Genomic DNA, 144179 nt, shown 5'->3' with positions numbered 1-144179 from the left:
GCAATTTGAAGTATGGATAAGACATTTGTTATGTTTTGCCCACCCAGCATCAGAAGCCAGTTCCTGATCATGGGGAATCCTCTGTTAGGTGATGCTTGTGGGAGGCAAGGGTTCTGCTTCCAACCTCAGAAGGTGAAGGGATTTTAGACCTGCTTCTGTTGCTTCTAGAAGCTAGGGTCTGGGCCTGGGACCTAGGCTCAGTCAACTGGATGGTCCTGCACAGAAGTTTGACTGTTGAGGAGGCAAAATCAAGAGGCAGGGACAGGTTAGTAGGCTAGGTAGGAGAGTGGGGTCCAGCGGTGGCAGTGTCCATGGTTGGGGTGTTGGTGTCGGTGGCTGTGTCCGTGCCGCTGGCGTTGGTGGCCCCAGTGTCAGTGGTGGGATGATTATGGTGGCAGTTGGAGGGGGCAGTCCTGGTGGGGGAAGCCTTAGGGGAGGTGGCGTGACTGATGCTGTTAGTTTGGGCAGTAGTACTCGTGACGGCATATTCATGTGGTACTAGGGCAGTAGGTTCTTACTCCATTCTTGTGGCGGTGAATACATTGTGAATAGAACCTTTTGAACATGGTATTTTTGGTTAAGAGATGGCCCAACTGAATGAGGTTGGGTCTTAATCCTATTCCTGGAGGATTTTTAAAGAGACAGCCACGGGGAGGAGCAGAAGCTGGAAGTCGGTGGAACCCAGAAGAGAAAGGAGAAAAATTTGCCATTGACTGGGAAAAGCCAAGGAACCTCAAAGAGTGCAGGCCAGCCAGATGCCACCCACCCAGGAAGAAGCAAACGTCCGAGCCTCTGTCACCATGAGCCGATAAAGTCCTGTTAAGCCAACCCACGGCATGGTGTTTGGTTTAGCAGATGGAGACGGAGATAATTCACACCGGTGACGTTGGCACCAGCAGCAGCAGGGTGCTGTGGCATCAGTTTAGCTGTGCCTCCTATTGTCTGGTTTGCATTAGCCCTGGCCCATTTTTCAAGCCTTTTTCTCCAGACTTTCCATCTATTTTGTGATCTACGTCATGTCCTTCCAGGAGATTCCTTTTCTATTTCCCATAGCTAGAGTGGGTTGCTATTGCTTGCAGCCAATACTTTAACATCATCTTACCTTCTAGACCTTGGCGTCCTTTCAGTCCAGCAGTTGAGCCGAGGTGTGTGCCATCACCTGGTGCGGCACTCAGCAGCCCCTTCCGCTCCCAGTGCCATGAAGTCCACGTAGCAAGCATTTCTCTAAAGCTCCGTCTTGTAAAAACCTGGCCAGGAGCAAATATGTGTCCTCTTGTCTGCCTACCAGTGACCTAGTGACCGAAGGAAACATGCCACACGGGGCTCCTGGCAGCTCAATCAAGAGACACATTGTGTTAACCACTTCAAAATAGTGAGAAAGGTGTTTGGGGGGAAAAAAGTTAATATTTGATCTTTTAAAATGGAAGCATTTAGAATGTTGTGGGACTTTTTTATTGTCATGTAACAGTTTAGTGTTTTAATTTTAATTACACGTTCCTTTCCAGCTTCCAGAGGTGCTTTTCCAAATAATGGCGGTGGAACTCGCCTTAAAAAAAAAAAGACTAATATAGTTTCCTAAATCCTTGACTTCTTATATAAAGGAAAGTTACTTTCTCTTAAAAAGTTACCCTAGTTTTGCCAACAGAAACCTGGTTCCTTGCTCTGGCTAACGTCACGCGTGGGGTGGGGGAGCTGGTGGGCCTCGGCTGTAGTGGGAGACACAGCAGGTGGCAGGGGAGGGAGGCACAGGCAGCGCTCGTGGCTGAAGTGCAAGACGGGGGACTCAGGACATGATGCTGCAGCCGTCGGCAAAGGCCGGGTCGTGGCCCCACAAGCAGGATGATTATAACTCCCCGACCACATTGGGGCACCTTTTCTTAAATCGAACTTTTTATGTTGAGATGATTGTGGATGCACACGCAACTGTAAGAAATAATGCAGAGAGCTCCCACGTCCCCTTACCGTGTTTCCCCTAAGGGTAGTATTTTGCAGCACTATGGGACAGCATCACAGCCGGGATGTTGACATGGATACGGGACATTTCCATCACCGCAAAGATCCCCTGGGTTGCTCTTTTATCCACACCTGCTTTCTCCCCCCTACCCCTCCAGCCCTGTTAATCTGTTCTCTACCTCTGTGATTTTGTCGTTCCAAGAATGTGGTATAATGGGCACCGTACAGTAAGCGGCTTTTTGCAATCAGCTCTTTTCACGTAACATAAGTCTCTGCAGATTCACCCAGGCTGTTAGGTGTCCAGAGTTTGCTCCTTGGTGCTGCTGGGTACAAGCCCACAGTGTGGATTTACCGCAGCTTTCCTAACCATCCAGGGCAGCTGGGTTGTTTCCAGTTTGGGGATATTATGAGTGCAGCTGCTATAAATATTCCTGTACAGGTTTTCGGTTGAATGTAAGTCTTCATTTCTCTGAGATAAAGGCCCAGGAGTGTGGTTACTAAGTCCTATGGTAGTTAAAGTCCATTTATTCATCCCGCTGGCAGGCTGCTGGCACATTCTCCCCCCACGGAGGGGGGCAATGGACTGTGTTTCTACGAACTCTCTAAAGCATCTTGATCAGAATGGCAGAGAGGGACCTAAGACGAACGACAGGAAAATACCTCAAGATGTCGGATGCTTGCAAAGTATCAAACAACGGAAAGGAAGGAAGGTAGGAAGGTGATTTGCTAACAGGTAGGAAGTTTTGCAATCCCAACTCAGACATGCAAACATGTCCTTTTACTTCTCCGTCGCTAGATTCAGGTGGCTATGAAACCCCTTTCAGGCAAAGAACTAAACTTATCAATTGAACATGCTCAGTCAGGGCTGGTTATATGGCATTTGAAGATTAGTTCAGTCCATTTAAGGTGACCCCACGTCCCCGTCTCGTCCTTTCCTCTGCTCACCAAGGGAGAGTTAATGGAGAGGAAAGGGGGTGTTTGGGGGAGGGACAGCGGGCCCCTGACTTGGCTGGCTTTCCTGCAGGGTGGCTTCTCCCTGCCCATCACTGTGGAAGTCGCTTGAGGGCCATGATGGGTGCTGCCTCTGGGCCCCCAGCCCCTCACAGCCCACCCACCTGGGGTCCGCAGGGGTTCACGGCTACTCCAGCTCACATCAAGGCTCCTTGAGCCTGCCCGAGACGTTTCATGGGCTCTGCTCAGCCCTCACTCCGCAGCAGATGGCGCGGCTGGAGAATGACCTCTGGGAGCTGTGCGTCTAGGACATGACTTTATGAGTTCCAACATTTCTTCTGTTAACTTGGTAAGTTGCATCAATTGATTTCATTTCAACAACCATGACAATTGTGCTATTTCAACAGAAATTACAGCCTATTAATAATACACTCTGGACCAGGTTCTGATGGTCAGAAATGTAGATTAAAGAAAATGATTATGTTTCTCAATTAACCTGTTTATTTGTATCATTTTCCCTAAAGAGGATATAATGCAGCCTTACTGATCACAGCCAGTTATCACTATTCAGTTTTGTGATTCAAATCCTGCTTTTTAATACTGATTGATTTTTATCAACTTTTACTATGAAATAATCTCAAACTTATAGGTCAGGTGCAAAAAATATATAAAACCATAGAGAGAATTCCAACATACCCCCACCCAGATACCCAGATCCACTAACGTTTGCTTTTTAACTGCATAATACTCATACTTGATTTATTGATGTCTACTGAGCAATTCATTGGACAGAGGTCAAACTTTTTGTTTTTTATTAAGTACATTCCACAGTACAAAGCTGTCATGAATAATATCTGTACAATTTGTTTCAATAGCTGTTCAGACACAAAATTTCAAACAGATAATTGGCAAACATAATTCGTTACAAGTTGGAATTAGACTATCCCAGGGCTTTACAACGTTAATATAGCAGTAACTTACAGCTGCTCAATTACAGGTAGCAAAAGAAAGTCCAGAGTACGACTGGGAATTGCTACTATAATCCCAGAAAGTCAGAATTCCTTGGGTGCCGAATCCCCCTGCTAATAATTGAGTGGGCACAATCCAAAGGCTGTGTGCATATTCCAAGGCCATATAATTGCCCAAGGAAGAAGAGGAACTTGTATATCAAACCTGCAAAAAACGACAACGACAAGAAATCCATTCTTTCAGGAGACTTGCCCCTCCCCTCCCCCTCCCCTCGCCCTCCCCTCCCCCTCTCCTCCCCCTCCCCCGCCTGGGCTTTCCTGACCCATCTGCTATTGAAGCTGTGAGGTGAAGATGCCAAAGTCCAGTCCCTTTCTCAACCACGATCAAGCTTACAAACTTCCACCTTCCACATGGAGGTTTAATTTTTAATGCTTTGGAATTCAACAAAAATTGAGTTGGATTTAGTGACACGGGAGGGAGGGATGTATTAAAAAAAAGAAAAGGGAAAAAACCCTAAAAAGTAAAGCCAACCCAATAAACAATCACACACACAGTGATCCCCACCCGTGCTTGACACGGAGAGCAAAACTGAGGGTCACTAACAGGAGGTGGTTGACCTGTCCTTAAGATGTGATGGACAGTCCCAGGTCGAGCGTGGCCAGGAACGAATCAGCACCTAGTGTCAGACCAGGAGAACGGGGCCCAGCCTGGGGGGGGCGCTTTGCACACTCTCCGCTGGGTGCACTCGGGGCTCGGAGCCCCCGCCGGCCCCAGCTGACCCCACAGGTGAGCTGGCTGGGACTCATGAGCCTGAGGCCTTGTCACACTTCCCAGAGCCCTTGCAGCCCCCATGCCCGGCCTCTCAGCACAGCGACCCCGAAGACAGGCTCGGCCTCTTGGGGAAACCCTGCTTGCCCTGCCCGGCCACGGGTCCACTAACTTCAAACATTTCCCCACATTTGCCCTTCCTTCCTTCCTTCCTTCCTTTTTTTCTCTCTTCCAGGGATTGATTTCTTAAAATTTTATTTATAGTTTATTAGAGACGTTATAGGTTTATGGAAGAATCATATATAAAAATACAGAGCTCCCATAAACACCCTTACGTGCACTCAGTTTTTCCTGTTATTACCAGTTTGCATTTCACAGATTGATTTCTTTTTTTAACTGATTGATTTTTGAACGTTAAATCAAACTTGCATTTGTGAGATAAACTCATGTTATTCTTTTGATTTGTTGTTGAGTTAGATTTGCTAATATTTTGGTAATAAATTTTTGGTCTGTATTTGTAAGGGTTTATGAGGCTGATAACTTGTTTTTCTTGTCCTCTGTTTGTGGTTTTGATACCAGAGCTATGCTAGGTTCATAATATGTTAATCTTTCTTCTTCTGTTTTCTAAAAAAGTTTGTATGAGATTGGTATTCTTTTTTTCTTAAATGTTTGATTCAATTCATCAGTGAAATTATTTGTGGCTGGAGTTTTCTTTGTGGGGAGTTTTAAAATTATGAATTCAATTAATTTAACAGATACATGTTTATGCAGATTTTCTATTTTCCTCTTCTATCAGTTTTGATAAGTTGTCTTCCAAGGAATTGGACCATTTCATCTAAGTGGTAGAATTTATTGGCATATGGTAATTCATACTATTCCCTTATTATTATTTTAATATCATAGGATCTGTTATGAGGCCCCTCTTTCATTCGAGTCATTGACAATCTGTATCTTCATTAGTCTTGGTAAAGTTTTAGTAATTCTATTACTCTTTTTAAAAATTTACTTTGTTAATAGTCTACTGCTTTTCTTTTTTGTCGATTATTTTTATTTTTATTTTTATTTTTTTGCATGGGCAGGCACCATTTTTTATTGATTTTTAAGACGGATTTGTTTTATTGCTTTCCTTCTACTTTTTTTGGGTTTAATTTACTCTTCTTTCTCTGGCTTCTTAAGGCAGACATTTAGATGATTGATTTTGAACTTTTCCTTCTTATGTAAACATTTACAGCTTTAGATTTCCCTTTAAGCATTGCTTTAACTCTATGCCTCAGCTTTTAATGTGTTGTATTTTCTTCATTGCTCTGTTCCAAATATTTTCTTAAATCCCTTTTGAGTTTTTTTCACCTTTAAGAGAATGTTTTAGTGTTTAATATCCAAATACTTGATTTTGTAGGTATCTTATTATCATTGATTATAATTTAATCACACTGAGGTCAGAGAAAACAAATAATTTGAATTCCTTTAAATTACGGAGAAGCACGGATGGCCCAGCACAGGGTGGATTTGCACGCACACTCCCCCTGCGTTTGAAAAGAACGTGCCTCCTGTAGCTGCTGCTGTCATGCCCATAAGCATCGATTGGATCAAGATTTTTGATAATATTTAAATCTACACTCTTACTGACTGTTGGTCTACTTGTTCCGTCAGTTACTCAGAGAGGAGGCAACTCTAAGAATGATCGATTGGGGATTAGCTCATTTCCCCTGTCAGTTCTATCAAGTTTTGCCTTCATGTATCTTGAAAGGTCTGTTATTAGGTCATACACATTTAGAATTGCTATGTATTTCTCATGAATTGGTATCTTATTCTAAGGAATATTCATTTTTATCTCTGGCAATACTCATCGATTAGAAATTTGTTTTGTCTGATACGACCATATCCATGTCAACTTCCTTATGCTTTCTGTTTTTATGGTGTCACGGTCAGGTTCGAGTGCCAACGTGGCCAGGTGGTGGTACCTGTTTGTCTGGTTGGGTGAGTGCTGGCCTGTCTGTAGCGATGAGGACATTGCATAGAATTAAATCATGAGCACATCAGCTGCATCCACAGCTGATTCCATTTGTAATCAGCCAAGGGGCATGTCTTCTGCAATGAGTGATGCTCCATCTAATCACTGGAAGCCTTTTAAGGAGGATTCAGAAGAGACTCTCTTCCTGCTTCCGCTGGTGAGCCTTTCCTGTGGAGTTCGTCCAGAACCTCCATCGGAATCGTAGGCTTCACAGCCTGCTCTGTGGATTTTGGACTCTGCATTTCCACGGTTACGTGATTCACTTTTATAAATTTTATATTTGTGAGTGTCTTGTTGATTTTGTTTCTCTAGAGAACCCTAACTAATACAACTTACCTACCAAAGTTGCCAGAATGCAACACACCAGAGATGGATTGACTTTTAATAAAGGGGATTTATTTAGTTAAAAATGTATAATTCTTCAGAGGAAAGGCAGCTAACTTTCAACTGAGGTTCTTTCTTACGTGGGAAGGCACAGGATGGTCTCTGCTGGTCTTCTCTCCAGGTCTCTGGGTTCCAACAACTTTCCCTGGGGTGATTCCTTTCTGCATCTCCAAAGGCCTGGGCTGAGCTGCAAGTGCTGAGATCAGGTATGCTGAGCTGCTTGGGCTGTGCTACGTTGAGCTCTCTCATTTAAGCACCACCAATTAAATCGAACATCATTCATTGCAGCAGGCATGCCTTCTAGCCGACTGCAGATGTAATTAGCAACAGATGAGGTTCACGTACCATTGTCTCATGTCCACAGCAACAGAACTAGGTGCCTTCACCTGGCCAAGTTGACAACTGAAGCTACCACATATGGTATATTGGTTTTTTCTTTAATCTTTAAATTTTCAACCTGTCTGTTTCTATAAAGTGTGAATTTTGTTCTGGAAGTAGTAAATTTCTGCCAGATTCTTTTTTTTTTCTTTCAAGTTCTACTTGCTTTATTTTTATGTGTGTTTCTTGTGCTTTTCACATTTTTTACCTTCTGGCAGATCCTTTTGATCTTGGTTTGGTTTGTGTAAAACATTGCATACTCTTTGGGCTGTATTCTTTATATGTGTTTTTAGTTTTATGTTTGTGGTTCTTTTTCAGTTTGGTCCACAGTATTGCATCTTATTTTTGTGGTTAGAGAAATTGTATCTTGCAACTTTCAATGTCCTAACTAAAGGCAGAAATTTCCAAAATATTAGTTTTCTAAATAAACTTTTTAAAGCTATAATTTATATACAATAGCTGCCATACATTTAAAGTGTTCATTTAGACTGTTCACAGATATTTACACTAAAGAAGTCACCACCTCAACCAAGATACAGAACTTTCTATCACTCTCTAAAATTTCCTCATACCCCTTTGTACTCCATCTCCCAGCCCCAGGAGAGACCAATCTGCTTTTTATCAACATAGATCAGTTTGCCTTTTCCAGAATTTTATGTAAATGGAATGATACAGTACATTCTCTTTTGAATATGGTATTCTTTGCTCAGCACAATCACTTTGTAATTCATTCATTCATGTTGTATGTTATCACTAGTTCACTCTTTCTTATTGCTAAGTAGAATTTAATTGTATAGATACACCACGTTTTGCTTACGTATTCACTTTTTGATGGACATTTGGGTTATTTCCAATTTGAGGAATTGTTAAATTTATGAATGTTTGGGCCATGTCTTTATCTGGACATGTTTTCATGTCTTGGGAAAATATCTAGGAGTTGAGTGGCTGGATTGTATGGGAAATGAATGCTCAAGTTTTTTAAACATTCATAAAGAGTTTTCCCAAAGTGACTGTGGCATTTTGTAAATCTTCAGCAGAATAAAAGAGTTTCAAATGCTCCACATTCTTGCCCACAGTTGGTATTATGAACATTTTAAATGGTCTTTTTAATGTTTTAGCCATTCTAATAGTTGTGTGGTTATATTTCATTGTGGTTTAAATTTGCAGTTTCCTGAAGACTTTTAAGCATCAGGAAGATGTTGAGCATTTTTTCATGCGTTTATTGCTCATTTCTACATTATTGTGGCTAAAGTATCTTTTCAAATACTTTGCTTTGACTTCATATTAAATTTTAAATGTGCTTTATGTATTCTGGACACAAGTTCTTTCTCAGATACATGTATAAAAATATTTTATCCCATTTTGTGACTTGCCTTTTTACAGCCAACAAAAAAGACAAAATGAAGAATATAAATAATACCTAATGTATCCCAAATAAGTTAGAAAAAGAGGGAAAATAGAACAAAGAACAGATGAGGCAAATAGCAAGTTGACAGACAAATCTAAACATTTCAACATCTATACTAAATACAATGCAAAAGGTATTCAGCCCCAATTAAAGAGCAGAGATTCTCAGACTGGATAAAAAATCAAGACCAATCATATTGCCTAAGAGAGATACATTTTTTTAAAACTTTTTTTTTGTTGTATAGCATAACATACATACAAAGCAAAGAAATAAAAAAGCAATAGTTTTCAAAGCACTCTTCAACAAGTGGTTACAGGACAGATCCCAGAGTTTGTCATGGGCTACCATATACCATCCTCTCGTATTTTTCCTTCTAGCTGCTCCAGAATATAGGAGGCTAGAGGGCTTCAAAACTTTTTTATCAACTTTTTTCCCCCTTTTTTTTGGTGAACAATGACATATATAAAAGAAAGCTATAAATTTTAAAGCACAGCACCACAATTATTTGTAGAACATATTTCAGACTTTGAAATGGGTTACAATTTCACAATTTTAGGTTTTTACTTCTAGCTGCTCTAAAATTCTGGAGACTAAAAGAGATATCAATTTAAAGATTCAGCATTCATATTCATTTGTTAAGTCCTATCTTCTATGTATAATTCCACCATCATCTTTGATCTTTCCATCCCTCTCTTTGGGGTTGTTTAGGCTATGGCAATTCTAAATTTCTGATATTGGAAGGGTCTGTCACCGATATGGGATAGGGAGATGGAACTATCTGATGTTTCAAACAGGTTGGGTTAGGTAGGTTTCAGGACTTATCTGGACCAGGGACCCATCTGTAGGTTGTAGTTTTCTGGAAAGTTACTCTAGTGCATGGAACCCCTGTGGAGTCTTATATATTGCCCTAGGTGTTCTTTAGGATTTGCTGGAATGGTCCTGGTTGGGGTTTGGCAGGTTATGATAAGTGGCAAGTTCTACCTGAAGCTTGCGTAAGAGCAACCTCCAGAGTAGCCTCTCGACTCTGTTTGAACTCTCTCTGCCACTGATACTTTATTAATTACACTTTGTTTCCCCTTTTTGGTCAGGATGTAATTGTTGTTCCCACAGTGCCAGGTCTGGAGTCGTCCCTGGGAGTCATCTCCCACATTGCCAGGGAGACTTTCACCTCTGGATGTCATGTCCCACGTAGGTGGGAGGGCAGTGATTTCACTTGCAGAGTTGGGCTTAGAGAGACTGAGGCCACATCTGAGCAACAACAGAGGTCCTCCAGAAGTAACTCTTAGGCATGCCTATAAGTAGTCTAAGCTTCTCTGTTACCTACATAAGCTTCACAAGAGTAAGCCTCATGATTGAGGGCATGGCCTATTGATTTGGGTGTCCCAAAAGTTTGATACAGTATCAGGGGATTCCCTGATGGTAAGATTTAATAGTTTCATATTCTTTCTCCCCTCTCTCATGGGACTTTGCCAATACTTTTTGATTATCTGCTTAATATACTCTAGGATATATCCAAGCATTACAATAATCTCTACAGGATTAAAGGACCTCTTTCTTATTCTGTGCTTCCTGTGTTTAATTTGTTCAAATGAACTATACAGATAGATTGAATTAGATTATGCACTACAGAAAATTTCTGTTCCAGACCAATTAAACCTTTCTTCCATTGGTCTCAAAGAGTATGTGTGGTTCTAAAATATAGACATTGTCTTCCTTTCCCCTATGTTCTGAATTATTTTAACCCCAACCTGTTCGGCTTCATTCTTATCTCTAAATATCAGGTTATATATATAAAATAGCCTCTCAAAATCCAGAAATAATAATTACCACTCTGGACTTACTGTCTCTGCTCGAAAAGCTTACAACCTAGGCCCCTGTTTTCTTATAAGCATTTTCTAAAGGTGACCATACCATTGTTTTTTTGTTTGTTTGTTTCTGGCTTATTTGGTCTCACCAAATGTCCCACATGTTCATTCACATCATTGCATACCTCACGACTTTGTTCCTTTTTGTAGCAGCACAACCTTCGTTCCTAAGTATACACCATCATTTGCCAATCTACTTCCCCATCAGTGCATCCTTCAGCCACCTGCATTCATCGAGCATCATGTAGAGGGCCCAAAGTCCACAGTCCATCAACATTCTCAATTTTAGATAGTTTTCATTGTTCCCAAGAGAAAGAAAACCAATAAGCACACCCTCGCCAAATAGGCAATTTAAACCTCCTCTTAACTCTTGTCCCTCTGCTGTTGCTGTGGTAGTGCTGATAGTTTCCTTTTGAACATAGTTCACAGCATGCAATAGTATTTTGCCCCCTGTATCCTGGACTTAAACACTCTTTATACAAGAATCATATCTTTGAATTAATTCTTGCGAGAATTCATTCAATTTTCTAGCGTAAGTCAGTAGGACATGTAAGTCTATACAACCCCTTTCAATCTTGTTCATCTTCAATGTGGTAACATTACTTCTAGACCCACTTAGAGAATCACCTTCGCTCCTACCTATTCCCTTACATTGGCGTTCAACCTCATTAGCTAACGGTTCACCCATCTCTAACTTCTGTGTATCTCTAAATCCCCTATATTCTGTGTTATAAGCTTCTGATTATACCTTTATGCTGGTCATAAAAGTGGAATCATATAGTATCTGTCCTTTTGTATCTGGTTAATTTCACTCAGCCTTATGTCCTCGAGGCTCATCCATCTTGTCATGTGCTTCAGGACATCATTTTGATTTACTGCTGCATAATGTTCCATCGTATATATATATATACACCACATTTTGTTGACCCACTCGTCTGTTGATGGAAAATCATTTTCCATCCTTTCCCTTTCAATGTGTTTGTATCCTTGTGTCTAGGATGAGTTTCTTGTAAACAGTATATGGCTGGATTGTGTTTCTTAATCCATTCTGCCAATCGGTGTCTTTCAGTTGGTAAGCTTAGTCCATTAACTTTCAAAGTTATTACTGAAAAGGTGTTTCTTGATTCTACTATCTTATCCTTTTTATTTTATTTGTCAGATATATGTATTCTTTTCCCTCTTTCTTTCTGCCTTCTTTAAATTATCCTTAGTGGTACTCTTCAGTTCTGTTCCCTCCTCCAGATGTCCATCTCTTGTCTTTTTTTTCAGCTGGCAGAACTCCTGTTAGTATTTCTTGTAGGTCCAGTGTCCTGTTGACAAATTCTTTCAGGACTTCTTTGTCTCTGAAAACTTTAATTTCTCCCTCAACTTTGAGACAATTTGGCTGGGTACAGAATCTTGACTTGAAGTCTTTCTCTCTCAGGATCTGGAATATATCATACCACTGCCTTCTTGCCTCCATGGTGCCAGTTGAATAGTCTGAACTCAATCTTATTTGATTACCCTTGCATGTAGTAGATTGTTTTTCTCTTGCTGCTTTCAGGATTTTCTGCTTCTCTTCAACATTTAACAGACTGATTAGTATGTGTCTTGGGGAAGGTCTATTTGGATTTGTTCTATTTGGAATTCATTGAGTTTCTCTGACTTGTATATTTACATCCTTTATGACAGTTGGGAAGTTTTCCCCCATTATATCCTCAACTCCTCCTCCTAGCCCTTTACTCCTCTCTTCTCCTTTTGGGATACCAATGATTCTTATATTTGCATGCTTTTTTTGGTCTATCATTTCCCTGAGTTCCTATTCATTTTTCCCCATCTTTTTTGCCATTTGCTGTTTTGAGTCTTCGAAGTCAGTTATCCTGTCCTCTATATCACTTATTCTTTCTTCTGTCTCTTCAGATCTGGTGTTGTGTGCCTCTAGTATGTTTTTTATTTGCTCAACAGAGTCTTTAATCTCTGTGATTTCTGTTACTTTTCTATTTATTCTTTCAAATTCCTCTTTGTGCTCTTCTGTCTTCTTGATCTCCTTTATGTCATTTGCTATCCCCACTTATTTTATTAAGTAGAGTTGTATGAGCATCTTTAATTAATTGTTCCAACATCTGTGTCTCCTCTGGTGTGTTAATTTGGTCATTAGGCAGGGCTATATCTGTCTTCATTGTGATATGCTTAGTGATCTTCTGCTGTCTTCGTGGCATGTAAATATCTTGATTGATTAACTTTGGGAGTTGATTTCCTTCAGTAGTCTTGTGTTTGTGGGATGGTTGTACAGCAGGGAGTGGGCACTCTGTGAGGTGATTTATTTCAGGGCAGTTATGGGGCACAGGTTGGGGATGTTACGCGGATGCTTGTGAAAGTGGGTGCCCAGCGGCCAGGGAGGATGTAACTGTGCGGGTGCACCTGTCTGGAGGGTGTAAACTTGGTGTGTGCTGATCTAAGGCACGGGGTGCTTTGTGCGCATGCGTAGAGCTATGGCAGCAGGTCGGCGTTACGCCTTCGTGGATTGGGGGCAGCTGTGACCCGGCTGAACAGGTCGGCACTTTCTCAGAGCTGGGAAGTGAGGCTGAGGGCTGTGCACATGCGCGGTTCTAAGACTGCTGTAAAGTGCAGTTCCCAGAGCTGAATGATGTGATTGGGGGCCCGTGTGCATGCGTGGGCCTGGGAGTGCCGTAAACGGATGTGCTGAGCTCAGGGAGGGCGGGGTGAGGCTGTGAGACACTGTGGGAGGGGGGGTAGGGGTAGCCTGGATATGGAGTTCAGTGCCCGTAGACTTTATGTGCTGATAGCAGCCTGCAGGGCACAGGGAGGGGGAAGCAGTGGGAGGGGAGCAGGAGAGGTGGGCTGGGCTGCACTTGGGGTGGGGGTGGGGGGCAGCTACGTGCACTAGGGGCTGGTGGGGTGGGGGCGCCTGGAGCACGGGAATGGGAGCGGGTGATGGGGTTCCAGTAAGTGGGTTGTGAGGTGAGTCGTCAGTCACGGGGCTGTGTTGGTGAGGGTTGTGCGCCCAAGAAGGCACCCTGGCTTACTTCCTAGTCCCGTGTTCCTGTCCGTGCACTCCCGTGGGCTCCGCGCCTCCGCGCCTGGCTCCAGCTTTCTGCCTCTCAGTTCCTCGGCCTCTGCAACCAGGGCTGCCCCATGTGGTGCAGAAAGTTCTCCCAGGTCAGCCGCACTCCCGAATCACCACCTCAGTCGCTCTCCTGTCCCCTCTCCAACCTTTCCGTGGAACAGGGCTCATCTCAAGCCACTCTTGTCAGCCATCTTTCAGGAAGTCGAGAAATACATTTTAAATATAAAGACATACAGATTTTTCAAAAGATGGAAAAAGCTAAACCATGATATTACTAATAAAAGGGCAATGGTGGCTCAGTGGCAGAGTTCTTGCCTGTGATGCTGGAGACCCGGGTTGAATTCCTGGAACCTACCTATGCAAAAAAAAAAAAAAAAAGAAGAATCTGGAACGACTATGTAAATATCACACAAAGCAGAACTGAGAGCAATGACTATTACCAGGCATAAAAAGAATACTTTCATAATGGGACACAACAATCTTATGTACTTACCTAATATCAGAGCTTCAAAATATATGAAGAAAAAACTGATGGAACCACAGGAAGAAATAGATAAATCCATAAAATGTATAGAAGTAGGCAGAAAATCAGCAGAGATGTAGAACACATGAACAACACTATCAAACAACTCGATCTAATTTGACATTTATAGTATATTTCATTTAAAAACAGCAGAATAAACATTCTTCTGAAATGCACATGGAACATTTAACAAGATATATTTTGGATTAAAAAATAAGTCTACATTAATTTGAAAAAATTTTGTCATGCAATATATGTCCTCTGATCACGGCAGAATTATATTAGAAACCAATATACAGAAGGAACTCTAGAAAATTCCCAATAATTTGGGAATAAGTAGCACACTTCTAAATAACCTGAGTCAAAAGAGAAATAAAAATGTAGAAAATATTTTGAATTGAATAAAAATGAAAACACAGCATATTAAAATTTGTGGATTCTGTAAAAGCAGTATTTAAGAGGCTATTGATATCATTAAAGGCCTGTATTAGAAAGTATAAAAGGCCTCAGACCAATGACTTCAGCTCCCATCTCAAGACAGTATAAAAAGAAACCCAACATAAGCAGAATAAAGAAAATAATAAAGATCAGAGCAGAAAGCAATGAAATAAAACAGAAAAACAATGGAGAAAATAGTTTAAACCAAAACTTGTTCATTGAACAAATTAATAATTTTGACAATCCTTTAGCCAGGCTGATCAAAATAAAAAGGGAGAAAACACAAACTAATAATACCAAGACAGAGAGAGATGACATAATTATAGACTCTACAGGTATTAAAAGGATAATAAAGAAATATTGGGAACAACTTAATGACAATATATTTCACAACGAAGATGAAATGCACAAATTCCTTGAAAGACTCAAACTACCAAAGCTTCCTCAAGAAGAAATGGATAGCTGAAATAGCCCAATATCTGTCAAAGAAATTGAATTTGTAGTTAAAAACCTTCCTGCAAAGGAAACTCCAGGACAGATGGCTTCACTGGCAAATTCTATGAAATATTTAAAGAAGAAATAATACCAATTCTACACAAACTCTTCTAGAAAATTGGAAAGGGAAGACTCATTTCCAATTCATTCCTTGAAGCCTCTATTAATCTGACTCCAAAGCCAGAAAAAAGACATTACAAGAAAAAAAAAAGCTACTGGCTAATAATTCTCACGAACATAAATGCAAAATGTCAAAGCAAAATGCTATTAAGTCAAATCCAAAATGGATAACATAGGATGGCCAAGTGGGGCTTATTCTAGGAATGCAAGGTTGATTTAACTTGCAACTATTTATCAATGCAATTTACCATATTAATAAACTAAAATAGAAAAAACATGTAATCATCTCAATGAATGCAGGAAAATGTTTGACAATATACAACATCCACTCCAGATTAAAGCTCTCAGCAAACTAGCAGTTCTTCTAATAGCAACTTCCTCAACTTGAAAAAGGACATCAATAAAATAGTTAATGAAAAAAGATTGAATGCTTCGCCCAGCCAAGATCAAAACAAAACATAAATGTCCACGCTCACCACTTATATTCAGTATTGTACTGGAGGGTCCAGCCAGTGCAATAAGGCAAGGGAAAGAAATGAATGAAATTCAAATTGGTAAGAAAGAAGTAAAACTGCCCTTATTTGCATAAGGCATGGTCAATTATGTAGAAAATCCAATGGAATCTACGAAAAGACAAAGGAACTGATAAGCCATTGTAGCAGTATTGCAGGATGCAAGATAAATGTACAAAACCCAACTGTATTTCTAAATACTAGTAACCAATAATGTAAAGTAGAAGTTTAAAAAATTACAATGGCCTCAACAAATATTAAATTCTTAGGGGTGAACCTGACAAAAAACATGCATGAGTTGCCCATTGAAACTAGAAAACATTGCTACAGGAAGTGTAAAAAGACCAAAATAAGTGGAGAGAGAAACATTTTTTGTGAATTGGAAGACTCAACATTGTTCAAAATCAGTTCTTCCCAAATTGATCAATAGATTCAATGCAGTACCTATTGAAATACGAGCAGGTTTTCCTTTTTGAAGAAACTGACAGGCTGATTCTGAAATTAATGAGGAAATGCAAAGGACCTATGATAGCCAAAATGATGGTCATAAAGAACAGAGTCAAAGGACCAACAGTACCTGATTTCAAGACTTATTACAAAGCAGTAGCAGTCAAGGCAGTGTGGTATTGACATCAGTTTAGACACAGATATGAAAAGAAAAGATTAAAGTATCCCGAAACAACCCACCCTCACATGTGGATGCAAAGGCAATTCAGTGGGTAAAGGGCAGACTTTTCGTATGATGTTGGAACATTTGATATGCCTATGCCATAAAATGACTTTGGTCAATAAGTTACACAATATAAAAAAATTAATTAAAAGTGGATCAAAGTCCTAAATGTAAAACCTGAAACTATAAAACTTCCAGAAGAAAATCTTTGCAGTCTTCCATAAGGCAAATATTTCTTAAAGAAGACACCAAAAGCAGCCCATAAAAGAACAAATTAATGAATTGGACTTCACCAATTAAAAAACTTCTGGTCTTAAAGGACACTGTTAAGAGAATGAAAAGACGAGCCATAGATTGGGAGAATACATTTACAAAGCACATCACTGATAAAAGACACATATCCCAAACAAAGAACTCTCAAAACTTAATTAAAAAGAAAAACTAATAAAAAAAAAAGGGCAAAATATTTGAACAGATATGTTACCAAAAATGATATATTGGTAGTGTAGTAGTTAGGTTCAGATGTCACCTTGGCCAGGTGACGGTGCCCCTTTGTTCTGTTGCTGTGGACTTAAATCATCAGCCTGTGAAATTTATCTATGCTGATTACATCTGTAGTTGGTTAAGGGGAGTGCCTTCTGCAGAGTGACGTTTAATTTAATTAGCTGGAGGCTTAAAAGAGGTAGGTCAGAAAAGAGCTCAGCAGCTCAGATCCATATGTTTGGAGATGCAGAAAGGAATCACCCTAGGGAAAGCTGTGTGAACCCAGATACTAGGAGGGAAGCCCAGCAGATGTCACCTTGTGCCTTCTCATGTGACAGGGAAACCCAGATGAAAGTCAGCTGCCTTTCCTCTGAAGAACTGTAAATTTGTAACTAAATAAATCCCCTCTAAAAAATCCAATCCATCTCTGGTGTATTGCATTCCAGCAGCATTAGCAAACTAAAGCAAGTAGTAAATAAGCATGTGAAAAGATTTTCAACATCATTGCTCACTAGGGAACTGCAAATTAAAGCCTTGATAAGATACCATGTCATACTTAAAATTATAAAGGTTGCTGTTGTGTATCCCAGAAAAGCCATGTCTTTTTTCCGGATACATCTTGTGAGGGCGGCCATATTTCTTTTAATGCTGATTCAATATTGTGGGGTGGAAACTCTGGTTTGTTTCCATGGAGATCTGACATGCCCAATTGTGGGTGTGACTTTTGTATTAGATGGAAATGTGACTCTACCCATTCAAGGCGTTTCTTGATTCGTTTACTAGAGTCCTTTAAAAGGGGAAACATTTTGGAGAAACCTCAGATGCAGACACTTAAAAAACAGTTGCTTCAGGGCGGGCCGCGGTGGCTCAGCGGGCAAAGTGCTTGCCTGCTATGCCGGAGGACCTCGGTTCGATTCCCGGCCCCAGCCCATGTAACAAAAACGGAGAAACAGAATACAATAAAAACAAGAAAATGTTTAAAAATGTTTCCCTTTCTTCCTTCCTTCCTTCCTTCTATCCTTCCTTCCTTCTCTCTGTCTTTCCTTTAAAAAAAAAAAAAAAAAAAAAAAAAAACAGTTGCTTCAGAGCAGACAGAGACACAGACATTTGAAGATGACTGGAGTGCCAACAGAGAGCAGATACCTGGATATGGCTGTTTGGAGATGCAGAGCCCAGCAGATGTTGCCATGTTCCTTCCTATGGGAGGCTAAGCAAGCCAAAACCCAGAGTTGGGTCCCAGAGGAGTAAGTCAAGGCCCACAGATGCTTAGAGAGGAAACCACTGGTATCAGAAGCTGGAAGCAACAGAACTGGGAACAAGGACAAGCAGATGTCAGTCATGTGCCTTCCCATGTGATAGACATTGGCCTTCCTTCAGTCAAGGTTTCTTTTTTCTGGATGCCTTAGTTTGGATATTTACAGAACTGGGAACAAGGACAAGCAGATGTCAGTCATGTGCCTTCCCATGTGATAGACATTGGCCTTCCTTCAGTCAAGTTTTCTTTTTTCTGGATGCCTTAGTTTGGATATTTTTATGGCTGTAGAACTGTACACTTGTAACTTAATAAATCCCCTTTATAAAAGCCAACTCATTTCTGGTATATTGCATTCCAACAGCATTTAACAAACCAGAACAGCTACTCATGTCAAGTGTTAACAGGGCCATGAAGGAACTGGAACTCTCATACATTGCTGGTGGGAATATAAAAGGACACAACTTCGTAAAACAATGACAGTTTCTTAAAATATTAAACATACACCTGCCATATGACCAGTATTCTAGTTTGCTAGCTGGTAGAATGCAATATACCAGAAATGGAATGGCTTTTTAAGAAGGGGAATTTAGTAAGTTGTTAGTTTACTGTTCTAAGGCCATGAAAATGTCCCAATTAAAGTGAGTCTATAAAAATGTCCAAATTAAGGCACCAACAAGAGGTTATCTTCACTCAAGAAAGGCCGGTGAAGTTCATGGTTTCTCTCTCAACTAGAAAGGCATGTGGCAACCATGGTGACATCTGCTAGCTTTCTCTCCAGGCCTTTTGCTTCATGAAACTCCCCTAGGGGGCGTATTCCTTTTTCTCCAAAGGTCTGGCTATGTGAGCCCTTGTGGTTCTCGTGGCTCTAAAAAGGGACCCTCTCCAAAATGTTTCCTCTTTTAAAGGATTCCAGTAAACTAATCAAGACCCACCTAGAGTGGGTAGAGTCACATTTCCCTCTAGTCAAAAGTTAATACCCACAATTGGGTGAGTCACATCTCCATGGAGATACTCTAATCAAAAGACATAATGAATGAGGATTAAAGGACATGGCTTTGCTGGGGTACACCACAGATCCAAACTGGCACAACCAGCCATTCCCCTCCTAGATATTTACTCAAGAGGAAAGAAGGCATAGCCCTTCCACAGAAGTTCATAGCAGTGTTATTTGTAATTACTCCAAACCAGAAACAACCCAAAGGTCCATTAACTGTGGACGGATAAACAAATTGTGGTGTAAATAACAATGGAAGCTACTTACCAAGAAAACAGAATGAACTCTTGTTACACGTTAAAAACATGGATGAATGTTTAAGTAATTACGCTTGGTGAAGGAATCCAGATAAAAAAAAGTACAAACAAATAAAATGCTTATTTGCCATCAAAAATGAAAATAACAAGCTATTAAACTCTAAGTTTGGCCTTTAGATAGTGAAGACCACGTTAGTAGGAGAAAATAATGAGCCATCTGAAGATCAAATCAAAGAATTTTATTTTCATTTTCAAAGCCTGATAAGAAATAGCAAGTTGATTTCAATAGCCAGAGTCTCCCCGATTATTGACTCATATGAACAGATATTCATCTTTCCAAATTGATTCATCTACAAAGAATCCATTCTTTTTCTCTTGACTTTTTATTATAGAAATTTTAAATTAAAAAAGTAGTCAACAATTTTCAACTCATTGCCAATCTTGTTCCATCTATACATACCTAAATACTCCTTATACCCACCTGAAATCATGCCATTTCATCTGAAAATATTTCAATTTGTGTCTCTGCAAGATAAGGATTCTTTTCATACCCTGTTTTAAATCTTTAACAGTTCAAAGTTGGTCCTGGCAATTTAATCTGATAATCCTAGAGAGTATTTGATAGGAATGGGAGACTTCTCACACATTGAGAGAGGAGAAAAAGTAGAATCTTATCTTCCCTGTTTACCGAGAGAGAGAGAGAGAGAGAAGAAAAGAGTGTGTGATTTTTCTGGAGCCAGTGACCGGCGATACCCTATTCAGCTCTGGGGAAGTCCCAGAGCAGGCTGCACACAAGACTGTGACCCAGGGAAGGAGTGAGCACGCTCAGGTTGAAACATGAAATTCTAGAATCTATCCCCCGTGTGCACTGGGATCTCTGAGGACACCCACACGTGCTTTATAGGAGGCCACTTGGGATGGGAAATCCCTGACCAGTGCCACCCTCCTGGGAGTGTGTCTGCATATTGGCTCTCTGTAGAGGCTTTCACTAGACAATGGGACTGTTTGTTCTTCAAAACCAGCAACTCTCAGCCTCCGTTAATATTTTTTCCCAGCTGTGGAAACATCTTTCTTGGGTGCAGTAACTGTACTACCATCTCCCAGGGGACATACTCCATTGGACCCAATGCATTTCCAGTGAGAAGGAAGCAACTTTAAAAAGAGAAGTTTGGATATCATGCTCCCTCCATTCCCCACTTTATAAAAAATTAGGTAAAGGACATATACCCCAGGGTTAGGTACAGCACATGTACCCAGGGTTAGGTACAGCACAGGTACCCAGGGTTAGGTACAGCACAGGTACCCAGGGTTAGGTACAGCACACATACCCAGGGTTAGGTACAGCACACATACCCAGGGTTAGGTACAGCACACATACCCAGGGTTAGGTACGTGTATACCTCAGGGTATATCGATCCCAGCACACAGTTGTATTTTGTATATCATATGTATATACCTGCATACAACACACAGATCAAAATGTGGAACATTCTGAGACCCCAGAGGATCCCTCAGGCTCATTCCCAATCAGTTAGCACCCCACCTCCAAAGCAGCACCGGTCAGACTTCTCTAATTGTAGACAGGTTTTGTTTGTTCTTGAACTCACATAAATGAAATCAAGTGCTCTTTTGTGTCTGGTTCCTTTCACTCAATGTTGCCCTGAAATTCATCTAAGTTCTGTGTTGTATTAGTCCTTTTTTTATATATACAGTTTTTCTTAAAAAAAATTTTTGTTCAGAAAAATCTTCACACACACACATTCCGTACATGGTGTGCAATCAATGGTTCGCAATATCATCACAAAGTTGTGTATTCATCATCATGATCAGTTTTCAGAACATTTGCATCACTTCCAAAAAAGAAATAAAAAGAAAAAAGAAAAATCTCATACATACCACACCCTTTACCGCTCCCTCTCATTGACCACTAGTGTTTCTATCTACCCAATTTATTTTACCCTTCCCCCCATTATTTATTTATGTATTTATGTATGTATTTATTTATCTTTATCCGTAGTTTTTACTCTTCTGTTCATACCCTGGATATAAGGATCATCAGAACAAGGTTTTCACAATCACACCGTCACATTGCAAAAGCTATGTCATTATACAATCATCTTCCAGAAACGTGGCTACTGGAGCACAGCTCTACATTTTCAGGCAGTTCCCTCCAGCTTCTCCATTACACCTGAACTAAAAAGGATATCTGTATGATGCATGAGAATAACCTCCAGGAGAGCCTCCCGGCTCTGTTTGAAATCTCTCAGTCAATGGCTTTATTTTGTTTCATTTAACTTTTGCCCCTTTTGTTCGAGAAGTTTTCTCAATCCCTTGATGCTGAGTCCCAGCTCATCCCAGGCTTTCTGTCGCATGTTGCCAGGAAGGCCCACACCCCTGGGAGTCATGTCCCACGTAGCGGGGAGGGTAGTGAGTTCACCTGCTGAGTGAGTCCATTGTCTTTACAAAAACAAATATCATATAGTATTCTGTTATGAATATGCCAGAATTTATTTTTCACTTTTATTGTTGATGGAAATTTGGGTTGTTTCCAATTCGGCGAAGCTAGGAATAGTGACGTCAGTTACGTTTATTGCAAGTAATTTCTTCTGGCCTCTGTCTTGCCTTTTCCTGTTCTTAATCAAGGATGATGAGCACTTTAATGATGAATCTCATTAAAAGTGATGATATCACTTTTAATGAGATTCCATATATTCATCATTTCTCTTATGAGTAATCACATTCAGAACTCTGTTAAAGAAATCCTTGCTTACACGATTTTCTCCCATGTTTTCTTCTAGACATTTTTTTGTTATTGTTTTAGTTTTTGTGTTAGGTCTATCATCTCTTTCAAATTAATTTTTGTCTGTAATATGAGGTAGGGCAAAGGATTCATGTGTTTCCACATATCCGACCGATCCAGCACCAATATTGAAAAGATGATCTCTCGTCTCACGATAGAAGCGTGAGCTTGTTTCTGGACTCCAGGCTGTAGGTTGGCCTATTTGTATCTTCTGGCACCAATTTCAAGCTGTCTTATTAACTATAGCTTTATACTAAGTCTTAATATCTGGGATTGTAACTCCTCCTATGTTTTTTTCAAGATTATTATGGCTATTTTAGACCCTTTGCATTTCCAAATGAATTCAGTGTCAACTTGTTAAAGTCCATAACAAAACTTGGAGCACTTTCATTGCTATTGTCATCGACTCTTTAGATCATTTTGAGGAGAATTGATATCCTAGCAATATTGGACCTTCCAATCGATATGTTAAATCCATTTACTTAGATCTCCTTCAATTTCTCTTGGCAATATGTTACAGTTTTCAATATAGAGGTCTTATATGTCTTTCATTAGATTTTCTTGTTTACGGTATTATAAATAGCATGTTTTAAATGTCATTTTCTAACTGCTTACTGATGATTTGTAGAAATACAATTCTTTATTTTATTTTGACTTTGTTTCCAGTTGCCTTTATAATTCCCTTATTAATTCTTATTGTTTGTCTATAGATTTTTTCTTTGTACACAATGATGCCATCTGAAAATAATGATAGTCTCATTTCTTCACTTTTAATTTTTATACATTTTCATTTCTTTTTCCAGTTTTATTGACCTGCCTAGAACTTCCAATACAATGTGCATAGAAGTGGTGGGAGTGAACAATCTTTCCTATTTCTCATTTAATGATTTACCATTAAATATGATGTTTAATCATATTTATTTAATCATATGAAGCCCTTTATTAGATTAAGAAAGTTTGCGTCTTCCTAGTTCTTTGAAAATTTTCTTCTAGAATCATAAATAGATGTTGAATTTTATCAAATGCTTTCTCTGTATCTATTGAGATGTTCATTCTTTTTTTCTGTCCTTTGTTCAATATGTGAATTGCCTCATTTTTTATTGTTAAACAAAACTTGGGCTCATGAAAAAGACTTATGATGAGTCTTTTTACATATTCCTGGATTTTATTTGCTAAGATTTTGTATAAGACTTTTGCATTTCTATTTTGAGTAATTTTAGACTGTGATTTCCCTTTCTCTTAAAGCTCTTGTTAGGTTTTGGTATCATCACATGCACTGAGAAGTATTCTTTCTTTTACTGTTCTCTGAAAAAAATTCTGTAAGATTTAGTCTTACTTCTTATTTAAAACTCTGGAAAATTTTTACTAGTGGAGCCCTATGGGCTAAGGAGTTTTCTTTGTGGAAAGATTTAGGCTTTGTTTTTATTACTCAATTCCTTTAATGGAACTAAAAATATTTAAATTTTGTATTTCTTCCTGGTGTGTTTTGGTAAGTTGGTTTTGCAAGAAATTTATCCATTTCATTTATATTTTCAAAGTTATTGGCATAAAATTGTTCACAATATTCTCCTATCTTTTTAATGTCTGTAGGATGTATAATGGTACCTATTTTTTATTCATAATATTGATAATTTGTGTTTTCTCTTTTTAATTTTCTGCCGGTCTGAAAGTTTACTCTTTAAAAAAATATTTTTTATGTACCAACTTTTGATTTTGTTGACTTTCTCTTTCTCTATTGTATGTCTTTTTCTAACTTCCTGAGCTGTAAGCTTATGTCATTGGTTAATTTTCAGCCTGTCTTCTTAATGTGTGTATGTCAAACTATACGTTTCCCTCTAAGGAAGGCTTTACCGGAATCCTACAAGTTCTGACAATCTCATTAAACTATTTCTTAGAAATTTCCTTTGACTTCTTCTTTGACCCCTGATTATTTAGAAGAAATTTTCGTAATTTGCAAACATCTGCAGGTTTTCTATAAATTTTTGAGAAAAATGTTTTCAAAATCTCCTGTTACGATTGGGACATTTTCTATTTCTCCCTTTACTTCTGTCAACTTTTGCTTTATATATTTTCAAGCTACATAACTTTGTGCATACAAATTTGAGACAGCCTATCATTCTGCTGATTTGTTCTCTTTATCATTGTGAAATGTACTCCTTACCTCAAATAATACTTTTTGCCTTTTATGTCTACTTGCTTCTGGTCTTAGAATGTTATATTATTTCTATTCTTGCAATAGAAATCTATTAAATCTATGTATTCTCTATATTTTAAATGGGACTCATAAACGGTAGAGAGTTATCTTTTAAGAAATTCCAATCTTGTGATCTTTGTCTTTTTATTGGAGTTTAAGTTTATTTTCTTTCTTTTCGTTTCATATTTGTCCCATCTGTTTCCTATATTTCTCTTTTCTTGCCCTCATTAATTTTATTACTCATTTTCCTCTATAAACATTTTAGTTACATTCTTTTATATCTTAATAGCTATGCTAAAAATCTCAATATGCTTATTTGACTTATTAGACTACCTTGTTATTCTTTTTTTTTAAAAGAAATTAACCGAACATTTAGAAATCATACCATTCTACATATGCAATCAGTAATTCTTAACAACATCACATAGATGCATGATCATCGTTTCTTAGTACATTTGCATCGGTTTAGAAGAACTAGCAACACAACCGAAAAAGATATAGAATGTTAATATAGAGAAAAAAATAAAAGTAATAATAGTAAAAACAAAACAAAACAAAACAAAAACCTATAGCTTGGATGCAGCTTCATTCAGTGTTTTAACATGATTACTTTACAATTAGGTATTATTGTGTTGTCCATTTTTGAGTTTTTGTATCTAGTCCTGTTGCACAGTCTGTATCCCTTCAGCCCCAATTACCCATTATCTTACCCTGTTTCTAACTCCTGCTGGACTCTGTTACCAATGACATATTCCAAGTTTATTCTCGAATGTCGATTCACATCATTGGGACCATACAGTATTTGTCTTTTGGTTTTTGGCTAGACTCACTCAGCATAATGTTCTCTAGGTCCATCCATGTTATTACATGCTTCATAAGTTTATCCTGTCTTAAAGCTGCATAATATTCATCGTATGTATATACCACAGTTTGTTTAGCCACTCGTCTGTTGATGGATATTTTGGCTGTTTCCATCTCTTTGCAATTGTAAATAACGCTGCTATAAACATTGGTGTGCAAATGTCCGTTTGTGTCTTTGCCCTTAATTCCTTTGAGTAGATTCCCAGCAATGGTATTGCTGGGCCATATGGCAATTCTATATTCAGCTTTTTGAGGAACCGCCAAACTGCCTTCCACAGTGGTTGCACCATTTGATATTCCCACCAGCAGTGGATAAGTGTGCCTCTTTCACCGCATCCTCTCCAGCACTTGTCATTTTCTGTTTTGTTGATAATGGCCATTCTGGTGGGTGTGAGATGATATCTCATTGTGGTTTTGATTTGCATTTCTCTAATGGCCAGGGACACTGAGCATCTCTCCATGTGCCTTTTGGCCATTTGTATTTCCTCTTCTGAGAGGTGTCTGTTCAAGTCTTTTTCCCATTTTGTAATTGGGTTGGCTGTCTTTTTGTTGTTGAGTTGAACAATATCTTTATAAATTCTGGATACTAGACCTTTACCTGATATGTCATTTCCAAATATTGTCTCCCATTGTGTAGGCTGTCTTTCTACTTTCTTGATGAAGTTCTTTGATGCACAAAAGTGTTTAATTTTGAGGAGTTCCCATTTATTTATTTCCTTCTTCAGTGCTCTTGCTTTAGGTTTAAGGTCCATAAAACCGCCTCCGGTTGTAAGATCCATAAGATATCTCCCAACATTTTCCTCTATCTGTTTTATGGTCTTAGACCTAATGTTTAGATCTTTGATCCATTTTGAGTTAACTTTTGTATAGGGTGTGAGAGATGGGTCTTCTTTCATTCTTTTGCATATGGATATCCAGTTCTCTAGGCACCATTTATTGAAGAGACTGTTCTGTCCCAGGTGAGTTGGCTTGACTGCCTTATCAAAGATCAAATGTCCATAGATGAGAGGGTCTATATCTGAGCACTCTATTCGATTCCATTGGTCGATATATCTATCTTTATGCCAATACCATGCTGTTTTGACCACTGTGGCTTCATAATATGCCTTAAAGTCCAGCAGCGTGAGATCTCCAGCTTTGTTTTTTTTCTTCAAGATACTTTTAGCAATTCGGGGCACCCTGCCCTTCCAGATAAATTGGTTTTTCTATTTCTGAAAAGTAAATTGTTGGGATTTTGATTGGTATTGCATTGAATCTGTAAATCACTTTAGGTAGGATTGACATCTTAACCATATTTAGTCTTCCAATCCATGAACACGGTATGCCCTTCCATCTATTTAGGTCTTCAGTGATTTCTTTTAACAGTTTTTTGTAGTTTTCTTTGTATAGGTTTTTTGTCTCTTTAGTTAAATTTATTCCTAGGTATTTTATTCTTTTAGTTGCAATTGTAAATGGAATTCGTTTCTTGATTTTCCCCTCAGCTTGTTCGTTGCTGGTGTATAGAAATGCTACAGATTTTTGAATGTTGATCTTGTAACCTGCTACTTTGCTGTACTCATTTATTAGCTCTAGTAGTTTTGTTGTGGATTTTTCCGGGTTTTCGACGTATAGTATCATATTGTCTGCAAACAGTGATAGTTTTACTTCTTCCTTTCCAATTTTGATGCCTTGTATTTCTTTTTCTTGTCTAATTTCTCTGGCTAGAACCTCCAACACAATGTTGAATAATAGTGGTGATAGTGGACATCCTTGTCTTGTTCCTGATCTTAGGGGGAAAGTTTTCAATTTTTCCCCATTGAGGATGATATTAGCTGTGGGTTTTTCTTATATTCCCTCTATCATTTTAAGGAAGTTCCCTTGTATTCCTATCTTTTGAAGTGTTTTCAACAGGAAAGGATGTTGAATCTTGTCAAATGCCTTCTCTGCATCAATTGAGATGATCATGTGATTTTTCTGCTTTGATTTGTTGATATGGTGTATTACATTAATTGATTTTCTTATGTTGAACCATCCTTGCATACCTGGGATGAATCCTACTTGGTCATGATGTATAATTCTTTTAATGTGTTGTTGGATACGGTTTGCTAGAATTTTATTGAGAATTTTTGCATCTATATTCATTAGAGAGATTGGCCTGTAGTTTTCTATTTTTTTAATATCTTTGCCTGGTTTTGGTGTGAGGGTGATGTTGGCTTCATAGAATGAATTAGGTAGTTTTCCCTCCGCTTTGATTTTTTTGAAGAGTTTGAGGAGAGTTGGTACTAATTCTTTCTGTAATGTTTGATAGAATTCACATGTGAAGCCGTCTGGTCCTGGACTTTTCTTTTTAGGAAGCTTTTGAATGACTAATTCAATTTCTTTACTTGTGATTGGTTTGTTGAGGTCATCTATGTCTTCTTGAGTCAAAGTTGGTTGTTCATGTCTTTCCAGGAACCCATCCATTCCATCTAAATTGTTGTATTTATTAGCATAAAGTTGTTCATAGTATCCTGTTATTACCTCCTTTATTTCTGTGAGGTCAGTAGTTATGTCTCCTCTTCCATTTCTGATCTTATTTATTTGCATCCTCTCTCTTCTTCTTTTTTCAATCTTGCTAAGGGCCCATCAATCTTATTGATTTTCTCATAGAACCAACTTCTGGTCTTATTGATTTTCTCTGTTGTTTTCATGTTTTCAATTTCATTTATTTCTGCTCTAATCTTTGTTATTTCTTTCCTTTTGCTTGCTTTGGGATTAGTTTGCTGTTCTTTCTCCAGTTCTTCCAAGTGGACAGTTAATTCCTGCATTTTTGCCTTTTCTTCTTTTCTGATATAGGCATTTAGGGCAATAAATTTCCCTCTTAGCACTGCCTTTGCCGCGTCCCATAAATTTTGGTATGTTGTGTTTTCATTTTCATTCGCCTCAAGGTATTTGCTAATTTCTCTTGCAATTTCTTCTTTGACCCACTCGTTGTTTAAGAGTGTGTTGTTGAGCCTCCACGTATTTGTGAATTTTCTGGCACTCCGCCTATTATTGATTTCCAACTTCATTCCTTTATGATCTGAGAAAGTGTTGTGTATGATTTCAATCTTTTTAAATTTGTTAAGACTTGCTTTGTGACCCAGCAAATGGTCTATCTTTGAGAATGATCCATGAGCACTTGAGAAAAAGGTGTATCCTGCTGTTGTGGGATGTAATGTCCTATAAATGTCTGTTAAGTCTAGCTCATTTATAGTAATATTCAGATTCTCTATTTCTTTATTGATTCTCTGTCTAGATGTTCTGTCCATTGATGAGAGTGGTGAATTGAAGTCTCCAACTATTATGGTATATGAGTCTATTTCCCTTTTCAGTGTTTGCAGTGTATTCCTCACGTATTTTGGGGCATTCTGGTTCGGTGCGCAAATATTTATGATTGTTATGTCTTCTTGTTTAATTGTTCCTTTTATTAGTATATAGTGTCCTTCTTTGTCTCTTTTAACTGTTTTACATTTGAAGTCTAATTTGTTGGATATTAGTGTAGCCACTCCTGCTCTTTTCTGGTTGTTATTTGCATGAAATATCTTTTCCCAACCTTTCACTTTCAACCTATGTTTATCTTTGGGTCTAAGATGTGTTTCCTGTAGACAGCATATAGAAGGATCCTGTTTTTTAATCCATTCTGCCAATCTATATCTTTTGATTGGGGAATTCAGCCCATTAACATTTAGTGTTATTACTGTTTGGATAATATTTTCCTCTAGCATTTTGCCTTTTGTATTATATATATCATATCTGATTTTCCTTCTTTCTACACTCTTCTCCATACCCCTCTCTTCTGTCTTTTCGTATCTGACTCTAGTGCTCCCTTTAGTATTTCTTGCAGAGCTGGTCCTTGGTCACAAATTCTCTCAGTGACCTTTTGTCTGAAAATGTTTTAATTTCTCCCTCATTTTTGAAGGACAATTTTGCTGGATATAGGAGTCTTGGTTGGCAGTTTTTCTCTTTTAGTAATTTAAATATATCATCCCACTGTCTTCTAGCTTCCATGGTTTCTGCTGAGAAATCTACGCATAGTCTTATTGGGTTTCCCTTGTATGTGATGGATTGTTTTTCTCTTGCTGTTTTCAAGATCCTCTTTTTCTCTTTGACCTCTGACATTCTAACTAGTAAGTGTCTTGGAGAATGCCTATTTGGGTCTAATCTCTTTGGGGCACGCTGCACTTCTTGGATCTGTAATTTTAGGTCTTTCATAAGAGTTGGGAAATTTTCAGTGATAATTTCTTTCATTAGTTTTTCTCCTCCTTTTCCCTTCTCTTCTCCTTCTGGGACACCCACAACACGTATATTTGTGCGGTTCATATTGTCCTTGAGTTCCCTGATACCCTGTTCAAATTTTTCCATTCTTTTCCCGATAGTTTCTGTTTCTTTTTGGAATTCAGATGTTCCATCCTCCAAATCACTAATTCTATCTTCTGTCTCTTTAAAGCTATCATTGTAGGTATCCATTGTTTTTTCCATCTTTTCTACTTTATCCTTCACTTCCATAAGTTCTGTGATTTGTTTTTTCAGTTTTTCTATTTCTTCTTTTTGTTCAGCCCATGTCTTCTTCATGTCCTCCCTCAATTTATCGATTTCATTTTTGAAGAGGTTTTCTATTTCTGTTCGTATATTCAGCATTAGTTGTCTCAGCTCCTGTATCTCATTTGAACTATTGGTTTGTTCCTTTGACTGGGCCATATTCTCAATCTTCTGAGCGTGGACCGTTATCTTCTGCTGGCATCTGGGCATTTAGTCAGATTTCCCTGGGTGTCGGACCCAACAAGGTTGTAAGATTTTTCTGTGAAATCTCTGGGTTCTGTTTTTCTTATCCTGCCCAGTAGATGGCGCTCGTGGCACATGTTTGTCTCACGTGTTTGGAAGGGATCCCCCCCATCACCGTTTTCCGTGGCCTGGGGATTTCCGATCCAATTCTCTCAGTTGGTCCGGGGGGCCACGCGTGGTGGGGGCGTCAGCCGCCGCGGCTTGAGGGGACCCTGTGGTTCCTTTATTAATTCCCCTATTGGTGTTTGGTTGGACCCAGTCCCTGCCACTGTCGGAAATTCCCACCTCTCCCTGGAGGGGTGCCGGTCGCCAGCCTCAGCATCCCGCGGAACTCACCACCGGACCAGGAAGTCGCCCGCGAGGGAGGGGCATTGGTCGCCGGCCGCAGCGGCTTGGGTAGCCCTCTGATCCGAGACTCGTAGCCGGTCCAGGAAGCCGCCCGCAAAAGAGGGGTGCCGGCCGCCGCGGCTTGGGAAACTTGCCTCTCTGAGACTCTCCCCTTGTTATTCTTTTACCACAGCACAACATTTTGTGCTATTTTTGTCATATATTGTATTTCTACAGATGTCTAAAACCCCACATTATATTTTTTTCTTAAGACAGTCAATGTTCATTTGTATTTTTTTCTAGTTTTACCTTTTAAGGTGCTCTTCAGCTTTTCATTTTTTCTTGTAGATCTGTGCTCCTAGCTAAGATCATTTTCCATTGATCCAAAGAATTCTCTTTAATTTTTCTGATCTGCTGTCTGCCAGTTATTTCAGATTTGTTGGTGTTTTTAAAAATTCTTTATTTCCCTTTTGTTTTTTATGATATTTTTGTTAGCCATAAATACCTAGGTTGATTTTTTTCCCCAGATCTTATTCCTTTATCTCTTATCCTCCAAACTTTCCATTGAGATGTCATTCTTAATATTCCCTGAAGACACGTACATGGCTTTTTTTTTTCCTGGTTGCTTTTTTTTTTTTTTTTAGGTTGGTATTATAACATTTATTAAAATAATGCTATGGGTTAATAGAAACAGCAAAGAACCAAAGAATTAAAATGCAAGCTATGTAAAATCCCAACTAAAACCCAAAAGTGTCTAATATGTTCATTCATCAGCTAAACTAAAAGCCCAAGAAAAACAAGATACCCAATATAATAAAGTACTACAAAACAATTGGCAATTTTCAGTTATAAAAAGTGTGAATTTTGGATTTTGTATCCTTTTCTCAATCAAGAAAAAATTTTCTTTGAATGTTATATAACATATAAAACAAGGTAGAAAAATACATTATAAACTTGTAACAATGGCTGTCAATACATTATCTTACATCTTTCTCATGGGCAGTAGGTTGGTTATGGTACATACATAGCATGAAACTACTAAGATAATAAAGAATAGACAAATATACATGTCAGCTGTACGGTACATACAAGCGACACTCCCATCTACCCACTCTAAAAAAAATTACATAATACTGTCAGAAAAAATTCTTAAAAACTACATATTTTAATAAGAAATAAATTCAATAAAGAATGATAATACTGAGAACCAAGGCATTCAGAGATTTCAAAAGTCATGCTTTTTTTTTTCAGTTGATCCAAAATTTTGTCAACTAAGTTTTCAAAAGTTTGTTCAGAGCCAACATTACCCATAAATGTCACAGGTTTATTTCATATATTTACTTTCTTCCCAATAAAAAACCTTTGATAAACACCTAAAATATCCAGGTATAACATAGTTGAGATGAACTGGATCAAATACTGGTATTGTTCTTAACAATTATCATCTCAAATGTTTGAGTGTCACAAATTTATTCAACCAACCAAACAAAATAAAAATCAAAATGGCATGGCGTATATTGTAAATAAATCAAAACAACTCTATGTGTAACAGAAAAAGACAAAGCAGTGGCACATTAAACCAAAGCTAGCCAAATACAAAACAATGAATGTCCATTGCATAGTAAATAAACTGAAAACTGTTTCCACGTGAGACAAGATGACAGATGAGGTCTCCACATAGGTGCTTACTGAGCTGACCGCTGACCTCTGACTGTGGCGCCATGGAGGGATGGAGAGGGAAAGAGTGGATAAGCTGGTAATCCACTGTCACTTGATATTTGCCATGTCTGGTACTGAACAGTTAATGATTATTTACTCAAGTGTTTAGATGTACCTGGTTGCTTTTAAAATGCTCTTATTCTTTTATTTTCACAAGTTTTATTATGGCATTCCTATTAGAAGTGCTCTTTCATTATTGATTGAGGTTTATGGAACTTTTTGAGTATGTGTGTGATTTGTGACAAGTCTTGTTTAGTGTTTCTTCTCATATTCCTTCTTCTGGGACTTTGATTATATATAACCACAGACCTTAGTCTCATAAGTCTCATATCTTTTTCTGTATTTGTCATCGTTTTCTAGTCTCTTTGGCAGCAATCTGGATTCTTTCTATTAGCCTGTCTTCCAATTATTAATCTTCACTTTTGCTGTTTCTAATCTGCAATTAAATCCATCTATTGGATTTTCAAATTCAGTCATACGTTTCATTTCTATAATTTTCATTTAATTCATTGTATGTGGATTCTACGTTTCTTCTGGATTTCTCCTTTTTTTTCTTCATTTATTTTTTGAACATGTTAATCATAATTTTAAAAATATTTTTTTTAACTTTTTATTTTGAAATAGTAATAGATTCATGGGGACTTGCAAAGAAATGTTCAAGGAAGTCCCATTAACCCTCACCCCACATCCCCCAATGTAAACACAGTTATTTTTATGTCCCTGTCTTTAACTCCAGATTCTGAATCACCTGTGAGTCTGCTCCTATTGTCTGTTGTTTCTCTCAATTCTTGGTAAGTTGATCCTTGTATTTTGTTTTTTAAGCTGGTTTCAGAACTTTTGACTGAATGCAATATTTTGTCCATAAAGTTGTAGAAGCTGTCATTTTCTTCAAAAGAAAATGAAATATTATTTTGGCAGGCAGATAGAGTGTCAGCAGACCATCTTTATCCTGCTGGGGTGGTTTTATCTTTTTTCAATGTGACCTATTTCAGTTCTGCCCTTACTCCCAGGGCAGGGACAGGCCCCCAGGGGAAAGCCTGCTGTGTTTTTCAAGTCTTTCTACCCTGGCAGAACTTGAACTCCTAATCCACGGCCCCCAAACCAAGCAGCTGCTGGAATGTCTGCCCAGTTCTCAGCTGCCACTTTCTATTCTACCTCTTGGAGCTTTGCCCCACATGTGTGTAGCTTAGAGTGAGTCCATGACTTGAAGTGAAATTTTAACCAGATTTGGTACTTCCCCTTTGGCTTTCTTTTTTTTTTTTTTTTTTTTAAAGGAAAGACAGAGAGAAGGAAGGAAGGATAGAAGGAAGGAAGGAAGGAAGAAAGGGAAACATCTTTAAACATTTTCTTGTTTTATTGTATTTTGTTTTTCCGTTTTTTGTTACATGGGCTGGGGCCGGGAATCGAACCGAGGTCCTCCGGCATAGCAGGCAAGCACTTTGCCTGCTGAGCCACCGCGGCCCGCCCCCTTTGGCTTTCTTATCCAGAGTTTTTTCCCCTCTCAGTTTACATCTGCTCTGGAACCCCCAAACTCTGAGCTCTGTCTTCTCAGTCCAGTAAGAAGGACACTTTCTACTTGCCGTATTCCCCTGGGCTCCTGTGAACTTCCGCTGGGGAGAGTTGAGCCAACATGAAGCTCCCATCTTCCAACGACTGTAGACATGTCTGTGTGGGTGCTCTCCGGTGTCTTCAAACAGATGCTTTTTAGATCTTGCCCAGCTTTTGTAACTCAAAGGAGGGAAATACATGACTACATCCCTATCTAAACGTGCAAAGGACCCGTGCATGGAGCACAGCAGGAGCTCAGTGAAGGGTGGCTCTTGCGATCTGTGGTGTATGGCACAGCCTGAACCACGATGTGGATGATTCCAGTCTTGGACTCCTAATTATCCCCTCAGCTGGTCCCTTCTCCAGAGGGGACTCTCAGCTCCCGAGGGCAGGACGAAGTTCTTTGGAGGCCCAGCAGTGCCTCTACTAACGTTACGTGCTCAGAATAGTTAGATGAATAAGCTCCTGACAACCTGGCTCAGCCTGTGTGGCCTGCTGCTTCCAGGGCTTCACCACGGGCTGGTTCCCTCCTGCCCAGCTCCTCGGAACCAGCCTCTCCTCGGCACTCTTCCAGGGCACTTCAGTTAGGAGACCACATTAATGTGTTGCAATGTTAGGGCAAAATGTGCTGAAACCTGTGCTGGCAGAGCCCAAGGCCAAGCAAGGTGGGAATCGCTCGGGGATGACTCCAGTCCCGGCAACCCCGTGGGGTTCTGGAGTGGGCTCACAGAGCTGGTCAATAACATTTTAGGAGTTTTGCATGCTGGTTATTAATCTCAGCCACATTTTCAATATAAAAAATAAATTGCATAAACTTGGAATTAAAGTATATTAAAAACATAGAAAATAAATACTCAAAACTTTTAACACTTTTACTACATTCCAATATTTTTGTGCAGTTGCATCTGTTTAGTGGAAGTATTATATGGTGTTCTGCTACTGATCATCTCTTCTCAACCCTGCATTCGGTGACCTGGTGGCCCCCGGAATCAGCTGTGGAGGGAGTATTTACACTGCAGAAATCAGCACACATACAAATCAGGGCTTCCTGTTTTTCCCTAGAGAGCGGATTGTTAAACATTTAGGAGCCCATGATTATGACAACCACACCATCTGCTCTCTTCTCTTCCCTGTTTAGCGCCATATGGCACACCCTATATTTATAGTTTATTTCTGTGTTTTTACTAGAATACACTCTGTTCGGGAGGGCAGGTTTTTGTTTGTTTCCTTCCCGTCTCAACAGCACCAACCACAGTGCCCAGCACGCAGTAGGTCCTCAGCAAATATCTTCTGGCTGAATGAGTGAATGAATGGGCTGTGGGTGCCCTTATGTCTTCCCTTCCCCAGCTCCTGTATGCAATAAGGCACTGGCCTCCGTGGACCCGGCCCATTCGCGTTGGCCGTCGTGCGGACATCCTTCTCCCCCGGGGCCACGGATCCTCCCTGCTGTCCCCCCTTCTGCCCTCGCCTGTGGCCAGCCCTGCCTCCGTGGACCCACGGGAATGTCTGTGTAAGGCACAAGCGGGGCCCGTCATTCCTGCCTCGGACCTGCCATGCTCGCCACCGCCTGCCGCGGCATTCCCAAACGCCTCGGCCCCGGCCTGCCTCTCCTTGGTGCACGCTTGGTTGTGCTCTGAGAAGAATGCAATTTCGCCTGCAGCCCAAGGCTCCGTGAGGATGCTGCAGGTGTTTTGAGAGGAGAGGAAGGGCAGATCCCGAAACCCACCCCTCATACATCTGCATCCTTGAACATCTGGATTAAATGAGCTATTTTCTATGTATGCATGAAAGTTTTGCTTGAAAAAAGACTGTAGGACAAAGTCTGCTGAACATTCTCTTGCCACCCACCGTCCTGCTTCTCTGCCGTGCAGCGGACTGGCAGCAGGTGCCCTTCTCTGCTACATTGGCATGGAGGCTGCGGGAGGCCCCGGAGGGGAAGACGCAAGGGACGGGAGACAGGGCAGGCGCTTTGTGCCCTGCTCCCTCCAGTCACGCTGGGGGTTGACCATGGCTGCATTCCTGCACCTCAGGCCATACCTCCTCATGGGGACCCTCTGGGACAACTATGGCTTTTTTTTCTCCAGTGACTGCTCCCCTAAGCCTGGGCTCCCCTTACACCTGTTGCTAGGCCTGGGGAGCTTCACCCTTCGTTGCAGGCTTCTGTACGCACACTCACTACAGAGGCGTGGGCTCTTCCTTCTCCCTTCGAGGGGGTGACTCCTGGGCCCCGGCACAGGGCCGTCCAGGCTGTGGCCCCGCTGCTCCCTGCCCCATGCCCTGCTTCCTGCAGCCTGCCCTCCCTCCCCGGGGGCAGCAGCGCCCCAGCACCCTCAGCCCCTCGCTCCTCGGGCATCGCTTCTGTGTGGCCCCTGGGAGAAGGCCCCATCCGTCCTCTGTGACCACCCCGTCTGTCAGCATGCGCCGGTCCCCTGTGCTCGCAGGCACAGAGTTATTTGTTGATTCAACGTGAAGACTGGAAGGCAGCTCCTTTCTCCACACGCCAGCCCCCTGCAGACAATCATCTTCCCTCGGATGAAAAGTCCTGGGCGCCGGGACGAGGTTATGGATGCCCCCGTGGGGCTGGACAGATGGAGGGCAGCGTATCCTGAGCCTCCCCAGCTCCGAGTGGGCTCACCCCGCTGCACCCTCTGCCACCGCCAGGGCTCCTCGCGGGAGAGCATCCTCCTGAGCAGACAAAGCTGGTGGAGACGGGGCCCGGGTCAGGGGTGGCCTGTCACTGTCCCGGGCCCACTGCGGACGTGGGGTGGGGGGGTGGGGGGCATCGCTGATTACTGGTGACAGGCATTGAGGAAGCAAGGTTTGGAAATGCCAGGAACCAGACTGTTTTTATACGTGGGTGTCAACATCCCAGATTCTCCTGTTGGAAACCGCACATTCAAGATCAAACCTCCTGCCGTCTGCACTTGACTTATTCTCGAAAGCTATTGTGCCTCATCACGTCACGACAGAGGTCCCTGGGAAAACCTCCACACCCCTTCCCCACGCACTGGGTCAGGGATCAGACGGGGATGGAGCCAGTTACCCAGGAAGTCGTGCAGCCTCAGGGCACAGGAAGCTGCTCCTTCTTACCTGGGTCTGCAGAGCGGGCAGCCAGCACCCCAGAAGGGAGAGGGAAGGAGGTCCCCCGCCCCGCTGGGGACCCCTGCCGCTCAGCGTCCTCCCTCCGGGAGTGCCAGGTGGCCTGGGCGGGAATCTCTGGCTTGGGGTGTGTGTTGTCACATCTGCATTGTGGGGACCTCAGGCAGCCCCCCACCAGCGGTCTTCACCCCTAGCTGCACATCAGCACCCCCTGGGGAGCTGGGAGGCCTGGCCCTCCCTAGAGGGCCTGATTTAATTGGTCTGGGGAAGGGTCTGCACCGGGGGCTTTTCTCAGTGCTCCTCCAGGGACTCGCATGAGCAGCCGAACCAGGAAGGCCCTCCTAAGCGTTTCACACAGCTCATTAGGAAGAAGCCGCGCGAATTCTTGTCTGGCCAGGGCCGCCCGCCTCCCTGGTCTGAGCAGAGGCCCCGGTGTCCACCTGAGCTTCGTGGCTGAGGCCGCGCAGGCCTCGGAAACCAAATCCAGGACCGGTGGGCACTTCATCCTGAGCCCTCCCTGGACGCTCTGTGCACGCTTTGTGCACACGTGTCTCTCACCCTCTGTGTGTGTTATGGTCACGGGCTGGCAAACTGCAAGGCCTCGACCGATGGCCAGGAATCCACACTGTGAGGGAGAGGTCCCGTGGGTGTGCTGGGGAGGGCGGGAGGTGGGGGGCGCAGGACTGAGGCCCCGCAGTGGGACCGCCATCACCAGGAAGGAATGCAGGTTTGGCCCCAGCACATCTTCCTAGCTCTCCAGAGAAGTCGGAAACCGGGAGATTAACTTGCTTGATTTTTCCCCAGTCGGGCTTAATTTACTAGGAATGTGCACCCAGACCCAGGCACACCTTTAAGTGGGGCAATAAAACATGCCTGCAGCCTGGAAGGGGGCCCAGCACCCCGGGGGGAAACTAGGGGGAGCAGTAGATCCAGCCCTGTGCTCCTGGGAGGAAGCTGGAGGCTCCCACTCCACGGGGACCAGCACATGCCCCCGTTCATTCCCCCAGGCACAGACGTGCCCTGTGCAGAGGCTGCAGCCGGGCCGAGGCCTGGGCAGCAGGGACAGCTGTGCTGGCACAAATCGACCCCATGCATGCAATTCTCACTTGCTACCTGCTGCTCCTTTGGCTGGCACATCGTAAGGTGGTAAAATATTTGTTTCCTAGTGAAAGGTGGCCCGAAAGGAAGCCAGCTGCTGAAAAAGTAAAGCAAGGGGGAGAGGGACAGCTTTTACCCAGAAAGTGGAATGTTAGGTGTGTTAAAGAGTGACCCAGAGAGCTTGGCGGGGGGCTTGGCTCTGCAGGGGGCCGTGCCCACCATCTGCTGTATTTAGACAATTAAAAAGAATTAGTGGGACTCATTTAACAAGGGCCTGTCTAGAAACAGGGCATGGAAGGGGCCAAATCTCAGGGAATGCCATTGGGGGAAGCAGCTGGGGACTGGGTTGTGATGGGCACTGGGGGAGGAAGGGGTGAGGCTTCCAAGCAAGGCTGGGCTGATTGTGCATGCCTGGAGGAGTGCAGCGGACACACCGGCATGCTGAGCTGAGATGGAGCAGCCTTGGCTCCCTGGGGTCAAAAGCTCCAGTTTTGAGGAATGTGGGCAGCCGAGAAGCTCCCCCAGCTGAGAGCTGCTCTCCTCCCTTTCGCCGGACTGGCTCTCAGGATTCAGCTCCCCCTGGTCACCCAGCTAAAGGGCCCGTCTGCCCCCTGGCTGCTGTCCAGCCCAGCCCTGCTCCGCTCCTCTGACGTCACCTTGCTTGCCACCCCTGAGCCCCGAACGCAGGGCCAGCCCTCCTGATTTATGTTCCCAGCACAGTGCCAGGCACACGTATATCCTGGAGGAGGGGGTGAAGGGCGTGCTCCCTCCCTCAGCATCGTCCTGGCAGTTTCCCGTGGGCATTCCTGGCGGAGGGGGCACTCCCACCCCCACCGACCCCCACGGCCTTCGTTGGCCCAGGCGTCTAGGCCAGGGCTGTGGAAGGAGCAGCCCGGGCCTGGCCCTCCCGAGGCTCTCAGCCGCTGGACAGGGGACTCCAGGCAGGTGCTAGGTGAGAGTACTGGGCGCCAGAGAGGAGAGGAGCTGACTGTCCAGGACAGGCAGGGTTCAAGGTGGTTAGGGATATGGCTTCCTGGAGCCATGTCCTGGATCGGTTGATATGAGGATAGGCAGGCATTCTTGGGGTGAGGTGTGGAAGCAGAGATGAGATGAGGACACCTGGGAAAAGAAAGGTCCTCAGTCACGGGTCCTAGTCCAGCCCTCACAGTGCACAGAGGAGGCAGCTGCCCAGAGAGGTGAACCCACTTACCCAACATCACAAAGCATATACGCTGGGTCTTGTCAAACCCAGGCCTCCTGTCTCCAAAGCTGTGGCTCTGTGAGTAGTTGTCTCCTGCAACCAAAGGAACTGAAACCTGCCCGAAGCCGAGCCCATCCCGAGTCAGAGCAGACAGAAGGACCCTGCGCCTGCTGGGTGGGGGCTGCACGTTGTCTTCCTTTCAAATGGCAGAGTACCTTCTCTTCCGGGAAGGCTTCCCTCCATGCCTTATCCCCTTTCCTTTAGAAGCTCCTTCTCACTGAAAGTGTCTCCCTGGTTTTGGGAGTCTGGTTTGAGTTCCAGGTCCCTGGAGGTTGGCACAGTGTACTGGTGTGCAGTACTTGGTGAGTGCTGTGCCCCTCCTGACCCAGACCTCACCTGGAATTCCCACTCCTGACCTGCTCCCTACCTCATGCCCGCTGTGCAGAGCCACCCACTGCGGCATTGTGGCTTCCGCCCCAAGAGTTTGGCCTCCTTCGCCATCACCATGAGTTTTGCACGGACCCAGGCACATTCCTTGTAAAACGCCTGGGGGCTGGACTCGGGGTGGGGGCCACAAGACAGAAAAGATGAGAAATGCCTGGAAACAATTCCAATTCCTCTTTCCTATAAGAAGGCAGGGACGGACCAGCCCGGCTGGTGGAAAAGAGCTGTCCCGGCCTCTCCCCAAAGAGCATTTCACACGCAGCTGAAGGACAAACAACGAACTTTATTAGAAATGCTCCTCGCTCATCAATCAAGGTCACACGGAGGTGGGGGAGGCAGTACCCTCTGGGCCTCTGGCTTCCTGCTGCTGAGATGACTTCCAGTTAAAAATGATTCAGGACAAAGGCACTCAAAACAATGAGAGATGCCAAACGCAGCGGCAGCAGCGTTCCCGGGGCGGACTGCACCACCCACACTGGCTGACACAGGGACTGCACATCTCACACACACACACACACACACACACACACACACACACACGATACAGCAAACGGGGTGGAAAAATAACTCGTTCAAATAAAGCTTTGTGACAGCCAGGCTGCACCCTGCAGGGACAGCTGCCCAGAGACCTCTGCACCCCAGGACACGCCCCCAGCCCAAGGACATCATCCTGCGTGGGGCCCCCATTCTTTCATTAGCACCTTTGGACTACATACTGCCCTCAGCACACTCCTCTTTAAAATGCAAACCCGACTTAAAATGATAACGAAGGCTGCACAGTCAGACTTCTTTTCCCTGAACCGGGCGCTGGGGGTCTGGAGAGCTCGTGTGTCTGAGGCCAGGGAAGAAGGCCTGCACCAAGGGCCGAACCCCAGCACCCCAGAGGTCAGCTGGTGGCCAAACACAGCTCTGTCCACTGGCCGGGGCTGCTGCTGGGTTTCCCCCGATAGGGGTCTTTCAAAGGGGACAGGCCAACCCCACTGCCCTGCCAGGGAGGGGGCAGGGCACGGGCGATCAGTCCGCCTCATTCCTCATTCACACCCAGCTGCGCCCCGGCCCGGCCCCAGCGGGGCACACGACAGAAAGCCCCTGCCCAAACGTCTTCTCCTTCTCCTGAATACGGAAGCAGCCCCCGATGGGCGCTGTGGGTGGCCGGGGCTCCGTGCCGCGCGTGGGCTCCGGGCTCGCCGTGGTTTCCGGGGAGCTGTGGGACCCCGGCGGGCGCCCCGAAGGCGGCAGACGCTGATTCCGAAGCTGCCAACGCGCCGGGCCTTTCCGGGGAGGGCGAGGCGCGGGGAGCCGAGGCTGGCGGAGGCCCCTCCGGAGCTGTGCGCGCACGGGGCAGCCGGGCCGCCGGGGGCCCCTCACTGGTACTGCAGGTAGCTTTTGAGGGCGGGCGGCAGGGGCAGGCAGCCGATGTCCGGCAGGCGCTGGCGGCCCAGGGCCCCGCGCACGGCTCTCCGGCACAGGTCCATCAGCGGCAGGGGCTCAGCTGCAAGGGGGAGGGAAGCGGGTCAGGGTCAGGGTCTGGTCCGTCTCCACCGCCACCGCCCGCCGCCGCCCGCCACCACCACGGTCCGCCACCGCCCGCTTCCAGCGCTCCTCTGAGAAGCCGTCCCTGGCTGCACGGGCCGAAGGACGAGGGCAGTGTTTCCATACCGTGGATAGCAACCCATAGACCAAAGGGTGGCGAGCTCAATTTAGTACACGGTGCCGGACAATTTTTAATGCATGAATGAGTGAGTAAATGAATAGACAGATAGAAAACGGAGTGCAAAGCATGAGGGTCAATATTGATGCATGAAAGCTTTGTCTCTGTAATTTAAATATAGGTTTATTGTGTCTTAATGTAAAAAGTAATTCTCAGGGTGGGTCATATTCTAAACTGTTTGGAAGCCACTGGCCTAGGGCAGGTCTGCAGGAGGGCTTCCTCTTAGAAAAAGGTTGGATTTGGAGAGCTGCTAGGTATGGCTTTGAGCCTCCAAACGTCCCCTGTAGCCTCCTTTGGTGGTTAGGGGAAGGGATGCCTATTACCCCCCCCCCCAACATCCAGTTTTATAAGAACTCATAGATTAATATCCACAAGCCATGGAACCTCTAGAGGAGGACTGAGCTTAACCGATTTGTTGCAGACCAATACTTACTAAGCTCTTGTTCTCTTCCAAGTCCTGTGACTGACCCCGGGTATAAGAGGGTATAACCGAGCCTTGGTTATAGAGAAATAACTAAGCCACGGCCAGACACGACCTTGGAAGTCAAGGAACAGCTACGGCCTGGGAGTTTGAACAGGTGAACAATTGTCATAGAGTGTAATATATGCAACAATCCCTAAATGCACGTGATAGAAACCTGTTACTTCCTGTATGGAGGGTTCAGTGAAGTTTGAAGAGGAGATGACACCTGGATGGGGTTTTGAAGGGTGAGCAGGAGTGCTAGAGGCATGTGGGTTGGGGAGGGTTTCCTAGACAGAGTCAAAGACAGAGGTATAAACAGAGGAGGTTTAGACAAATTGTCCAATATGGCTTGCACTGGCCACTTTTCCCCCAAGCGTAAAGGAACATCTTGGAGGTGTGAAGCTGTGTCTTAATACTTTTTTTGGTAAAAGAACAAGCGATATTGAAATACACTTAACCCATAAGTGGTAAATACTAACACAAGAGTTGATAGGAATAATATCCCAAGGGATTGGAATGTAGTGGAGGGTGAATTTCATAGGAGTTTTCACTTAATGGAGCTGCAGAGTGAACAAGGAGAGCCATTCAAATGAAGGTGGGACTTGGTCCGAGCCTGACACACAAGAGGATAACAAACTCTCTTTCGCTGGAGGCAAAACCATGCGGGGATCTGCATGGAACTTTAGCAGTTTAACCCGCTTTCACTTCCGTATGCTCTTCCGAGCCTCACTTAGGCCTTGTGGCTGGCTGGGGGGGCCCAAGCACCCCTCTTTTCAGGCCAGAAGGCCAAGCACTTGCCCCTGGTTACATGATGACCGAATGGAGACCAGCCCTTGACCATCTCTCTTCCAGCAACATGCCTGCACCCAGCACCTCTGCTCCCTGCCCCCTCAGCAAGCCTCTGTGACCCCCGCCCTGTCCTCCCGGCTGTCAACCTTTGCTGGTTGCTGGAAGCCAACTCTCCCACCTCCAGTTTCCATGTTTTCTTTTGGTTTCTCCTGCACCGGTACTTGCTGCCTTTGGAGTTTGCAGAGAAGGAAAAAGCAGACGGTACTTAATGAGCAACTGCTACTTTCCAGGCAATGGGAGGGATGGAGGCCTAATTGTACGTAATGTTTAGCCAAGCCTTATTACGAGGCCAGCTCTGCAGCTGTGCCCATTCATATGCATACACGTATCAGACTCTTAGTCAGCAATCTTGAGGTGTAGGTACAACGGTTGTTATCCCCACCTCAAGGAGGAGGAAGCAAAAACCGAAGGAGAAGAAGTCACATGCCGGGACACAGAGCAGGCAAACGGCAGCCAGGAGCCGAGCCCTGGCGGCTGGAAGCCCAACTCAGCCTCATATTTAACCACATTTCCTGAGCACCTGTCTGTCCCCTTTGCTAGGCTGGTTTTATTGGATGTAGGCTGCAGTCGCAATGCTCTGAGATGGATGATAGAGAAAAGGAAATTGATGCTTAGGAAGGGGAAGGGAGCCCCTGATTTTGAACCTGCGAGGTTACGCCTCTGTGAAGGCTGCTGAGTCTCCGTTCTATCCCCCGTGAGGCCCAGTTCCCCACGTCTGCTGGGAGGGCCGAACGAAGCGTCCTGGCCTTCGTGGGTGAGCGCGGTGCGGCGGGAGCAGGCACTGTCCGCCGTGCAGTGTCCCCCGCGCAGCCCAGGCACGCCGATGGGTGACTCCCCCGGAGCGGGCTCTGACCCAGTGGTGCGCCTCCTGGACGCAGCAAGGATTTTCTGTTAAGAGGACAGTGACCCTGATTTCTTTAACTGGGAACGCACAGCCCCAGCCTGCTCTGCCACGGGAGCGGGGGGGCCCATCGAATGTCTGTAGAGTGGACCGTGTGCTCCTTCAGGCCAGCTCTTCGTAAATCGTAAACATTTATGACTTAAATATCGTAAGCTATTTAAATAAGTTGCCCCTCCCTGGCATGCACTTCTGTCCTGTTTCCCCACTCTTTCGTAACCCCAAGGACGGAGGCAGCTTTGAACTGAAGAGAGGCTTGTCGTGAGGGCTCCATGGGTTAGAAGGTATAGAGCACTCGGGACAGCACCCAGCACATAGTAGGTGCTCAATGAAAGCCATGTCCAGCTCTCAGCTCCATCCCAGGCATAGTTTTTAAACTTTTTTTTTTTATCGTGGAATATAACATATATACAAAGAAAAAAAGAAAGGCGATATTGTCAAAGTACACTTTATAAGGTGCTATAGAACAGATTTCAGAGCTTGTTATGGGTTACCATTCCACTATTTCAGATTTTTCCTTCTAGCTGCTCCAAAACACTGGAGGCTAGAAGAAATATCACTGCAGTCATTCAGCAGCCATACTTATTTGTTAAATCCTATTTTCTCTGTTATAACTCTTCTTCCTCCTTTGCTCCTTCTCCCAGTCTACAGGGATCTGTTAGGCAGTGCCTGTTCTGACTCATGTTGAGAAGGGGTGTCGACACGAAAGGAAAGGGGGATGGGATTAGTTGTTAATCATGGAGAGGCTGGTCTTTCTAGGTTTCAGGATTTATCTGGCCTAGGAACCCTCTGGAAATTATAGGTTCCAGGAAAGCAAACTTAGTTAGTGCATGAAACTTTTATAGAGTCTCAGTTCGAGCCCTAGGTGTCCTTAAGAATTAACAGGGGTGATGTTGGTTGGGGTTTAGCAAACCAAGGCAATTAGCACTTTCTAACTGAAGATACATAACAGTAGCCTCCAGAATAGCCTCTTGACTCTGATCTCTCTTAGCCATTGATGCCTTATCTTCTTACACTTCTTTCCCCCCTTTGGTCAGAAGGCATTGTTGATCTCACAGTGCCAGGGCCAGACTCATCCCCAGGAGTCACGCCCCACGTTGTCAGGGAGACTTTCACCCCTGGATGTCATGTCCCACGGAGAGGGGGAGGGTGATGATTTACTTGCACAGTGCAGCTGCCAAAAGGAAGGACACTGAGAGGCATGCAACGAACTGACTCAACCTTGGGGACAATGTGCAGGAACAAAAGAACAAATATGCTGAGGTCTCTTTCAGAAAATACAAGAAAACGGGAGCCCAGATCTTGAGCTCTTAGAGCAGCCACACTCCGTCTGAAGTTGTGTGTGTTTTTCTAGATTCTGAGACCCTGAGCTGCGTGTGTATCAGCTGGTATTTCCCTGGAACTTTGAGTAACTTTGTGACACCTAAGACCCAGAAATGGAATGCTGCAGCCCTGAAAGTTGGTGTAGCTGGATACAATAGCAGTTAAAGTAACTGATAGAGGTCAGGCCTCTATTAGCGATAAAAACGAAGCCAATCTGGCTGGGACTAAGGTAAATCAGAATACAGGTTATAAGATAATGTATGAACTCCAGAGCTTCACCTACTGTATGAGACCAAAGGCAAAGAGGTTTATTATCTCTAGAAACCAAATTTTCTGTAACACACAATCTAAATCAACCTGTCTGGAGAGCTCAATTAAATAACCCAAAGCCCTGGAGTCCAGAACAGGAATGAGGTCTTATAATTCTGTACAACTTCATGTAACTCCAGGACACATCTCAGACTATGGAGGGCTGATAATTTAAAAGTATGGTAGAGTCACTTGAGGGTCTGAAGGAAACAAAAAAATATATGGAACTGTGAAACTTTCCCATCTGGGAAACCCTGGGTATCCCCTCAACCCCTGGGGACTCCCGAAAAAATAGGTCAGGCTCTGGGTTTTGAGGCTTGCCCTTATGAAACTTATTTCTTTTTTTTTTTTTTTTTTTTTTTTAAAGGAAAGACAGAGAGAAGGAAGGAAGGATAGAAGGAAGGAAGGAAGGAAGAAAGGGAAACATCTTTAAACATTTTCTTGTTTTTTATTGTATTCTGTTTCTCCGTATTTGTTACATGGGCTGGGGCCGGGAATCGAACCGAGGTCCTCCGGCATAGCAGGCAAGCACTTTGCCCGCTGAGCCACCGCGGCCCGCCCATGAAACTTATTTCTGTAGTCAAGAAGCTAAACTACCTATAACGGGGCCTCTCTCTAATCCCAGGCATATTTTTTTCACCTGTGAGAGGAGAAGCTTGGAGGTTAGCACGATGGGCTCTGGTTCTTTCTTCTCTGAGTTAGAGGAGGTGGGCTTCCATTTTGCATCAGGAAAATCTTGAGCTGTTCAAGTTTTATAATCATTGCCAGAGCTTAAGAGCTTTTTAAATCCCTTTAATACTCCAGGCACACAGTAGGTCCCCAAGTGCTTAGCTTAGTCAGCAAACTCAGTTCACTCTGTGTTCCCTGCTCAGTGAGGAGCTGAAAAGGACAAAGAAAGAGCACCTTTCATCTTTAACATCTGCATTAAAATAAATCCAGAGCCCAAACTCCAAAAGAAGGAAGAAAGGGGTAGCGGTGGGGACTGGTATTTAAACATCTTTAGGAACTCACCTCTGCTAATTTCCGAGGGGACTTTAAACTGCCAACTGTGCAACAATCCAAAAGCACGCAGAGAAAGCTCCTGAGCTCCTGCTGCAGCTATGGGGTTTGAGCTCTGAGTTTGCCCAACACTGGCAGGTCCATCCGTCTGACCCCCTTCTCCACCCCACTCAGCTTTGGAACCCCTCTCAGAACTGCTGGATGGCACGTCTTGGAAAGGATCAACCAGGTGGGAAGGGAAAAGAAATTTTTGGCCTGGCAGCCCTTCTCAGAAATATTTTCTGACTAAAGATAAAATTTTGAAAGAATCACAAAAATGAAAATCCAAATCGCCAATAAACATGCAAAAGTGCTCAACTTCATTAATCAGGGCAGTACCAATCAACACCACGTGACTCTGCGACCCGCCAACCAGAGTGGCTAAAATGAAAATGAGACAACATCAAGTGCTGGTGCGGATGTGGGACCATTAGAACTCACCTGTGGAGGGTGGGAGTGTAAACTGGTACAATTTGGAAAGCTGGGCGCAACAGCTGAGGCCCGAAATTTTATCCCCGGGCAGACACCCAACTGAAAAGCATATGTATGTTCCCCAAAGCGCACGTACACGGATGCTCATGGAAGCACTACCTGTAACAACCCCGAAGTGGAAACAACCGAAATGTCCATCAACAGTAGGAAAGTAACAAGCAGTAACAAGGAAGGAAGCTCAGTTACCAGCAACAACATGGGGACGTGTCCCCAACATCATTTTGAATGAAAGAAGCCAAACAGAAGAGTACATTTCCATGTGTGTCAAGTTCAAAAACCGGCTCTGAACAGAGAAGTGGCGATCGCTCAGGGTGCTAGGCTGAGAACAGGCTTTCGGGAAGCAAGGCCGGTCCCAGTTAGGAGACTAGGAAAACCTCCTGGTGAGAGAGGGCGGCAGAGGGAATGAGAATGAGGCGGAGTAGAAAGAAATGCCCCAGCACCAAGGCAGAGCGGGGAGAGGCGCATGCATTCTAGGCCAGGGGACCGCATGCACAGAGGCGCCCCCCTGCTTGGGGCTGTGCACATAGTGCTGGGAGGGTCGGGTGGGAGCCGGTGCCGCGGGAAGCCTGTGGGGCCAGATCATGGCTGCAGGGTCTCGGACGGCTGGGACCCCACCTTCCGCCTTCAGGCAGGATGCTTCCCAGGGCCCCCATGCCTTTCCAGACGCTTGCTGACCCTCACTGACTCAGGGACGCCAAGGTCAGGCGCTGGGCGTCGGTGGAGTGGGGCACCCCGACTGCAGGCGGGGGATGAAGGGGTGCACCCACAGCCCCCCCGAGGAGCCGCTGGGGCCTGAGACGCTGCAGGGGGCAGGGGCAGGAGCTCCATGTTTGGCCTTGCAGCTCCCGCCGCCTGCCCCCGAAGCCGGGTGGATGGCAGCTCCTTGGAGCCACGTTCTTCTCATCTGCGGGATGGGGGTGGCACCCCTCCCCGACACAGGAAGCCCCTGGCCCTAAAAAGCTTTCACTCCAAAGTATGCTTTGCTTGAAGCCAGCAGCCCAAGAGATACTTTTAAAAATAGTAATAATTTACTTATTGCAGTTCTAGAAATGCCTCAGGACGTCATCCTAATGGACAACAATGCTTTGCTCTTGATGAAGAGTTTTTGACTTATTTACTGGAGCCAGAACTGGATGTCTGGTTCTGTCTAAAACCATCACAAGGCAATCGTTTCAGAGGTGCTTGGGTGACCTGGATTTTCTGTAATTCTTCACCCCTAACCCCCTGCAAGGCCCAGGCGAGCCACAGACCCTCCCAGGGACTCTGTCTTCCCATCTATAAAATGGGGGCATGAGCTCACCCGGTTAGGAGGTTTATGCCTGTGATGGAAACGGGTGGAGAGCATGGCACAGGCCTGGGTAGAGGAAGCAGCTTCCTTTTGCTCCTGGACTCTTCCCTGCTTGCAGTGGAAGGGGCCAAGACCTGATTCACTACCCTGCCCTCAGCCCTGCACTTATATTTTGAAAAAGGATCAACATTCGAAAGTCAAGATGTGAAATTCTATTGCAGTAATTTCAGACAATGGTGAGCAGAAGGGGGAGGGTTTGAAAGGTAGCCCTGGAATCTGAACTTGAGTAGACATGGGCAGTTTGTTTGTTTTAGGGAAAGGAGTGAGGAGAACACACACATACGTTTCAGCACTAACACGCTCTATGTGACGGCGAATCGTAATGCACAAACTATGAATGGCTTCAGTGTCCAAAGACTCAGAAAGTTGTTTTCCTGCCTCTGAGCCTCCCTTCATGCTGTTCCTCTGGTCTAGAAAACCCTTCCCTATACTGCCTGCCAGGACCATGCCTTCTTTTTCAGGATTCAAATCCCCACCGACTTGGCACCTTTTCCTGGGGGTGGGGGGAGCCCCACAGTACCTGCCAGGTGTCAGTCCACTTAGTTAATTACACAAATGGATGACTCCAGCATCACTTGCTCATTTCTCAAATGAGGCACCGCTGCACCAAAAGGTCTTGCCTTGGCAGACAGCAGCCATGGCTCACATTCAGAAAGCACTGGGGAACTGAGAAAGCATTTGGAATTTGGAGAGTTTTCTCTTGAAAAGCTGCCCCGTTTCCCCAGGAGAAAGGGTTGTGACAACCAGGCTCCAGCAGTGTCTGTGGTTGCAAATAGGCATCATCAGCTCCTGCGGTTCTCAGCGCCCAGGTGGGGCCCTCGGGTTTCCCTGGAGAGAGACGCTATCAGGGCGCTTAGTGCGCACAGAGGAGTGCCACGCGGGAAAACAGTCCTAAATAACGCATGGCCTCCCCTGGCAATGCTGCAGAGCGTGGGCATGGAAATCCTCCGAAGGGGGGAGGCCCAGAACAGGAGGTGCTTGGAAAATTCCATCTGAACCGCGTGGGGCTGTGGGGGAGACTGAGGCAGGGCAGTCAGGGGCAGCCCACGCCCTAATGCCCTGCCCACCTGACTTCTCCCTGAAATGAAAGTGTGTGTGTATAAAGAAGGACACAATAACAGTGCTGGAACACGGGCAAGGCTGTTGGCAGGTCAGGCAGTACAGTAAATTCCAGTTAGAGAGAAAGCAGATGGGATAGGACCGTGGAGAAGGCAAGCAGAGACCCTGGCAGCCCTAGGGTGACAGTAGCTCTCACCAAAGCCCCAAGCTGCGGGAACAGACGGCAGTCTGGGCGTGGAGCGGGCGTCAAGGAGACTCCTTACAGAACTGGAAGAGTAAGTCCTGGGGCATTGTGTGCCCCCACGGCCCCAGCTTTTCCCGGGGCGCTGAGGCTCCAGGTCACTGAGGAGCTCCAGTAGAGAAGCTGAATGGACAGATCCCTCCTGCACAGCGGAGGTGGGACTGGGATGCTGAGAAAGGGAAGGTATCACCATCTAGACAAAGCACCTGGTGGTCTGGTCGGACCCCCTGACCCACACCTCACAGAGAAGCACGTCCAGCAAAGTACTTCTCTGCGCACTCCACAGCGCTCCCTGGCAGAGAGGAGACCTACGCCCCTGCACAGTGAGCAGCAGCTACATTTCTCAGATGTATTCGGTGGCTCTAAAAGGAGTGCTCTACCCATCTAATCTTAAAGGTACTCAAGGATATACTCCAGCAAAATGAAAAAGGAATTCAAGAAAGGAAGGTATGAAGGTCTAGAGAAAGAGGAGGGTAAATGGGACACAAGTAAAGGAAGATAGAGTGGTACGGTGTACGTGTTGTTTGGAAGAACCCCCAGGAGCTGCCATTCCTCTTAAGTGGCACCCCCTCAGTGCTCTGTGCCTCCTCGCCCTGACCCTGGGCCCTCGGCTTCCCCACCCCTCAGGTCTCCCGCTGTGGCCTCTGCAACTGCTGTTCCAGCTTCTTTTCTGCATCCTGGTCTCTGGCCACAGCTCTTCTTGTGAGGGTGAATTTCACGTGTCAACTTGGCTAGGTTATGCTGTGTTCTAGTTTGTAAGCTGCTGGAATGTGATAAACCAGAACCAGAATGGCTCTTAAAAGGAGGAATTTATTGAGTTGCAAGTTCACAGTTCTAAGGCCATGAAAACGTCCAAATTAAGGCATCCACAGAAAGAGTCCTTGGTTCAAGAAGGCCAATGATGGTCAGGGTTTCTCTCTCAGCTGGAAAGGCACGTGGTGACAGCTGCTCGCTTTCTCTCCTCATTTCATAAGGTGGGATTCCCCAGGGCTCTGTCGGTTCTGGGGCTCTGTAGTTTTTTCCAAAATGGTCCCCTCTTAAAGGCCTCTAGTGAGCAACCCCACCTTGAATGGGTGGAGACACAGCTCCATGGAAACCATCTAATCAGAAGTTACTACCCACAATTGGGTGTGTCACATCTCCATGAAAACAATCAAAAACTCCCACCCAGCAATATTGAATGAGGATTAAAGAACTTGGCTTTTCTGGAGTGCACAACAGATTCAAACTGGCACATGGTGTCCAGTTGTTTGGTCAAGCAAGCACCGGCTTGACTGCTACCGTGAGGGTATTTTGTAGATGGCTTCACAACTACAGTCAGTTGATTGCCTGCATGGCTGTTTGCATCTACAATCAATACAGATTTCCCTCATCAATAGGGAAGTCGCCTCATCCAATCAGCTGGAGGTCTTAAAGCCAGAACTGAAGATTTTAGAGGTCAGAAAGAATTCCTGCCTCTACTTTAAGCAGCTAGCTTCTCCTGGGGATTTCAACTTCACCTTTTTCAGTTTCCAACTTGCAGCCTGTCCTGTAGAATTTGGACCAATATCTGTGGTCACGTGATCCCGTTCCTATAATAAATCTCTTAATACTTACATGCACACACACATACTCATCCTGTAGGTTCTGTTTCTCTGGAGAACCCTAACGAATATAACAAGCTCTTCTTCCCTGGCCATAGGCTTACCCCGCTGTGGTTATTTCCCCTATGGACACCTCTGGGCCACAGAGCCCTCTTTTCTTGCTCAGTCCACCAGCCGGTGGTGTGGCCTCGTCTCACTGTTTCCACCAGTGTGGTGAGTGACGTGGGAAGATGGCTTAGGTGGCTTTCCATTCACTGACGTTTGGTGGAACAGAACCCACACTGAACCCCAGCAGGGGAGGCCTCTGGCTAACTGAATCAGGTTAGGTTTGATGGAAGAAATGCGGCTGATGCAAACGCCCCTTCAGCCTACAGCAACTGCAAAGGAGGTTATGGACAGAGGACAGATAGGACTTGGGGCTCAGGAGACAGGGACTCTGGTCATGGGATTCCCAATTGCTCCTTGAGACCCTGCTAACTTCCCTCTCTCTCTCTGGGCTTCTCTTTCCCTCTGGAAGTCTTTGAACAAGATTTTCTCCGAGTCTGGCCAGTTCTGAAATGCCATGGCTCATTTTCTCATGGTGCTTTGCCCACCAAATCCAAGCCCTTCCCTGCCTACTCCCTAAACAACTGTATTTCAAACTTCGGGTCCCCGCGGCCAGCCTTCGGGCACTTCCTGACTCACGCTGATCTACCTGTCCCCACCCAGCACGGCTCACACCTGCCGCCAGGTAAGTCTTTCTCCCTCCGCGGCCAGCCCTCTGGGCACTTCTGACTCACGCTGATCTGCCTGTCCCCATCCAGCACAGCTCACACCTGCCGCCAGGTAAGTCTTTCTCCCTCCCCACTCCCATCACACCTGTCCCAGCAGAGCCCCTTCAGTGTTTCTCATCCCTACTGTGACCATACCGCGAGGCTTTTATGGGACAACCCTGGTTTGAAATAGTCCACCTGTTGGACCCCATTGTCTGAGGTTTTGATTCGGGACCTGTGGTCCCCCGGCCGCTGACCCAGGTGTAGGGGTGAGGGTTCTCCAGAGAAACAGAACCATGTGACTGTGGGTCTGGCAAGTCTGAAGTCTGTAGGGCAGGCTGGCAGGTGGAAACTCTCACACCGTCTTAGGGAGAATTTCCTCTTCTTCAGAAACCTCGGTTTTGCTTGTAAGGCCGTTCAACGGATTGCATGGGGCCCACCCACATTCTCAAGAATAACCTCCTTGACTTAATTTCAACTGACCAGAGATGCTAATCACACCTACAAACACCCTCACAGCAGCGCCCAGATCAGGGTTTGATTGAATAACTGGATACTTCCGTCAAGGCAAAGTGACACAGGACTGACCACGGCCCTGGGATAAGTCCCTGACCATCCTAAATTGTGTTGTCGGTGCTTTCTCCTGCCCTGAGTCCCGTGGGCTCCCAAAGGCAGGGACTGCCCTGAACTCACTGCAGTCCCTCCTATCCTGCTGGGGCTATTCCAGGCACTCAGCCGGTGGAAATGAGATGGCCAGGGGCAGGGGAGCGGAGACAGCTGCAGCGAGCCTTTGTGTCTACCAGGAAAACTGTGGCCCGGCTCTTCCCGTGTTCCTAATGGATAAGAAGAGCAGCCCTTGCATACATGCCGCCCGAAGCTGGCTGAAGAAGTCTCCAGCAAGGTTCCCGTGGGCAGAAAGAATTAGTAACGTGCTGCACCGGTTTCTCCGGTCTAGTGGCAGGACAGTCCTGACTCAGCTGAAAAACCTCCCAGGAACTCTGTTTTCAACTTGGAGCCTGCCCCAGGGAGCTGCCTGATGGCTGGACACCTGGGCCTGGGGTGAGAGCAGCCCCTGGCCACGTGGAGAGAGCCTGGGGAGCCTCGGGCTGGCACACGCCCCACTCCACGCATCTCCCAGCCTCCCCAGAGGTTCTCTCTGCCACGGCAAAACCCTGGGAATAAACTGGCTGCCCCTGCAGATGGTGCAAGAAACACACCCAGCGCGGGGAGACCTGGGAGAGGGGGCGGGTGGCCCCTGCAGAGACAGCAGAGCTCTATCCCATCTAGAGCTGGGTGGGGGTCCTTGGGGAGGGGACCCCCTTCACCCCGTTATACCCTCTTCTCAAGAAGAAGGATTGGGGGGACACAAGATGTGTGTGGTGGTTTGAAGCCGTGTATACCCCAGAAAAACATATTCTTCAACTTAATCCCTCCCTGTGGGTATCACCCACTGTGGGTGGGGCCTTTTGATGGACTTAATTCACCTAGGGTGTGGCCCAGGGTGGGTCTTAATTCTGTTCCCGGCAGATGAAAGCAGAATGAAATGCAGACAGGGAGGGTCAAAGTCACAGAGAACCCGGAAGAGAAGGGAGAGATGGCAGATGCCGCCACGTGCCTGGCCAAGTGACAAACTAAGGACCAAGGATCCCTGGCAGCCGGCCCCAGGACGCCAGTCTGCAGGGAGAAGGCAGTGCCTTCATGATGCCTTGATTTTTATCTTCTCTTAGCTGCAAAACAATGAGCTAATAAAATCTCCAGTTGTTTACGCCAACCCATTGCATGGCTTATGCTTGAGTAGCCCAGGAAATGAAAATAACTTGCCTACCAGACTTCAGAACTTATTATAAAGCTAGAGCAATTAATACAGGGTGGTATTAGAAAGTCAAAAGCAAATAAAACTGAACAATGCGTCGTTTAGGCACACATCTGTATGTGAAAACCCTATAAGAAAAAACCAAAGGAATACAAAACACAACATTCAGAAAGTGGCTGTGCTGTGGCAGGGGTGCGGGTGGGCGGGCACGGAGAGAGGAGGGGCACAGGGGCAAACGGCTGTCTCAGACCTAGCCCTTAGGTTGGGTGGCGGGTCATGGGTGAGTGTGCATTAAATGACAGAGAAGTAAATATATGAACAGATGAGAATGAAAGGAGGCTAATGGGGCCATTGAAGACAGCACACTACAAACTAAGGATTGGGCTATGCTTCATCCAGTTTTGTGTATCAGAGGTTCAGTAAAAAAACAGGGAGAGCAGGAGCAAAAGACGAAGAGAAAAGAGTTGGCAAAAAATTTGGCCCGAACAAGAGCTTGGCCAGAGAACGAATGACCATCACGTCCGGGGCCTGAGTCACAGTGGAGACACTTGGGTCTGTTTCAGGCTGCTTGGGAGAAAGAGCCCAGAGCCTGGGCTGGGAGACCTCGAATCGAGTTAACGACTTTTCAGGGGAAAAGTTGCTTCATCTGTAAAATGAGGACAACATCTGCCTCGCTGGGACAATTGGGAGGATTAGCCAAGGAGCAGAGCCCGAGTACCAGGTTCGGCCCATAAATGGCAGCTGTTATTAATGTTTCAGAGCAGGCAGTGTCCTAGGGGACAAATAACAAAAGAGGGAGCTGATGCAGACAGCTGAGAAGGGCCCCAGGTGGATGCCTCGCCGAAATGATCACAGCTAAATCCAGCAGAGGCCCGAGTGGGCGAGAGTGCCAGGCGGGGGCCCCAGGGCCCGGGTATGACCCTGCGTGACCCCGGGCCCCGGCCCGCCCCCCACCCTGTCCTGCTCTTCCCGAGGTGCCTTCCGATCTCACCAGAAGCAGAGAGCGTGGGAAACCTCATGCGTGTTGCCATGGTTTTCAAAGCCCATCTCTGGAGTTCCTATGAGACCCTTTGGCTGGATTTTTGGCAATAATATTAATCATAAAACTAATCATCATCACAGCAAGGATTAATAGTAATACTAATCATCACAGCAAGCATTTCCTGTGTGTCAGGAGACATTCTAAACTCCATTTAATCCCCACAACAGCTCGGTGAGGTGGGTAGGACTATGAATGCCCATTTAGAGACCGAGGAAACGGAGGCACGGAGCGGTTAAGCCTACAGAGCTAATTAGTGGTGCCGATGGGACGGGAACCCGGTGGTCTGGTTCGGGACGCACCCCCTGGGAAGGTGGGGTGACAGTCCCTGGTGACGGAAATCTCACCAGCCCTGCCATCCTGTCATCAGTCCTGGTGTCCATGTCCCTGACCCTCCGCCTTGCTCCACGGGGGACGCCAGGCTGGTTTTCTGCACACGGAGAGCCCTGCATGGACCGGAGGTGGCCCCTGGCCCTGAAGGAGCCCAGCCAGAGGACGGCCGGTGAGCTGTGGGGTGGCCCAGATGGAAGGACCTGGCCCAGGTGCCTGGGGAACCCGGTTCTGCCTGGGATTTGACCCGAAGGATTTGGAGAGGAGAGGTGACCTGCATTCCGTGGGGGGGGCCCCCTGGCCAGTCCAGCCGCCAGAACAGTCACCATCAGGCCCCTGAAGCAGCTCGGGGGCCCCCGCTCCCCACAAACATCAAGGCCAACTGCACGGTCAACTCCGTTTTTAGCAACTAGTCAAGGTCAGGCAAACCTCGTACCCTTGGGAAGGATCCTCACGGCAGCCTCTGACCCAGCAGCGGCAGCCCGAGGGGTTGAGCCTTAAGGTCCCCTAATGGATTTACTGTGCTTATTTGACCCTCCCCAGTGTGGGCTCAGGACCAGCCCAGAGGAGGAGGGCAGAAACGTGTTTTTCTTAAGTTAAGCAAAATTGATGAGTAAACTAAACTGAATTCTTGGATGGAGTCCCCCTAATTTTCTCATCTTAGCTCCCTCCCTCCTTTAGTCAAAGGATCCAGGTAGGCTCAAGACGAAGCCAGTGTCTGAGGGCAGGCTCCGGAAGGGGAAAACTGTGTCTGCTAAGAACTGGTAAGCAATGAGGTATGCAAATAGATTTTTTCAGTGTATAAACAGCCATGATACAGAATAATAATTAGCACACTTAGAAGCCACAGCTCTATTTCCACTTCTAATTCCAAGGAAAGTTACCTCTGTTTTAAGTCACTTTTTAAGAAGATAATGACCAGTGGATGCATGAAAACCACCTCAAGTATCACAAATGTTTGAACTTTAGACCAGAGGCTGCAAAGCCCAGTGCGTGCGGGGCCAGGCGGTAACCTGGGTGAGTCATGAGGAGCAGGTGGAAGGAATGGGCGACGGGGGAAGGGGGCAGGTGGGGTCTGCAGAGACCCGAGGGCAGGGCACACTCGCAGGGGGCTCAGCTCCAGCTTTCATCCAAGTAGGGCCATCCGATCCCCGGCTCTTTCAGGAAAACCCAGAAACCCATATTTTCATGTGATATTTGTGCGTTACTTTAATTTAATATAGGCCAAACAAAACAACTCAAGGCCCCGACACAGCCCCAAGCTGCCCAGGTCACCTCTGGCAGAGGGAAGCTCGCCAGCATCTTACCCAGAAGCTGATTTCCCGCTGCTCGACCGGGGAGCATGTCTCTCGCTAACGTACAGAAGCTCTGCTCAGACCAGAGCACACACCCGACCCAATCGAGGAACCGGCTCTCCCGTGCCATGCACGGCTCCAGCTGTAACATCTGCAAAACTCCGTGTGGAAAACCAGAGCTTCACGAAGACCCCATTTTCTGCATGTGTCTGCACGTGGATTCTGGACCTCTGAGCTGGGGCCAAGCACACCCGCTCCTTCTCCACTCCCAGCTTTCCCGGGCAGGCACTGGGAGAAACAAAATATGTAATCAGCTGGGCAGGGGTGGAGCCCGCGGATGCCAGGGGGCACTGAGGGGGTCACGAGAGGGTAACAGTGACAACACCACTGCCCCCCCACCCCGCCCCGCCTCAGTAATGGCTAACCCAGAGGGCTGCCTGTCCTCTGCTCTGCTCCTGTGCTCCACTCATGCTTCAGGCCTCAGAGCTCCCTTGTAGGAACCCATGTCAACGCTATCTAGAGGCGAGGAGACGCGGGCAGAGAGGTCACAGGGCTTTCCCAGGTCCCACGGACAGGACGCGGCAGAGCTGCTGGGCCCCAGAATCTTTCATCAACGGGACACCACCTAACCTCCACAACATCAGGGAACTGATGTGAAATGCCTGCGAAGTCTACTTTTCTACAAAATGAGACCCCTTCTCGTTTCTTATTTTAGACCAGACAAGAGATAGCAGGCAGTAGAGGTGTACAGGCAAAAAGGATTGAGAGAGAAAAGTTGAAAATTCTACCCGTGCATTCTCTGTAGGTGTGAATTGGGAAAAGGCAGAAAAACACCTCTGTTCAGACGGGGCAAAGCAGTTTCCAAGGGCACCGATGGAGGTTGACCTTGACCTTGGATTTCGATGACAATGAGCCGCAGCTGCCTTCCCTGGTGCCCGCCCCCCCCCCCACGCGGTGCCGATGCATCACCTTGCTGGACCAGCACGCAGGGTAGGTTCACGCATCGCTGCCCCAGGCTATCCTGCAGCCAGCAACGTGCAGCCCAGAGGCGTGGATTCACAATGACTCTAAAAGCCACTCGTTTCTTGAGGATCCACTGTGGGCCAGACCAAGTGCTGGGAAGGTGGAAATGAGTCTGATGCCCTCGATTTGAGGAGTGCGTGATTTCCTGGGGGTCACGGGTAATGAAGGGGGATCCCCCAGGGCCATGCTTAGGGCAGATGAGCTCACCCTCAAATATTTTCTGCATGAATACAATCGCTGAGCTGATCAAAGTATGGAGACAATGTTCTTGCACTGAATTTACTTATTTTCTTATTGAGGAAACCACTGTATGACATAAAAACAACTATTTAATGTGTACAATTCAGGAGCATTTAGTGCATTCACAATGCTGGGCAACCATCATCTCTGTCAAATTTCAGAGCATTTTCATGTCCCCAAAGGAGACCCCGACACTATTAAGCAGTTGCTCCCCATTCCCCTCCCCCCCAACCCCTGGCAACCACCTGGCAGTGGTGTTATCACTGTTACCCTCTCGTGACCCCCCAGTACTCCCTGGCACCTGCGGGCTCCACCCCTGCCCAGCTGATTACATATTTTGTTTCTCCCAGTGCCCGCCCGGGAAAGCCGGGAGATTCTATCTCTAAGGGTTTACCTATTCTGGGCATTTCATATAAATGGAATCATACAATATGCAATATGTATTCTTTTGTGTCTGGCTTCTTTCTCTTGGCAAAATATCTCCAAGGTTCATCCATGCGGTAGCTTGTGTCAGAATGTCTTTCCTTTTTATGTCTAAACAATATTCCACTGTGCAGATAGACCACGTTTTGTTGATCTGTTCATTTGCTGATGGACATTTGGGTTGTTTCTACCTCTTGGCTGTTGTGAATAATGCTGCTATGGACAAGGGTGTACAAATTTCAGCCTAGACATACGCCTTCATCTCTTAGGCACATGCCTAGGACTGGAATTTCGGGTCATGTGGAAATCGTTTTCACTCTTTGAGGAACCACCAAACCATTTTCCAAAGAAGTTGCACCATTTTACATTCCCGCCAGTGGTGTATGAGGATTCCAATTTCTCTGCATCCTTGTCAACACTTAATTATTGTCTTTTTTGTTATTTTTTTTTTAATTAAGCTACCCTACTGGGTGTGAAGTGGTGTCTCACTGCAGTTTTGTCCCTTGCCTTGAATTTAAAGCACTGATGCCCGAACTTTTGCTATTAGGAGACACATAGAGATGACGTTTGGACGGCAACTGGGGTAACTTGGAGGGGTGTGCTGGTTTGAAAGGATGTATGTCCCCTAGAAAAGCCATGTTTTAATCTAAATCTCATTTCATAAAGGCAGAATCATCCCTATTCAATACTGTATGTTTGAAACTGTAATCAGATCATCTCCCTGGGAATGTGATTTAATCAAGAGTGGTTGTTAAACTGGATTAGGTGATGACATGTCTCCACCCATTTGGGTGGGACTTGATTAGTTTCTGGAGTCCTATAAAAGAGTACACATTTTGGAGATGAAAGAGATTTGGAGAGAGCAGAGAATGCTGCAGCACTACAAAGTAGAGTCCACAAGCCAGTGACCTTTGGAGATGAAGAAGGAAAACACCTCCCGGGGAGCTTCATGAAACCAGAAACCAGGAGAGAAAGCTAGCAGATGACGCCATGTTCACCATGTGCCCTTCCAGCTGACAGAGAAACAATGTGCTCACCATGTGCCTTCTCACTTGAGAGAGAAACCCTGAACTTCATCGGCCTTCTTGAACCAAGGTATCTTTTCCTGGATGCCTTTGATTGGACATTTCTATAGACTTAGTTGGGACATTTTCTTGGCCTTAGAACTGTAAACTAGCAACTTATTAAATTCTCCCTTTAAAAGCCATTAAGTTTCTGGTATATTGCATTCTGGCAGCTAGCAAACTAGAACAAGGGGCTTCAGAGGCATCTGCCCAGGGCACCTAGAAAACACTCATTCCCCCATTGTACGAGCTGTCTAAGCGGGTCTCAGGGGCTCCTGTCAGCACCCCTCTGCTCGGACCACCTCCTGAGAAGCACCCCCAGTAAAGACTCCTTGAGGCCAGAAGTGGCCTGCCTGCCAGCTCTACTGCCACAGCCTTGCCTGGCCATCCCGTGGGCTGAGAGGAGCGAGATCTCAGCACCCCTATAGCCCACTGGTGGTCACAATAGGGCGAGAATTCATGGATAATATTGGGCAGGATTCTTGGAGTGTGAGGTGGAAGGCCTGGGTCCTGTCTGCCCACACTCACTGTGAGAACATGCCGCCAGCATCTGTGTGTTCACTGCACCGGGCACTGCTTTCAGAACTGCAAATAAATGAACTCATTTAATACTCACAACCCTACAACGTGGTTCATATTAATACCCCCATTGACACAGGGGTAAACTGAGGCACAGGGCAGTCAAACCCTGCCCAAGGCCACACAGCTACTGAGAGGCCAAGCTGGGGTTCCAGTAGGCAGAGTTAACCCGAGTCCTCAGCCACCCTGACTCTCTGGGCTGTGGATTCTGAGCTGTGAGAGGAAAGGGTGAGTCCCTGCAGAAACTGGGTTTATCCAGCAAGTAGAAGGGAAGCTGCTCAGAGTGGAAGGCGCAGGGGTCTCAGGCTGCAAGCTGAAGGTGGGGGTCAGGGCTCTGGGCCCCTCACAAGTCCCAGGGTTCTGAGACACGAAGGAAGACCTGAGAAACGCTCAGTTCCCCTGCCTGGTGGGCCAGGCATGCTCGCTTCCTTTTTTTTTTTATTGTGTGCTCTCAGTGTTGTTGTTGTTTTTTTTTTATTAATTAAAAAAAAATTAACAAACAAAACATTTAGATATCATTCCATTCTACATATACAATCAGTAATTCTTAATATCATCACATAGTTGCATATTCATCATTTCTTAGTACATTTGCATCGATTTAGAAAAAGAAATAAAAAGACAACAGAAAAAGAAATAAAACGAAAACAGAGGAAAAAAAAGATTATATATACCATACCCCTTACCCCTCGCTTTCATTTACCACTAGCATTTCAAACTAAATTTGTTTTAACATTTGTTCCCCCCTATTATTTATTTTTATTCCATACGTTCTACTCTTCTGTTGATATAGTAGCTAAAAGGAGCATCAGACACAAGGTTTTCACATTCACAGAGTCTCATTGTGAAAGCTATATCATCGTTCAATCTTCATCAAGAAACATGGCTACTGGAACACAGCTCTACATTTTCAGGCAGTTCCCTCCAGCCTCTCCACTACATCTTGAACAACAGGGTGATATCTACTTAATGCATAATAATAACCTCCAGGATAACCTCTCGACTCTGTTTGGAATCTCTCAGCCATTGACACTTTGCCTCATTTTACTCTTCCCCCTTTTGGTCTAGAAGGTTCTCTCAATCCCTTGATGTTAATTCTCAGCTCATTCTAGGGTTTTACTCAGTCCCTTGATGCTGAGTCTGAGCTCATTCCAGGATCTTTGTCCCACATTGCCAGGAAGGTCCACACCCCTGGGAGTCATGTCCCATGCAGAGAGGGGGAGGGTGGTGAGACTGCTCATCATGTTGGCTGGAGAGAGAGGCCACATCTGAGCAACAAAAGAGGCTCTCTTGGGGGTGACTCTTAGGCCTAAATTTTAAGTAGACTTGACCTATCCTTTGTGGGGTTAAGTTTCATATGAACAAACCCCGAGACTGGGGGCTCAGCCTATAGCTTTGGTAGTCCACACTGCTTGTGAGAATATCAGGAATTCAACTTGGGGAAGTTGAATTTCTCCCCACTCTCACCATTCCCCAAAGGGGGCTTGCAAATAGTTTTCCAGTCACTGATCAAATCATTCTAGGATTCATCGGGGCATCACTCTGGACAAACCAACAAACTCATTGTCCTACCTGAGATTCCAAGTACTTATGACATTCAATCAAACTATCTACATGAGTTATATTAGGAAATGCTCTAGTGAAAATATAAATTTTGTAAAAAATAAACATTTTTTGCTTTAGTCTCACACATAAGGTGAGACATTTTAAAGTATTAATTATCATCTATTTTCAGCACCCTGCAATAATGACATTCCTTTGTTCTTCCTCATGCCAAAACATTTTTAAAATTTGTACATTGTACATTTCACTATTATTATACACTCTAGGCATTCCTAGATTATACCATCTCGGTCTTTACCATCTATCTTTCTTTCTGATTTCATTTATGTCCCCAGCCCTCCTCCCTCTATCATTCTCACATGCAGCTTCATTCAGTGTTTTAACATCATTTCATTACAGTTAGGTAGTATGGTGCTGTCCATTTCTGAGTTTTTGTATCCAGTCCTGTTGCACAGTCTGTATCCCTTCAGCTCCAATTACCCACTATCTTACCCTATTTCTATCTCCTGATGGTCTCTGTTACCAACGACATATTCCAAGTTTATTCACTAATGTCGGTTCATATCAGTGAGACCATACAGCATTTGTCCTTTAGTTTTTGGCTTGTCTCACTCAGCATAATGTTCTCTAGGTCCATCCATGTTGTTACATACTTCATAAGTTTATTCTGTCTTAAAGCTGCATAATATTCCATCGTATGTATATACCACAGTTTGTTTAGCCACTCGTCTGTTGATGGACATTTTGGCTATTTCCATCTCCTTGCAATTGTAAATAATGCTGCTATAAACAGTGGTGTGCAAATGTCCATTTGTGTCTTTGCCCTTAAGTCCTCTGAGTAGATACCTAGCAACGGTATTGCTGGGTCATATGGCAATTCTATATTCAGCTTTTTGAGGAACCGCCAAACTGCCTTCCACAGTGGTTGCACCATTTGATATTCCCACCAACAGTGAATAAATGTGCCTCTTTCTCCACATCCTCTCCAGCACTTGTCATTTTCTGTTTTGTTGATAATGGCCATTCTGGTGGGTGTGAGATGATATCTCATTGTGGTTTTGATTTGCATTTCTCTAATGGCCAGGGACACTGAGCATCTCTCCATGTGCCTTTTGGCCATTTGTATTTCCTCTTCTGAGAAGTGTCTGTTCAAGTCTTTTTCCCATTTTGTAATTGGATTGGCTGTCTTTTTGTTGTTGAGTTGAACAATCTCTTTATAAATTCTGGATACTAGACCTTTATCTGATATGTCGTTTCCAAATATTGTCTCCCATTGTGTAGGCTGATTTTTTACTTTCTTGATGAAGTACTTTAATGCACAAAAGTGTTTAATTTTGAGGAGCTCCCATTTATTTCTTTCTTCAGTGCTCTTGCTTTAGGTGTAAGGTCCATAAAACCACCTCCAATTATAAGATTCATAAGATATTTCCCTACATTTTCCTCTAACTGTTTTATGGTCTTAGACCTAATGTTTAGATCTTTGATCCATTTTGAGTTAACTTTTGTATAGGGTGTGAGATACGGGTCCTCTTGCATTCTTTTGCATATAGATATCCAGTTCTCTAGGCACCATTTATTGAAGAGACTGTTCTGTCCCAGGTGAGTTGGCTTGATTGCCTTATCAAAGATCAAATGTCCATAGATGAGAGGGTCTATATCTGAGCACTCCATTCGATTCCACTGGTCAATATATCTATCTTTATGCCAGTACCATGCTGTTTTGACCACTGTGGCTTCATAATATGCCTTAAAGTCCGGCAGCGTGAGACCTCCAGCTTCGTTTTTTTTCCTCAAGATACTTTAAGCAATTTGGGGCACCCTGCCCTTCCAGATAAATTTGCTTATTGGGTTTTCTATTTCTGAAAAGTAAATTGTTGGGATTTTGATTGGTATTGCGTTGAATCTGTAAATCAATTTAGGTAGAATTGACATCTTAACTATATTTAGTCTTCCAATCCATGAACATGGTATGCCCTTCCATCTATTTAGGTCTTCTGTGATTTCTTTTAACAGTTTCTTGTAGTTTTCTTTGTATAGGTCTTTTGTCTCTTTAGTTAAATTTATTCCTAAGTATTTTATTCTTTATTTGCAATTGTAAATGGAATTCGTTTCTTGATTTCCCCCTCAGCTTGTTCATTGCTAGTGTATAGAAACACTACAGATTTTTGAATGTTGATCTTGTAACGTGCTACTTTGCTGTACTCATTTATTAGCTCTAGTAGTTTTGTTGTGGATTTTTCAGGGTTTTCGATGTATAGTATCGTATCATCTGCAAACAGTGGTAGTTTTACTTCTTCCTTTCCAATTTTGATGCTTGTATTTCTTTTTCTTGCCTAATTGCTCTGGCTAGAACTTGCAACATGATGTTGAATAACAGTGGTGATAGTGGACATCCTTGTCTTGTTCCTGATCTTAGGGAGAAAGTTTTCAATTTTTCCCCATTGAGGATGATATTAACTGTGGGTTTTTCATATATTCCGTCTATCATTTTAAGGAAGTTCCCTTGTATTCCTATCTTTTGAAGTGTTTTCAACAGGAAAGGATGTTGAATCTTGTCAAATGCCTTCTCTGCATCAATTGAGATGATCATGTGATTTTTCTGCTTTGATATGTTGATATGGTGTATTACATTATTTGATTTTCTTATGTTGAACCATCCTTGCATACCTGGGATGAATCCTACTTGGTCATGATGTATAATTCCTTTAATGTGTTGCTGGATTCGATTTGCTAGAATTTTGTTGAGGATTTTTGCATCTATATTCATTAGAGAGATTGGTCTGTAGTTTTCTCTTTTTGTAATATCTTTGCCTAGTTTTGGTATGAGGGTGATGTTGGCTTCATAGAATGAATTAGGTAGCTTTCCCTCCACTTCAATTTTTTTGAAAAGTTTGAGCAGGGTTGGTACTAATTCTTTCTGGAATGTTTGGTAGAATTCACATGTGGAGCCGTCTGGTCCTGGACTTTTCTTTTTGGAAGCTTTTTAATGACTGATTCCATTTCTTTACTTGTGATTGGTTTGTTGAGGTCATCTATTTCTTCTTGAGTCAAAGTTGGTTGTTCATGCCTTTCTAGGAACTTGTCCATTTCATCTACATTGTTGTATTTATTAGCATAAAGTAGTTCATAGTATCCTGTTATTATCTCCTTTATTTCTGTGAGGTCAGTGGTTATGTCTCCTCTTCCATTTCTGATCTTATTTATTTGCATCTTCTCTCTTCTTCTTTTTGTCAATCTTGCTAAGGGCCCATCAATCTTATTGATTTTCTCATAGAACCAACTTCTGGTCTTATTGATTTTCTCTATTGTTGTCATGTTTTCAATTTCATTTATTTCTGCTCTAATCTTTGTTATTTCTTTCCTTTTGCTGGCTTTGGTGTTAGTTTGCTGTTCTTTCTCCAGTTCTTCCAAGTGGACAGTTAATTCCTGAATTTTTGCCTTTTCTTCTTTTCTGATATAGGCATTTAGGGCAATAAATTTCCCTCTTAGCACTGCCTTTGCTGCGTCCCATAGGTTTTGATATGTTGTGTTTTAGTTTTCATTCACCTTGAGATATTTACTAATTTCTCTTGCAATTTCTTCCTTGACCCACTGGTTGTTTAAGAGTGTGTTGTTGAGCCTCCACGTATTTGTGAATTTTCTGGCACTCTGCCTATTATTGATTTCCAACTTCATTCCTTTATGATCCGAGAAAGTGTTGTGTATGATTTCAATCTTTTTAAATTTGTTGAGACTTGCTTTGTGACCCAGCATATGGTCTATCTTTGAGAATGATCCATGAGCACTTGAGAAAAAGGTGTATCCTGCTGTTGTGGGGTGTAATGTCCTATAAATATCTGTTAAGTCTAGCTCATTTACTGTAATATTCAAATTCTCTGTTTCTTTATTGATGCTCTGTCTAGATGTTCTGTCCATTGATGAGAGTGGGGAATTGAAGTCTCCAACTATTATGGTAGATGTGTCTATTTCCCTTTTCAGTATTTGCAGCATATGCCTCACGTATTTTGGGGCATTCTGGTTCAGTGCATAAATACTTATGATTGTTATGTCTTCTTGTTGAATTGTTCCTTTTATTAGTAGATAGTATCCTTCTTTGTGTCTTTTAACTTTTAATGTTGGATATTAGTATAGCTACTCCTGCTCTTTTCTGGTTGTTATTTGCATGAAATATCTTTTCCCAACCTTTCACTTTCAACCTATGTTTATCTTTGGGTCTAAGATGTGTTTCCTATAGACAGCATATAGAAGGATCCTGTTTTTTAATCCATTCTGCCAATCTATGTCTTTTGATTGGGGAATTCAGTCCATTAACATTTAGTGTTATTACTGTTTGGGTAGTATTTTCCTCTATCATTTTGCCTTTTGTATTTTATATATCATATCTGACTTTCCTTCTTTCTACACTCTTCTCCACACCTCTCTCTTCTGTCTTTTCGTATCTGTCTCTAGTGCTCCGTTTAGTATTTCTTGCAGAGCTGGTCTCTTGGTCACAAATTCTCTCAGTGACTTTTTGTCTGAAAATGTTTTAATTTCTCTCTCATTTTTGAAGGACCATTTTGCTGGATATAGAACTTGGTTGGCAGTTTTTCTCTTTTAGTCATTTAAATATATCATCCCACTGTCTTCTCGCCTCCATGGTTTCTGCTCAAAAATCTACACATAGTCTTATTGGGTTTCCCTTGTATGTGATGGATTGCTTTTCTCTTGCTGCTTTCAAGATCCTCTCTTTCTCTTTGACCTCTGACATTCTGACTAGTAAGTGTCTTGGAGAATGTCTATTTGGATCTATTCTCTTTGGGGTGCGCTGCACTTCTTGGATCTGTAATTTTAGGTCTTTCATAAGAGTTGGGAAATTTTCAGTGATAATTTCTCCCATTAGTTTTTCTCCTCCTTTTCCCTTCTCTTCTCCTTCCGGGACACCCACAACACGTATATTTGTGTGCTTCATATTATCATTCAATTCCCTGAGTCCCTGCTCATATTTTTCCATTCTTTTCCCTATAGTTTCTGTTTCTTTTTGGATTTCAGATGTTACATCCTCCAGATCACTAATCCTAACCTCTGTCTCTTGAAATCTACCATTGTAGGTTTCCACTGTTTTTTTCATCTCTTCTACTGTATCTTTCATTCCCATAAGTTCTGTGATTTGTTTTTTCAGACTTTCCATTTCTTCTTTTTGTTCTTTCCTTGCCTTCTTTATATCCTCCCTCAATTCATTGATTTGGTTTTTGATGAAGTTTTCCATGTCTGTTTGTACATTCTGAATTAATTGTTTCAGCTCCTTTATGTCATTTGAATTGTTGGTTTGTTCCTTTGACTGGGCCATATCTTCAATTTTCCTAGTGTGATTTGTTATTTTTTCCTGGCGTCTAGGCATTTAATTACCTTAATTAGTTTATTTTGGAGATTGCTTTCACTTCTTTTACCTAGGGTTTTCTTGCTGGATGAATTTGTTGTCTATCTGTTCTTTGACATTCTGTTCAGCTTTATCTGGACCTTTAGCTTAAGTTTTGTTTAACAGAGGAGAATTTTTCAGTTCTCGTTTTCTTGTTTCTTGCCCTGCTAGTGTGGTGCCTTTCCCCCCCCACACACACACTTAGGAGGGTCTACATAGGTATTATAGACCCAAGCCAGATTTTCCCAGACCAAACTGGCCTATCAGGAGGAAAGAGTCACCTGCGTCGGTTTTCCCCAAGGGTGAGACCCAACAGGTTGAAAGACTTTCCTGTGAAGTCTCTGGACTCTGTTTTTCTTATCCTTCCCTGTGTGTGGCGCTTGTCTGACTGCAGGTCCCACCAGCATAAGATGATGCGGTACCTTTAACTTTGGCAGACTCTCCCTGCTGGGGGCGTGGTGGAGACAGAGGAGAGATAGTAGGCTGGTTTTAATGGCTTCAAATTGCCAAGCCCTGGGGTCTGAATTCCTTGAGAGAGGGATTCCACCTGAGTTGCATTTCACCCCTCCCCTGGGGAAGGCTCAGGCAGGAGACAGCCCTGAAAGCAGCCTGTTTCTGCCAATGCCTGGGGCATTTGCAGCCCGAGTAGTCCCGCCGCTGAATCCAGAGGCAGCCAAGCCTCCATAGAAACAGCCACAAAAACCTCCATTTCGTCCCCTTTCCTCTTTTTCGGTTAGCCCAATAGGCGACCTCCGCCTTGACCAGTTTTGCCTGAGCTGGGGGCCTATTTTTAGTAGTCAGAATTTGTTTATTAATGCCACAATTGGCGTTTGGTTGGACTCAGTCCCTGCTACTGTTAGAGTCTCTTTCCTTTCCCTCCGGGAAGCCGCCTGTGGGGGAGGGACGCCAGGCGCAGGCCGCCGCGGCTTGGGGAACTCACTGTTCTGGAGACTCACAGCCGGTCCAGCTGGTCCAGACTGGGGTACGCTGTGTGTCCGGTCACTATCATGGCTCCGGGAGCTGTTCTGTACCGTTTCTGGTTATTTAGTAGTTGTTCTGGAGGACGAACTAAAACATGCACATTGCTAAGCTGCCATCTTGGCCCCCATAACTCTGCTCTCCTCGCTTCCTTTTAAATGTAGCACCCACAAAAGCAATACTTGATATTTACAAAGCATTTCATCTTTTCTAAGGACCTTTACAGGGACCTCATTTGCTGTCCGAGTGAATCATTCCAAAAACCCACCCAAGGATTTGACGAGGCCGAAAGAAGCTCTTTGACTAAGTCAGCACCCTCGGGAGACAGGGAAACCTGCTGATTGCAGTTATGCACAGACGGGTGCACCCCACTTTGTCCTCGCTTAGGTTGCAGCTCTCGCGGTGTCTCACTGGCCCGTGCCTCTCCTCCACCTCAGTCTGAGCTCATCCCCAGGAATCACCGCCACGTGTTAAGGATGTACTCTCAGCCAGGCCCTGTGCTCAGAACTCTTAACACTGTCTCCCTTTTAGTCCCTGGCACAATCCCAAGGAGGGGCAATAGGTCCTCAGTCCCTTATCCAAAACCCCAGGAACACAATGTCTCCGAATTCAGAAAGTTCCAGAATTTAGTAATTAGGCAGCGTATGCCAATGTCACATAATACCCCCGGAGGTCTGGGGCTGCAGTCCAACCTGCTAATATTTCTACAGTGAGACCTAGGAATAGTCACACTGAGTGGAGGGAGGGCAGCCATAAGAGCTCTGTGCTGAGTCAGCTGCCAAGTTCACCCCAAACTTAAGTGTACAATTTTGATTGACTGACACGGTCCTGTAACCATCCCTTCATTTTACAGACGAGTGAGGCTCTGAGGTCCAGAGTGGGTGCGGGACTTGCCTAACCAGGTAACATGCTGGTTAGGATTCGAGCCCAGAAGGCTGTCTTCATAGCCCAGGCTGGTAGCCACTTTATTACATGGGGAAAGAGAACAAGTTTCTGGGGGGAGGAGCTGTGGGTTCAAATCTCTGCTCCGCCACTTAGGAGCTGTGGGATCGGGCATGTTGCTTTATCTGTGGGACCCCCAGCTTCAGTGGCGATCCTTAGAGCTATTCTCAAACACTCCAGCTCCCCCTTTCTGGGCACACGCTCATCTAGCCCTTCCCCGTCAAGCCTGGGTGTCTTGGTTGGCCAATGATATGTTGGTCAAAGTCTGCACGCCATTTCCTTTGGGAACTGGGGCGCGTGCTGCTAGCTTCTCCTTCTCACTGGTGACCATGAGGGCTCCAGAAGATGCTTTGTCTGCCTCAGTCCTCAAGTCGGACACATACGTTGGAGAGCAGAGCCTCCAGACCAGAGAAGGGCACCCAGCACGGACAGAACCACCTCTGTTGTCTCAGGTCAGGGAGACCTGTGGGTAGGCTGTCCCTGCAGCAAGCTGGCCCATCCTGAAGAATACAGGCTCCTTCTCTACAAAATGAGACTTGGGAAGACTGAATGAGATGGTACAGGGAGGCTCCAGGGCACGGCCTGGTAACAGCAATCAGCTAATTCCCTCCTCCATTCTACGCCTCAATTTCTTCAGCTCTAAGAAATGGGGCTAATAGGTAATGTGCTCTCTTTTAATGTGAAATTGCTTGTGAAGGCATGAGGTATAAATGGAAAGGATTTTCCTGAATGTCCATGAAAACGTGAATGTCGACTCATCTGTACTGTCGCATGTGCCCCTCATCTGACTCCAGCCTTGGTGGAGAGCTGGGGAGGGGGGTAGGAGGCCCTGGGACAGATGGCCCCTGAGGATTCCTGGTTCCTGATGCCAGTAACAGCTGTAGACCAAATATCTGCAAAGGCGGGACTGTGAAGTGTCCCCTTGTGTCAGGAGGGACCAGGAGAGAGCAAGGCAGCCTGCTGATGGCTGCTGGGTACATAGGAGGCACCATTTCCCCCGGGAGGGGCTGCCTGCAAGGCCTGGTCAAGGGGACAGGTGGAGGCGTCAGGCTGCAGGGAGGAGGTTCTTAGTGATGAAAATGTGCAGTTGCCAAGGGACTTGCATTAAGACCCATTTAGCAACACCGATTAAGGAGCTATAAATAGCACCAGGGCTTTCTCACAGGCCATAAAATATAGTTCCCTGCACTGCTCTCAGGCTGCAGCCTGCCTTGCTTAATTGGGACTCAATATAAAATACCTGGAAGGCCACGCTTTGATGGGAATCCCTTGTTGCCATAGTGACCAGCTGCTGGGCTGGGGATGGGGCGGGGTCTTGGCACAGGGCTGCTGAGACAAAGGTGGGGAGGAGGAAGAGGAGAGAGAAAAAAGGAGGGGGAGGGAACAGTGCTAGAGATCACTAGGGAAGACTGAAACCCTACAGGAGGTGGGGAGATACATCAACCTACTGCCTGCTGTGGCTGCGACAAAATGGCAGCCTCGCCCATCACCTTTTCCAACCGATGGTCGGACAGGTGAGGACCTCTGAGGCAAGGAGGTGGGCCTGGTTGGCCGAGGGTAGATAATGAGAGGCAGAAGAGACCTGAGCCCTGAGCTGGGGTCCTGGCTCAGCTGCTGAATGGCCGCGTGACCTGGGGGCTGCCCCCCACCTCTCTCCAGCTTTGGTCTTTTCCACCGTAAAACGAGGGGCCAGGCGAGCAGGTCTCTAAGTCCCTGTGGCACAGCTGGGATGCCGAACGCCCACCCCTGTCAGGGAGATTGAGAGGGCGCTCCGTGTGCTGAGTCACCTCCCGAAAGCAAGGTGTACATCGGGACGGGAGGGACCGGATGCTGTTTGTGCTTTTGCCAAAAATCTCTCTAGAATAACACACGGGGACCTGACAGCATCGGCTGTCTCCAGGGAGGGGAGGATGAGAAGAGCGGCGGGCAGAGGTATTATCACTGCCAAGCTTCAATTAAACCTTGGGAGCATAAATAAAATAAATAGATCTAAATTAAAATATATACACGGAACTTCAAAAAGTCCAGGCTTTGAAGAATGAATAAATGAGCGATGGGAGCAGCGGAGCCTCATTCCATGAGCTGGTCTCCACTCCGACCACTTGCTCCCTCGGGTGCTTCTCGAACGCCTGACAATGTCTCTGCGGTGTGTTTAACAGCCTCTCTAAAACAGCCTTTAGAGAGCGCCCACCATCCTCTCTCCCTGGAATAACTTGGCTTTTTCCGTCCAGTCCCATCTTTTACATCTCAACTCCAGCATTCCTCCCCTGAGGGCACTTCCCCGATGCCTCACGGGTAGGGTGGGGGCAGAGCACCCCAGCCCTGCGATGGAACTGGTCTTGTGGCCTCTGCAAGACCCTGCCCCTCGCTGGCCCCATCCACAACACGAGGGGCTGGGGGCAAGGCTCAGGTGTCCTGCCTACTTGGCCTGGAAGTGTGAACACAAACATCGGCCCAAGCAGGGCAGATCAGAGAGCGCAGCCGCGGCAGATGAATAAAAATCACCACGTGGCCAGAGCCCAGAGGAGGGGTTCAAGGCTGCCCCCTTGTTACCAGTCGCCACCCACGGGTCAGCCCAGAGCCCGAGGGAGTCCCCCAGGCCCCTGGACGTAGGCACGGCTGAAATGTGTCTTCAGAGGCCGCACTTGGGCAGCGCCCGGGCCCACCTCTCAACTGGCTGCCCAAGAAACCTGTCCAGAGTGAAGGAAGAGGTGCTAACCTAAGGATGACCTTGATTACCACTCTGATTAAATGGAAAATAAATCATTCATAACATTTCACTGGACCCACACCTCAGTGAGGCACCGTGGATTCCTGCCGGCCCTCCCTCCTGCACCCCCGGCCGGTTTGGTAAAACCGCCCGGCCTCTTTCTGGGGAACCAGCACCCAGACATGCCCCTTCCCCGGTCCAGGGGCGGAGCTTGCAGCCTGGGCTGAGCCAATCAGCACATTCCAACCCAGTGGCCCCAGGGATTGGTTCAGGGGTGGGGGTGTGTCCCAAGGAGGGCCAATCAGAGTGCAGTGCAGGGCTGCCCTAGGAAGCGCTGGCGACATTCCCACGCCTGCTGGGAGCGGGAACGGGTGGCTGGGGTCCTGTCCAGGTGGCTGGGGTCCATCCAGGCGGCTGGGGTCCATCCAGGTGGCTGGGGTCCATCCAGGTGGCTGGGGTCCGTCCAGGTGACTGGGTCCTATCCAGGTGTCTGGGGTCCGTCCAGGTGGCTGGGGTCCATCCATGTGGCTGGGGTCCATCCATGTGGCTGGGGTCCATCCAGGTGGCTGGGATCCATCCAGCTGGCTCGGCTCTGTCCGAGGTGGCTGGGGTCCTATCCAGGTGGCTGGGGTCCGTCCAGGTGGCTGGGGTCCGTCCAGGTGACTGGGTCCTATCCAGGTGGCTGGGGTCCGTCCATGTGGCTGGGGTCCATCCAGGTGGCTGGGATCCATCCAGCTGGCTCAGCTCTGTCCAAGGTGGCTGGGGTCCTATCCAGGTGGCTGGGGTCCCTCTGGCCAGTCCCGTCTTGGGGCCTCAGGACGTTTGCTTGGAGTGTGCGTGGAGGAGATGCTCTTTGGGTCACGAGATCTAGAGACGGGCGTGGAAACCCGCCGTCCTTATTTAGACTGTTGTGCCATGTGTTTGAAAGCCCATTAGACACCCCGGAGGCACCATCAGATACTGAGGAAGAGATACTGAGAAATGGGGAGAGAGCAACCAGATCCCGGGGCTGGGGCCGGAGCCCTGGACACACAGCTGAGCGCCATTTACCCAGGACTGTTCAGTGAGTGGAACACACAAACCCCGCTCAAACCTAGGGCACTTTGGGTCAGATTTTCTGTTTCTTGCAAGAGAATACAACTGAAACCCACCCCCATTTGCTGGGCCTGCTCAAGACACTAAACCTGAGTTCTTGAAGATCAGAAGGTAACGCCTGATGGCAACACCCTGGTATGTGGGAAAGGGGTACCAGCTCCTCGGAGAGAAGTGACTTTAAAAGGACTGGAGTCAGAGAGAATCCCAAAGAGGGCACGGACCCATGGTGGGCTGCACCGGCCTTCTGAGCCATACCTCGCTGCTGAACTGGAGGAGGAACAGCTGTCTCTGTGGGGCAGCCCGAGGGTTCCAAAGAGCCCTATGTGCCCGGCAATATCTTCCCAGGGAGGCCTCAAACCCCACCCGAGCATTTTCCCTCCAATGTTAGACGGACAACAGAGAATGAGAGAATAGTGCAGTTCGAGCAGAGCTGCAGGCATCCGTGTCCTTCCAGGAGATGCAGGGCCAAGAGCCTGTGGTCCGGGTTGCTGAGGAGGCCAACTCAGCGCTATGCAGCAGCCACAGGGACCCTGCACTAGAGCCCCTGATTCTCACCGCCAAGACGCAGGCCCTTTTCAAGGGCCCAGGGCTGTTCGCAAGTCTTCGCTCTTCTTTTAAATCGCCCTCTCCTGCCATGTACAGGCTCTACCACCAGGTGGCGATGGGGAGTTGCCGCCTGCATGTGGAAATGAGGCATGACCATGAATTTGCTTTTATGAAAATATATCTTTATTCATCTTAAAAGGTAATTAGCATAGAAAACGATAATCAATTTGAATATAACGTCCAAGGCAAGGCAAAGAATTATAATCAGGGTTATACACCTTCTCTCTTCTTTACATTAATTACTTGCCTCTTTCTAACCTTGCCAGTGAAGGTGTAGAGAAGGGGCTCTGAAGGCAGACCAGGCTGGGAAATCCAGCTCGTCCATGATTGTCTTTGGAAAGTAGCTGCCCCTCTTTGAGCTCAACTTATCCATCTGTGAAAACAGGTTCACTGGTTCTCTGCATATAGCTGTTAAGAATTTCGCTATTGCCTCCCCAAGGGCTGGCAGGTATTCAGTAAATCTCAATTGCATGAATGAACGAGGTACCTAGTGCAGTGCTGGCATACAGTAGGTACCCAGTAAATGACACTTATTACGAAAGGCCGAAATTAGAAAATTAGAGGGTGTGGGCAGTAAGAAAGGGGGCTTTGTAGGGAACGCTGGAACTCGCGGGGCAGTCAAAACTCCCAGCCCGCTGGTGGCTTCCCCACTCACTCGCTGCCCAAGGCGAAAGCTTTTCAACCTCAGTGTAGCACATCCTCTCCCTCCACGTACCTGGATCTGAGCCCTTTTAGGATCCTCTCTGCCTAGCAGGCCAATTCTGCAAGAGAAACCCTGTCCACCCTTCTCTCCGAGCTTCCCTGGTCTCATTGTCTAAATGAGGGACTAAAGCAGTCCCTGAAAGCCTGGTGACAAAGAAGCCATCGGCCAGGCCCACGGGCTAACCTTCCAGCCCAGACCTCATTCCGTGTCTGCAAAACCCCAGCTGCCCCAGATGCAAGGGTGGCGCAGGGGTCCTGGGGGTGCCCCTCCCCCAGGGCTGACATGCTTTTCCAGGGGCACAGAATTCTGCTAAAAAGGCGCGTTGGTTCACTTCAAACCTCATCAGCCCTAAAGGAGCAAATGATGTGACGCTTTATTTTTCCCAGCTTGAATGGGCAGAGCTAGCACCTCATAAAGTGACAGGGAAAATATTTGGCTGGTTTCGTACACTGAGGCACAAAGCCTCGCTTGTGAAGGGCTGGCCACACGGCCCGAGTTGGCTCCCAGGCTGCCACCCCCAGCCCTGCCCAGGTCTGGCCAGCGAGAGCCGCAGCCACCACTGCCCGCCTGACACTGGCCACCTGCGGGAGGCCACGGGGCCTGGCTGCCATTCAGCTCCCCCGGCCATCTCCTCCCGGAGACTTCCAGAGCCTGGGCTGCCACACACCCCCGCCCCAGCCACCGGCCGTGCAGAGGCGACCCTCAGAGGCACACTTGAGGCCCTCAAAGAAGCTTCTGTGGGCTGGTCAGCAGTTGCCACCCAGGGGATTGTCTGCGGCCGGTCCGGGTGACAGCTCAAGCTCCCTTTGAGGACTCCACCCACACACGCCCCTCCTGCCAGACTCAGGACTTTCTTCCCCTCCCCCAGAGAAATGGAGCGCCTCCTGACCTCCCAGCCTTTGCTCCGGCTGCTCCCTGCTAGGACATGCATCTGTCCTCTCCGCGCAGCCGAGATGAAGAACCTGCGCCCAGCCCTCCCGGGATTCTGCGCCCACAAGGCTGCCCCTCTCCCCGAGCAGTCAGCACCCATCACCGCATCCCTCACTGGATAATTAATCACATCCTTCTCGGGGCACCTTTATTATATCTAATTCTGTATTATTTATTTCACTGGCACCTCATTTATTTGAGGCTGTTGTGTCCAAAGGAGCTTTTTCGACATCAGTGAATTTTTCTGATAGATTACCCTCACAAGTACCCCATTTTTAGTTTGATTTCTTTGGGTGGGAAATTTTTCTAATATGCGTCGTGCCCTTCTCTTCAATCTCTCACCCTAAACACAATTGAATCCGTTTCTGAGGATTCAGAATTAGCCATAGAAACACCTCTTTTGGTACGGGGACCTGCTCTGCACTTCCCTAAGGCGTGTGGCCCCTTCCCGAGTGGCCCCTGGCTGCTGTGCGTTGAGAGCCTTGCTTGCCGTCCTGGCTGTGTCCTCCCCAGGGGACCACCCCCTGGGTGCAGGGTCACCCAGTCCCCACGCTCAGCTGCTGTTTCTAATAAAGCAATGGGCATGGAGCTGGGCAACCAAGTCATTGTAAATGCAGAGCATCAATGGAGAGCATACCTGAGAAGACGGTGTATATAAACTTCAGAAGAGACATCAGGTTCTTTCCAAGGCCCTAGCTGAGCCTTTCCATTCATTGTCAGGGTTGGGGCTGTGCAGAGCGGAGGGGCCCTAAGGGCTGAGCTGTCCCAGTGTTGGTATTTCCTCGGGTTGATGCATGGGCTGGAGGGGCATCTCCTTGAGGATGGGGGCTGTGCCGTGTCCCTCCTCTAGGGGCCCCCATGTCCCTTCTTGCCCGGCATGGAGTGGCTTAGCAATAAGTCCCAGCTGACCTACTTGGGCCACGTGTGCAGCTGGGATTGGCTCACCTGAAGTGCGCTCTTATCCGCTCCTGTTTTAGAATTAGCTGCATCCTAGAAGCCCGGCATGCTGGGCCTCGCCGAGCCGGTTCAGCCACCTCACTGGCTCTGGGGGGCGGGGACTCCAGGTCTGCGGTGCCTGCTGTCTCTGCGGGATGTGCCCTTGGGACTGGTGGGGATTTCTAAAGCCCTGTAAAAAGCCAGCCACTGGATCCCTCGTTCTCAGGAGCAGGGATGTCAAACAATTTTCTGCAGCAGACAGGGCAGGTGTGGCCACTCAGGAGCTGTTTTTATTTTTAAGGTATCACACCTGCTTTGGGTTGCAGTAAATCCTCTTTCAGAGTCTAGGAAAAGAGGGGCTGGACACAGAGCCGGCTTGGGGCTGGGTGTGGTGACCACACAGTCAGAATCCAGGTCCGGAGACCCGGTGTGCACCTGGGGGAGTGGGCAGGTGCAAGGTGGGGGCGGAGCTGGGCTCAAGGGGCCCGATGAATGCTGCCAAGCAGTTTTCCCTTGCCCTGGTGAGGCTGGCCTTGGATGACCTCTGACCACGAGGCATCTCAAAGGGGCCTCTTGGCCACTTGGCCTTGCGTGCTATTGGTGAGTCTGAAATCTCACCCATATCCCAAAATATCTTCACTCAAAATTCTTATATGCACAGAGTTTTCTTCCCTGCCTGCCTCCCCAGCCTTGTTTTGCACCTGCTTCCGCCTGCCACCCCCAACTCAGTTCCTAGGAGGTACCAGGCCCCTTCTCTCCACAGGGCCTTTGCACATGCCACTCCTCCTGCCTTTTTCTTCATCCTCACACCTCAAGAGACATGGGTAGTTTGTGCTTCCTCTCCACCCTGCACTCCCCAGCCTGGCCTTCCCCGACTCGCGAGTCGGCCGGGCCCCACTCATGCCCTCTTCCCGCCCCTCCGTTCCCCCCAGACCACCCAGCGTAACAGAAACACGGGTAGGTACATGCATCTTCCCTTCTGAGAGGTGAGTCCCGGTGTGGGGCCCTGGTTCTCTGCTGTACCGTCGGCAGTTTGCACAGGGCCTGGCACAAAGCACATGGTCGGCAACTGTGCATCCAGCCAACGGCTATGCCCTTGGCTCCGACTCCAGCCAGGCCGTGTGCCCTTCCCCCCAAGCCAAGTCCTCTCCTAACTGATTTCTTTCTCTTTCTGCCTAGATAGACCCTCCTTGCCCGAGTAATTCCTGCTCTTTGATAAAGGAACCAATGAATCATGGAATAAATAGGTGAATGCATGATTAGGATTTCAGATAATTTTCGTGAGAACCTGAGTCCCTGCACTGCCCGCCGGAAAGGCACGGAGTGGACGGAGACCCAGCCACAGAACAGAAGGTTCTCGGTAGGAACATCGCCTGCAGCTAAGCAAAATGAATCTACAGCATCCTCGGCAATGCTTTAGGGGAATCCTAAAAAATCTCCAGTGAGCAAGGGCTGGTGGGTGGAAATGAGCGAGCAGAACCTGTTAGAGCTGATTTAAGATGGGCAGGGCATCATCGCGGCAGCTGGCACTTAGTGTGGTGTCCGCTGTCCGGCCTAAGTGAAGGTCAACTGTCAAAGGGCGAAAGCACACAGGTGTTCCTCAACAGGGGCCATCATGCAGGTAATAATAAGAGCCACGTGGGAGTGGCCAGGTCCATGTGCCCCCACTATGTTGGGCAGTTTGCACCCTTCTATGATTTAGTCCTCAGGGGAACTTTGACAGATGGGATTTGCTACCTTTGTTTTGCAGATGAGAAGCTGGAGATTCAAGAGAGGTTGAGTAACTCCAGTCAAGGTCATAGCATGCGCAAAGCTGGGCTTTAACCCTGCTCTTTAACCCTTAACCTTTAACCCTGGCCGTTGAACTCTCCCATCTCTGCCCCAGCTACAGAGTCAGGCTGGGCAGGGGGCCTCCAGGCAGCGTCCCCAGCCTGGGCATCTGCAGTGCTGGGGGTGGGTGGGGGTGGGTGGGGGTGGGGGGCCACCGCCCTGTCCCCCTACAGGCCCAGGCCCATCCCTAAGGCTGTGCAGTCTTCAGGGACCCCGGGTGCCCACGCTCCAGGCTCTCCTCGCTCTCCCTTCACAGCCTCCACCCTTGGCTTCACTTACCGAGCTTTCTGGAGCCCCGGCAGAGCCCTGACTTCACGTTGCTCGAGCAGGGACACCTGTCTACCTGTTTCCGGGGAAGGGGAGGGCTCCTTCAGCTGGCTGCAGAGTAGACGGGGCGACAAGACCCTCAAAGAACCACTGAAGAGGAACGAAAGTAAGCGTGCAACGACGCACAGTGGAAAAAGTAGCAGCAAAGGGCAGAGGCGCGGGGAGGCCGAGGAGGGGGCGGCGCTGCTCTGTGCGGTCGACAAGCGCAGGGCCCGGGGCCCCTCGGCACTGAGACAGGCCTGATGCCCGTGCACTTTACATTGGGCCCTGGAAGGGATCCTACAGGAGGTAGACAGAGGCTGCGCTGGCCCTCTCCAGGAGACCCCTGTAGGTCAGACCAGAATCAGGACCAGACTGTGCTGATGCCAGCTTCTCATCCTGCATTAAATCTAAGCTCACAATGCGATACCTTCCCAACAAGGCTGACAGCGAAGCTCCTAATGGAAATCCCCTCTAAGGAGATGGCCCCTAACCCTAGGGCTCCCTGTGCACGGAGCAACGCTGGAAGCTTTTTAAATACACATTTCAGCTTAACAGAGACAACGGATCTGGAAAAGCAGTTGGCACTAAGTATTAGAATCTCCAAAACATTCATATTCCTTGGCCAAATATTTTTACTTCTAACAATTGACCATGATGATATAAACAAAAGGGAAAGCAGAAGTATAGGCACAAACATTCACTACAGCATTATTTATAAAGGGGAAAAACTGGAAACAACCTGAAACGTGCAAATTAGAGGACTGGGTATTTAGATTATAGTATAACCAAGAGTGACATATTATTTAGTTATTGAAAATTATACGATACCAGTAAACCCCCATTACATGTCAGTGTTCTGGAAGTACTGGCCACACAACCAGATAAGAGAAAGGAGGCAAAGCTGTCATTATCTGCAGGTGATGTGATTGTATGTCTAGAACACCCAAGAAAATCAACAGAGAAACTACAAGAGAAATGAGAATCCAGTGAGGCAGATAATTACAAAATTGTTAATCAAAAATCAACAGCTTCCCTCTAGACAAATAATGAGTTAGGAGATGTAATGGAAACAGAAATGAAATGCCTAGGAAGAACATGATAAGAAATGCGCATAAGCCTTCCAAGAGTAAACATTTAAATCTCACTAGAGGACAAAACAGAAAACTTGAAGAGATGCAAAGACATATTTTGTGCTCGGATCAGAATATTCAATATTTTGTAAAGGACAATTTCCCCCTAATATAATCTATAGCTGCCGTATGATCTTGATTAAAATGGCAACAGAATTTTGGGGGAACTTATCAAAACTATACTAAAGTTTATTTCAAAAAGTAAACCTGAAAGAAGAGGCAGAAAAGATACTAAAAATAGAGTAATGAAGTACTATGGTTATTAAAGCAGACTTTATTAAGCATTCCCTTAATCACAACCATTTGGTGGTGCCGGAGAAGGAACAGACAGAAGGACGAGGAGAACACGGTGTTTCTCCAGGAATTGCCAAATACTTGCCGGTGGGTAAGAAGACGGTCTGGGGGCCAAAGGGCACAGGTTTGAGAACCAGACTGGACGGCTCTCCCAGACGACGTGATTATCGTGAGAATTAAGTGAGCTAATGTATGTGACGTGCTCAGCGGAGGGTCTTGAATGAGGAGATGCTCCCTGAAAGGTCACTATTCTTCAGTCAATTTTTTATTGTTGATTTCTATTTTTAAATTATTCCTTATTACCCCTTTGCCACCCGCTGCATGGTTCCTGTGCCGTCTGCTCTGCAGTGCCAGCCCCCGCCAGCGTCCCACCTGCCCCTCCTCAGATGGAGCCACCTGAGACCTCCAGGGCCCACTCTCCTTCGTGGACAGGCGGGGGGGCGCGCTGTCTCCCAGTGACGGGGAGCAGGAAGGCAAAGTAGAGGAGCCTTAGGGGGCGCTTGCTGAGGGAGGAGTCCTTGGAGAACGGTGGGTGGCCTCAGGCGCTGGTCTGTCCTGTCCGAGAGCCTTTATCCGGCCCAGGACAGAGTTACCGGAATCCTCCCCATTCTCGGGCTGGGTAGGAGAAGGATCGAGGTTGGGGAAGGGGCGATCGGCATGGGGTGGGGGTGGGTGTCCAAGGGACGTGGAAGGCCTGGGTGTAGCGCAGGGCTGTTGGGGTGGAGTGGACGCGGGGAGCCGGGGTGGGGGAGCCCCGAGTGCGGGCAGGCGTCCTGGCCCTGCGCCACCACCCTCTCGGGAAGGGGGGCACGGAGAGAAACGCGACTTGCGGGCGCTGAGTCTGGAAGGCACGCATGGTACCCCCATGACTGAGGACGGGGAGCCAGGGGCCGGCGGGGCACCTAGCGAGGAGGCCACGGGGAGGGAGGACACAGAGGGGGGGCTCTTTCAGCCACGGCCACTGCAGACGGGGCTCTCGTCTACAAGTTTCCCAAGGTCTTAAAAATGTTTGAGACCCGGAGTGAATTTATTGGTTCGAAAACCAGAGAAAGAAAACAGCAAACTAAAATTAATACAAGTTTAATTAAATATCCTCCAAAATAGAGGAACATTACGTCAAGAAGCCAAGGGCAATGACACAACTCCACTTATCATTATGCACCAGCTGTATGCAATGTGGGACGCTGTGTGTTTTATCATGGGTGCTATGACATGACCACATGTGTGAACGGGACAAGCTGGGACGGCGTTAGAACCCAGACAGCTGTCACCCCATTGGGAGATCTGGCCTAGGGCAGTACCTCGGAACTCAGCAGGGATGATGGCAAACCCTACTTTGAGGCCTGGGCAATCAATCAGCGGGTGGGACCGAGCTGGCCTGGCGGTGTACTCTGTAAATGAGAGTCAGGAGCTGCCTGAGCTTGGGCAGTGGGACCCGACTGCTCACCACGACCAGCAAAGGCCCTGTCGGAAGTGGCCTGAAGTCCGGGCGGGGGTCACTGCGTGTGCCCACCATGCCGTCTTCCTCCCTTTGTCAGTAAACCCACGTGCTATCCTGCTGACCCCCTGTGCTCTCGGTGGTGTCACGTCTCCGGTTTGGCTCCTCTTCCGGCGGGACGTACAGAACAGGCTTCTGGCCAGGGCGAAGGTGGCGGGTCCTGCTGCCCTGGGCATCCTCCCGCCCTCTGGGCTCTGCTGGTGGCTCCCGGGCAGACCTGCTGACAGAGGTCGCCAGGCTGCTGGCCAGCTGTAGGTCCCAGACGGCCACTGATCTACACCTGACTGAGCCGCCTCGCTCAGGATCTCCCCTGCCCATGGTGCCAGCCCCTCCTGGTGGGGGAGCCCGGGCCCGGGCAGAGGCATGGGGGCCGGTCCCTAGAATGTTCCAGGGAAGCCAGCATGGGTCTCCCTGTGCACGCTCACAGGGCCGAGTGGCAACCGGCTTTGTCCCGACGTGTGGGCCACAGAGCTGGACGGCACTGGGATTTACACAGCTTGGACAGCACCGGGTCCCAGCGGAGCCCAGGGAGCTGCGAGAGCAGGTGGGCGGGCGGGCTGAATGGGTCAGCTCCCAGGCGGGACAGCAGGACAGTGGGACAGCGGGACAGCCGGGACAGTGGCTCCGATGGGCCTTTGTAGTCATCCCGCAGCTGCCCAGACACACAGAGGACATGGCTATGGAACAGCTCACCGGGTCAAATTCTCCGCCCCAGGGTAGTGGGAAATCCCTCCCGCGGTCTCAGCACAGCGCGGGTCTCTGCGGGGAATCTGCGTGGGGCTCCCGCCTGGCGCCGCCCACCCTCGCCCCACGCCCCGGACCCCGCAGCTCTCCCCCAGGCTCAGCTCTCCCATGCGCGCAGGCTGAGCAGAACACAACTCGAGAGCTGGGACCTTCAACACCTTTTCTCCCAAAGCTGCCCTAAGTCCTGTTATAAAGCCTTCCTTGTGGCTTACGAGGCACTTAAGTCCCCCATGTTCTCTAAGAAGGAAAACACATCCACAGAGCAAGTGTGTAAGGTCTGGAGAGTGGGGTGACACATGGAGGGGCCAGGCTGCTCCTTAGACCCAGCCCACCTGGAGCGAGGCAGCTGGGGAGGGCTGGGGAGGGGCCGGGGTGGCAAAGCTCCCAGAACCAGAGAAAAGCTTTGAGGGAGCTGCAGTCAGCCCTCAGGGCCTCAGAGCCCAAAGCCTGAAGCAGCCTCACTCACTGGGGCAACCCCTCCTCCTCGTTCCCACTTTAAAGTCTTTTGTTATGGGACGTTTGGGGTTGAACTGTGCTCCCTGCTGGCCCAGAATCAAAAGCGGCCTCTCCCTGCTGCACCAGCCATCCTCTAAGCTCTGTGTGGAAGGAACAGCTGCCCGGCTCAGCTCCCTGCGAGGGGAGTGCCCTGGGGGATGGGGGACGGAGGAGCTACCCCTTCCTCATGCTCCCCTGTGAGGACAGGGGGAGCCCCAGTGCAGTACACGGGGTGGGGGTGAGAGTGGATTGCAAGCTCAGCACAAGCTCTGTGCTGGCCCAGTGCTGGGGGGCAGGGGTGCAAAGGCTAAGGAGGCATGCAGGCCCCTGGGGGGAGGGGGAGAGAGCTGGGGGGGTGCCCTGTGGGAGTGGGGAGGGGTGCAGCCGGGCTGTGGCGCATGGGGTTCTAGGAATCGAGGGAGCACGCGCAGCTTCCACAACCCAGGGAGCAGGCAGGCCAGGTGTCTGTGAAATATCCCCCACATCCCGGGCCCTGGCTGGCTGTGACAGACACCCCCACACTGAAGCCCCACACCCCAGAAGGACGCCTTGCCACCCTCCCCTCTTCCAGAAGAGGAAACTGAGACCCAGAGCGTGGCGGTGACTCGCGCAGGGACACCCAGGGGCCTGTGTGCTATCAGTGGAAGGGGCTGTGGGCCAGAGTTCAGGAAGACATACTGGGGGTGGCTGGGGGGGCGCGAGCTGCTTCCCTCCCAGCTGGCAAGGGGGACTCTTGGTGTCTGGTCTGAGCCTGTTGCAAGGGTTGAAGTGCTCATAAGAAGGTATGTGTATGTGTGTGCGTGTGCACGTGTGCATGAGAGGAGGGGAAGGGGAGCGCATGGCTGGCCAGGCCCTGGCAGCTGCACACAGCTCCTCTCCAGCAGTCAGGGTGGAAGGTGCCTTAGGAGATCCAGAAGCTTCCTCAGCTGGACTCGTCCACGGTGGCCCTTGAGTCCAGCTGAGCTCTCTGGGGCTCTCTGTTACCTAAGATGAGTGCTCGGCTCACTGTGTGGATCTCAGTAAGGAGAGCAGAATGAGCGTGTTTTTGGAATGAGGTAAACCAGGGCTTAGACCTGGGCTCTGCTGCTTATTAGCTGGTTGGCAGTGGACAAGTTAAACGACCTCTCTGACCCCTGGTCACCTCGTCTATAATGTGGAGAAGATAGTAACACCTACTCTACAGATTTACTGGGAGGATTTACAATATATGAAAAGTGCCTATGACAATGTGTGACATTACCATGTATTTTGTTATTGCTGTTTATGCTCAGCTGGCATTTTTAGGCTTAAGGTCCAAGACAGCTTTATTTCTCCCTAAAGATGCTATTATGAAAAGAAGCAGCCCCATCTCCCTGCATGACCTCTGCAAGTGTTTGCACATCACCACTGCTGCCTGAGCCTCCAGCAACTCTTCCCATCCCTGAGTGGGGCTCCTGGCACATTCCATCTCCCAGTGTCAGGCTCGGTCTGGCCACCCCAGCCCAGTGCCCATCACCGAAGCCTCCTGCACAGGCCAGTGGTCACATTGGGACCATACCTCCTCTAAGGACAGGGAGGCGAGGAGTCAGGAAGTGCCAGAGGAGAGCCGCAAACTCAAGCACCAGCTGGGAGACAGCTGTGTGATCTCAGGCAAGGCACTTCACCTCTCTGAGCTTCCTATGTGGGAGAGCAGACCCTCCCTGCACTGGGTACAAGGCAGAGGAGTCAATAAGACAGCAGTGTAGTGTCCTGCACAGGGCTGGCACCTGCGTCCACCCACGCCCGCCCCCCCCCCCCCCAGAGAAAAGTGCCAATTCCCTGCCCCACTTCCTTTTGCCCTTTGGTTCCAGCACTTATGGCTCTCTGACATTTTACTAGTCATAGAATGACTGATCGTCTATTTTCTCTTACTAAAATACAAGCTTCATGAGGGCAAGGATTTTTCTGCATTTTGTCCCTGCTGTTTTGTATCCTCAGCACTGGAACAGAGCTTGGCGAAATGGGGATGCTCAATTAACATTTGTGAAATGAATGAATTTTTATAAAGTGACCAGCACAGGATCACACCGTTGTAGAATTGGGGCTTGAATTCTGGACTGACCCTAATGTATACGCCCAACCCAGGAGGCAGGAAGAGAGAGACAGAGAGAGGCAGCAGGCAGAGAGGGAGAGTAGAGGAGGGAGGGAAAGAGAACTGTTCTGCTTGGCATTTCCCTCAATCACAAGCAGCCCGGGAGGAGGCAGGGGCAGGAAAGGGGGTGAGTGACCAGCACCTCCCCAAGCCAAGTGCTCGTGAGTGCCTCTCCTCCCACAAGTGGATGCGTCCAGATTTGACCAGCTGCTTTCATAAAAGCAAAAAGCAATTCCAAGCTGGCTCTAAAGTCACTTTCCTCAGATCACCCAGTCGATTAGCGGCAGAGCTGTCAATATGAACAGATTCAAAATGATTTCTATGAAATCCCTGAAAATAGAGGTTTCAAAGATAACCAACTGGCTTTTGGCAAATTTCCCAAAAAGCAGGTAAAGGCTTCTGTCCAAACACATGCATCACCTCTGGCTCCTGACCCTGAGGCTGCTGGCAGACACAGCTGCCCTAGCAGAGAGTACAGGATTGCCCCAAGGAAGCATGTGACACAGGGATTTACTGCAGCCCAGGGAAAGGATAGAGTCACGAAAAACACTACATCTGCTCACCTGCACATCTTAGCTAGAGCTGTCCCCTTGGCCGGACACGCCCCCCAACCCCGCCACTTCCAGCCATGGCTTTCCCGCAGAGCGCCCCCCCCTGCCACCCCTGTGTACAGCCAGGACCGCGGCGGCATGAAGAAGGGGCTGCAGAAAAGGTTCAGACGGTGTGCTGCCATGTGCTCTGTAAAGGGAAGCGGCCATATCAGCATCTGTGCCTGCGCAGGCGTTTCAGCCAGACCAGAGCTGCGAGGGGCCAGCCGGGGTGCCCGTCTCAGCCCAGGACCCCTGTGAGAAGGATGGGGTTCAGGTCGTTTTGGGGGGAAATAACATAAGGGGACTGGGGTAGGGAAAGAGACAACACCGGGGTGTGTGGATGGGTCAGACTTTGCTGTGGGCACCCGGGGGGACTCGCTGGCTGGGAGCCCTGAGGATCTGTCAGATGCCCCTCGGCTCCGACCCCCCAGGGGCTGGGGGGACAGGACATGTCCCCTGGCCCCGATTCCACCAGTGGCTGGGTGGACCCCCGGCTGAGTAGCCGGAACAGCAGTACACGGGACTGTTCACGGAGCAGCTCTGGAGCCAGGGGGGCTGCGGGGATGGGGTGGGGGCTGCACAGCGGACCCCTAAAAAGACAGTCATGCCCCAACTTCCAGAAGCTGTGGATGTGACCTTGTCTGGAGAAAACACTTCTACAGAGGCAAAGAAGTTAAAGATCTGAAGATGAGACCGTCCTGGGGGTGGGGGTGTGTGTGCATAAATCCAAGGAGAAAGGAGAAGACCCAGAGAAGAAGAGCCTGTGTGGAGACGGAGGCAGAGGCAGGGGCTGCAGCCACAAGTGGAGCTCCTGGAGCTGCGAGAAGCCGGAAGAGGCTGGAAGGCGTCCCCCTGGAGCCTGCAGAGGAGATGGCTCGGCTGCACCTGACTGCAAACCTGGGCCCCCGGGGCTGCGAGCAAACACGCACCTGGTGCTCTAAGCCACCCAGTTCGTGGTGATTTGTTACAGCAGCTACAGGAAGCTAATATGCACCCAGCTACAGGAATCAGCTAGGGGCCGGAGGGCGGGGGGCTGGGGTGAGGCAGGCACCGCAGCCTTTTACACTGCACACTTTCTGTGTGTTCAAAAATTCCATAAAAGCACAAAGAAGCAGGAAAATTCACCTTTCATCCTGCCACTGAAAAATAATCTTTAACAGCCTTCTGTTTTGGATCCAGCCCTCTAGCATTGTTTTTTTATAGTGTGAATTTACAGTCTGTATGATTTTGTACCCCTTTTGTGTGTTCCCATGTAATGCTGGCAAGGCCTTCCCACGTGGATGGGGCTAGCAGCCTCTGCAGGTCCAGCAGAGGGGGCGGGCAGCCACTGGGCCCCTCCCCAAGAGAGACCTTAGGGAGGGAGTGTGGATCCAGAGAGAGCTCAGGGAGCAGGGGCACCCCACCGGGCCCTTCCCCACTCGAGGGCGCAGAGCTGACCCCCGCTGCCAGGACCCAGCTATCAAACATGGTGCTGCCTGATGGCCAACAGGGCTTTAAATCCCTGCTCCAGGGTCACTTGCATTTTCCTATTCACTGAGCACAACCAAACTTTTGCTTCCTAAAGAGAAGTCTGCCATTTAAGGCTGCAGCACAGATGAATCCCACCCCCACCCCACTGCAGATAAGACCGAGACGCAGCAGGCAGCCCGGGGACAAGCAGGAGGTCAGAGAGGCTGGTCATTGTCCCCACCTCTTCCTCTCCAGGGCAGCCTCTGCAGGGCTGGTGCCCAGACCTCAGCCCAATCCCAGCTCTGCCACGCCCTGCCCTGCAGGCTCAGGCACACCCTCCACCCACAGAGCCTCTGCTTCCTCATCTGGCAGATGGGTTTCCATGCTCACTTCCCCACACTACTTGGGGGTCAAATAAGATCAAGGTGATAAGGCAGCTGCCACCGTACCTGACAGCACATGCGGGACTGAGGGCCTCTGCGGGGTTTCTCCCTGGGTCACCTCCCTGAGCCTCCCTGTGGGGCCTGCCTCCCTCCACTCTCTTCTCCAGTTTGATCTGCTCCTGGGCAAAGCCCCACTCCCACCCCCGTAAGAGGCAGACTCCTAAATCCTGGCGCTCACACGCTCCTTCAACCCTGCCCAGGTCTCCCACTGCCCGTGGAATAAACCCCACAGCCTCCCGCTCTAGGCCTGCCTCATCCCAGCCCCATCCCAGCCCCATCAGCCTCGGAGCCAGGGGGCCCAGCTACAGCCACACTGCCGGCCACACAAGCCCCCGGGGACAGCCCTCTCTCCAGGGTCCGGCTCTCAGGGTCTGGGCTGCAGGGGCCTGGCAGCCCTGGGCCTCTCCACAGGGGCACAGCTGGCCCCGAGGCTCTGAGCCCCCTCCCGGGCCTCCCAGAGGCAGCATTCCTGGGCAGACGGCACAGGCTCTGACTCAGCCTGTTTCTCAGCTGCTGCGTGACCTTGGACAAGCCTCCATGCCTCAGTTTCCCCAGGAGGAATACTAACAGAGTTCTTGTGGGGGGAAAGGAGTTGATGCATGCAAAACGCTGATACCAGACCCTATGACACTGTATCATTGTTAAAATCTGGTCCATAGTTCCCCGTTATTGGGTGTGTCCTGTATACCAAGACTCAATAGTTAACCTTCAGTAATCCTCGCCCTGCAAGGCAGGTCAGATTGTTCTCCTTCTGCAAAGGAGGAAACTGGGGCTCAGAGAAATCCCTCATCCAAGAACATCGCCAGACCTGCCTGAACCAAAGGCTGTGCTCCCCAGAGCTGTTACCACCTCAGTGCCTGGGCCTTTCCAAGCCCTGCACAGAGATTATCACATGTTGGAGCCTCACAACAGTCCCATGAGGCCACATTAGCATCATCATCTTCATTTCACAGATAAGGAAATGGAGGCACAGAGAGGTTGAGTAACATAGGCAAGGCCACACAGCAAGTAAGCAGCAGAGTCAAGATTGGAACCAGGAGGTGTGAGGCTAGAACCTGTGCCCTCAATTGCTACACTCGGTGTTTCTCAGGTGCTTTGTCTTCTTTGAGCAACTCCAAACAACCAATCAAGACAGGTAATTAGCCCCATTTCGGGGCTGAGAAAATTGGGATTGACACCCAGCAGGTGTGAAATGAAACCAGAAGACAATGCATTTCCAGGTGTGAAAACACAATGGCTCAGAAATGTCCTCAAATTCTTTCTGACATTCTGAGAAACTTCTCACCCCAAGGAGATGAGGCTGCTGCTATCTTAGTGTCACGCTGTTTCTTTGTCTTCCTGGTCCAGGAGCCACCCCCTAGACCGCTTCACAGACTCCAGCCTTGCTGAACAGCGACTGATGCCTTCAGAAGGCCACAGATTAGAAATAAAAGCAGGACGGAAGAGCACCAAGAAACCCTTTACCAGAGGCTCCACACTTCTGCCCAGCCCTGGAGCTTCAGAAAGCGTAGGCTGCACGCCAGCGCTATTTGTTGGAAGTGCACCAGCCACCTAAGAAATTTGGAGGAGTGGGTCTTACAGCCTTAAACCCAGCAAGGAAAACACTGAGGTGCGTGCTCTCAGCTCCATGCCCACACCAAGGCAGGCACTGCTAACTGATCACAGTGCTCCTTTCCACAGAGCAGGGCTCCAGACAGCACCTACAGATCAGAACTACATTTCCAAGCTTCGCTGAAGCTAAGGGTGCCCAAGTGATAAAGTCTGGCCATCGAGCTATGAGGAGAAACACAGTAAAGTATTTCTGAGATATCTTTTTAAAGGAAGGGAAGTGCCCTCCTTCGGTTCTTCTTTTCTCCTGTAGTCCAGAACGTGTGTGCAATGGCTGGAACTCCAGCAGCCATTCAAGACCTCACAGTGCCTTTGGAAATGGAAAGACGAAGCAGCAAGCAGAAGGAGCCTGGGGCACTGATGACCTCAAAGAGTTCTACAGCATCCCTAGACTGCTTGCTTCTAGGCTTTCTCTACATGAGTGAGAAATGAACCTCTATTCTCATTTAAGCCTACATTATTAGTTTTTAGTTGCCTGCAGCCTGACTTATTCATCACTGATATGCCTCTTCTCTCCTCCAGATGTACTTCAGTGTGGTCTCCAGTGTGAAGTTCCCTGAAACCACCAAGCTGCTTCTCACCCTGTAACTGCGCCTGCCACATGCTGTTCCCTCTGTCTGAAACACCCTCCTCCACCCTACGTATCTGGTAAATACCCACTGATCCTCCGAGACTCAGCCCCAGTGGTCCTCCCCAGGAAGCTGTCCTGGATTCTGAGGTTTCGCGTGTCCATCCTCTGAGTTCCCATGGCGCCCTGGCCTCCGGCTGTGCTGCAGCCACGTCCGCCCTGTCCTGGTAGCAGGGCCTGGTGGGATGTGGGTGCTCACGGGCCAGGCAGGGGAAGTGCTGTGAATGTTTGCAGGAGGAATGAAGCATCAATGAGTGAGTGCCTGGAGGAGCGGACATTCTATGCTGCCGAGGAGGGCCAGGCAGTGGCCCTGAGCCTACCAGCTTGGGGTACGGGGCCAGGCTAATGCCTGTAGCACAGGAAGGAAACACTGCACACCCGCAGGAGATCTTTGTCTGACTGCATGGAATGTCTCCAAGATGGCCCTTGAGTATCTCAGAGAGGTCACGGCTCCCAGCTGCTGCCAGTGCAGGGATCACAAGTGGTGGTGATTGACAGGGCAGCTGCCTAAAGGAGCCTCAGCCCCCGGGGTGCAGGGGAAGGAGGGGTCACGCATTGCTGGAAGCTGAGCTTACTCTGTGCTGGCGTTGTGCAGCCATCTGGTTTGGGTCAAAGGTCTCCAGGGACGGGTTTGATTTATAGGTCAGTGTAGTCACCCAGGCGGCGTGAGCACGAGGGCCTGGGGAGCCCGGGGGTGGGGGTGGGGAGAGGAGAAGGGACAGGCTGGGCCCCTCGGAGGCTGAGCAAACACTGTGACTCTGCTCCTGGCCTAGGAGCGTCTCAGGTTTCTTCCAAAAGAAAAGCTGCAAAAGGAAAATACTGAAAAAGCCAAGCTGTCCTGGTTATGTGCCGCTGTCTGCCTGTGTCCGTCTCAGATGCCGTTGTTGTGTGGGAGGGGCACGGTGCCCGTCCGCCCCTGGCTGTCCGCTGTCAGGGGGACATGCGCCGACCTCCCCGCAGCCCCGCCATGGCCACAGCCACATGGCCCGGAAAGGACGCCGAGGCACGGGGTCCCTGCAGTGGCCGAGCGGGAGGGCTCCCGCCAGCCTCTCTGGCTTGTTTGGGAGCTTCCCCTCTGCCCTGCAGATGCTCTAGAAGGTTCTGGAGCTCAGAGGAGGGGTAAGCAAGGGCCAGAGCCAAGGAAGAGTGGCCGCGGAGGAGGGCCTGGCTGAGAAGCTGACCCTGCCTTCCTCTGTCCCAGGTGTCAGCGGTGCCACAGAGCCCTTCGCCCACCCCAGGTGTGCTGCAGCAGCGCCAAACCCAGCGGCCACTGCGGCCAAGGCCGGTCACTAAAGAGGACGTGAAAAATGAAGCAGGTGGGGCAGGCCACAGTGGCTCAGAGGCAGAGTTCTCACCAGCCGTGCCGGAGACCCAGGTTCGATTCCCAGAGCCTGCCCGTGCAAGAAAAAAAAACAGGAAGAAGCCGGCTCTGAGCTGAGGAGGGAGCGCTGCGGGCAGATGGAGGGGCGGGGCTGGCATCTGGCTGGGGGCACAACACAAGCCAAGTGCGGGGACAGACATCTGCCCGGTGGCAGGCGGCACTGGCCTGAGGGGCACCCCCGGTCCGAGATGCTGGGGGAGTGTGGGAGGCCACCCACCGGGCATGTTCCCCAGGAGCTGCCCAGAGGAAGGGGTACAGCTCAGACCCCCCGAGGTCAGGGCCAGCCGTGGCCACCTCCTGGCAGGGGGCTGAGAACGCGAGGTACAAGGAGGGTGGATGCCTTTCCCACATCCTCGGCTGGACCATGAGGGCATCCCCAGGGCCGGGGCATGTGGGGGCACAGGGACCGTCCCCCCGAGGAGGCACAGTGCACCGTTCTCAGCCGGGGGAAGGTTCCCAGCAGCCCCTCCCCACATACCTGGACTTCACCCTCTAACTCCTTGGATGTGTAAAACAAGCCAGTTGGGTGCCCCACTGTCAGATGAGGGCCCCTGGGGCTCAGAAGGGTGCTGCACCCGGCCCAGGGCACAAAACCTGGCCCTAACCCCCAAATGGGGGAAGCTGGAGTCGCCACGCTGAGGCTGAGCAGAGAAGCGTGCCAGGGGCTTAGCAACCCTACTGCACCTCTCCGTGAGCCAGAAGGGCTCTTGGGGGGGCAGGAAAAGAGCCTCGTGGGCCACCCCGAAAGGAAGGCTGTGAACTTCGGGAGGACAGACTGCAGTCCATATCTAGTGGCAGCCCCGTGACTCACGGCCTGTTTCCCCATCCATGAAGTGGGGACACCACCAGGCCCCAGATGGGCTAACAGGCGTTCACGGCATTTCCTCTACATAAGAATTTAGTCCAGTGCACCAGAGGGACTTCATGAGAGCAGAGCAGAGCTGGGTCCTGAGCCCATCCGGAGGGGCGTGCAGCAGGCATCCCTCCCACCAGCTCAGCCGGAATGGCTCCTCCCGGTGCAGAAGGTGGGTGCCCAGGGCCCGGGAGCATGGGAAAACTCAGCACCGGGCCACTTCCTGCCGAGCTGCACCCACTGCGAGACGCCCGCCAGGCCCGGCTCTGCCCTTTGACCTCTGCCCCTGAGTTGTGATTTGTTTACACAAGGCCAGGCCAGGGTCAGAGCCCAAGAGGGGCCCTGCGTTCAGAAGGTGGCAGGCAGGCCCAGCCAGTGCACACACCGGGCAGGCGGGCAGTGGGTTCCCGGGGTGCAGTTGGCTCCCGGGGTGCACCCAGCCGGGTGGGCGGGCAGGCAGTGGGTTCCCGGGGTGTAGTGGGCTCCTGGGGTGCACCCAGCCGGGTGGGCAGGCAGTGGGCTCCCGGGGTGCAGTGGGCTCCCGGGGTGCACCCAGCCAGCCGGGCAGGCGGGCAGTGGGTTCCCGGGGTGCAGTCGGCTCCCGGGGTGCACCCAGCCGGGCAGGCAGTGGGTTCCCGGGGTGCAGCGGGCTCCCAGGGTGCACCCAGCCGGGCGGGCTGGGTGGCAGGCTGCTGCTGCCCCAGCCTGGGCGAGGGGGCGGGAGAAGAGCCGCTGGACCCTCCTCTGGTCACTGACCCAGTTGGGGAGACAGGCTGGGCGCCCCAGGATGGCTGAGTCACCGTTAGGGCAGTGCAGGATTACAAGTCAAAATGAGGAACAGCGAATGGATGGAGCAAATGCTCCGATGCTATCCGGGGCCCTGCCGCTAAGCAGGGCTTCCACAGCCATTACTCTATTCCACCCCGGCAACCGCGCCAGCCTCCTTAGTCTTCCCTCTTCACCCAGCAGGTTACAGGCTCAGCAGGCTCAGGACGTGCCCACAGACGAGTGAGGACCTGGGGTTCCTGGGCTGGTGCCCCCCTCTGAGACGCCCCTCCCCCCACAGGGCGCTGGTCCCTGCAGGCCCCCGGCAGCCTCCCCTCCCTCTCCCCCCCCCCCCCCCCCCGCCCCCTCCGCATTCCTGGCATACCTCGTGTCAGGGCCCTCCCCTGAGCCCTCCAACCAGGCCAGGACCCCGGCCACTCTAGGGCTCTCTGCTGGTGCCGCTGGCTGCCTCAGAGGCACCCCAGGCTGAACCCCCCATGCCGGGTCCCTGGTCCTGGAGCCACTCCTCGGGGACCTGCCCTCGAAGCCGCGTGACCTGAGCCCCTCAGCTCCCCAGGCCCCTCTAGTGGCTAAAGCTGCGCTGACCACTAGAACTTCCTGCAACGACAGCAATGTCCGTTTCGTAGGGAGAAGGGGAATTTTCTTATTTAAATGTTTAATTTTATCCTGTTCTAATTAATTTAAACTTGGCTCCGTGTGGCTCGTGGCACGGCCGTGTGGACTGTTTGCCACCCGACAGGCCAGACGCTCAGACAGGCTCTGGGTGTTAGAACAATGTGAGCCTTCGAGGCCGTCTGGTCCACCCGCCCCTTCCTAGGATGGAGAACGAGGCACGGAGAGGGCGGGCGACCTGCCACAGGTCACCCACCGGTGGCCATGCTGTGACCAGGTGGCCCAGGCTCGCTGGCTCCTGGTCCAGGCTCCTTCTCAGGCCTCCTGCCCTCCTCCACACGCTCAGGGAGTCAAGTTACTTCCGGGAAAATGCTCTTGCAGCTTTCACACATCTCAGTCCATTCTGGCAAAACGCCTTGGGCGGTCCAGGGAGTCAGGGTGGCCCAGCCTGGAGGGGACCAGCTCCAGGGTCAGCCTGGACACCAAGGGCCTCTGCCACCCCAGAGCCCCCTGCAAGCCCCACCCTGACGCTCCCAGGACCCCCCACGAGCCCTGTCCCTACCTCTCCACCCTGGCACCCCCAGGGCCCCCCACGCACCCTGCCCTGGCGCCCTTCCCCAGGATGCAGCCTGGAGCCTGGAGGCGCCCCAACAGGCACTGGCATAGGGGTGGGGTGAGCTCCAAGCCTAGGGGGACTCCCTACACCAGAAGGGGAGACCCCATGTGGCACAGACCCCTGCTGCGGGACTGCCCTCCCTGCCTCCGGTGCGGCAGTCTAAAGAACACGGTGGGGGGGACCCCTGGGCTCACCTGAGCCCCGCTTTCCGCAGCCGGCCTGCGGGGGAAGCCCTCACAGACCCGGGACAGCACGCTTTTCACAAGGCCGGGAATTCAGTCCTGAGAGTCGTGAATGGAGAAAGGACGATGGGGGTTGGGGTGAGCCCTAAGATTGGGGTGCGAGCCTGGTGAGCCTCCGTGCGGCTGTGCCCCCGACAGCGGCCTGTAACATGGGGAGAGCGAGTTCCAGCCCCCGAGGGTCCCAGGCCATGGGAGTGGAGGGTGACCGGGGCCGCTGCCCTTCCCCAAGCCCGTGGGGGGCTGCCCAGGCAGGGTCTAGTGTCCTGGGTAAGGCAAAACCCCAACCCAGGATTGCAGGCTGGAGGAAGCAGCCAGGGCGCCTTCCCACCCTCACGCGTGCATGTCCGCGGGTCACTGAGCTGGACCTGCTTCAGCGTTGCCTTCCCCGAGTTTTCGGTGAGACATGGTATGTCCTGTATTTTGTGCAGACGCAGTGCGAAGTGGGAACTCTTCCCAGGGCCCCTCCCTCCGTGCAGCCCTTCAGGGGTTTCTCACCTACAGCGTGGACCTGTGATCTGTCTGGCCACTCGTTCAACAGACACCCGCTAGGCCAGTGCTGCGGGCATGGCCACACCCAGACCCCATCCCCTTTCCCCAGGGAGAGATGCAGTGACCCAGGGCGTCACGCTGTCCCCGCATGGTCTGGGGGTGCCAATGGCATGCACAGGAGCGCTGCCCCTCCCAGATCAACACCGGGCAGCACTCCCCCGCGGCGGGCAGGTTAGCCAGGGGCCCTCAGGATGTACCAGGAAGAAACAGTGGTGCAAAAGCCCCTTTCCAGCTGGGGCCCAGGCGTTGACTGGTGCTGCACGAATGCACATTCCCTTGGGGCGGGTCGAGGGCCGAACTGCGTCCTCAGTGCCAGGGCTCCTGAGAATGCTCTTCAGGCCCTGAGGGCCTGCTGCAGCCAGGACGGCCCACAACGTCTTTGCCCTGGACGGCATGTCCTGACTAGTCCTTGCAAATACGGGGCATCGCCGTCGGCCCCAACTGATTCCTTGCCCGGCAGGGCCCTGCCCCTTCCACCCCCCGACCCCGCAGCCTCCTTTAAGCTGGGGGTCCCCAGCCGCTGACAGCTGGCTGGTGTTGGGCTGGCGGCACAGAAAACACAAGCCCACGTGCACACAGACATGCACACGCACACACACATATGCGACACACGCACACACAGGTAGACATATATGTGACACACACACACGTGTATATGCATATGTGACACGTGCGTGCATATGTGACACATGTGTGAATGCACACACGTGTACACACATCCCAGGGCCCCTCTGCAAGAGCTTGTGTCAGTGGGTGGGAGACGGCAACAGTCTGTTCTCACCAGCTCCCCAAGGAACGCCCATGTCCAGGCACCTGTGCTGAGTGACCATCTCCACGAGCCCCCATTGCCCTCCCACAGCAGCCTGGACCCCTGGACGGAACCTCGGGCTGCACCTGGGCCAGTCAGACCCTCTCAGGATTCTCAGCCAGGACGTGGGAAAGTAACACGCATGCAAAAAGTGAGGCTGAAGCTGCAAGGGCACCATGGCGAGCCCAGCCAAGGAGCACCCCAAATTATGAGGGAACAGAAATCCTGCGGGGGAAGGGGGGCCAGGAGGGTAGTGAGGCCTGGAGTGGGTGTGCAGCTGCCTGAGCGCCATTCCGGCCCTGTTCCGGCCCACTGGGTCCTCCCGTAGTCCTGCCCGCACCCCTTTTCCTCAGGCGACCTGGATCTGCTGGGTCCTGGACTTCCAAAGGAGTCCTGACCAAGCATCCCATCTCTACCCCTTGGCTCCTGGCCCGGGGCCTGGCCTCTGTGTCCGCTCTGTGAGTGGCCCTCGGCGGCACTTAGGGCGTGCTGTCTCCACCCCACCGAACCCCAGAAGCAGACCCGCTTCCGGCTCGGGGACGGGCTCATGACATCCCTTTCAAGGGAGGACCTCAAGGAAAGGGCGATTTCTGGAAAACAGCCATGGCTGTGAACGGATTTACCCAAATGCATCTACTCAAATGACCCCACCAAGGGACAAGGACGTCTCTGCTGGGCAATCTGGGCTCCTGCTCTTCCGGGGGCAGGGGGCCGCAGAGGTGGGATGGGGGCCCCGGCAAGCATGGACACAGGGCTGTGACAGGGTGGCCTGTGCCCACCGGGCTCCCTGCCGGGTGGGCTTCCAGCTCTATTTATGGAGCGCAGCCATCCCCCAGGATGCAGGGCAGTGCCGGGAGAGCCAGCGCGGCAGTATTTTCCAAGCTTGTGCTGTCTGGGCTTAATTTCATCCTGAGCAAATAAATCATTAAGAAGGCAGCGAGCCTGGAAGATCTGATGAAGAAGGGCTATTAAACGGCACAGCCTTAACTTGAATTATGGAAGGGCTGAGAGACGCAGCCTTATTAGTGTCGGGACAGGCCGTAACTCACACCAGCCGCTCCCTCGCCTCGACCAGAGGACGAGACTAAGGGAGAAGCGGCAGGTTCCCTGACCGGCGGCAAATTAAGGTTGTTTGCTCTCTTGAGTCATTTAAACATCCCCCTGCAAACTTGCTTACTCAACTCATTGCTTTCCCAGCACAGCCCACTCAGAATCATCACCAGTTCCAAACCGATGGGTTGAGAACACTTAAATACTGTCCTGGGTTTCAACGCCGTAGCAGTGGCGGCAGCTGACGCCAGCCTCAGCAGATCCCTTTGTCAAGCACAGGAAAGACAGGGCCTGGCATCTCCTGTGTAACCCTGGGGTTAGTGGGACCCCAGGCACTGCAGGGGTCGGCGTGGGAGGGCAGAGCCTGGGTTCAAGGCGTGTGCCCCGTGCTGGCTCTCGAGTTCCCCCGGCCTCAGCCTCTTCATGTGTGCAATGGGACAGCAGTACTTCTCCTTGTCCGTGAGCGTTAAATGAGTTAACACGTAGGGCGTGCTTACGGGTGTTTGTACAGAGTTGTGGAGGCTTAAACACGATGAGCCTCTGGAGTGCCAGGCGGCGTCTGGCCTTTTGAAAGTGCTCGATCAGTGACTATTTAACAAAGCGCTGCTTCTGCGCGCAGTCATCCCTTCCCAAACACGAGTCGCCCACGAAGGAAAACGTTTGGATAATAATGTGGATTTACTTGTGTGCACCTCATGGGCAAATGGGAGTGTTTGGGTTCGAGGACACATGCGCTGAGGCACTCAGGGACTGGGGAGGATGAGAAGGAGAGGGACGGGGGTGCTGGACAGAAGAGGAGGGAAGGCAGGAGGCAGTCAGGGTGGTGAGGGTGAAGCGAGGCCCAGGAGCTGCGGGGAGGCAGGGGGGTGAAGGCGCTTGCCCGGCCCCGACGCATGGGAGCTCAGGTTGCCCGATCCCCCGGGGGGGTTAGGAGCTAGCAGCCCGGGTCCCACCCAGCCCTCCTCATCAGAACCGCACTGGGGCTGCGAAGCACTGCCCGACAACCGCCTGGGGAGAGTCCCGTCACGACCGCCACTTCCCAGGCGGGGAAACGAGAGCTCAGAGGTCAGGAGACTCACGCCAGGTCACCGGGGTTGGGGGACACCGACAGTCTCTCCGGGACCGTCTTGAGCCCGAGCTGGGGATGGGGTGGGAGCTGGACCTAAGTCAGGCACGGGGAAACCACAGAGGGTCGGCATGTCTGGGGACGGGGCGGGGGGCCTGTCTAAACTCCGCCGAGCATCAAGCACCACCACCCCCGCCCCCCATCACTCTCCTCCCAGACTGTGGTCCCCGCCACTATCTCAACGGGTATTTTCAGTTGACTCAGAAACGACCTAAACTCTCCCTCGCGCCCCTGTCTCTGGAGAGGAACCTCTTCAAGCGGGCCAGGAGGCCGGGGCTCCGGTTCTGCAGCTGACTGCAGGGGTCGCGGGGAGCTGGTCCTGCCCACTGGGAAGAGTGGGCCAGGCCGCGGCTGCTGGACAGCGTCCCTGTCCGCCCCAAGGCCCGGCCTCAGCCGCCTGCCAGCTTGTCCAGAGTGCGGGTCCCGCCGCTCCTCACCCGTCCCCCCACAGCGGGCAGAGCCAGACAGCCACGGCTGGGGCCAGCAACTGCCCAGCGGCAGAGTGACCCTCACCTTCCACGGACACAGCCGGCGGGGGCACCGCTCGGACGAGACAGCGGACATTGAGCTGGGGGCCTCTGTAACCGCTCGCGGGGGAACCGGACACTCCCAGGTCATCTGTGACCCGCTCGCCGTGGCCTTTGAGTCTCAGGCGGCATTTCCATTACGGGTCACAGAAAAGTCACAAGCCTCCCAAAGAGAACACGGGATCCTTTTCCATTAAAAACACTCAGATTTCACAAGGTGGACCAAGATTTAACAACGATAACTATTCGCACATTTGATAATCTAATGGTAATTCGACCCATCTCTGGGGCAGTACTGGTCATATCTGGTGATTTTCAAACCCCCCATTTTGGGGCTACTCTGTGCCAGGGGCCAGCCCTCACTTCAGTGCACCATCCAAGATCGTGACACCTCATGGCAAATTAAATTGAAATTTCTCTCTTCTGGGTGAGGCAGGTGTGGCTCATGGGGCAATGACCACTCACGGGGCAATGACCACTCAGGGTCACTGCCAACCAGAAGCTGGGTCGGGATGGAGTCCGGAGCAGGCAGCACGCGGGGCCCAGGAGGCGCTGGCGCTCAAGAGGAGTGGGCAGCAGCGTGCGGTTGCTGTGCCCGCCCATGCCCTGTGATGCCACTCCGGCCCTCGCATCCCTCGTCCTGCCCGGGGCTGCGTTTGGCGGCCCCCCTCCCTGGACAGGACACCCTGACTGTGCTGAGTGTGAAAGCCCTGCCTCGAGACTGGGCGGTGGCATCTGAACGAGGCCTTTCATCGGCTGGTGGGGACCAGACTCAGGGCGCAGATCCTGAACTGCAGTGCCTGGCCCGCGTGCTGCTCCCGCCCGGCCTGAGAGTGAGGGCAGGTGGCCCTGGGGAGCGCAGGTGGGAGCCGGACAGGGCCAGGCTTCGGGAAGCAGCCCCTGATCCTCAGAGACCCTCCTTCAGCGCCGGCAGCTGCAGCAGCAGTGCAGCAAACACGGGGCTGGGCCAGGTCCGTGCCGCGGAGGGTCTCTGGGCTGACGCGCACCCTAAACGAGGCCTGGCCGGGTCACCCTACGCGAATCCCCTTGGCCCGGCACTGTGTCCGAAGCCCCTTTAATAACAAATCAGTGTGGTTCTACTGCATTGTAAACCAGAAGCCAAATCATGCACCTGCATTGATCGCATGCCCAGGAGGGGTGTGGTGTGGACCCAGCAGGAGGTCGGCAGGGCAGGAAATGGGGTGCTGGTAATAGCTCCTCCCCACGCACCTGCCTGGAGCCATGCATGGGGCCATGTTGCCTGGAGAAGCATCAGCTCACAGCAGCTCTGCCTGGCACGTGTGGTTATTCCCATTGCACAGACGGGAAGACTGAGGCTGAGGGATGTCGAATAACACCTTCAGAGTCAATTAGCCAGCAGGGGGCAGGAATGGATCCCAGTCAGGATCAAAAGCTGTTTCTCAAATATTGGAAACTACTTAAATGTCCAAAAACAGGGATCTCAATAATTAGATTACGATATAACCATCCCATGGAAAACTCCATGACTGTCACAAAAGAACAAGCAGCTTGATATTAACTGATAATTAAACAGCTACCGAGATCCGTTAAAGGGGGGAAATGTTTATGGTCTGATCGCATTTGTGTAAAAAATCTGTCATGAATATCTTAGAGAGGTCCCACAGGAAACTGCTAATTGTGAGGGGAAGGAATAGAACGAGGGGGCAGAGGGACGGGATGAGGCGCTGTCAGTGCCCCTCCTTGGTAGCATTTAAATTTGTTACCCCAGCCACAGCTATTTCAAAAATAAACACAGGCATATTTTCAAGTCCTTTCTCTTTCCACGTTCCCAAGCCAGTTTCCCGAGGAACTTCATATCCATTTGGGCAGAGCAGACGTTCACAGGTGAATGAATGAGCGAAGGGGGCGGGCAGGGTGGGGTCAGTGCTGGACCAGGGCATGGGGTGGGGAGCAGAGCCCTGGGCTGCTGAGGCCGGGTGGGGGACGGGACGGAAGGAGAGGGAGGCGACGGGGGCACGGGCTGGCCCTGGGCCGGGAGGGAAGAGGGACCAGGCCCAGATGTCAGGGGGGCCGGGGGAGCACACACCCCAGAAGACACATGCACGACGAGCAGAAGGCGGGACCTCAGCACAACCCTGAGGAGGGCCCTGGGGTGGGGGGTGGGGGTTGCGGTGTCCTTGCAGTCCCCAGCCTTGCAGAAAGTCTTTTCCGCCTTCATCAATATCGGAAGCCTTGGCTGGCCGCCAGCCTCCTCTGCTGAGCCGCTGCTCCCATAAACGCTGCTGGCAGATCAATTAAGCCATCTAGGAACGACATCTGGGGATACAGCTTCCCAGGGTCGATGCAGGTAGCACGAGAGTTATACCTGCTGCGCTATCTCCCCTGACAGCCAAAAAGTCCACGGAGGCCAGTGCGGACACTGCCAGGGCCTGAGCCTGCCTTCCAGTCGTCCAAGAGGCCGACCCCGCCCCCCCCACCCACCCCCGGACTCCAGGGTCCCAGGAGAGCAGGCCAGTTAAAGGCCTTTGGGGGACCCAGGAATGGTGACCTGGTGGAGGTTCTCAGACCCCAGCGGCCTACCGTGTAGCAGAAGGGTGCAGTTTCAGTCCCCTCTGGCTGACAGGAGCTTTTGTCCAGCCTGGGGACATGAGGAAGGAGGTCAAGGCCCAGTCCCCGGCTGAGGGGCCCGCTGTCACCAGCATGTCACCCAGGTACCAGGTGGGGCCTGAGGCTGGATTTCAGGGAGCAGGTCTGGAGCAGGCCAGAGACCACCTGGAAAGCCTTCACCCAAGAAGACCTCAAATGCCACCTGCCCAGTTCCCTCCTGGCCAGTGCTGGCGGGACGTTCAGGGGCCGCAGCCTCTGGGCAGGGGGAAGGGCCAGCCGCCCTCGCCTGGGCCGACAGCTTGAGCAGCCCATTCCATGGAACAGGGAGCCGAGCCCTGCCTGGGCGCTGTGCCCAGGCTGCAGGGCAAGTCCCTGGCAGGGCGTCCTGCTCACGACAGTCACAGTGGACCCCTCCTCAGGACGGACTGTGCCAGCCCCACGCAAAGTGCTTGGCTCCCTCGTCGGCAGAGCTGGGATCCGACGCTCGGTGTGCTTTCCTTGGGCAGGCGCAGGGGCCAGAGCCGCAGGGGCGCCGTGAGCAGGTCCCGAGGGCCTGGGCAGGGCCGGCGGCAGGGGCATCCCACGCTGCTCGCCCGGCCCGGGGCCATCGCCAGGAATCTTTTGCAGCTTAGCTTAGCACCCTTGGGGTGCTGTGCTGAACCGAGCGCTTTGGGGGTGGGCGGGGAGGCGGGGATGGGACCTCAGGGTCTCACCCAGATGCACCATGGAGGGCAAAGCTGCACTGGCTGACGGGGGGCAGAGCAGCCCCCCACATTGTTCCCTCCCTGCCCTGTCTGCAGACCCCTCCACCAGATGCCCATGGCGGTGCCCGCCTCAGCCTGAACTTGGCCCCCCCATTACTGGCTGGGAGCCTTGCTCTCCAGCCTCAATTCCTTCCCGTAAAATGAAGACGACAACCTAAGTAAAAGCCCAAAGGTTGTCACTGGATGAGATACGACCTGTAATTCTTAGCACAGAGGCCAGCACAGGGTGAGGACTCTACAGTGTCATCAGTGCGGCCTGTTCACTGTTATTATTTGGGTCGTCTAAACCGCTGTCGGGGCACAGCTTGCCCAGTGCCCTGGCCTCGGCTCCACGCTTCTCACACGCACCGTGGGTGCAGAGAGCCCGCGTCCACGCGCCTCGCCTGACCCCTGGGACACGAGACGCGTCCCTCCAGGGAACGGCCGAGGGGCCACCTCGCGTGCAGAAGTCTGACGACATTATGCTTTTGCATTAGGAAAACCCCCCACTTCCACGAGCTCCTGTCCCCCACAACTACACAGCTGCAGCGCTAACTGTGGTAAGCCCTTCCTAAAACTTGCTCTTTTGGTCATAAAAATTCAAAAATTGAGAAAAGCGTATCCATTAATTCACTTCTGTCACAGTGAGGAAAATCCTGCCGTGATGCACTTTGTTGCAAATCCACAGGGGACCCCAGGGCTGGCCCCAGCTCACCTGGTTAAGCGAAGCACGGGCACCGGCTGCGCTGGGTCCACTCCCCGCAGGTGAGCTTTTCGGTGTCCCCCACCCACCCCCCCCAAACGAGAACACCCTGAGGGTCAGGGCACAGCTGTGCCCAGCCTCCCGCTGAGTGCCGGGCTGAGGGCCTATCCCAGGTCCCAGGGCCGGTGTGCTTTCCCCAGGACCTCGCAGGGAAGCGGCCGCAGGGTCCTTCTTGCCCCCGAGCCTGAAACGGGGTTCAGGGGTCCAGGTGTACAACCAAGGTTGGCTCAGAATTCTTCCCTCCCTGCCCTGGAACTCCCTGGAGCCAAGCCGTTCCCAGAGCCCAGGGATCTGCAGGTGGGCTCCAGCCAGGCCACCTGCTGCGGGCGCTGGGTGCTGCTGGCCCACTGGCCCCTGAGATGCCACCGCAGCACGTCCTCAGAACCACTGTGGGACGCAAGCGGACCAGGGGCCTTGCCACGCCCCGAGGAGCCGAGCTTCCTCCTTCCTGCAGCTCCCCCTCCCACCCCCCCATCGGTACAGAGAAGACTTAATCCTTCCTGGACAGCAGCCCAGAGCCGTGTCGGGCAAGCTGTCCCTGTCACGGCCTGGGAGGTGATGCGGGCTCACGTCACGTTAAGTCCTGGCCCCCCTTTGCCTCCCAGCTCCAGCCACCTCCACGGGGAGGGGTTCTCCACCTGCTAACTGAATCGCGCCCCACAAACCCACGCTCGCGTCCTAACCTCAGCCCTGTGTAGGGGCTCACTGTAAACGGGTCCCTCAAAGATCTTATTAAGATGAGACTAAACAGAAACAGGGCAGGCTCGTTCCGGTATGATGGGGTCCTTACGAGCAAAGGAACTGTGGACGTGGGCACGGAAGGCACAGGACGCGACAGGAAGAGACAGCGGGCTGCTGGAAGCCACCACCCGACTCGACAGATGCCACAGGAGCCCAGGCCTCCTGACACCTTGACTTGAGACCATCGGCCTCCCCAAATGAGAGACAATAAACTCCTTTGTTTAAACCAGTCAGTGTGTGGTGTTTTGTTATAGCAGCCACAGCAAACCAGGACCCCCAGCGTCACCAGCCATCTGAAGGACCCCCAGCCCCAAGGGCCCTTCCACGGCTGCCCCTGCCCATCCTGCCTTCCTGGGCACCAGCCAAGGGGGAGAGCGTGCCTGAGTGCCCTGCCCCCAGCACGCGTGGAAGGACCAGCGCCTGTGCCCTCGTCAGCCCCTGAGCTTTGTACCTGGAAACCGAGCCACAGACAGTGCCCAGGGAGGACAGCATAGCCTCAGTCCAGCCGTTGGCCCTGCTGGCCTCCAGCTGGTGTCAGTCCTGGGTTACCTTGGCAAATCCCGCAGCAGCTCTGCAAGGGGCCTGGCGCTGCTCCACTGTGAGAGCAAAATAAACCTCCATGAGGCAGTGACTCTCCAAAGATACAAAACCAGAGCGCCAGGATGCAGTCGGAAATAAGACACATCAGACTCCCACAACCTCATATACCAAGTCCACCCTTCTAGGGCAGCAGTGAGTTTTGGTGAATAAACTTTCCAATTCCATTCAGTAAAGGGCTGGGGCAGCTGTTTGCTCTCTGAGCAGTGGGGATTCAGCTGCTCTGCCCCTACGCAAGCCCGTCTCAGGACACTCATTCGCTCCTAAATCTAACCACTTTAGTGGGAAAAACTGACCATACGTGGCCATTCAACAGCCATCTCAGTCCAGCAGGCATGAGAGTGCAAGATGAGTGAGAAAGGCCCCAGTTAAACTGGCGAGGGGCGTGCCAGCCACTTTTCTGTGGGCTTGAAAACCGTCATCCCGCCCGACTCAGGGAAATGTCAATGCCGCTTGGGCATGAGCTTGTTGATTTCTTCCCTCGGGTGCTGTTCTCACTTCCCCCACTAAAGGGGGAGCCTGGGAAAAGAGTGGGCCCCAGACGCTGATGGAGCTGGGTCTGCTTTGGGGAGTCCTTAACTCCAACCTTAACTCCAAAACAGACGTCCTGCAGCAGCCTCTCGGGCTGGCAGCTGTGCGTCTCATCTCAAGTGAACAAACTGGCGTCCTGACTTCAGACACTGAGATGGTGAGCTCCATTGGGGCTGTGGCAGGAAGCCCATCTTGACGGGAGCCAGTTGGCAGAGATGTGGGGAGGTGGGGGTCCCCAGGGCCAGCCTGACGGCAGGACCCCTTGACTGTGAGTCAACACAGGGCAGGGGCAGCCCGGGCCTTTGTCCAGAGGCCACCCTGCCTCCCCACCCTATGGCTCCCTCCTGACCAGTAGCCATCACTGAGACGTGAGTTTTTAAAGCTGCCCGTCAGGATGGTCGGGAGACTGAACGAGGAAGCTTAGAGGCGCTGGAGACCCAGCCAGCACCCTGCCTGCTTGTCTGCAACCCCCAGGGGTGTTTCATTTAACCTTGCAGTGTTTTCAGCCACTGCCAACTTTAAAAACTGGGAGAGTTTACACAAAATCTAGATTTCTGGGTCCTCTCGGGAAAGTCAGATTTCCCAATGCAGGGCCCTCGTTCCCATGAGCAATCATCAGCCAGAGACGAGCGGCAGCTGCCACCCAGAGGAGCACATTCCCTCAGTGTCAGCTCCCGGGGAAGGCCGGAGGGCCTCCAGGCAGCCCCTGCCTCGGCCAGGTGCTGGACAGATGACAGTTGGCACTGCCACTCCTCACCGTCTATCTGCAGCTTTCACGCAGGCCCTCGTGTCCAGGGGCTGGGTTGCCCACTTGTCCCTGTCCCCCCACTGTGAGTGGCTTGGGGCCGGGCACGGGGCGGCCTTGTACCGACCAGAGGCGGCCAACAGTCCAGCCCTTCTCAGGGGCAGGCGCTGTCGAACGCACCTGACACAGGTGATCCTATTCAGTCTCACCGCCACCCTGGGTTAGCTCAGCACCACTGTGCCACCCCTGCAGATGGCAAACCAGAGGCAAAGAGACCTTAAACAACCTGGCCGAGACCGCCGAGCCAGAAGAGGAGAGTGTCAACCTTCAAACGCAGGACGCCCAGCCCCAGAGCCCCGGCAGGACTCTGCACGAGGGATGATGGTTCCAGGTGCTGATGGAGGGGGCGGCCTCTCCCACTTCCCGCCTCTCCCCCATAAGTCACCCCCGCCCCCGCCCCACACACTTACGGTCAAGGCCGTTGACGTAGCGCATGGTCACCTCGCAGTGGCCCCACACGGCACTCACCACCGGGTACAGCTTCTTGCCCTTGAGGCCGCGGAAGGCCACGCCCAGGTACTGGCCGTCCACCACGAAGCTGAGCGTGCCCTCGTCCATGTCCAGCACGACGAGCAGCGAGTCGGGCAGCGCGAAGGCCTCGTCGGGCCCCAGGAAGGCCGGGTAGGCCACGGCGGGCCGGTTCTTGCCGTCGTGGTAGAGACGGCTGCGGCCCAGGTCCCAGCCCCACGACTCGGCGTCGCTGCCCACCAGCGCCGTGTAGCCCACCGAGTGCAGGGGCGCCCGGGCCGTGGCGACGCCCACCACGGCGTGGGTGCCCCGCTGCCGCGCCGGCCAGTGGATCTGCCAGGCGTGCAGGCCGCGGGTGTGGCCCACCTTGCCGCGGATGCCGTCCGTGCTCTGGGCCACGGGATGCCGGTGGAACGTGAGCCGGTCGTCGTCCTTGACGAACACGTTGAGCGAGCGGTCCTCGGGGTTCCAGGCGTGCCGCAGCTGCACGGCCAGCCCCGCCGCCGGCATGTCCAGCAGCTGGTCCAGCCGCGCCGGCTGTCCTGGCTCCGCCGCCCGCGGCTCCCGCTTGGCTGGCCGCAGCGCCGGCTCCCGCGCCTCCACTGACTTGAGGCTCCCCGAGAGCTTCTGGCCCATGGCTCCCCAGGAGAAGGTGGCCGCGGCAGGCCCCTGCTACCTCGTGGGGACCTCCGCTCCCTGCAGCCGGGGACAGGCCACCGGGCCGAGGACCAGGCTCCCAGACCGTCGGCGGCCACAGCCTCTGCTGGGCTGCAGCAGAGGCACGAGCTCCTGGAGGGAAAGCAGAGGGCACGAGTTACAACCGCAGCAGCAAAAGCCTGTGACCCATCCCTTCGTGCGTGTCCACAGCTTGGCTGGCCCTCTGCGTGCATTATTAATAATCGGTACAATGGCAGCTAGCACGTGTCTAGTACGTGCTAAATGCCAGACGCTGATCTAAATTATTTGCATTTATTACCTCGTGTAATCTCTACAGCCTCACTCGGAGGCAGATGCATTATTATCCCCATTTTACAGATGGGAAAGCTAAAGAGCAGACAGAGGATAAACGATTGGCCAAAGCCCCACAGTCATGAAGCAGCCAGGCCAAGATTCAAACCGAGGCCACCTGGCTTCAAAGACCATGTTTTGCACTTAGATAATCTTATTTTAGTGATGAGGCCTGAGCCCAGAGAATTCAAGTTACCGACCACAACCAGAGCGCCAGGATGAGAACCCAGGTGCATCTGGCCCGAGGCTCACACAGAGGTCACTCATCAAGACAATCACTCCAAGGACAGAGCAGCGCCCAGACCGGCTGTACACAGCTGTCCGAGACATGGGCCTCCAGCATGCAAGTCCACTGGTTCCCAACCCTGGCTGCCCAGGGGTCTTCGCCTAGAGACCTAAAGTGCTGCCAGGCTGGAGAACTAAGACATGAAGCAAGGGTCCAGCAAGGTCACCCAAGGACATGGACACAAGGTGATGGTCTGCAAATGGGATGGGTGTTCCACGGGAAGGAGAGTGGACGTGGCAGCAGAGGGGAGGAGCCTGGGCTGGTCCCAAGCTCTGCAGCCAGACACAGCGGTGCTCCCACTCCTCTCGCTGTCTTCGGTGGTGTGTCCACAGACAAGCCTCATCCTCTCTGAGACTCCAGTTTCCTCACCTGTAAAATGGGGATAAGACCCCTCCCACAAGTGGGCGGTGGTCTGAGAGACAGCAATGGAAAAGGCCAGGCCTGGGCTTCTGCTTGCTGGCTCGGGACTCTGGGCAGCCCTTCTTCTCCGGCCCTGCTCTCTGGGCACCCTGCATGGACGCCTCCTCTTTGGGTGGGTGGGCGCTTCCTTCGGTCATATAAACATATCAGCACCATGTGCCCTCAGGGACCGCACCCCACCCCTGTGGATTCTGGGTTTCAGGGAGGGGAAAAAGGCCATGATCACTGCGAGACCAGCCAGGGGCTTGGGCTGCCCGGATGGGCCCTGGGTGGGCGCAGCTGGAGAGCTGGGCCCCACACCCAGTCCAGAGCAGAGGCCCACATCCTGTCCTCCCCAGGCCAGAGCACTGCTTGGCTCAAAACAGTGCCCCCGAGACAGATGAGAGGACCTCAACCTTCGTGTCCGCCATGCCTGGCCACCACCTCCCACCCAACAGTGGAGCACCCCCAGCCCTGCTGGTGGGGAAGGCAGGGGCCCTGCTGCCACACAGCACAGGCAGGTACACTGCAGATTTCTCTTTTAACCCCCCAGTTTTGTCCTCAGCTCCTATCTCCTCTCCTCTTTCTACTGTCAGACCCCAGGTCCAGCTCAGCGAGCTAATGTTCGGTCTGGGGGAATTCCAGAACACAGAAATTCGCAGCACTAGACAGGTTTAAGATAGCAGGATAAAGGTATCCCTTTTCTTATCCTAAATCACTCAAAAACAAGGGAAAAGAGAAACAGAAATGCAAATTCGATGTTCAGCAAAACCAGGAGGCATTTGTAACCTGAACTTATAAGGACAGGCTGCCAAGAGCAGTAGAGTGCTGCCAAAGCAGCGAACAGCCAGCGGGCCGTGAGAGACACCTGCAGAAGGCACCGGGGTGGCTGTCGGCCAGCAGCTCTGCTGGCACCCACTGCAGGAAGAGCCATCGATCCCTTCGCAGGAACAGTGGAGAAAGGGCATGGGACCCGGCAGTAGGAACTGCCTTTGGCACCTCGGGGAAGAGGAGAGCAGGAGAGCAGGCAAGCACAGATTCACCGTCTTCACGGGAAGCCCTGTGTCGGTGGGGCAGAGTGCAGGACAGTCTCTGAACGGGGAGAAGCCTGTAGCTACAGAGCTCTGACGGTGTAGAAGCAAAAGCTGGAAGAAATCACTACCACAATTTCTGAACAAAGAAATTTACCGGGAGCCAGGGAGCACTGCTGTTCTCCTAAAATATTTCCCTGGCGTCTCCCCTTCATACATCACATACAAAATGCTGACCCAAGATTCTCTCTCAGAGGAACTATGCAAAGATTCTACAGGAGGAATAACGGAGGAAGAGAACAAGAAAAAACATGGCAAACCAAGAAAACTAACCAATCAAAAAAAGCTATAAAAACTGTGACCAAATTTGCTGCAACAGATTTAAAAAACAAATATAAAGAAACAATTGCCACTTCAAGCGAGAGCTCCAAACAGAAATGCAAAGCTCAGGTAACTGTGAAAGATAACACATAACCAGCAGAGGAAAGAAGAGGAGGGAAAAAATACAGTCATACAGAAATGAAGCCCTGATTGGGGACAGCACAAAGAACAAACTCAGCTCTAAAGACTTGGAGGACGAGACTGAGAAAATTGAGTAAACTGAAAAATGATTAGTGAAAAAATGATAGGCATAGAAGAGAAAGGAGAGCACATATGCTCATAATTATATCTCTGAGGAAAAGAGTGTATACACGGAACATACATTTTTAAAAGTACATAATTCAAGAAAACGTCATAGAAATAAAAGGTTTGAATCTACAGAATGAAAGTCTTGGAGGAAGACTTTTTAGGAAGTCCAACCATTTTAGGAAAAGTTGACACAGAGCAAAAATATCAGCACATATATCTCATAAATTTCCTGGGCTTCTAGGCACCAAGGCAAAATGATCAAGGAGAAAGGACATAGAATGGCCTTCAAACTTTTCCAGACAACACTTGTTCAGAGCCCACAGAGCCCTTGGTGAAGGAAAGGATGGCCAGAGAATTTTATGCCCAGCTAAACTGTCATTCACAGATAAAGGCAACAAACGAACATTTCTGGACATGAAAGAAGTCGCTGACCACAGTTCTAAAAGATCTTGAGGAAATCACTAGAGGAGATGCTGCAGCTGAGTAAGAGATGATGGGGAAAAACACAACCAGAGGACTAGTAGTGAGAAGTTAATGCATGTAGCTATGGGACAGAGACATAACTGTGGGAATTAATCTTACAAGAAAAAATAAACTTTACAAATAATGACAATGTGGAAATGATAAAACTAACAAAGCCTGAGTAAAGATGGAGACAGAAAACCTGGGAGGTAGTGTAAGCATGTTGATCTTCTCTTACACAGCAAGAAATCAAAAGGTGCCATTTAAAGTTGATTTTTAAAATTGTATTATAGATATAAATATCTCTAAATGTATTGAAATTGAGGAGTGAGAGAGAGAGAAGTGGGAGAAAGTGAAATAATCTTGTGATTCTTTAGTTCAGGAAACAGACAACCAAACTGATCTAAAATATGATTAATAGTTTATATGGTCATAAAGGAAACCTCAAGAAGAATTAAAAATATAACCCAGACCTTCCAAATTGTCAGAAGGAGTACAACAAAATAAAACAGACCACCTAGTGAAAGATTTTCTTTTAAGAAATGATAAAGGCAAAAGGCCATAAAGATGTCAGATGGGATAGTAGATCAAAACTCCAGCCATGTCGATAAATGGCCAAAGTAAACTCTAAAAAGAAATGATTCTAAGATTGAGTAACAAGACAAGACCCAACAATGTGCTAGTTTTAAGACGCATCCTCAAAACAAGTGATTCTCATTGTGCTGAATACACAACTTTGTGATGATATTGTGAGCCATTGATTGTACACCACGTATGGACTGTATGTGTGTGAAGGTTTGTCAATAAAAAGATTTTTTTAAAAAGTGATTCAACAGTTCTGAAAATAAAAGGAAGGGGAAATACATACCTGGTTAAAGCAAACTCAGAAGCAGGGGTTGTAATTTTACTATTAAGGAGGCAAAGTTGAATTTCGGGCAACAAAAGATTTTAAATAAGACAAAGAAGGACATTTTAGATTAATAATAAAGAATGCAATCCCAGATTGAAGATCTACTATACCAATTAGCACCAAAATTCAGAGCAAAAGCTACAGGAAATCCAAGGAACGAGACGCACACATTAGAGGTATGTGACTTTAATTCACCTCTTGTAGCTCAGTGGACCAAATAAGTGAAAATACAGAAAAACTACATTAATTAATAAGATAGATAAAATTGACGTATATATCAAATTCTATACCCTGAAAACAAGGAATGCATCGTCTTTTGAAGTGTTTGTGCAACCATCGAAAATTATTACCATATGTTAGACCACAAATAAAACACTAAAAATGCAAAAAGCAGAAGTAATACAGAATCACACAGTAGAAAATAGAAATCAATCACAAAATTGAGGATCACAAAACCCTACCACTTTTTAAAACACCCTCTCCTTTTTTTTTCCATGTATAGTTTTATTATATTACTCATCTACCTATACACTGGATAAAGGGAGCGTCTCTCACACAGTCACATGATAAAAGCTATATAGTTATATAATTATTATCGAAGATCAAAGCTACTAGATTGCAGTTGAACAGTTGCAGGTATTTCCTTCTGGCTATACCAATACACTAGAAACTAAAAGGAAATATTCATGTAATGATTCATAGCCATAGTCATTTGCTAAATCCTAATTCTCAGTTGCATCTCCTCCTTCTCATTTGATTTTTCCTTCAAACCTCAGGGATATTTGGGCAATGACCATTTTAACTTCTTCATGCTGGAAAGGAGTGTTGAGCTTTTGGGGTAGATGAATGAACCTGGCTGATTTTCTTGGAGAGACTGAGACCTCTGTGTTTCAGGGGTTACTTGGCATAGGAAAAGCCTGGAGGTGTTAAATTTCTGAAAAAATAAACTTATAAAGTAAAACTTTATATAGAGTCTTAGATAGAAGCCAGGGCATTCTTTAGGGTTTCCAGGTAAAACTCTTTTTTAAAACAATTCTTGGAAAATGGAACTATTAAACGTTACCATCAGGGAATCCCCTGATACTGTGTCAAACTTGAGGGACACCCAAATCAATAGGCCATGCCCTCGATCATGAGGCTTACTCTTGTGAAGCTTATGTAGGTAGCGGAGAAGCTTAGACTACCTATAGGCATGCGTAAGAGTTACTTCTGGAGGACCTCTGTTGTTGCTCAGATGTGGCCTCAGTCTCTCTAAGCCCAACATGGGACAAGACATCCAGGGGTGAAAGTTTCCCTGGCGACATGGGAGATGACTCTCAGGGATGAATCCAGACCTGGCACCGTGGGGTCAACAATTTCATCCTGAACAAAAGGGGGAAAAGTGTAACTAATAACGGAGAGAGAGTTCAAATAGAGTCGAGAGGCTACTCTGGAGGCTGCTTTTACACAAGCTTTGTTTAGACCTTGCTACCTGTCATAACCTGCCAACCCCCAACCAGGACCATTCCAGCCAATCCTAAAGAACACCTAGGGCAATATATAAGATTCCACAAGCGTTCCAGGCACTAGAGTAACTTTTCAGAAACCTACAGCCTCCAGATGGGTCCCTAGTCCAGACAAGCCCTGAAAACCTAGCCCAGCCTCTCCAGAGCATTAGATAGTTCCATCTCCCTATTCCCATATTGGTGACAGACCCTTCCGATATGAAAAATTTAGAATTGCCATAGCCCAGACAACCCCAAAGAGAGGTATGGAAAGATCAAAGGTGACGGTGGAATTATACATACAAGATAGGACTTAACAAATGAATATGAATGCTGAATCTTTAAATTGATATCTCTTTTAGTCGCCAGTATTTTAGAACAGCTAGAAGTAAAACCTAAAATTGTGGAATTGTAACCCATGTCAAAGTCTGAAGTATGTTCTACAACTAATTGTGGTGCTGTGCCTTGAAATTTATAGCTTTTTTGCATATATGTTATTTTTCACAAAAAAAAAAGAAGGAAAAAAAGTCGATTGTGATGATAAAAAAAAATTTAAGCTTTCTAGCCTCTCATATTCTGGAGCAGCTAGAAGGAAAAATCTGAGAGGAGCGTATGGTAGCCCATGACAAACTCTGGGTTCTGTCCTGTAACTACTTGTAGAAGAGTGCTTTGAAAACTATTGCTTTTTTTTTTTTTTGCATGGGCAGGCACCGGGAACCGAACCCGGGTCTCCAGCATGGCAGGTGAGAACTCTGCCACTGAGGCAACATTGCTCACCCTGAAAACTATTGCTTTTTTATTTCTTTGCTTTGTATATATGTTATACTATACAATAAAAAAGTTAAAAAAAAAAATTCTTGGTCCCAGTGAGTGCCCATGCGAAAAAAAGACACCAACTCTTGGATCAAATAAGAAATTGATATTGAAATTGCAGAATATCTAGAAAATAAAAATAATGAAAAACATTCCAAAATGTTAGAACCTGTGAAATCTCATGAAAGCATTGCTCAGAGGAAAATCATGGCTCATGTACTACACCATTAAATAAAATAAAAAAAAAAAAAGAAAATACATGAATTCAAGCATTCAGCTCAAGAAGTTAGAAAAGGAAAAAATCTAAGGGAAGCAGATCTAAGAAATGGACAGAACAGAAAAATAATAAAACTAATTTAAAAGGTAAGCATTTTGGTATCCCCCATAAAAACAAGCCATATAAATTATACTAAAAGGGGGAAGAAAACAAACTAGCAACAAGAAATGAAAATGGAAAAAATAACCAGATGGCATGGCAAAAAGTAGTTACAAAAGGAGTTAAAATGCTTATCTGGTCTTTCAAAATGGGAACATTACTAATGAAGTATAACAAAGTTCTACAAATGAGTAAGAAAAAGAACAATCCAACTAAAAAATACGAAAAGACTTCAACAAACATTTCACAGAAAAGGAAAACCAAATGGCTCCTATCTTCTCTGCTCTACTAAGGCTCAATGAAACAGACCCAGGTTAAAACTGCAACCACACGCCATGCTTTGTGTCTCGGGTTAGCAAATAGGAATGAAGCATGACGACGGCACGTTGGGGAGTGTGTGGAGACACACACAGGCTCACACACTGCTACGTGCCTGCAAAATGGTGTAACCGCTGTGGATGGCAAATCAGCATCAATTCTCACATTTCCAAATGCACCCCCACTCTGACCTAGCAATTCTACTTCCAGGTCTTATTAAAAGATGCCCTTCAGTGCGGACGATTACATGCCTAAGGTACATGTCACTTATAAACACATGCAGCCCTGTTTGCAATGGATACATGTGGGGCGCAGGACACAGGCTGAAGGAACTCTGGCAAACCCACATAATGGAATTCTATGCAGCCACAGAAAAGGAGACACTGCTAGGGCGGCTCCAAAAGACAGAGAAGTCAAAGAACCAAAGTCCAGAGCATGATGCGTATTGTGTCACCATAGAGCTGAGAGAGAGGGAGGGGAGGAGAAGAGGAGGAGGGAGAGGAGGAGGGAGAGAGTGGGGGTATTAAACCCAAAAGGCCCAAATGAAACTGAAAACCAGTGTCAACGACGCTGCACTCTGGCCCCTGCCCAGTGTCACTGAAGGACAGGGAATGAGGTGAAAGCACGGGGGGTCGTGGGGGGCTGTAAGGCAGACGCAGTCTTCAGAGGCTGGGTCTCGGGGGTCTTGCTGGGGTGTGGTCCGCAGGGGGACACGACCGCGGCAGGGGCTGGGCGCAGGCGGTGCAGACCCCTTCAGGTGGCCTCTGCCGCTGGGCTCTCTGGCACGGGGCTGGCGAAGGTTTCATCCCTTCATTCAACCAACAGGAATGCGGGGAAGCGAGACCCACCAGCTGCCCTGGAGGGAGAGCCCCCCAGAGGGGGTTGGGCCCCGTGACAGGTCTGAACAGCAAGCAGCCAAGGCGGAGAGGAGGTGCCCTCTGATGCCGCCTGAATGCCTTTCATGGGAGATGTGTGACTCTCGGACGCACACGGCAGCACCTGCAAAATGCAGAGCCGGCCCAGTTGCGCTCCCTGCTGGGTCCCCCACAGGCAGCCGGGCACTCAGGAGGGGTGTCAGCCTCCGAAGTGGAGCCCCCAATGGCCCCCGCCCTCCCCAGCCCCCCCCACCACCCACAGCGGACACCAGGTCCACACGCAGCTCCCACCACTCCTTCCTGCTCCTCGCATGCCCCCTGGACCCCGTACACACCCACCTCCTTCAGGGTGCCCCCCGCACCACCCCCCCCCCCAGCTCCAGAGCCTGTCTTCTCCCACCACAGCACTTATCCCAGGGCCGAAGCAGCTTCCCAGCTTCTCTCCCCCACCACAGGGGGCAACTCGGGGGCACAGGCGGGACGTCCTCATGGGCCTTGCTCAAAAAAGTAAATAACCCAACACGCTGCCTCGCAGGGGGCCCTCCACCTAGGAAGGAGCTGGACGCCCCCGTTTCACGTCTTGCTAAGGGTGCTGGCCACACGCGCCCAGCCCTGCTCACGGGGCGCTGCTGTGGGCGCCTCCCTGTAAGGGCTGTTGAATCAGGAGACGCTCGTCCAGCATGGATGGCCAGCGGGGAGCGCACCAAGGAGACCCGAGGTCTGCTCCTCCAAGGCGTCGGCCCCCCTCCATACACCGAACTCCCGCGACCACGAGCTCTCCTTCCCTGAGCGCCCAGAAACCACTTGCCCAGGCCCCGGCGGGACCGTCGCACACCTGGCCTCCACAGCGTCAGTGAGGCCTTCCCGGGCCCTCCGTGGGAGCCCTTCCTCGCGTGCTGGGCGAGGGGCCCCGGGGGGCAGGGACCAGCAAGAGGGGCAGGGACGGGGGGTGGTGTGGGCAGTGGCCAGGCCTGTGCGAGGTCATCCGAAAGAGACGCACCTCTGAGCCGGCCAGGCCAGAGCCCCGGAGCCCACATGCGGCTGTCCGTGCGCCCTGACAGCTGGGGGGCACCCCAAGGTGGTGCTGCAGGACGCGGGCTCCGGCAGGGCTGGGGGGCAGGGCTCCGGGTGGGGTGAGGAGAGGCCGCTCAGCCGGCTTTCTGGGAGCATCTCCGGAGAGCCTCCCCATCCCCCAGCCCCTCAGGTGTCTCCCAAGCGTGACTCCCCCAGTTGGCACAATTGCTTGTCTGAACACAAGGGACATGCAGAACGGCTCCTGCTCAGGTGTGATCTAGTTGCTCAGGAGAGCCATCGGCTTGGGTTTCTGAGGGTCTCTCGGTTAAGTCCCCGGTGTCTCTGAGATACCAGGGGAAGATGAGACAGAGGAGGGAAAGAGGATGGTGCGGGGGCCGGGAGAGCCGGAGACCCAGGGAAAGAGAGGGGGGAACCCGCCTGCCTTCCCTGTCTCACAGGATATGGCTCGCAGGTGGACGTCTGCAGTGGCCGCCTGACTGGGCCAGGACCCACTCAGTGCCCGGAAGGCAGGGCGCTGGGTGCACCAAGGTGGCGTTTCACAGCACTGAATCCCGGGCGGATGCCTGCAGAGCCGCTCCGGCCTCTCTGCGCAAGTCAGCACCTGGGGGCCTGGAGTCGCCACGGCAACTGCCCAGAGCCACGGTCCACTGTCTGCCCATCAACGGGGTGTCTCCAAGCTCACACCTTCAGTCTCCACAAGTCTTCTCTGACGTGCCCTCTGCAGGTGCCTCCCAAGCTGGACCCTCAGCCCTTTCTTCTCTCTTCAGCACCAGAACCACCTTCTCAGGACCTCTGGCTGCCCCGGACTGGGTGCTCCTTCAAATGACCTTGGAAAGCCAGCTGGTCTCTTTCCACCCTCTCTGCCCTGCAGGAAACCTGGGGACCCCCTGGCACCTCAGAATCCGCATGCCAGGTTCCTTCTGCACATGTTTTTCCTGCTCTACATCACCCTGTCTCTCTGCTCTCCCATTCCATCGGCTCTCCCTTGGCTCAGATCTTGCCCAGATTACTGCTCAGGCCCCTCCGTCCACACTGCCTGGGGTACAGCTGATGGAGCCACATACTCAGCTGCTCCTTCAACCCCCCAAGGGGTCCCCACAAACTTGCAGAGAGAAGCCATGCCCTTTGGCTTGTTACACAAGGGTTTCAGCCCTGCTCTGGCTTGTCCCCCCAGCCAGCACTGTAACCTCTGCCCTGTCTCCCAGCACTGCCCACCTCAGACCAGCCAGACCAGACTCTCCTCAAGGCCCCACGTCCCTTCACACTTCAGTGTCCTGGGAGCCTGTCCATCTTCCCTTGCCCCCGGGCCCCCAGGCAGGACTCCCCACCCCTGTCCCATGACAGCCCTACATCCCGCTGTATCCTCATTCTCACTGTCAAAAGATCCCAGCAAGGGGCTAGGATCCCAGGGCAGGTCCCAGCTAACTGCGGGTACATTAGAAAGTGCTTGTTGGATTAAAGGGGGAGGGTCCACTCTGGACCTCCTGTATGATTTGTATTCTTAACATTTCTTTTTTTCATAATTAAAGAGCTATGAGCTCAAGTATACACTTTACCTTAAGTTTTTTTACCTTAATTTGACCTTAAGTTCTAAGGTCAAAACGTAAAGCAAAAATCATATGCCTGGGCAAGTCTGTTGATGATACCTGACGTGGGGTGTGTCGTGCTCTTTTCCAAAAATGTTCAGCAAAGACACCTTTTCTCCCCAGTAGCCTCAGAGCAGATTCCTATTTCTTGATGTGAGCAGCAGCAGATAAACCATTTATTTAATGGCCATGCTTTATTAAAAATGTGTTGCTACTTTTTGTTGGTTTTTTTCCCCCATGTGCGATTATGTTCACATAAGGGCACACATTAATTATTTTGTAAAAAGAAAAGAAAAGAAAAATTCTACAAAGCAGAGACTCCTGGCACCCACGTCGTGCCACCCCCCCCCCCCCCCAGCTTTCCACATGGAGTGGTCTGTTTTGGCTGGAGAGGGGGTGCCCGGAAAGGGACAGTTCCCTGAGCCCCTTTGTTCCTGTAGCAACAGAGAAGGGACCTTTCAAGGAACTGTCCATGTGCCAAGAGGCCAGGCAACTCAGGGAGATCGCAGAGCTGCAGCCTCCCCAGAGCGTGAGGAACTCTGCCCCGGCTCAAGCTTTGCCACATCCTAGGAGTGGGCTAAAGCCCCCAACGGGCGGGCTACCTACAGGGGGAGAAGGAGCCAGTGCTCCAGGCAGGGGGACAGCCAGCGAAAAAGCCTTCAGAGAGCTGGAGCAAGAAGCAAGGAGCCAAGGGTGGGGGCAGGCTGCGATGACAGAGAAGAACGGTGAGAAAAGGGCTGGAGGGGGCGTCACCAGGCCAGAGGGTCCGCGGGTGCCTGGATTTCACTCCATGGCAGCCACGAGAAGGTTCTAAGATAGGGAGGAATTTGTTCTATTTATACTTTTAAAAGATGCCTCTGACAAATGGTTATTTCTGTTTGCTGATCTGTTTGGTGAAAATCTGTGTGGCATTGTAATTGGACTTGCATTTTCTTACAGAGTGAGGTAAAGCATCTGGTCATATGTGTGTCATTTCTGCCTCATTGTGTGTGTCTGAACTGTTTATAGTCTGCCTGCCGTTTGTCTTTTGCTTGTTGACTTGAGGAACCTTTTACATATTAAAGAGATACTGTCCATATGGGTGGCAATTCTCTCCCCAGATTGTTATATGTGTTTTCATGGTTTATGGTAATTTCTTGTCCCTACAGATTTTATTTTTATGTAAATGAATCCATTAGTCTTTAAAATAAAAAAAATTTAGTTAAACTGGAGAGATGTAAATAGAGTGGAATGGCCAGGAAGTTCCATTTTGTTTGCCAAAAGTGGCTTAAATTATTTTTACCAATTTAAGGAAGTTTTTTTTATGTCTCAAAGCAGTATGCCCCTGCAAAGCCTGTTTACAGCACTGTCTTCCTACAATTCCGATCGATCAGCAAAGCATAAAGTGGTTCTGAGGGAGGGAGGGATTCCCAATCTGCATGAGTGACAGACGCTGCAGCATTTGGTTGGAGGTTGGGGAAGCCAAGGGGGGTGGGGTGGGGACAGACGGAGAGATCGGGAGACCGAGAGAGATCTACTGTCCAGACCTCTCCTCTTCCCACACTACAGCGAACGGAAGGAGGCTGGGCAGGTCCTAGATTCTCCTTTTAATAGCGTTTACCTCCAAGCTGAGGCAAAACATTTCACGTGTTCCAGATTTAGGTCCATCAGATGGGAGGTTGGGAGTGAGGGCACGGAACCCCAGAGAGGAGGGGCCCACTTCTAGCTGCACCCTCCCCACCCCCACCCCCGTGGGAGGGGTGCGGTTCAGATTAGCAAACTGAAGTGGTGGAGGTCAGAAAACTTGCCCAAGGTCACAACGCGGGCTGGTGGGGGAGGCAAAATTCGAACCCAAGCCTGACGCCAGAGCCTAGATGTCTCCAGGTCCGCGCAACGGCGGCACAACCGCGCGCCCTGGTCTCCGGCTCGCTCCGGGTCCGCAGCAGCCCACGCTCGGCCTCGGGAAGGCAGAGACAGACCCCTCCCCGCCCCCGCGTCTCCCGCCAGCGGCCGGTCCCCGCCCCGCGTCGCCTGCGGGCCAAAGTCTCGCTGCGTCCCGCGCGTCCCGGGCCAACCAATTTGCCGGGTTCCGAGCTCAGACCTCGTCCCCCCTTCCCAGACCGCGCCCCCCCCCCCCCCCAGGCCCGGGACTCCCGAGCCTTCAGCCTCCTCCCTCCCTCCAAGTTTGTCTCCGAGCCAGGCCGGGAACTGGCACCAGCGGGCCGCGGGTCGGCACTTCCAGCGCCCACAGCTTGCTAAGCGCTTTATATTCCAGCGCTGCAACCCCCCTCGGGCAGCAGGCCACCAGGGTTTCCCGTCCCCATTTCCTGCACGAGGAGCTGCTGCAGCTTGGGGGAGTTGCAAGACAAGCTTGGGCTCACATAGCTCATAGTAATGCCAAATAACGTTGAATTGAGCGCTTCCTATGTGCCAGGCACAGGCTTACGCATGTTACACGCGCCACCTCCCAGATCCTCCCAGTTCTCCCACAGATGACACTGTGACTCCATCCTACGGATGAGGAAATCCAGGGCCAGCGGCTTTCCCAAGGTCACCCAGCAAGCGAGCACGATCTTGGCCCCAAACTCAGGAGGGGGTGACACGGGAGGGGGCTCTCTGGGTTTCCTTCTCTACGCAGAGGAGCAGCAGGCTTCGAACCCACGAGCCATCCGCCTGCCCTAAACGCCCCAAGCCTGCAAGCCAACCTACCAGCTCGGAAAGCCACAGCGCGCAGTGAGGAATTTCTTGGCAAGTGTGGCGAGTGCTCGCCCGCACGAGGTCTGCGCCGCTCGCCAGGAGCTGGGGAGGACTCACCATAAAAGAGAGGGCGGGCGCTGCGCGGGAGGAATTCCCAGCACCGGCAGGTCCCGGAATCCCGGGAGGAGCGTGTGCGGCCGCCGCCCGCTCAGGGGCGCCCGAGCGACCCCGCCGTGGCCGACTCCGTCCCCAGGGCCGGGGGCACGTCCTCACGGCCGGAGCCCAGCAACTGCGCCCTCTCCGCCCAGCAGGGTGGCCCGGAGTTGGAGCGCGCTTGGTAAAGTTGGCGCTAGGGCGCGACAGGAGGGCGCCGGGGGTCGGGCCGCGAGTGGGGCAGCCGCTTCCTGTGCGGATCCGGGAGGCGCGCCGAGGCCCACGCTCCGGCGCTCGGAAGCTCGGTGCAGGGCTGCGAAGGCAGTGAGTCCCGCGCTCAGGGCGCACCGGCCGCGCCTCGGCCGCAGAGCTCCAGCGCACTCAGCGTCTTCCCCCGCGCCCAGGGCGCACGCAGCAGCGGCTGGAGCTGGGGCCCGGGTCGGGGCTGCAGCGCGCTCATCGACCTCTCCGGGGACCCGGCGCCTTTGTGAGCCCGGCGAGCCGGCCGCCGCGGCCAGCCTCGGATGCTGCAGCCGCCGCCGCCGCCGCCTCCCCCTCCTCCTCCGCCGCCCGCTCCCCGCCTTCCCGGCCGGCCCGGAGGCTGCAGCTGAAAGCCGATCCGGCTGAGCTCATCCCTGAAGGCCACTAATCCAATAGCCGAGGAAGGCGCGGCCACCGGGAACGCCCCTTCCCCCTCCATCCCGCGCCCCGGCCCGTCCCAGCTCGGGCCGCTGTCGGCGCCGCCACCTTTCCGAGGCCACCAGCTGGCGGGAAAGGGAAGTGGAGCTCGCACCCGCGCCGCTCGGCGGAGACGGCGGCGCGGGCGCCATTCACACGCCACCTCCCGGGCGCCCTCCCTCCCTCACGCACTCATTCATGCGCGCGGGTCCTCCCCCATTCATTCAAGCGCTCCTGGAGCGCCCGGGTGGATGCCCCGGAGTGGGAGGAGACACCCACAGTCACTCTGCAGCTTTGGGGCCTTTACCAAACGCACGTGGGAAACAGCAGCCGGGGAAAGGATGGCTTAAGACCCCCTTCCTCAGACACACATGCACACACTTGATATTTGAGATCAGGCTCTAACTCATCTTTTAAAGTACCAGGTCGTACCGCACCTGCTTGAGGGAGCTTTCCCCCAGCGACCCGAGGCGCAGCGCGGTCTGCCAGCTCCGTCGGCGACCAACGCTGGTGGTAAGCCGCCTCATTGCGAGGCTGAGCTGAGATAAGGAAGAGGGCGTGGCCAGAATGGAGGCGGGGAAGGTACTCCTGGCATCTGTCCTTCCCTGGGGGGTTGAAAGCTCCTAATCTGCGTGCCCCATCGTCTCGGCTCTCAGAACTGACTTCAGTTCCATTCCAGTCGTTACTGATCCCTGCCCTTTCTGTACCAGGCACCAGGCAGAGACTGGACACAGAGCCTCCCCTCGCTCAAGGAGACAAGTAAAGACAATCCAGCCCAATGAGGGAAATGATTTGATGGAAGCTCTGGAGCGCCTTTCCCAGGCAGGGGATGGCAATCTGGGAATGCCTCCTAGAGGCTGTGGCTACGTGAATTAGCTCCTGGAAGGGGGAGAAGGGACAAGGTGGGCAAAAGTGGGGACGTCTAACACAGCACCGAGCCCGAGGCAGACTGGGGTGTGGGCAGGTGGGTAAGCGGAAGAATGGACCAGGGTTAAGGTCTTGGCCATCCAAGGAGCTTGGCCTTTCCCCCAGATCCCCTGGGGAGGGTCTTAGCCAGGGGAGTGACTTCTTCAGATTTGCATTCCAGAAGGATCTCTCAGCAGCAGGGTAGGTGGGTGGACTGGAGGAAACTGGCTTGGAAACTACTTCAACAGTCCAAGCAAAGGATGACGCTTGCTGAACCAGGGCAGCGATGGTGGTGGGTGGCAAAAAGGGTGACGCCAAGTATTGATTGTACTTCTTCTACTGCTTGTCACTGTCTCTCAGGCTGTGACCCTCGGGAGGGCAAGCATTCGGATCTTACGTATCCCTGGACGCCGTGCCCCCAGCACAGAAGACACGCCGAGTAGCTGTGAACTGCTCTGAGTGGCAGTTCTCACCCATTTCACTCACTGTATTTCCCAGGATCTTCACAGCACTCCTTCCCCCGCTGCAGGCAGCTCCTGGAGCTCCTCTGCAACCTGCCACGGAGGCTATGGACAGGGTTCGGGGCAAGAAAAGAAAATGTGAGGAAAGAGCAGATGCAAATGGGAGTTTAAAGAAGCTTTTCAAACGGATGGTTCCTCCACCTGGACCCCAGCCCGGTCTAGCGAATGGAGAGGTAGAGGGGATGCAGGGAGACATCATAGCAGCTTCAAAGACAGGTGTGGTGAGAACAGTGGCCACCATGTGAGAAACTAACATCCCCTTGCTTGGGGCTCCAGCTGGGATTCACCATACCGGCGCCTTCACGTGAAATTATGCTCAGGTACAGCGGTCCCTCTAGGCCTGGTATTCCTACAGCTCCAGTCTGGACATCAGGGAACACGATTTGCCATTTTGGGGGAAGCCAGGAGAGCCTAGCTATTAAGACACTTTGGATTGTGGGAGGCTGCCGCAAGATGATCCCCAGTGATGCCTGCCTCCTGGTATTCACCTCCTTCTGGAAGCTCCCACTTTAAGTGTGGGGTGGACTTGCTTCTATCAAATAGGATACAGCAAAACTGATGGGCTTCCACTTCCAAGAATAGGTTATTAAAAGACTATGGTTTCCATTTTGGGCATATGCTTTCTCTCTTGTTCTTTCTTGAATCACCCTCCCTGGGAAAATCCAACTGGCCTGTCATGAGCAGCCCTAGGGAGAGGCCCATGTGGTGAGGGGCTGAAGTCTGCCAGAAATCACGAGCAAGCTTAGAAGCAGATTGCCCCGTTGAGCCTTCCTAGGAGACTGCAACCTTGGAGGATGTCTTGACGGTATCCTCATGAAATAGCTTGAGTAAGAGGCACCCAACTAAGCTGCACCCAGATTCCTAATGAAGCGTTAGACCAAGATCTGCAACATTTGGGAGATTCTTTGGGCCAAGGTGAAGCCGTGCAGAGGGTGGAAGGACCAGGAGACGACTGCTGCACCTGCAGGGTTTCAGAAGCTGTGAACCCCACTGACTCCTTGCCTCTACTTTCAACAGGGCTCAATTTATAATCTACTTACCAGATTTCAGCTACTGCAACCTTGGGTCACTTCTGTTTTCCAAGCCACAAACTGTAGTTTAACAGAAATTGCGGAGAAACCCTTAGTTCTGAGAAAATTTGGAGTTTGGAGCTTCTCCAAGGAGGCATGTGTCAGGGGAGGGTGTATGTGAGGTCCACATGTCTTCTGTCCACCCCTTGGAAGGACCCTCATTTGAATCCAGCCTGCAGTGCCCAGTTGTCCACAAGATGCTGCTCCTTGCCCTTTCTCCAGCTCAGCCACCACCGTCTCTTTTCCCACCGGTTGCGGCAGCCTCCTCACTTCTGATCTAATGCCAGAGCTGTATTCCTTAAGGGAAAATCCCTACTGCCATTCCCTTCAGAGGTGCCCATACCCCATAGAATGGTCTTCAAACTTTTTAGCTGTACCTGGCTCTTGTCCACTCTTCCAGTCTCCCTTCCATGTACCTGTGCTCTGGACACTGACCCTTTTGAGTAACTCCAGTGCTCCAAGCTCTTTTTCCCTGATATGAGCCTTTGCACATACTGACTTTCTTTCTTCCTGGTGCAGACTTCTTCCATGCAACTCCCGTTCAACCTTCAGCAATGCCTGCGTGCATGCCATCTCCCCCTGAACCTTCCTAACGTCCTGGGCTGGGTATGGTGCACACACCTGTGTGCCGCCAGACTCTGGGGTTTACCTCTCACGGCCCCCTTCACGCTGTGGCTCTTGACTTTCTTCTTGCTCCCGTCTTCCGTCTATAAGACCAAATTCCTTAGGACAGACCACGATTTGGAAACTCCAATGAAGGTGGAGTTGAATTTCCCAGGAGAAGCTTTTTGGCTGAACGAAATCCTCAGTTTGGGCTTTCAGACCTCTAACTGACTGGACATGGATACTCCCTCATTGGTCAGGGCAATCTCCTTGTTGGTTGTAGATGCAATCAGTTGATTATAGAAGCAAAGCTATCTACAAAATACCCTCAGGCCAGTGCTTGTTTCTGCTATACAACTGGACACCCTAACCTAGCAAAGTTGACACATGAAATTTACTAGCACAATGGAGCACTTCAAAGGCAGAGCTGTGTTTTTCTCATCTTTGCTATTGTAACCCCACCTAGTTTGTCATCTCACTAATTCCTCAAAGCACAAAGCTCACTTCCTCTGCACAGCCTTAACAAAGAGCCCTCACTGATTTAGGAGACCCTTCTCTGAGTCCCATATCACCTTGTTGCCTCACTGTCATAGCACTTTGCAAACTTTAGAAATTGTCAGACTTTTACATCAGGCAGTGACTCTTTTACGACATAACTGTGTCCAATTCACACTGTGTTCTCGGTACCCAGCTTAGGAACAGGTACACAGGAGACCCTCAATAAATGTTTCTGGAATGAATCATTGAGGACAGAGCAGAAGAAAGGACAGGCAAAGGTAGGAAGAAAGGAAGGAAAAATCTGTCTTTCATTCTTCCTCTCTTCCTCCCTCCCTCCCTTTGAGACATCAAATGTTGAGAATTGAATTAATCATAGATCTTGGTTCATGACACACTTTTGCTATTGACCCATGCTTAGCTGTGATGGTTAAATTCATGAGTCACCTAGGCCGGGTGATGGTGTCCAGTTGGTCAAACAAGCACTCGCCTGATTGTCACTGTGAGGGTATTTCATGGACTTAAGGCATCAGTAAGATGATTGCATCTATAGCTGATTACATCTACAATAAACTGAGGAGATTGTCTTCAACAAAGAGAAACATCTCATACAATCAGTTAAAGCTTTAAAACGAGAAGTGATGATTTTAGCAGTCAGAAGGGAAATTTTCCATCTCAAACTTCAGCCAGCTAGCTTCTCCTGGGGGGTTCATTGAAAACCTTCATCAGAGTTCCCAGCTTGTGGCCTGTCCTACAGAATTTGACTTTACATCCAGATGAAACTGTAGTGGATGCTCTGAGATAGCTGACTTGCAAGACACTTCTAATTCTTTTCATGCCCCACCCCCACAACCCCTCTTTTCATCCAGACCTATAACTAGACTCAAGTCCCAACAGACCCTAAAAGTTGAGATACAAAGTGATCCACGAGGTGGCGCACTGCACTCCGAAAAAACTGCATTTTTCCCCCAATTTATATAGAGAGAAATGGGTGAATTATGTATGGGAATGGGTATTAAGGGTGGGGGATAATGGCGGAAGGATTATAAAGTTGGATCAGATTGAATTTATTGATATGGGCCCATAAGCAGAGATTCTGGATTCAGTGTTGTAGAGGGGTTAGAAAGGGCTCTTATAGCTCGTTCAGGGGGTTGTGTCTACATGGCTGGCTGAAGCATGGACCTAAAGGTGGCCGATATTGCCTGAGGTTGAAATGCCAGAACTGCCCTGGTATAATGTAGGTGAGGGGATCCAAAGACTTAGAGATACCGGAATGTTAGAGTGGAATTATCATGTAAGACCTGCTACCCACCCCAGGAATATCCAGAGGACACGTCTTTCATCACAACTGTAAGGAATGAATTTGTGAGGGTAACTTCATCATCCCTGAAAAGCTCTGTGGTTGCTCTTCTCTGTAAGGCAGATATTAATAGGGGGCTGCTGTCACTAAATATGGTTCCTTAAAAACAATGAGAATGATTGTTTCCTGGGTTGGCAGAAGCCAAGTGGCAGCACTTAATCTCTGAAGACAAAGTGGGAGTGGCTACCATGATGGACAGCAGGCTCAAAGCAGTAATCAAAATAGCCTGACTTGCAGAGACCTATGGCATTGGCTAGAAGATCATAGAATACCTAGAAGTAAAATAAATTCCTACTTGATTTGGACAAGCAAAAGTGTTCTGAGTCAAGTGAATAAAAGTCCAACTTGAATTATAAAAACAGAAAGTTATGGCTCCTTAACCAATTGCCAGTTTGAGACAGCTTACAGACCCAGAGCTCCTTGAATGAAGGGAAGGCCAGGTCTCCTTGGGGAAAGACCCTTCAAATTGCCAAAAATTTATACTGTTAATCATCCTCCCAGTCTTCCCCAAAGAGACTCATGACCTCTTACATGGGTAACTGTGCTTTGGGAAAAAGGAAATGTTCAGATATTTCATGAATAATCAGAGGTAATTAGACACTAGCTTGAAAGTGATATTAATTGCAGGAGACCCAAAATGTCACTGTGGTCTACCAGTCAGCACAGGGGTTTACGGAGGTCAGGGGATCAACGGACTTTTAACTCTAGTCCATCTCATAGTGGATCCAGTGGAACCCTGGACCCATTCAGTGTTGTTTTCCTAGTTTCAGAATGCATAATTGGAATTGACATACCCAGCAACTGGCAGAGTCCCCATAATGGTTCTCTGACTCATGAGTGAGGGCTATTTTGGTAGGAAAAGGCCAAGTGGAAGCCACTAGAATTGCCCACCCCTACATAGCAAAGTAGTGACTCAAATGCAGTACCAGTTTCCTGGAGAGTTTGCAGAGATTTGTGCCACCATCAAGGATGACAGGTTGGTGACTCCCACCACATTCCCATTCGATTATCCTATTTGGCCTGTGCAGAAAACAGATGAGACTTGGAGGATGACAGTGTCCAATTTCTAGGTCCAGTGAGGTGGGGCATGTCGAGGTATCCCTTCTAAGGTGAAGGGTAAGCTATTGCATCTGGCCCCTGCTACTACCAAAGAGAAGGTACAATGCCTAGTTGGCCTCTTTGAATTTTGGAGCCAATATATTCCTCATTTGAGTGTGCTACTCTGGCTCACTTACCAAGTGTGATGGTTGGGTTCTGGTGTCAACTTGGTCAAGTGATTATGCCCAGTTGTTGGTCAGGCAAGCGCTGGCCTGATCGTTGCTGCAAGAATATTTTGTGGCTGGTTGATAAACTGGAAGGCTGGTGTATTAAATCGTCAGCCAGTTGTTCGCATCTGTGGTTGTTTGCATCTACCATCAACTAAGGCGTGTCTCCCACAATGAGATAATACAATCAGCTAAAGGCTTTTAAGGAAGACTTACTGCTTCTTCAGCCAGCGAGCCTCTCCTGTGGAGTTCATCCAGATCTTTCATCGGAGCCATCAGCTTCACATCCTGCCCTGAGGATTTTAGGGTTTTACATTAAATGATCACTTGAGACACCTTTATAAATCTCATATTTGCACATCCCTCCTGTTGGTTGTTTCTCTGGAGAACCCTGACTAACACACCAAGTTACCAGAAAAGTTGTGAGTTTTGAGTGGGTACTGGAACAAAAGGAGGCTCTGCAACAGGTCCAGGCTACTGTGCAAGCGACTCTGCCACTTGGTCCGTATGATCCAGCAGATCCAATGGTGCTGGAAATGCCAGCCTTTGGCAGCCTCCTGTAGGAGAATCACAAAGTAGGCCCTTAGGATTTTACCATCCTCTGCAAATAAATACTCTCGTTTTGAGAAACAGCTTTGGGTTTGCTATAGGGCCTTAATAGAGACTGAACATTTAACTATGGGCCACCAAGTTACATGAGACCTGAGTTGCTTGTCATGAGCTGGATGTTGTCTGACCCACCAAACCATAGAGTTGGGCGTGCACAGCAGCACTCTATCACAAAATGGAAATGGTATATACAAGATAGGGCCAGAGCAGGTCCTGAAGGCACAAGTGAGTTACATGAGGAAGTGGCCCAAATGCCCCTGGGCCCCACTTCTGCCACATTATTACCTTCTCTTTTCCAGACCAGAGCTGTGGCCTCCTGGGGAGTTCCTTACAATCAACTGACTGAGAAAGAGAAAACTTGAACCTGTTTTACAGATGTTCCTGCATGATATGCAGATACCAACTGAAAGTGGACAGCTGCAGCACTACAATCCCTTTCTGGGATGTCCCTGAAGGACAGTGGTGAGGGGGAAATCCTCCCCATGGGCAGAACTTTTTTTTTTTTAATTAAATTTTTTTTTTAAGTACCGAAAAACACCAAACAAACACAAACATTCTTAACTTTTGATGATTCCGTTCTACATACATAATCAGTAATTCACAATATCATCACATAGTTGCATATGCATCATCATGATCATTTCTTGGAACATTTGCATCTATTCAGGAAAAGAAATAAAAAGAAAACAGAAAAAATTCATACATACCATACCCCTTACCCTTCCCTTTCATTGATCACTAGCATTTCAATCTAAATTTATTTTAACATTTGTTCCCCCATTATTTATTTTTATTCCATATGTTTTACTTGTCTGTTGATAAGGTAGATAAAAGGAGCATTAGACACAAAGTTTTCACAATCACACAGTCACATTGTGAAAGCTATATCATTTTTCAATCATCATCAAGAAACATGGTTACTGGAACACAGCTCTACATTTTCAGGCAGTTCCCTCCAGCCTCTCCACTACATCTTGACTAACAAGGTGATATCTATTCAATGTGTAAGAATAACCTCCAGGATAACCTCTTGACTCTGTTTGGAATCTCTCAGCCATTGACACTTTATTTTGTCTCATTTCACTCTTCCTCCTTTTGGTTGAGAAGTTTTTCTCAATCCTTTGATGCTGAGTCTCAGCTCATTCTAGGATTTCTGTCCCACGCCAGGAAGGTCCACACCCCTGGGAGTCATGTCCCACGTAGGCAGGGGGAGGGCAGTGAGTTTGCTTGTTGTGTTGGCTGGAGAGAGAGGCCATGGGCAGAACTTTGAGCAGTGCACCTGGTTGTTCATTTTGCTTGGAAAGAAAAATGGCCCGAGGTACATTTGTATACTGAGTCATTGCCTATTGCTAATGGTTTGACTGGATGCTCAGGGACTTGAATGAGCAAATTGGAAGGTGATGGTGTGCTGGTTTGAAAGGATTTATGTACCCTAGAAAAGCCATGTTTTAATCTTGATCAATCTTGTGAGAGCAACGTTTTTTCTAATCCCTATTCAGCACTGTAGGTTGGAAACTTGATTAGGTCGTCTCCATGGTGATGTGACTTAATCATTGTGGGTATTAAACTTGATTAGATGGAGATGTGTGTCCACTCATTCTATGCAGGTCTTGATCAGCTTACTGGAATCCTATAAAAGAGGAGGCATTTTGGAGAGTTCCTCTTTTGAGAAGGAGGAGACAGCTGCAGAACCACAACTGAATGACGAGAAAACCACAGAGTGCACCAGCCAGCAACCTTTGGAGATGAAGAAGGAGAGGTTAGTGGGGAGCTTCATGAAGCGGGAGGCCTGGAGAGGAAGCTAGCAGATGTCTCCAAGTTTGCCATGTGTCTTTCCAGTGGAGAGAGAAACCCAGAACTTCATCGGCCTTCTCGAACCAAGGTATCGATCCCTGGATGCCTTAGATCAGGCATTTCTATAGACTTGCTTTTGGACATTTCCACGACCTTAGAACTGTAAACTAGCAACTTATTAAATTCCTCTGTTTAAAAGCTGTTTTGTTTCTGCTTTGTTGCATTCTGGCAGCTAGCAAACTAGAACAATTGGTGACAAAGAGGTCTGGGGAAAAGTATGTGGCTAGACCTTTCTGAGTGAGCAAAAAACATGAAAATATTTGTGTCCCACGTGAATGCTCACCAGAGGGTGACTTCAGCAGAAGAAGGTTTTAGTAATCATATGGATAAGATGACCTGTTCTGTGGATACAAGTCATCCTCTTTCCTCAGTCACTCCTGTCATTGCCCAATGGGCTCATGAACAAAGTGGTCATGCAGGTAGGAATGGAAGTTATGCATGGGCTCAGCAACATGGACTTCTACTCACCAAGGCCAACCTAGCTACATCCACTGCTGAGTGCCCAATCTGCCAGCAGCAGAGACCCACATTCAGTCCCTGATAAAGCACCATTCCCTGAGGTGATCAGGCTGCTACCTGGTAAGGGATTGATTACACTGGACCACTTTCATCATAGAAGGGACAGCAATTTGGTCTAACTGGAAGACACACACTCTTGTGGCATAATTTTATTCTTGGCCTGGTGACTTAGTCTCTTTCTCTCCCTCCCTCGCCATTTTGGCACATCCAGTTCTTCTAGACCTCTGAATTACAAGCCTCACCAGCGACTAGTGATGATGCAGCCTTGTCTCTTTAACCCTATTGGCCTTCTCCTTAGTCCTCCACCTACCCAACATCCTCTGCTATGGGTACACTCAGGAACAGCATCTCTATGGTCACAGTCACTCATCCGTCCTCCCTGTGTGATTGGCTACCCTCCCCTGGAGGCCACGCCCTAACTCCGCCTCTCCTCAAACTGTATATAATCCAGGGCTCGTCAAGCCTCGTGGTCTTTAGCTACTGGCGGCCCTGGCATAAGCGTCTACCAACAATAAAGCTACCTCGCTTCATGCCTTAATTGACTTGGCCTCCAGTCCTTTAGACCCGCAGCGAGGTCTCCTGCGCGCGCCCCTTGGACCCAGACCCCCGGCTCGAGCCCCTTTTCTGCGTGCGGCAGTGTCGTCTAGCAAGCAGTGAGAAGCTGAGGAGTAGAGGGTCCCCGATAGCTTAGCGGTTGGGCCAAACCGCACACTCTGGGTATGGGTTTGCATTCCCTGCATACAACGCTTCTGCCAAGTCCATCCATGGACTTATGGAATGCCTTATCCACCATCATGGTATTCCACACAGCATTGCTTCTGATCAAAGAACCAATTTCACTGCAAATGAAGTGTGGGAATGGGCATGTGCTCATGGAATTGTCTGGTCTTACCATTTTCACCATCATCCTGAAGCAGCTGTGTTGATAGAATGGGGGAATGGCCTTTATTTTTCTTTTTTAGAGAAGTTGTGGATTTACAGAACAATTGTGCATAAAATACAAGCTTCTTATATGCCACCCCAAAACCAACACTTTGTGAATTTTTTCATTCAGGTACTATATATAAATCTAACATTTCCCTTTAATCACATTCAGATATATATTTCAGTCCAGTTAACTGCATTCGCAATCTTGTGCTACCATCACCACCATCCATTACCAAAGCATTTTCCTCACTCCAAATAGGAAACACTGTACATTTTAAGCCTTAACTTCCACTCCCTATCCCTATTCCATCCCCTGGTGGCCCACCGTTTCGGTTTGCTAATGCTGCAAACTCTATCAGGAATCAATTGGCTTTTACAAAGTTATAATTTTATAGTTCTAAGGCCATGAAAATGCCCAAATTAAGGCATCCTGAGAAAGAAACCTTAACTTTTAAGAAAGGCCGATCGCATCCAGGTTTCTCTGTCTCATGGGAAGGCGCGTGCTATGTCTGCTCTCCTCTTCTCCAAGCTTCTGTTTTCAAATGGCTCTGATTCCAGTGGCTTTCTCCCTAAGTATCTGCGGGTCCTCACTTAGCCCCTCCAAAGTAACTCTGGGTTTCATCTTTTAGCTTAGCATTTCCAAACATCTGTCACTTGGTTCTATCTCTCTGCACTCTGAGTCAGCTCTGAACTCTCTCTCTCTCTCTCCATGAGTTCTTTTAAGAACTACAGTAAACTAATTACGACCCACCTTGAATAGGTGGGGTCACATCTCCATGGAAACAACCTAATCAAAAGATCCCACCCATATATGTCTGTACCCACAAAATTGGATTAGAAAACATGGCTTTTCTATAGTACATAACAGTTTCAAACCAGTACACCCATATTCTGCATTTTGACTCAATGAGTTTCCTTGTGTTAATTATGTCAAATCAGTGCGATCATACATTTATCAGCTCTAGGAGTTTTGTTGTGGCTTTTTCAGGATTTTCTGTATATAGGATTATGTTATCTGCAAATATGGAAAGTTTTACTTCCTCCTTTCCAATTGATCCCTTTTATTTATTTTTCTTGCTAAATTGCCCTGACAAGAATTTGCAGTACAATGTTGAATAACAGGGTGACAGTGGGCATCCTTGGCTAGAATTTGCAGTACAATGTTGAATAACAGGGTGACAGTGGGCATCCTTGGCTAGAATTTGCAGTACAATGTTGAATAACAGGGTGACAGTGGGCATCCTTGGCTAGTTAATGTTCTTACAGGGAAAGTTTTCGGTCTTTCACTATTAAGTAGGATGTTAGCTGTGAGCTCTTTGTGTATGCCCTTTATCATGGTAAGGAGGTTTCTTTCTATCCCTGGTGTTCTAAGTGTTTTTATCAAGAAAGGGTGCTGTCCTGAGACTCAGAGTGAGCTCTGAGGCTATGAAAATCAGCAGTACCCCATATAGGAACTGTTTAAAAAGTTGAAAAAGTGCTCAGACCTTGAGTAGAGATATGAGTGGGGCTGATCTGGATAGGACTAAGGTATATCAGAAGGCTGGGTGAAGAATGATGATATTACCCACATCTCAGAACTTTAGCTTCTGTGTGAGACTGAAGAGAGAGATGTTTATTGGGTGCAAAATTTATATTTTGGGTGATGCATTTCCTAATTTGACTTGTATGGTCAGTTTGGTTGAATACCATAAATACAGGGAATCTTGAATAAGGTGTGAGATTTTGTTGGTTAGTTCAGGTTAGTGTGATACCCTAATAAATTCCAGAGTGATTTGGGCAGTGAATAAAGAAGTATTTGCAAAGTCCTCTTTGGGGGATGGAAAGACAGGGGGGAAGATTCAAATTCTCCATTTGGAATTTCTGATACTCTCACAAGCAGTGGGGACAGCCAGATCAGTGAACCAAGCCCTTGATCTTGGGGTTCGCCCTGTTAAGTTTATTCCTGCAGAGGATAGGCTAAGCCTACTTAAAATTAGGCCTAAGAGTCACTGTCAGAGAACCTCTTTTGTTGCTCAGATTGGTTTCTCCCTCTAAACCAACATGGCAAGTGAACTCACTGCCTCCCCTCAACGTGGGACATGACTCCCAGGCAAGGTGGGACAGATATCCTGGGATGAGCTGGGACCCAGCATCAAGGGATTGAGAAAACCTTCATGACCAAAAGGGGGAAAGAGAGAAATGAGAAAAAAATAAAGTGTCAGTGGCTGAGAGATTTCAAACAGAGTTGAGAGGTTATTCTGGAAGTTATTCTTATCCATAATATAGATATCCCTTTTCAGCTTTTGGTGTATTTGAGTGGCTAAAGGAAAGTACCTAAAACTCAAGAGCTGTGTTCCAGTAGCCTTGTTTCTTGAAGATGATTTGTAATGATGCAACTTTTATTGTCTGATTTTGAAAGTTTTGTGTCTGATCCTTCCTTTGTCTAGGGTATGGACAGAAGAGCAAAAAGTATGGATAAAATAAACAAATAGTGGGGGGACAGAACATAAAATGAATTGGGTAGATGGAAATACTGGTGGTCAGTGGGAGGGAGGGGTAAGGGTATGGTGTATATGAGTTTTTTTCTTCTTGTTTCTTTTTCTGGAGTTATGGAAATGTTCTAAAAAGTGATTATGGCAATGAACACACAGCTGTGTGATGATATTGTGAGCCATTGATTGTACCCCATGTATGGAATGTTTGTATGTTAAGAATGTTTGTTTGTATATTGTTTTATCAATAAAAATATATATAAAAAAAGAACTATTGATCATCTAAATTGATGATCAATAGTTCTTTTCCTTCATTCTTTTAATGTGGTGTTTAAGTTAATTGACTTTCTTTTGTTAAAACAACGTTGCACACCAGGGGTAAGTCCCACTTGATCATAGTGTATAATTTCTTTAGTATGCTGTTGGATTCAGTTCGGTAGTATTTTTTTGAGGATTTTTGCATGTGCATTCATTAGAGAGACTGGACTGTAGTTTTCTTTTCTAGTGGTATGTTTATCTGGCTGTGATATTAGGATGATGTTGACTTTATAGAATGAATTAGGGAGTATTGTGTCCTCTTCAATAATTTTGGAAGAGTTTGAGGAGAATTGGAGTTAAGTCTTCTTGGAATGTTTCATAGATTTCCCCTGTGAATCTCTATGGTCCTGGACTTTTCTTTATTGGGAGGTTTCTGGTAATTGATTCCACCTCTTTACTAGGGATTCATTTGTTGAGATCTTGTATTTACTCTACAGTCAGTGTAAGTTATTTGTGTGTTTCTAGGAAATTGTCCATTTCCCCTACAAATTGTCTAATTTGTTGGCATACAGTTGTTCATAGTTTCCTCTGATGATAATCTTGACTTCTGTGGGGTCAGTAGTAATGTCCGCTCTCTCATTTCTGATTTTACTTATTTGCATCTTCTCTCTCTTTTTCTTTGTTAGTCTAGCTAAGGGTTTGCCAATTATATTGATCTTTACAAAGAACAAGCTTTTGGTCTCCTTGGTTCTTTATTTTTTCATTCTCATTTTCATCTATTTCTTTTCTAATATTTGTTCTTTCTTTCCTTCTGTTTGTCTTGGGATTGGTTTGTTGTTCTCATCCTAATTCCCTTAGGTGTGCAGTTCGGTCTTTTTTTAAATAAGAAAACTACAATTTATTTTACAATGTAAAATGTGTATTTCAAAGATGCATACAAAACTAGGGAGGGGTCTTACAATTTAGTTTTTTATGTACTTCCATATCTTCTTTCATTTTTTGTTCGGTACGGTTTTTATAATAAAACTGAAAGTCTTTAAAATTTGCTATCCTTAACGCAGAAAGTCAATATCTAGGATTTTCCTGTGAAACAGTTATACAAAAACAAAATAATTATTTCTAAAGATGTTCTGCAGCATTGTTTGTAAAAGTGAAAGATTGGAAACTACACAAAGATTAATAGACCAGTATTAATACAAAGGTTAATATAACAATATTAACATATAATCAATAGATTATGGTATATCTATACTATAGAATACTGACATAGAAAGATATTGTTAATTGAAAATGAGCAAGTTGCAAAACAGAATCATCATATGATTCCATTTCTTAAAATATAAATTTGTAATATACATTTGAATATGCATATAATGCAGCAGCGTGGCATTCACAGATTAAACATCCGTGGTTTCTGCACTTTGTGAACAGCCCTGAAAATCCATGGCATTGGACAGTCAGCATTTTCCCCAATCCTGAGTGTGGGTCATACTTTCTGTGACCCTCTCTGGCAAAGGGAGACCAGAGCTGGACAGTGGGGCTGGCCCTGCCCTGGACTCCAGCTCAGTGTGGTTTTGCTCTGTCCGCTACTCTGTGTGTGACTCCACTAGTCAGCCTTCACGCTCCTCCCTCACTTTTTTTGTACTCCAACCCCACTGGCTTTTTCAGTTCCTCAGAGGTGCCATGCTTTCTACCACAAGACTTTTCACAGTCTGTGCCCCTTTCTTGGAACTCTCCTCTATTCCCCAAGTTAACAACTAGTATATTTCAAACCTCAGCTTAGCCTTCACTGTCTCTGAGAAGTGCCCCCGACTAATCAGATCCTGCTGCTCTGTGCACCCGCATGGCACTGTGAGCCCCCTTTTGGGAGGGGCACTTATCACAGTTATAAAATGACATTTGTCTCTCTCCTTCTGGGAAGTTCCATCTAGTCTGTTTGGACTTATTATGGCATCTTGACCATCTGGAATAGTGCCTGGCACATGAGCAAATGGTGTTTGTATATATGTATGTGTTGTTACAGATAATATATCAAACATACTATACAAAAAGTTACCCACTTTGTTCAAGTTTGTCATTTTATATAATGAGGCATGCCATTTTTGTATCCATCACAGTGTTGTTTCTAAGAATTAGGACTGACAATGAAAGGAAAAGCATTTATTCCTTTAATTTTCTATAATATGTCTATTTGATTTTTCATTTATGAAAGAAAGAAATGAGAACTAAATACTAATTGTCACGGAAATGTGACTGCTAAACAACTGCAGAACCTTTAGCCAAAACTCAGCTTCAACTATATCACCTACAATTTGATCTATTTATATTCAGCTTTAAAAAGAAATATTTTTTAGTGAGATATCTTCATGCACATACAGTCCATCCAAGGTATACAATCAATGGCTCACAATATCATCACATAGCTGTGTATCACCACCATGATCATTTTTAGAACATTTCATCACTCCAGAAAAAGAAAGAAAAAGAAAAAACCCATACATCCCATACCCCTTACCCTCCCTCTTATTGACCCCTAGTATTTCAATCTACCCAATTTTCTTTACCCCTTATCTCCCTCTTAGTACTTATTTAGTTTTTGTATTTTTTTTTTTTTACTCATCTGTCCATACTCTGGATAAAAGGAGCGTCAGACACAAGGTTTTCACAATCTCACAGTCACACTGTAAAAGCTATATAGTTATACAATCATCTTCAAGAATCAAGGTTACTGGAATACGGTTCAACAGTTTCAGGTACTTCCCTCTAGCCACCCCAATATACCATAAACTAAAAACGATATCTATATAATGCATAAGAATAATCCAGGATAACCACTCAACTCTGCTTGAAATCTCTCAGCCACTGAAACTTTATTTCATCTTATTTCTCTCTTCCCACTTTTGGTCAAGAAGCCTTTCTCAATCCCATAATGCCGGGTCCCAGCTCATCCCCAGGAGTCATGTCCCATGTTGCCAGGGAGATTTACACCCCTGGGAATCATGTCCCAAGTAGAGGGGAGGGCAGTGAGTTCACCTGCAGAGTTGGCTTAGAGAGGGAGGCCACATCTGAGTAATCTGGTTCTCTGGGGGTGACTCCTAGGAGTAAGTAGGTTTAGCTTCTCCTTTGTAGGAATCAGTTTCATAGGGGCGAGCCTCAAGATCAAGGGCTCAGCTTATTGAATTGGATGTCCCCACTGCTTGCGAGTATACCAGGAATTCCCCACATGGGGAAGTTTAATATTTCCTCTTTTCTCTCCAGTCCCCTAAGAGGACTTTGCAAATTCTTTTTTATTAACTGCCTGAATTACTCTGGGTCATATGGTAACCCCACCCCTAGCCTTCTGTGGAACCACCACACTGCCCTCCAGAGGGGCTGCACCTCTCAGCTTCCCTACCAACTTCCCTACCAATAGGTACATCTCTCTCTCCACATTTTCTTTCTCCAGCACTTGTTTCTCTCTGTTCATTTTTAAACAGTTTTATTCACACATCATGCAATCCAACCTAAGTAAAAAATCAATTGTTTCCAGTATAATCACGTAATCAGGGCTTCACCACCACAATCTGTATGAGGATATTTCTTTTTTTTTTTTTTGCGAAGAATCCCATACCCCTCCCCCATATCTCCCACTTACTGACATTCAGCTTTGGCATGATGCCTTTGTCACATTCAGTGAAAGCATGTTACAATGTTACTGTTGACCATAGACCCTATTTGCATTGATTGTATTTTTTCCTGTAAACCATCCCATTTTAACACCTTGTAATAGTGATATGCATTTGTTCTCCTTCATGTAAAAAATTTCTTATATTTGTACAATTAGCCACCATCATTGTCCACTCTAGGTTCCACTAAATTATACAGCCCCAGTCTCTACTTTATCCTCCACATTTCCTTCTCACGCCATTCGTGCCCCTAGCCTTCCTCTTTACCGTCCTCACATTCAGCTTTGTCCATCACACTCACAGCATTGTGCTGCCATCAGATAGCATTGTGTATGCACCTCTGGATCTTTACAATGAATCTTGAACATTCTATACTCCTTCAGCACCAAATGCCCAATCGCTACCCGCTCTCTATCTCCTGATAGCCTGTGTTCTTAACTCTCAAAGTTTGCTCATTAATGTTGGTCAAATCAGTGAGACCATACAGTATCTATCTTTTTGTTTCTGGCTAATCTCACTCAGCATAATGTCCTCAAGCTTCATCCATGTTGTTGCATGCTTCATGATTTTATTCTGTCTAACAGCTTTACAATATCCCACCATGTGTTTACACCACAGTTTGTTAATCCACTCATCCATTGATGGCCATTTGGGCTGTTTTTGTCTCTTGGCCATCGTGAATAATGCCACTGTAAATGTCGGTGTGAAAATGTCTTTTGTGTCCTTGCCCTCATGTCCTCTGAGTAGATACCTAGTAACGGGATTGCTGGGTCATATAGCCACTCTATACTTGGCTTCCTGAGGAACTGCCAAACTGCCTTCCAGAGCAGTTACACCAACAGTAAAGAAGTGTGCCTGTTTCTTCATATCCTCCATAGCACTTGTCATTTTTTTTTTTTTTTGGATAATGGCCTTTCTAGTGGGTGTCAGATGATATTTTCATTGTGGTTTTGATTTACATTTTCCTAACAGCCAGTGAAGTTGAGCATGTTTTATTTTTATTTATTTATTCATTTTTGCATGGGCAGGCCCTGGGAATCGAACCCAGGTCTCCAGCATGGCAGGTGAGAACTCTGCCACAGAGCCCCCGTTGCACTGCCCTCATATGCCTTTTTAGCATTTGTTACTCCTCTTCTGAAAAGTGTCTGTTCATGTTTTTAGCCCATTTTCATCTTTGATTAGTTGTTCCAACTTCTGTGTCTCCTCTGACTTTTTAACTTGTTCTTGTTTAATTTGTTCCTTTGACTGGGCCGTATCTACCTGTTTCTTAGTATGGCATATAGTGTTTTGCTAATGTGAAGGCATCTGATTACCTTGATGTGTTTACACATCTGTCAGTTCCTTACCTAGGGTTTTATTGCAGATCGGCTTTGTGTTAAGGCTCGTCTTTGACACCTGATTCCACTTATTCTAGATCTTCAGACTTGCCCGTGTTTCACGGATCCAAACAAGGCCACAAAGGGAGCGAAGACCAGCTCTGAAGGGCCCTGGCATGAGGGTAAGGAAAGACACCACAAAGCGTTTTTTTTTCCTCCCGGCTCCCTGAAGCTGCACTTTCCTGTCCAGCAGATGGCAATCTTTGGAAAACTTTCCCCACAGTTCTAAGGAGGGAGTGCAGTTTTTCAACCTCTATTGAGCAGTGTTGGAACAATAGCTGTGGGATCCTTTGTTCTGGACAGGCAAGAAGCGCAGTTCAGAGCCGGACGCGGTAGTCCAGGCTCACCGATCGGAAGCCATGCTCAGCACTCAGTTGAGCCATCTTTCCTCCCCCGACCCCATTCCCAGGAAGGAAGGCCTTCGGGCCCCTTTCTTGCCCATGGCATCCAGCCAGGAGCTCACCTGAGGTGAGACTTGAAGGTGGGTGATGGGCACTGGCCACTACTATGGGAGCCAGTCACTCAGTTTTTGCTGCAGCTTCTCCATCTCCCCATCCCACTCTTTCCTGGGTGTAGTGCAGTGCGCACCTGGCCTCCAGAATCCCAGAACCATCGATTCCGTTTCTACCTGTCCACTAGCTGTTTATGTAGGAGGATATTTCTGCATCTCTCTACTCTACCATCTTACTTTTCCTATTCCTTTACTTTTATTCTGTATGTGACTTCATTTTCAAAGCGGTTTTTTTTGTAGGCAGCATATAGTTGGGCTTGCTTTGGTTATTTGATTGCATAATCCTTGTCTTTGTGTGGGGGCAGGGGTGGGGTGGGGGTGTTTAGTGGTTAAAGCTGCCAGAATGCAATATACCAGAAATGGAACAGCTTTTAAAAGGGGAATTTATTAAGTTGCAAGTTATAGTTCTAAGGTCAAAGTGATGTCTAGACTAAGGCAACCAGGGAAAGATATCTTAACTCCAAAGAAAGAGCCAGTGATGTCTGGGGTTTCTCTCTCAGCTAGGAAGGCACATGGTGATGTCTGCTAGCTTTCTTTACCACCTTCTTCAAACAGCTTCCCCAGAGGTGTTTTCCTTCAGCATCTCCAAAGGTCTCTGGCTGTGTGGGCTCTGTCTCTGTTTCCAAAATGGTTCTCTCTTAAAAGACTCCAGTAAGCAATCCCACCTTGAATGAGTAGAGACACATCTCCAGGGGAACCATCTAATCAAAGGGTCCCACTCACAACTGGGTCAGTCACTTCTCCATGAAAACAACTTAATCAAAAGATCCCACTCAATATTGAACGAGGATTAAAGAACATGGCTTTCCTGGGGTACACAATAATCACAAACCAGCACATTCCACCCTCTGGACCCCCAAAAGGCATGTTATTTTCATACACAGAAAAACATTTTATTCTATTACAATATCAGAAAGCCTTAAACCATTTCAGTAACAATAGAAGGTCAGAAACAGTACAAAATCTCATCAAAGTCAGCTACAGGCATAGTCTATCCTAAGGCAACATTCTCTCCTGGCTCTTTGACCTGTAAAACTCAGAAACAGTTATCTGCTGCCAACATACAAAAGTGGGACAGTCATAGGGTACATGTTCCCATTTCCATAGGGAGAATTGGAAGGAAGACAGGGGTCACTGGACCCAAACAGTTCCAAAAGCCTGCAGAGCAAACTCCATTAGATTTCAAAGTCTGAGAGTCATTGATCCTTGGGGCTTTAGAAAGCAGCAGTCCCACCCTTTCCAAGGGCCTATGCAAGGGCCCAGCTTTCTCCAAAGGCAACCTTGGGGGACTTAGGGGAGAACACCTCTTTCTGGGCTCCACCCTCTCCAAGCATTGGGGCAACACCCGGGCTCTCTGCCATCTCCAGGGCACACACTCAACCTCCTCAAACAAAGTGGTGGCAGCCAGAATCTCTCCAATCTCCAAGGAATGTGCTTCACGCCCTCTGATGCCTTGGGCACTGAAACTCCCACCCTCTGCCATTGAGGCAAACTCACCCTCTCCAAGGCATGGGCGGGCCAGCTTTCCTGGCCTGACCTTAGGTCTGTCCCTGGAGTTATTTTTCCTTCAATCTGTCCCTTTTAGTTCAGTTGCAGTGGTTCCATTCATTCAGATCTCACAATACTCTTGTTGGATTTCTACGCAATACATTGAGATCATGCCCACCACACAAAGGGACATTCCACAAATTCTTTCTGCATAACTCCATCTCAAATCCTTGCTTGTCCTGTAATGGCTGACTGCTTCCACGTTTGGTTAAATCCTCATGGGGAGCACTATTCTCTGGTGTCTCACTTTCTAGAAGCCCAGAATTTTCCAGACCATCAATTTCTGTTTTCTTCGTATGCAAGAATTCAGTTCTCAACTTATCTCTTTCCTCTCACATTTTACTATAAGCTGCAAACAGCAGCCAGACTACCTTTTCCAGATTTAGTTTGGAAATTTCTTCTGCTAAATATCAATGTTCATCACTCTCAAACTCTGCCTTCCATCCACAAAGAATGCCTTTCTTACACTTTGCAATGACACATTCCTCATTTCTGTTTAAGGCCTTGTCAGAGGTATCTTTAGAGTCCACATTTCTCCCAACAGTCTCCTCAAAGTATTCTAGACTTTCTCTATCAAGATCCTCACAACTTTTCTAGGATCTTCCCCTATCCATTTAAAAGGCTGTTCCAACATGTTTGGTATTTGCAAACTGCAGCATTCCACTTCTCTGGTACCAAAATCTGTTTTAGTTTGTTAAAGCTGCCAGAATGTGATATACCAGAAATGGAACAGCTTTTAAAAAGGGAATTTATTAAGTTGCAAGTTTACAGTTCTAAGGCCATAGAAATGTTCAGCGTATTCAGAGAAAGTGACACTGACACCAAAGAAAGGGCTGATGATTTTCAGGGTTTCCCAGATGGGAAGGCGCTTGATGATGTCTGCTAGCTTTCTCTACCACCTTCTTCAAATGGCTTCCCCAGGGGCATTTTCCTTCTGCAACTTGAAAGGTCTCTGGTTGTGTGGGCTCGGACTCTTTCCAAAATGGTTCCCTCTTGAAGAACTTCAATAAGCAACCCCACCTTGAATGGGTGGAGACACATCTCCATGGCAGTCAATTAAAAGGTCCACCCACAACTGGGCGGGTCACATCTCCGTGGAAACAAATTAATCAAAAGATTCCATTAACAATATTGAATGAGGATCAGAGAATATGGCTTTTCTGGGGTACACAACAGTTTCAAACCAGCATGGGGAGTGTTAAAACTATTGCATTTAAAGTGGTAATTGATATGGACGAATTCACATCTGCCATCTTGGTATTTATTTTCTATTTGTCTACTACGTTCTTTGTGGTTTCCTTTTTCTTCTTTTTCTGCCTTCCTTTCAATTGAGGGTTTTTTTTTTTATCAATTCATTCTATTTTCTTTGTTCGTTAATTGGCTTTAACTCTTTATTTTAGTGGTTGCTTTAGCGTTTATAGTGTACATATTTAACTTGTCACAGTCAAACTTCAAGTAATATGATATCATTTCACATATAGCATAAGAACTTTCCACCAATAAATTTTTATTTCTTCCCTCTTGGCCTTTCTGTATTGTTGACACATATTTTACTCATACATATGTAACAAACACTTTAATATATTATTATTTTTACTCTAGGAAGTCAATTATATTTAAAAAGAGATTTTAATATAAAGAGATTTTAATAACATTTAAGAAGTCATGATGTCTATCCACATTTCAGGTACTCTTCATTCCTTTGTTTAGGTCCATGTGTCCTATTATATTTTCCCTCCTTTAACATTTTTGTAGTACAGGTCTGCTGGTGAGTAATTCTTTCACCTTCTGTATGTCTGAAGTAGTCTTTATTTTACTTTCACTTTTGAAAGGTAGTTTCTCTGATTAATGAAATCTATATTAGTGGATTTTTTTCTTTCAAGCCTCCTGAACTTGTCCACATTTCGCTGTTATTCTGTTCAGTTTTTTATCTTCTCTCTGTTTCATTTTAAACAGTTTTTGTTTTTCTGTGTTCAAATTCACTAATATTTCCTGCTGCAATGTCTAGTCTTCTATCATTAACATCTAGTGTATTTTTCATTTCAGACATTATTTTTAATCTGTAGAAATTCAACTTCAGTCTTTCTTATATCTTCCATTTTTTTACTTCACATGATTAATCTTTCCTCTAACTTATTGAACTTATGAAATGCAGTCATGAAACCTTTCTTAATGTTCTTATCTAATAATTTGATTCTCTTTATCATTTCTGCATCAATTTTTAAATTTGTTTATTAATTAAAAAAATTAACAGACAAAACATTAAGATATCATTCCATTCTACATATACAATCAGTAATTCTTAATATCATCACATAGTTGCATAGTCATCATTTCTAGAACATTTGCATCGATTTAGAAAAAAATAAAAAAGACAACAGAAAAAAATAAAACGATAACAGAAGAAAAAAAAGATTATACATGCCATAACCCTTACCCCTCGCTTTCATTTACCACTAGCACTTTAAACTAAATTTATTTTTAACATTTGTTCCCCCTATTATTTATTTATTTTTTTAATTAATTAAAAAAAATTAACACAACATTTAGAAATCATTCCATTTTACATATGCATCAGTAATTCTTAATATCATCACATAAATGTATGATCATGATTTCTTAGTACATTTGCATCAATTTAGGAAAAGAACTAGCAAAACAACAGAAAAAGATATAGAATGATAATACAGAGAAAAAAATAAAAATAATAATAATAAAAAATAAAATATATATATATTAAAAACACACACACACACACACAAACAAACAAAAAACCCTATAGCTCAGATACAGCTTCATTCAGTGTTTTAACAAAATTACATTACAATTAGGTAGTATTGTGCTGTCCATTTTTGAGTTTTTGTATCTAGTCCTGTTGCACAGTCTGTATCCCTTCAGCTCCAATTACCCATTGTCTTACCCTGTTTCTAACTCCTGCTGAACTCTGTTACCAATGACATATTCCAAGTTTATTCTCGAATGTCGGTTCACATCAGTGGGACCATACAGTATTTGTCCTTTAGTTTTTGGCTAGACTCACTCAGCATAATGTTCTCTAGGTCCATCCATGTTATTACATGCTTCATAAGTTTATTCTGTCTTAAAGCTGCATAATATTCCATCGTATGTATATACCACAGTTTGTTTAGCCATTCTTCTGTTGATGGACATTTTGGCTGTTTCCATCTCTTTGCAATTGTAAATAATGCTGCTATAAACATTGGTGTGCAAATGTCCGTTTGTGTCTTTGCCCTTAAGTCCTTTGAGTAGATACCTAGCAATGGTATTGCTGGGTCGTATGGCAATTCTATATTCAGTTTTTTGAGGAACCGCCAAACTGCCTTCCACAGTGGTTGCACCATTTGACATTCCCACCATAGTGGATAAGTGTGCCTCTTTCTCCGCATCCTCTCCAGCACTTGTCATTTTCTGTTTTGTTGATAATGGCCATTCTGGTGGGTGTGAGATGATATCTCATTGTGGTTTTGATTTGCATTTCTCTAATGGCCAGGGACATTGAGCATCTCTTCATGTGCCTTTTGGCCATTTGTATTTCCTCTTCTGAGAGGTGTCTGTTCAAGTCTTTTTCCCATTTTGTAATTGGGTTGGCTGTCTTTTTGTTGTTGAGTTGGACAATCTCTTTATACATTCTGGATACTAGACCTTTATCTGATATGTCATTTCCAAATATTGTCTCCCATTGTGTAGGCTGTCTTTCTACTTTCTTGATGAAGTTCTTTGATGCACAAAAGTGTTTAATTTTGAGGAGCTCCCATTTATTTCTTTATTTCTTCAGTGTTCTTGCTTTAGGTGTAAGGTCCATAAAACCGCCTCCAATTGTAAGTTTCATAAGATATCTCCCTACATTTTCCTCTAACTGTTTTATGGTCTTAGACCTAATGTTTAGATCTTTGATCCATTTTGAGTTAACTTTTGTATAGGGTGTGAGATACGGGTCCTCTTTCATTCTTTTGCATATGGATATCCAGTTCTCTAGGCACCATTTATTGAAGAGACTGTTCTGTCCCAGGTGAGTTGGCTTGACTGCCTTATCAAAGATCAAATGTCCATAGATGAGAGGGTCTATATCTGAGCACTCTATTCGATTCCATTGGTCGATATATCTATCTTTATGCCAATACCATGCTGTTTTGACCACTATGGCTTCATAATATGCCTTAAAGTCCAGCAGCGTGAGATCTCCAGCTTTGTTTTTTTTCCTCAAGATACTTTTAGCAATTCAGGGCACCCTGCCCTTCCAGATAAATTTGCTTATTGGGTTTTCTATTTCTGAAAAGTAAGTTGTTGGGATTTTGATTGGTATTGCATTGAATCTGTAAATCAATTTAGGTAGGATTGACATCTTAACTATATTTAGTCTTCCAATCCATGAACATGGTATGCCCTTCCATTTATTTAGGTCTTCTGTGATTTCTTTTAACAGTTTTTTTGTAGTTTTCTTTGTATAGGTTTTTTGTCTCTTTAGTTAAATTTATTCCTAGGTATTTTATTCTTTTAGTTGCAATTGTAAATGGAATTCGTTTCTTGATTTCCCCCTCAGCTTGTTCATTGCTGGTGTATAGAAATGCTACAGATTTTTGAATGTTGATCTTATAACCTGCTACTTTGCTGTACTCATTTATTAGCTCTAGTAGTTTTGTTGTGGATTTTTCCGGGTTTTTGACGTATAGTATCATATCGTCTGCAAACAGTGATAGTTTTACTTCTTCCTTTCCAATTTTGATGCCTTGTATTTCTTTTTCTTGTCTAATTGCTCTGGCTAGAACCTCCAACACAATGTTGAATAATAGTGTTGATAATGGACATCCTTGTCTTGTTCCTGATCTTAGGGGGAAAGTTTTCAATTTTTCCCCATTGAGGATGATATTAGCTGTGGGTTTTTCATATATTCCCTCTATCATTTTAAGGAAGTTCCCTTGTATTCCTATCTTTTGAAGTGTTTTCAACAGGAAAGGATGTTGAATCTTGTCAAATGCCTTCTCTGCATCAATTGAGATGATCATGTGATTTTTCTGCTTTGATTTGTTGATATGGTGTATTACATTAATTGATTTTCTTATGTTGAACCATCCTTGCATACCTGGGATGAATCCTACTTGGTCATGATGTATAATTATTTTAATGCGTTGTTGGATTCGATTTGCTAGAGTTTTGTTGAGGATTTTTGCATCTATATTCATTAGAGACATTGGTCTGTAGTTTTCTTTTTTTGTAATATCTTTGCCTGGTTTTGGTATGAGGGTGATGTTGGCTTCATAGAA

The 144179-nt window shown here is 48.4% G+C and overlaps 1 protein-coding gene across 2 annotated transcripts; it reads right to left on the bottom strand.

Annotated features, from left to right (window-relative positions):
- Window positions 1-40938: 40938 nt before the first annotated feature.
- SPSB4 (splA/ryanodine receptor domain and SOCS box containing 4) lies at window positions 40939-104855 on the bottom strand. 2 transcript variants are annotated; one of them, XM_077128615.1, is made up of 2 exons: window positions 104162-104855; window positions 40939-41066 (listed from the first exon to the last, which is right to left on the bottom strand). In XM_077128615.1, the coding sequence occupies exons 1-2, from the start codon at window positions 104853-104855 to the stop codon at window positions 40939-40941; spliced, it is 822 nt and encodes a 273-aa protein (XP_076984730.1). The 2 variants fall into 2 exon arrangements, 1 of the variants encoding a protein (XP_076984730.1); XR_013162615.1 differs by lacking the exon at window positions 104162-104855 and adding an exon at window positions 56130-56206 and having other exon boundaries at window positions 40947-41066.
- Window positions 104856-144179: the final 39324 nt, after the last annotated feature.

This window comes from Tamandua tetradactyla, chromosome 15 (assembly GCF_023851605.1).
Source record: "Tamandua tetradactyla isolate mTamTet1 chromosome 15, mTamTet1.pri, whole genome shotgun sequence".
Lineage (NCBI taxonomy): Eukaryota > Metazoa > Chordata > Mammalia > Pilosa > Myrmecophagidae > Tamandua > Tamandua tetradactyla.
The sequence above is the reverse complement of the archived record's forward strand: the minus strand, read 5'-3'. Positions and strand labels throughout refer to the sequence as shown.

Coding starts and splice junctions, on each gene's coding strand:
- SPSB4 (XM_077128615.1), bottom strand. CDS start 104,855: ATGGGCCAGAAGCTCTCGGGGAGCCTCAAGTCAGTGGAGGCGCGGGAG. Junction 41,067..104,161: donor CTACGTCAACGGCCTTGACC/GTAAGTGTGTGG, acceptor TCCCCCTTGCAG/CTGAGCCCCTGCCGCTGATG.